Consider the following 144,179-nt stretch of genomic DNA (forward strand, 5'->3'; position numbering starts at 1 on the left):
CCAAATTGCGGCAGGAGCTTGGTCCCGAAAGCATGCTTTTGTAAATTTGGTGACAATCCTTCCAGTAGTTTTCTTTGAAACAACCAAAAAGTAGGTCTAAATAAATGAGTGATATCTATGTCCGCTCTGCGGTCACACTTCCCTGTTCGCTCCGTGGACAAGATACCGATTAGCTAAGGGGCTGGCATCCTGAACATGGACACGCGACGTCTCTGCCGATTGGCTGCAGGAGACGTGTTCTGCGTCAGATTGTTTGGATGCGCCCGACATCTTGGATCTGCCGACAGCGTAGCGGCGACCAGCGGCAACATGCTATTTCGAAACCTATTTTGCTGTGTCATAGTGCTTGGGGAGGTTCACACAGTAAGAGATGGGTGAAGAACTGTATTTGTTCAGGTGGTAGGTGTTAATGATGTATTCTCTATGAATGCCTTGTTCGTAATGTTTGTGCGTACAGAAAATGAGGGTTTCAATAGGGGTAGTGTTTCAGTCTGTGCTGCGCACAGGCACCTTGAAACTGTTCTAAGGACACGTGTGGTGTTAGCGAACATTGAAATTGAGTACATGTCGTTATTACATTATTTTTTCCTATGGGTGAGCTATTGATTAGTATGCCGCCATGGGTGTGACATGCTGCGGTGGTTGTGGCCAGGGCCTAGAGTCTTGGTTGCATTGCCGTATGCCATAGGCCGAAGGCCATATTTCCAAGACTATAGGCCCTGGCCACAATCACCGCAGCATGTCACACCCATGGATACACCAGTAGTATTGATTATCGATTAGATGGTTGTGATGAGTGTGTACAGTCTTGGGGGCATGGCCAAAGGCCATGCACCCAAGAACAAAGTTATAAGCACTGGAGGTATAAGCCACTGCACACCCATACATTGTAATATCTATGGACATGCAGGTAGGAGTCTAGCCTCTGGCCAGAACCACTGAAGCATACCACAACAGAGTGTAGACCCTTCCCACTAGCAGTGCAGGATATCACATTCATACATCACACCCATACATTCAATTATGTATCTGGTAGGTGTGGGCAGGGCCTAGAGTCCTGGGTACAAATTGAGTGCATGCTACAGTTATAATGTTTCATTGTTTGAGTGTGTCACTCATGTATGAGCGACCATGGGTGTAATATGCTGCAGTGGTTGTGGCCAGGGCCTAGAGTCTTGGGTGCATGGCCGTAGGCCGTAGGCCATACTTCCAAGACTCTAGGCCCAAGCCACAACCACTGCAGCATATTATAGAAATGGATACACCTGTAGTATTGCTTATCGGTCAAATGGTTGCGGAGAGTGTGTAGAGACTTGGCTGCATGGCCAAAGGCCATGCACCCAAGAACAAAGTTATATGTAATGGAGCTATAAGCCACTTCACACCCATACATTGAAATATGGATGGACATACATCTAAGACTTTAGGCCCTGGCCACAAGCACTGCTGCATATCACAGCTATACATACGCCTGTAGTGTTGCACATCACTCAGGTGGTTGTGGGGAGGCCCTGCAGTCATGGGTGCAAGGCCGAAAGCCATGCACCCAACAGCACATTTATACGTAGTGTTGTTACAAGCCACAATGGGTGTGATATGGTTTGGTAGTTGTGGCCAGGACGTAGAGTCTTTAGTGCATGGCCAAAGGCCATGCACCCAATAACAAAGTTATAAGCAATGCAGTTGTAAGCCACTATGGATTTTATACACTGCATACCCATAGATTCAAAAATCTATGGCTTTACACCCAAGTCTCTAGCCTGTGGCCACAACTACTGTAGCATACCACAGGTATAGGTACACTCGTGCTATAAAACATCATGCAGGTGTTTGTGGGGAGGGCGTAGCTTTTTGGGAACATGCCCGAAGGCCATGCTCCCAAAACCAACTTTATAAGTAGTGAAATTAGAAGCCACAATGGTTGCAATATGCTTTGCTGGTTCTGGCCAGGACCCAGAGTCTTGGGTGCATGGCCAAAGGCCAAAGGCCATGCACCCAAGACTGAAGTGATAAGCAGTGAGGTTATAAGTGAACATGGGCGTGGTGTGGTGCAGTGGTTGTGTGCATGTTCTAGTGTCTTGGCTGCATGGCTGTAGAGCATGCAACCAAATCTAAACTTAGAAGTAGTCAAATTAGAAATACCATGGTTTGGATATGCAGCAATGGTTGTGGATAGGACCTACAGTCTAGGTTTCTTGGCCGTAGGGTGTAGGTGGTAGGTTATACATCAAAGATGCTAGGCCCAACCTACAGCCACTGCACCATATTACTGCCATAGATTAGACTGTAGATTTGCACATGTATGAAATGACTGTAATTATACTTACTGTTTAATTTGTGCAGAATCCATGTATGTTTTACATGACTATAGTACTTGGCAGAACTAGCCTTTTTTAATTTCTGTGATAAAAGAAAAAAGCGTGTTAGTGTTTGCATTTTATGAAAACTTATTACATTGTATAATAGACAGTTTAGATTTTTTTTGTTGACCCTCATATTTAGTTTACAAACCAGTGTACTGTGCATTTTGCTCAGTTTCTGTGTTTGTTTTGCAAATCCTTGGGTCTGGGGGAAAAAATCCTTGTCGGATTAAAAAAAAACCTTTATTTGCTATGCTACAAACTATTTCTTTGCTTTCTTTGAGTGTTTCCTTGTTCTTTCTGATTAATGTTATGTTTGTTGCCTTGTTGCTATTTTTAACAGAAGTTAGATAACTGTTGGCGTATTCTAACCGTATGTAGTCTTTCATTTCATTTTTTGGTAATGTTGAAGGACACATTAGTCATTAAATTTTGGCTTTAAGAAGATTAAATACGCATTTGTAAGATTATCTGGCAATCTCTGCTTTAGAGTAATGGTGCTATCATTACATTCCACCCATCCACATTTCTTTTTAATGTATGCAGTGTAGTGACCTGCATTGGTTGTAGCTCCTGCAATATAGATTATACCTACTGTTGTAAAGGTTTTCTTTCCAAGTGACACTTGACCGTGTGTGAATCCAGTCAGCTTGCAGTTGTTTTTCGTACCATCTGCATTATAAATCTGCCATGGTTTGCATTCTGTACAAGTTGCTGAAATGGAATGGATTCACAAGTAGGTATGGATACATACACAAATCGCTCATTTGGGATTTTTTCCTGCATGACATTGCTACAGACTCTGGGTAAGTCTCTCGTAACCAGGACTAATGTCTGGCAGAGGGACTCCCAGGACCCCCTTATTAATTTGCATTGCTACAGAGAGTGCATGTATGTTTCCACATGTATGAAATCTGGAAGATTCCATTTATAGGTAAGCTTTTGTTTTCCAGTAATTGTAGTAAGTACATTAGAAATTCTTGTGGATCTTCTTGTCTGTTTATAGTGAATCTCACCATTCCAGCACAGTAGTCCAATTCTTGTCTTATTCTGTGAACACTGTACGTGCTGTCAGGATTGCTTGTTGCATTTCTATGAAGGACTAACATTTGCAAACACAATTGATCTGTACTGTGTAAGTAAATATTGTTAACAATTGGTGGCGATTGAAATAGAATATTCATTGCTACATTTGCATAGCAACTTACACCAGTTTCATGAGTGCTTTTGTCAGAGTTTCTCTTCCTTCTTTGAAGAAGTATCTGGTTTAATTTCCCTAATAGGTTCTTCTTTGCTTGTGGTAATTGATGAACCTTTATCTTCTTTTGTTTTCTTTGAAGGATTTGCTGTCAGATTCTGTTGCATTTCTGATTGAATTAGTTTTCTTTTACCGTGTTTTACTTTTTCTGGAACATGATATTGTTTCAGATGGGGGGTGTACAGTGAACGCAGTCTATTGTATTCTAAAATGCAACGAATATCAGCGTTTACTTTACATGCATCAAAGTTGATTAGAAATAGACCGCCAAGTGTACGTAAATGCTTTGTCTAGGGTAAGACCTTGGGATTTATGAATGGTGACTGCATATGCAAGAGTTAGAGAAATTTGTTCCCTACGTACATACATGTCTTTGAACAGAAGGAATCGAGCAGTTGAGCGCCCTATCCTTTTCACTTCTGAAAGTTTGTCAAAGAGAATATTGACAAACTGAACATTGTTGTCACGTGGGTATGATTGGAAGCCAACAACTGTACGCAGTGCCCCATTAACTAGCCCTTGCTCCACGTCAAGGTTATGTTTAAGCATTACTCTACAATTTAAGGATAATTTCAATATTTTTTCCAACCCAGCTGTGTTGTATATTGAATTTTCTAAACTACTTAGTCTTGTTGTGGCTTGCTCACACATGGGTAGTGTCATACCATGTACGTCTAGTTTGTCTGTGGCACAAATTACAATTATTGGTTGCATTTCTTTATTTACCATTGTTTCATTGAAATTGACACAGCTTGCAAGAGTTGGCATTAAGGGCATACAATTGACATTTTAGTCCGCTAATTGTTCCATAACATAAGTAGCACATGCATTATCACCATAAAGTGCATGAATGTGCCGGTTTTTCAATATTGCTTTTGCTTCCTGAGATAGTACACCAACGCTAATACTTTTTAGGATGTTGGCATAAGTGAGATCTGCAGATTGCCGCATGTTTTGTGTTAATTCTCTGTATTGGAAATGTTGCCAAAGGTTGACATTTCCTATGCTGCCAACAGTTTTACGGCAGAGTTTGTGTCCTACGGTTTTAAAAATAGGTTCACCTTTCACTGGTGTCAATTGTAGAAGATCTCTGAAAACAATAATGTGTTTGCCTGCAAAGAGATCTTCGCAGTTGGTTTTAAGTACTTCTTGCAATCTGTGGTGAATCAAAGCCAACATTAGGTTGGAGACCATTCTCACTTCATCTATTAGTAGCATTTTCATTTGCTTTAATACTCTGTGTAGTTCCATTGCAGCTTCTGCATAAAGTTTGTAATAGTCTCATTTGTTTTGGTGTTCTACTGGAAGAAGTAGTAATCGGTGTAAAGTGACATCACCTATGTTGTAGGCAGCTAAACCTGTAGGGACAGTTACAACAGCTGACAGTTTGTTGTTTGTCAATTGCTGAAGGAACTTGCTGATGATTTTGATTAAGAATGTTTTTCCTGACGCAGCTTCACCACTGACGTACAGCAGTATTGGTTTGTAATTTTGGCAGGTACATTCTTTATTTTCGTGTTGTACACCATGTGCAATTTGTTTTGTTACATCTTCAAAAATGGTGCGCTGATCTTTGTTAAGTTTTGCTTTTTGTACAGTTAAGTCTTCTATATTTTCTTGATAGTGACACATGGTGTTTTCCACTTCTGTCATAGCTAATTCTGCCTCATTTACAATTAGAGGCTATCCTATGGGTTCTTGACTTCTTGTTACAGAAGGTTGACTACTGTCGGAAGGAATCCTTATCTAGTTGGGCCTGAAGTTCTTCTTCGTGTTGCTGTTCACTGTGCAACATTGTTTTGTACTGCATAAAGTTCACATCGGTGATAGCGCTTTCGTTTGCTTTGAAAGCATCTTCATAGCAGTCATATTTATCTAGTATCTGTTCCTCTTTTCTCCATGGTTTAAAAAGTTGTAGCAGAGACATGTAATATAGTTCTTTAAGTTGAGGAGTTTTTAATGACAATTTAGCATGATTAATTAAGCTTCGTTTGGGAAGTTTCACTAATCTGCCTTCACAATCTGTGACTCTATATCTGCCTTTGCTTCCATCGGGTTTTATCTTATTTTTGTATGCAAAGTTTTGAGCTATGTGGTATAGACACATGCTTTCCAAAGTGCTACTCCTGTTAGGATAGTATGTGTCCAGTAAATTGTTTTTTTAAAATGTCTTGGCTGTTGGGATCATTTCTGGCAATTGTTTCTATGTCCTCATATGATATCAGAACTCTTTTTCTAGATTTAGCAGGACCAAGACTTAGCCATACTATGTTGTCTGATTTTCCGTACAAAGCAGTACCGGATAAACGATCTGCCGCTTCATAGGCACCACATTCTCTATGAGAGAGCATTTTTATGCCTAGGCTGTACAATTTCTGAGATAGTGTTTTGTCTGATGATAAGTCATCCCAGAGGTCTTGAAGCTCTGTTTTTTCTGCTTTTGTTATGTAGGCTGTAACATATCGTGCAACAGCAGTGGAATTGTCTGCAATGTACTGCACATCTATGTTTGCATTCCATAAGAGGGCAATGATTGCATTGTGATCATTGATATATTTAGATTATCCGGTTCTTTTTATGTAAAATGTGTTCTTAGGTGATTTACCTTTCACACTATGTCGAACTGAAGACATGAAGTTGTTCACTTCACCTGCTTCTGTAACTGGTCTAGGGAAACCAAACCGGCATTTGGTGTAGTATTTCCCTTTGTTTTTGCATTTGTGTCGATAATATTTGCCACACTTCTCTGAGGGGAGGAACAGTTTTATTGCAAATAAAGTGTAGCATAGCAATGAAACGATGATGGAAATATCTTGACATTAACTGGATCTAGAGAGAAAAGTTCTCCAGGTGTTAATAAATGTATGTTGGTTTTGTTGTTGTTTGATATGCGTAGGAACTCATGTAAATCTTCCCATGCTTATTCTGCACAACTTAGTGTAACAAACCAAGTCAGTGGTCCAAGGTTTCTGATCATACAACTTATGTCTCTGTGCTGTCGGAACCAGTATTCTTTTGTACCACGCATGTTTGCAAACACATTTTTTATACTTGATTGTAAACCCTCACCTTTTTCTTGTACTTTTTGTATTAATTGCGTAGCTCACATATTTTGAAAATGGGTTCCAGATTTCAAAATGTGTACAATTCTGTAACATCGGGTTGTTAGTTCACTTTCAAAGAGTAGGTGGAATATGTATTCCATATTTTGTCTAAACCTGGGATCTTGCGAATACATTTGTAATGAGCGGTATTCTGATGCTGTAATCTGAGTGGGTCTATCATCGTATTTCCACCTTTGCCAGTTGGAAATAGCAGTGGAAAAGAACAGGCTTTTATACTTTTTTCCCATATGCTCATTGGTGAACTTTTGGTTTGTCGCATTGGGTAAGTTTCCAGTGCATCATCTATGCTTTCATTGGAATGCAATGGATGAATTGTGTACTGGTACAAAAGAGTGGATACTACAGCAGGATCCAGAATTCAAATTGTCAATTTTCTGATGACTCTTCAATTATTTCAGTTGTTTCCCTTAAGCTTTCTTCAATATTTATTTCCTTGTAGTATTTGTTATTGTCTTTTAGATATTGTAAGGCTTGTCTAACTTTATGTAAGTCCACCAGTTGTTGCCAAATTGTTTTGTCTTTTGTTGGTACACCATTTACCAAGACAATTAAAGAATGCTCTATTGAACATTGCACTCCTAGAGTGTGTACATTTTCTGTTAGATCTAATGGCATATCAACTACTTTGCCACAAATGCCTTTCACCAATTCAGAGGGATGTAATTGTGCTGTTTTTGGATGAAGGCATATTATTGCTTAAATGGGTGAACTGTTAAAATTATGATGCTCTCATACAAATTGAGTTGTTGCAGGGTTTTTGGTAGTGGGAACAATTCCAAATTATTTTTGATAGCATGTGAAGGAGTTTGGTTGTTGTCTAGTTTTGTAGTGCAGTAACTACAACATATTAGGGGTTCACTTATTTGATATTTGTTTTTGGCTAAAAGATAGAGAGCTAATTCATACCATTTGGAATCTTCATTGTCTTCTATTTTCTATGCTATGTCTATATTTTTTGTGTTCCTTTTGTAAAACGTTCTGCAGCAACACACACACACATGGTTTGGTATTTCAGCCGATGCACTTTTAAATTTTAGTATTTCTTTTTTGTATGTGTGTAATAGAAGGTTGCTATGTGCAGAAATGTTGGTAGTATGTTCTAAAACTATTGCATTTTGCAAGTGGCTTTCACTTCCAAAATATTTTCTCTGGATACGGTCAATTTCTTCTTGTAAATATTAGGGTGTACCATGCAGAAGAGTGTTATTTAAATTGGCTAATTCTGAAGTTGGACTTTTAGCATAGCATATTTTATACACTAGATGTCTTCCATTTGAATGATGTATTGATATCCTTTTGATATCATGGAAGGTGCTTTTGCAAATAGGTCCTGAAATGCAGGCTAATGAATGTCCTTGTAGTCCTGTGTATTTGCGCACTGGACAGATATCTATATTTGGCAGCACTTTCATTTTAATTTTTCTTTACTTTTCACATACTGATTTAGGAACTGACGTAAAGATTTGAAAGATTTTTTAGGAATGGCACACATTGACGTGCACGGCCATTTGCATACTGGACGGTCTGGTTCAGTCGAATTGAGAGGTGATTCTGAGTTTTCAGGGGATACATTTCTAAGCAGTGTTTCTTGTTCCATGATGCTATTATTGATTTTTTCATACCCTCGTCCACTGCTATGGATGGCAATTGTGTTTGTTTGATTTTGTTTGTATGCTTCTTCATTAAAATATGGTTCTGTGGTTGTTGTGTGACTCCATTCACCTCCACAAATATGTAAGACGTTATTTTTGTTCACATTCCGTTTATTGATAAGTTTTTGTTTTTTTTTGTAGTTTGATACTTAGTTTTGTTAGTGGTTTCATTCTATTTAACACTTATATAAACAACTTCCTTTTGAGAATGATTGCACTGTCCATGAGAGCTTGTAGGATTCATTTTCTATGGTAGGTTTTAAGGGTTGAGGATGATTTCGGTCCTATTCTCATTAGATTCTGAAGGACTCTGTGGTGAAACATTTTTGCTAAAATACTTTTTTTACTATAGGTTCTTGTTACTATATCAGGATTAATAGGAGCATTGTTAGCAGTACTGGTAGCCGATTTTTTGTGAAGAGTTTTGTGTTTCGTGCCACATTTTGTTGGAGGAGGTAAAGTTTCGGTAGTTGAAGCTTCCTTTGTTTTGCTAAACAACTGTATTAGCTGTTTTGTTCCAACGTTCTCTACAAACTTTGCTACAGATGGATGGTTAGGTTGGACACTTTTTTTTATTTGCTCTACTTCTGTGTTCCTTTCTATGGATTTGCTTTTTGGTAGGCATTTTTTGGGGTCTGTTGAAAAAAGAAGGCATGGTTTGGTCTGTTGTACAATGTATGTGTGCTGTGTACATGCATGCATGAGTTAGATGGGCAAGGTCTTTGTGGTGGTGTGTGAATGTGCATTGGCCTCTTAGAATGATTTGGGAAGGCTATTTTTCTGTTTGCATACTACTACAGTGTGCTTCAGATGAGAGTAGAAAGTGGGCTATTGATGAGGAGAAGCATTAATAGTGAACGTACTGGCATAAAATTGAAACAGCTATTTGTTTTCTAGTACTAACATTCTAAGGGTTCTGTATGTTATTTGAGTTCCAAACATACAGGAATTTGTGAGTCGTTCTGGCTGTTATTCTTTGTTTAATAAATGGGGATTTGTGGGTAGAATGGTTCAGAAATCACTGTTTGCTTTGGTGCGCATTAAATACATAACCCACACAGTCTGTTTGAGGAATAGTTAGAATATGAAGGTTGTACTGTACGATTTCGAAACATCGGGAGACTCTCGAATGGAGATGTCACCACAGCAATCGGGAGCGTTTACTTTTTCTCATACAATCGCATTGGAAGTAGCATTTATGTAGGAGGTACACAGTAAATAATTGTGCCATTTTCTAATGGAAAATCAAGTTTCACACTAAATAGGGAGGGTTGTAACGTATCTATAGGTTATGCGGGAGACAGTAAGAAGTAGTGCGGTTTGTCAATTAAAAATCGGACATCTTGTAATTAAAGGGGGAGCCTTGGTATGTATTGGCTATACAGATTTAGTGGCATTAATTTGTTTCAATGAAATCATAATGGTTGCACATGTTCTCTGATTAAAATATGCATACCTGTAGTTTATACGCATGCATGTGCGCATGCATGGAGCTGTACTTAGATATCTGCGACACTTGCACAGTAGTTTTTGAAGTAGGTGCTTTGCAATGATATGCGACTTGCATTCAGAGTGATCAATAGTACATTTGAAGTGCAACATTTTGATGACGGAGTTAGATGTAGGGATGGTTAATGTGATTGGTGGATGGTTGTGTGACTGCTTAGCTCTGTCCAATGAGGAAATGGATTCGCGAGTGATGTGGAAAGGGTAGAAGGACTGGCTAAGAGTTACGTGCCGCACATAGACAACGCTTGTCCGCGGGCAGGGCTTGTCACATACGGGTTTCTACAGCAAATCCAGCATGGAAAGGGGACTGTGGGCATCAGCCAATCAGATGTTCACATTGTTCTTTTATGTCAAAAGATGGTGCACATACTGAAGATGGCAGAGGCCCAGAGGGTCAGGGTTTTGGTCCTTGGAGATATTTTTGTCCATGGTTTACAGCACTATGCCGAAAGTAGGCATGTGGCACATCATTTTGATGTGAGAGGAGTGGAGGTGGTGTGGAGCACTGAGACTGATCACAATGTTGCAGCAATATTTAAGTTTGCACCGAGATGCATACGATGACCACTCCTCATGTGGTACTTTTGCACTACGGTGCTTGCCATTTCGGCTACGTGAGTTCAAATACTTTGTTGAAAGATTTGGAACAGTTGGTTCAAGCAGTCATGAACATCTTTCCAACTATGAATGAACATTTTTATGGGTTACTCCTTAGAGGAAAATGGGACAACAGTTTTGTTTTCTGTCCTGATCAAAGTATTGGGAGGTATAATATCAATTGTGGCATGCGTGCTTTTATGTTACGTGCTGGTATGTTTTTCTGCAGCCATGGGAACATGGTTCCCAGTAATGCGGCTTATTTTGAAGCAGATGGTGTTGCGTTATCTTCTTTGGGAAATGCCATGTTCTTTTGGAATGTGAGGCTTGCTTTGGAGAAGGTTCTGTAATGTTTGTAGGAGTAAAGTAAGAACAACAAATATTTAAAAAAAAAACAAAATAACAGGTGACTGTAAGGCATCTGTCCAAAAAAAAACAGCTCTTTTCAGAGCCCACCTTAAAGGGGAAAAGGGGAATAATATTTAAATGTACAGTCGTCACGCTCTGATCCTGTACGTGTCTGCGAACATGGCGATAGTTTGCAGGCGGTGCCTATTGCCAACAGGGATTCTGGGGTGGAGACGCATACAAATGAGAATGTGCGAAGGTAGGGATTGGTCATTAAAGGTCAGTGGGTGTGTTCTGTACAGAGACATTTAGTGAGAATGTCTTTTCCCTAACTGGAGAACAGACAGCCATGGCTCTGTGTGCACAAAAACAGATTATCTGGATTTTGGGAGACTCAAGGATACAATGGTTGAAGGTGCATGCAAAAAGTTGCGGTCTATCTGCAGATCTTGGATTTCCTCCTGTGGAAGTGCACTGGCATGGCGTGCGTGGAATGAGGTGGCTGGACTTGGTACCTCTCTGCGCTATTTTACAGACAGAGCGTCATCCTGATATACTAAAGATTCATTGCGGAGGAAACAGTTTAGGCCATGTCTCTGGAATTTCTTTGCAATTTGCAATGAAGGAAGGACTTGCAAAAATCATGGACATGTTTCCAAATTGCCAAATAGTTTTTTCCCATATTGCACAAAGACAAAAGTGGCTGCGTTCTTCTGCATTTGGTCCACAAATGGAAAAAGCGAGGCGCAATGTGAATAAGGCTGTTTGTGCCTTTTTAAGAGATGTTGGCATGTCCTCATTCCACAATGAAAACATTTTGTTTCGCAGCTCTTTCATTTTTTGCAGAGATGGAGTCCATCTCACATATGCTGGCAATCAGATTTTTCTTCACAATGTACAACATGCATTGGAACTTTTTTTGGAATCATAGTCACCTATTTGGCAATTTATTTTTTCCAACCTACAGTTTTTGAAGCACACACCACACTACCGAAAGGCTTTTTTCAGAGCCACCACTTACTCCCAGCGAAAAGTCCATTGGTTTTGCTTTGCTTGCAACCTAAATTTTTGTATGTCCTACGACTGCCCGCAGACTTTTCCAAAAATGCGCGGGGGCCTATGACGGTCACTTGTTAGGTCTATTGTTAAACTGAGAAAGGCGGCTCTGAAAAGAGCCTTTTTTGTAGTTTTTTAATTTTCCAGTTTACTACTTTTATGGACACGACACACTGGGAGAGGGGGGCAAAGGAGGGTAAGGAAGGGACACCAACCACGGGGATAAGAAGGGCCAGGTGGAGAGAGAAAGATATAGGGTGGGCTTTACTTAGGTAGGGAGCAGTTCTTCTGGTGCTCAGTGACCGTAGCCTCGAAAGCACTTTGAAGACTCTCCCCCCTGCATAGAACTGCGTCACAGTACACACACTATATTGTGACCCTTGAAAGGTAAGGGTCAACAGCATCGCGAATGGCTTGTGAGGCAGCTGGAGGGATATGCTCTCCCACAGGAGTGTCTCTTGCGGTGAGAGGATCATACACGGAGGATGCTGTGGAGGAACTCAATCTACTACGTTCGTCACATGGCGCCACCTTGCGAATGTCCGCACTGTGGAACAAAGTTAGGTGCCACTTAATGGTTGTCGTACCAAAGCTGTACGGACCAGGTCTCCCACGACTCAGCACCAACTGGCACTGGTTGCACCTGACCAGGTTTGCACATGCTTTCCGTACATTCCCAAAAATGGTAAACAACCGCCACACCCACGACTCCATGTAAGTGTTTGTAGTGCGGAGTTCCTCCACCTCATTCTCTTCTTCCTCTTCTTCCTCAATCTCTACATCCTCACCCGAATATCCCTCTGCAGGCCCTTGTGGCGGTGGAGGGTTTGGCGGTGGTACTGAGTCTAATGAAGCAACAGTAGCCATAAGGATTAGTTGCCTAATGGTCGCTACAGCAGTAAAGGCAGCACAACTGTAACTGCTATAGCCAGAAGCACAATGAAGATGAGCTCGGGGGTGTGTCCATTCATAGGGGTGGATGGGTTCAGCTCGTGCACATATTGATCACTCAAAAGCGCTGCAAATATTGTAAACAACACGTTCACATGTAGAGCTATTGTATAGGACATGTCAAATGGTGATTTTATACTGAAAAATAATTTCCCATGTGTGTATAAGTTATTTTGGAATGTTGCGGAAGCAGACAAAGTGGGCAACTTAGTCCACACGCTCAGCGTGGGTGCGGTCACATGATGACGTCCTGAACACATCCGCGAGGGAAAAGCCTGCCCGCTGGACAGCAAATTCAGACTAACAAACGTGCGCATGCGCACCACTGTCCTACGGACAGTGTTCGGGTCCTGCAACTAATTAAAAGTGCGACACAAGTGAGACGGACCATTAGGGACAGGCGGGATGTTCGCAGTACTTATGTGTGTACTGCACATGTGTGTACCTGATCTGATGACTGTACAGACAGGTCCCGTGTCCTTGGGACACCTCCATTTTGTTTGACAACGAACATGCCGGCCACCGCGCCTGTTCTACGGATGGTTCCATCTTGGCTGCGGACGATACGGACAGGTATAGTGTCCTTAGGACACTCCCATTTTGCTCATTTACATACATCCCAGACACCTGGTGTGTTCTAGGAACATGTTTTATCTCGTTTGTGAGCGATACAGAGAGGTATAATGTCCTTAGCACACCCCATTCTGTTAATTTACGCACAACTTGCACAGATGGTGCATTGTAAGATCAGTTCCATCTTGGTTGGCATTGGTATGGGTAGGTGTATTGCCGTTAGAACATTCATATTCTATTGCTTATGACTAGCTCGAACAGGCGCGCTGTTCGCAAACATTTTAAGTCTTTTTAAAAAAAAACTTTTTTTACTCAAACCCTTCCTCTACAACAAATCTACAAAAACTTTCTAAAAACACACACACACACTTCAATCAAGAGAAATACAGGGGGATGCAGATTCTGACACGAATATAGGGGAATTAGGGTTCAACATGGGCTGATTGTGAGGAGATGATTTGTGTTGGGAAGAAGGGATGATGTTTCATCAAAACGTCTATTTTCTTCTTGAAGGTTTGGGGACAGTTCACCAGGGAATGGAGAAGGGGGGCAGGTACAGGTGGGACAGTGATAACGTATTTTTCCTCTCACAAATTCCTCCACAAATTGCCTTAAACTGTTAAAATTGTCATTTAGTGTGTCCATTTTCAGTTCTATCCTGTTCACCCTGTCTTCCTCTGTGTCATTTGTTTGCCTTTCTTCTTTCTTTTCCTGGTCTGTTAAAAATAAATATATATATATATATATATATATCTTAAATTCCCATTAAATACTGACCATTATTTTGCTTATGCAGAGCACTGTGTAGCATTACTATTGCTATCTTCGGACATTTCCCCATACAGAAAATTCTCCTCCAGCCACTCCAAAGTACTGCACATTTTTGTATCAAAAGAACAGAAAGACATTATTTTTTCTGTCCCTTATACCAAAAAAAGTACACACACATATAAGAAAAATGAAGTTCACTTACTGTTTTGTTGTAATGTGTCTTCGTTGTAGTGTGTGGTGTACTGTCGGTCCTGGCTGCAGAGTTTCTGTGAGGTAATTACGTTGGAGTCATACTTTCTTTTTTTTTAATGGTATAATCCATTTCATTCTACATGGTCATTAAATGCATGGTTTTTGTTTCAGACGTTTAGGTTTCCCTATTTATTTACTAGTACTTATAATGTCTTTATGTGTCCTTTTTCAAAGTTGAGCATTTTTTGTGTAACACAATAGTACAATTTCAGATACCCCCTGACTGTTTGCGTACTGTTGACCTCGTCCACGCCCGTCCGCAGACAGGTGCTCAGTCCGTGCCTTTCCAATATCGATAGCGAAGGGGTTCTATATGGTCTATGTTATATGTCTATAAAGTAATCAAATTATACTACATATCTCCCAAGATCACATGATGATAGTGTATATTCAGCAAAACAACTTTATTAACGTGATGTTATGATTAGGTTTCCTTTCAGAAAACCTGTGAAATCCAGTAAAATAAAAACGTTGTTAGAGGGACATTATGGTTAAGTTGCCCTACTAAAAACCTGTAAAATTCACAAAAAACAAAACTTTGTTAAGGGAACGTTATGGTTAAGTTGCGCTACTAAAAATCTGTGAAAGTCACTTAAAAAACTTTACAAACGTGACATTATTGTTCAAAGTAAAACCGAAAAAACCCTGAAATTCTCCAGTTGGGCTAAGCAACCATACCTGCCCACACCACTGTGCACTGCTAACACTAATACCCAGGACATGACAGATGGCATCACAAATGTTATGGTAGTAAACCGGAACCCATCTAAATTCTTTATGTAAAGTGCATAGTTTTTATATTAGTAAAGTGCTTAGTGCATTAGCAGCATTATCTTTTTAAAAATTAAAGTGACAAGTGCAATAGCAGTATGTTTCATTAAGAAAGTAAGGTGCCATGTATAGATCTTAATATCAACTTTATTAAGTGCTTTGCGCATTAGCAGCATTAATTCTTAAATTAAAATGACGCGTGCCATAGCAGCATATTACGTTCTAGTGTATGGTACCAAATGTGAGTCTTGAAAGTGTGGGTTTCTCCGGTGGCAAATTCCACAGTCCCATTTTGTCGAATGCTTAGTGCCCATCCTTGACCCCCTTGTTTGACATATAGTAATGAGGTAATATATTGGAAATCTATATTGTATACACCTTGAGCAGTTGATAAAAAATACATGAGGAGGAGCGTTGTAACACCACAAAAAAACTCCTCAAACAACATGTCAACGTGTCAAACACAGTCCCTTGCACACATGACCATACCAAAATCTAGTGAATATATATATTCCAATGTTAAGCAGCATTCAAGACGCTGTTCAGGCGAGCAGCACTTCACACAAAATGTACCAAGTAATAATCACGGGCAGCCAGCAACAAACACTGCTACACCAGTTGTATGGGATAAAACAACCTTTATTTATGAATTTAGCAGTCTTAAAAATCAAAATCACCCAGTGAGAGTCTCTTGCCAGATGGCAGCCTGACGCGTTTCGCCACAACCTAGTGTCTTGTTCATATATATATATATATATATATATATATATATATATATATATATATATATATATATATATATATATTCAGTAACAAAACTTTGTTAAAGGGACGTTATGGTTCCAAGTAAAACCGAAAACCCCCTGAAATTCGTCAGTTATGGTAAGCTAAGCAACCATAACTCGCGCCACAACCGTACAATGCTAAGACTAACACCCAGGACATCAAAGATGACATTACAAATGTCATTGATGACATCACTGGTGACATTACATGTCTTGCTCCCCCTTTTTTCCTTGACTGACACATCTAAGCCACATAGTTTTCTTCATAACAGTCAGAAACTAAAAATAGAAAAGGTACTATATTTGTAGACTTATCCTTCAAGTACGTTCTTACAGTAATTCCCTTAGGGTCCAGTCGCATCAAATGATACATATACATAGGGGAATACACAGATTTTTCTGTGCATGAAAATAATCAGTAGGGTTATCAGTAGTTCTGTTTTTTTTATGACTTTACTTTTCTGTATTTGCTCATATTTGTATACCTTGTACTCGCACTACTTTCCTTAGAGTCCACTCACATCATGTGATACATATACGGAGGGAAGTAGCAGCTTTGAAACAGTGCAATCATTTCTCTGCATAAAGATAATCAGTTATGCTATGAATACTTTCTGGTACTACTGCTGCTTTTATGCTTACTTCACTTTCCCTGTATATACTCATATTTGTATGTGTTGTTGTCTGTTTGTGTTTTGTCTGTAATAATGCAATTACATAGTAAGTGGGTTCTATTAGCTACTTATTACATGTTTCACAGTACGCAAAACAGCAAGAAAGCAGTTAGCATTTCAATATTCAGCATGCAAAATTATGAATATTGCACCTCCATCATGTATGCTGCACACAATGCCTATTTACTAGATGAGCAGCTTAGTATACTGGATAGAACTTCATAATAGAATGCTATTTATATCAATGCATTGCTCAATGCACTAACTAGCTCATATTTATTCCAATGATCCTTGACACTTTTTTTGTGAACATTATAATAAGAATCCCTTGTACAGACCTTTCATGAAAGGTAAATGCACATGTGATGTCAACAGTGATGTCATCAATGACATTTGTGATGTCATCTTTGATGTCCTGGGTGTTACTCTTAGCAGTGCACGGTGGTGGCGCGAGTTACGGTTGCTTATGGTTGCTTAGCTTAGGCGTTTTTCAGTTTTACTTGGAACCATAACGTCCCTTTAACAAAGTTTTTTTTACTGAATTTCATAGGTTTTTAGTAGCCCAACTTAACCATAACATCCCTTTAACTATTTTTTTTACTGAATTTCATAGATTTTTAGTACTACAACTTAACCATAACCTCCCTTTAACATTAGTGTGAATTTGATAGATGTTTACTAGGATTCCCTTACTTTATATACATGTAACATACTTAACCCCAGCTAGTGATTTTAACGTCCACGGACTATGCGAATGTCCGCGGACGGACGCAGACAACATTACCCAAAAACTCAGGGGGTATCTTAAATTGTTATATCATGCTATATGAACACTGCACAAGTTCAAAAAGCAGCACACAACCACATTATATATAATAATACATAAGAAGTGGAACTATATATCTAACACATCAACCATCCATTTAAATACCATATGTACTAAAATGGAATATACCAAAACAAGAAAGATATGCTTCTAACATAATTACCTCACAGAAACTACACAACTAGGAGCAACAGCAGATCTACAGAACAGTGAGAACACAACTTACCAGAATCTAGTAAGTAAACATCTTTTTTCTTATATATTTCTACAATTTCTGTATTTGATACAATAAAAGTTATATATATATATATATTTTCTCACAGAAATGTCCAGTACTTTAGAATGGCTTGAGGAGAATTTCCCACATGAGGAAATGTCTGAAGATAGTGAAATTATTGGTAGACACTTCTTTATGTAACCAAATTAAAAAGCATTACTTTATGTGCACTTAACATATATATATATATATATATATATATATATATATATATATATATATATATATATATATATATATGAAATAAATGCTTTTCAAAGGAAAGGCAGCGAGTGGAATGCACTCCAGAGAGCAGCTACAACAGGAGAACAATGTCCTTGCAGCAAATATGTGGAAAGAACTCCTCAGCATTCCTGGCAGCATGTTTTCTTTATTAGTATAAGTGCATCAGGAAAGGGAAACAAGAAAAAAACGACCATACATTATATATATTCTTAACAGACCATACAGAAATTGAAAATAGTACACCAAAAGATACTTTTGACAAGACTCTCCATCGGATGTAAGAAAAAATGGACATGCTCATGACAAATTTCAACATTTAGAAAAATGTTGTGGAAGACCATATAAAAGAAAAAATTAAATACCATTGTCCCACATGTACCTGTCCCCCCTCTCCATATCCCAGACAATTATCCCCAAACCCTCTCCACGACGAAAAGCGTTTTGATGAGACTTCCATCCCTTCATCTCCTCCTGTCCATCCTCTTGAAAACCCCAATTCCCCTGTTTTTTGTTAGTTTCTGCTTCCCCTTCTTTTTCATAAATTGTATATATATATATATATATATATATATATATATATATATATATATATATATATATGTATATGTATATGTATATATATATATATGTATATATATATATATATATATATATATATATATATATATATATATATAAATATATATATATAAATAAATGTTATGTGTGTTTTAATTCAGTCCTTTGTGCTTTTTTAAAAAAAAGTCAGTTGGGGCTTCCGCGGACAGCACGGGTGTCCGGGATGTCCGTAAGGAACCAAAATGGGGGTGTCCTAAGGACACTATACCTGTCCGTACTGTTCGTAGGCAAGGTGAAATGGTTCTAAGAACACGCGCGCTGTCCTGGGATGTTCGTAAATAAACAAAATGGGGATGTCCTGAGGACACTATGCCTGTCCGTACTGTACGCAAGCAAAATGGAACTGTCCTTAGAGCACACCCGGTGTACTGGGATGTTCGTAATTAAACAAAATGGGGGTGTCCTGACGACACTATACCTGTCCGTACTGTTCGTAAGCAAGGTAAAACTGTTCTAAGAACACACGCGGTGTCCTGGGATGTTCGTATTTAAACAAAATGAGGGTATTTTAAGGACACTATACCTGTCCGTACTGTACGCAAGCAAAATGGAACTGTCCTTAGAACACACCATGTGCCCTGGGATGTTCGTAATTAAACACAATGTGGGTGTCCTAAGGACACTATACCTGTCCGTATTGTTCGTGGGCAAGGTGAAACTGTTCTAAGCACACACGCAGTGTCCTGGGATGTCCGTAAATAAACAAAATGGGGTGTCCTGAGGACACTATGCCTGTCCGTACTGTTCTTAAGCAAGTTGAAACTGTTCCAAGAACACACACGGTGTCCTGGGATGTTCGTAAATAAACAAAATGGGGGTGTCCTAAGGACACTATACCTGTCCGCACTGTTCGTAGGCAAGGTGAAACTGTTCTAAGAACACACACAGTGTCCTGGGATGTTCGTAAATTAACAAAATGGGGGTGTCCTGAGGACACTATCTCTGGGCAAGTTGAAATTGTTCTAATAACACGCGCCTGTCCGTAACTGTTCGTCTCACTTGTGTCGCACTTAGTTTCAGGACCCGAACACTATTCGTAGAACATCTACGCACATGCGCACCACACCCATAAATCCTACGAACATCGCGCCTGTCCGTAACTGTCCATCTCACTTGTGTCGCACTTTTAATTAGTTTCAGGACCCGAACACTGTCCGTAGAACACTTGTGCACACACGCACTACCGTTCCTATGCATTTGGTGTTCTGCGGACACCCGTTCCCTTCGTGGAATGTTCGCGATGCCATCATGTGACCACGCCCACGCTGAGCATGTGTCCTAATTTGCGGACACTGTCCGGGTCCCTGAACATTTTTAAAGTACCTTTCAGGCAATCCACAGTATTTTATAGCAAAAAATCACCATAGCACATGTCCCAGACAATGGCCCTGACTTTTTTCATACTTTTTGGAACTTTTTGAGCTTTTCTGGGGTGTTCGATCTTTCCGTGGACAGCGCGGGTGTCCGTGAAGTGCGTACCTGCACCCCTATAAAAGGCCACACCCCAGAGCTCATCCTCATTGTGTTTCTGGCTATCTGACAGAACTCTGTGTAATTTGACTGCGAATCTTACAGATTTTGCTGAAACCTGATGGCATCCATGGCTCCTCTACTTCCACCTGGTGCTACATCTGCCTCAGCACCACCCCCACCCCCTCCACCACTACCACCTCCCCAAATGCCCGAAGAGGGGAACAGGAGGGAGGATGTAGAGGAGGATGAAGAGGATGATGAGGATGAGGTAGTGGAAGTCCCTGCTACCAGCACTCGCCGTGAGTCTTGGATGTGGCGGTTATTTTCCATTCATGGTAACGTACCCAAGGCTCGTGCGAACAAGGTCACCTGCAACAAGTGCAATATGGTGCTGAGTAACGGGAGTCTTGGTTCGTACCGCTTTGGTACAACAACCCTGAAGCGACACCTAAGGTCGTTCCACGGTGGGGCCCTTCGCACGCAAGGTTCTACCTTGCGAAGAACGTAGTAGGTTGAGTTCCTCTACCACATGCTCCGTTTCTGCTCCTCTCACCACAAGAGATACTCCTGTGGGAGAGCGCATCCCTCCAGCTGCCTCACAGGCCATTCACAATGCTGATAACCTCACCTTTTGAGGGTCACAGTTTTGTGTATGTACTGCAACGCAGTACTCTGCAGGGGGAAAGACTTGGAAGTGCATTCGAGACTGCAGTCTTGGAGCAGGAGAAGACCTGCCCACTACCTAAGTAAGGCCCACCCTACATCTTCCTCTCTGCACCTGCCCTTTCTTATCCCCGTGGTAGGTGTTCCCCCTTACCCTCCTTTCCCCTCCTCTCCTAGTGTGTTGTGTGTAAAAAAACAAAAACATATAAAACAACAAAAACAAAAAAAAGCTCTTTTCAGAGCCGTCTTTCACAGTTTAAAAATAGAAGTGGCAAAAAATGGAGCAGGGCCCTGTGCATTTTTTAGAAGTCCACGGACAGTTCGCGGACATCTAAAATTTTGGGGTGCTGCCCTATCAAAACCATTTCCCCTTTCTCTGCGAGGAAGTGGTGCCTCTGGAAAGAGCCTTTTGGTGGTGCTTTTGTGTGTTTGAAAAACCTGAAATAGTCAACACGTACAGCAAAACGGATGGCTGTTATTCCAAAAATGTTTGCAATGCATTTTGTACATTTCTCAGAAAAATCTGAATACCAGCATAAGTAAGATGGACTCCATCTCTGCGAAAAATGTCTGTGCTACAAAAAATAATATTTTCATTGTGAAAGAGGACATGCCAACATCTCTTAGAAAGGCACAAACAGCCTTATTGACATTGTGCCTCGTTTTCTCCATATGTGGACCAAATGAAGAAGAACGCAGCCACATTTGTCTCTGCGCAATATGAGAAAAAATTACTTGGGAATTTGGAAACATGTCCATGACCTTCCCAAGTCCTTCTTTCATTGCAAATTGCAAAGAATTTCCAGACACATGTCCTAAACCGTTCCCTCCACAATGAATTATCATTATATCTGGATGATGCTCTGTCTCCAAAGTAACACAATTTAACATAGAGAGGTACCAAGTCCAGCCACTTAATTCCCTGCACTCCATGCCAGTGCACTTCCACATGTGGGAATCCAAGATCTACAGCTTCTCCACAGAGTTCTGCATGCACCTTCAACCAATGTATCCATGAGTCTCCCAAAATCCAGATAATCTGTTTTCTGAAACACACAGCCATAGCTATCTGTTCTTCCGTCAGGAAAAAGACTTTCTGACAAACTCTCTCCTTACACAACACACCCACTAAATTTTACTGACCAATCCCTTCATCTGTTCATTCTCATTTGCATGCCTCTCCACCCCAAAATCCCTGTATGTAATACGTGATGTCTGCGGACTATCGCCATGTCCGCGAACATATCGTAACATAGACAGCCCTTCTACCATTTCCACTTCACTCTTTGTGCCATTCCCTGATTGGATACAGCTAAGAAGTCACACAACCATCCACCAATCACATCCACAACCTCTACATCTAACTCCATCATCATAGTTCAGCACTTCAAATGTAATGTTAATCACTCTGAGTACAAGTGTCATATCATTGGAAAGCAACTACCACAAGAACTACTGTACAAGTCTTCAAGATTTCTACTTGCAGCTGCATGCATATCCATATGCATGAACACAAACTACAGGTATGCATATTTTCTGCACAGTACATGTACAATTCTTATGAATGCATATAAACAGATTAACTGCCTTTTAACCTGTATAACCTATAAAATGAACTTACTGTCATTTTTCCCATCTGCTATAATCAACTGTCACTCCAAACCTATCCACTATTTAATTTTTACACACACACAGCTATTTAAAAAATTATAATATTAAAAGATGGGAGAAATAACAGTATCATTGTAGAAAAACACTTAGTAGTGTATTATAAAATTACACACAGCCAGGATAAGGTCATGCATCTTCATACACTCACACAAATAGACAATATCATTGAAAAGCTCCCAGTTGAAATAACACCACTGCCTGCAAATCACATCCTTCTGCTTTATTACACACACCTTCACAAATGCATACATTCCAATGATTGTCTATACAGTTTCTGCCATTTACCTTGTAGAAATTGCAAAATAAGTATGTCATTATTTCTTCTATCTCCTAACATTCAATAACACAGCCTTAAGAAACCAAGCGAGTTTCATACACTTCCTATTCTACTCATTTGCAAAGCATGTTGAACTAACATATTTAAAGTAAAATATAAAGACTGCACACTCTATGTTCAGATATCAAACAAGAATACTACTACAAAAACATAAAAATCAATGTCTAAATTAACATCAGTGCTATAAACACACAAAATTACTAACTTCTTTCCTTTACAATTGCAGTGAAGACCACTCTCCTGGAAAGCAGCAGAATCTGAAGTACAAACAAAAACTCAGCTTACTTTCTACTGTCGTCATCTGAACCCGAGTATAGTAACACACAAATACAAGAATAGCCTTCCCAACTACTTGTAGCTGCCCAATGCAAAATCACACACCATCACATACATATTTACCATGATACTCAGACACTCATGCACACAGCACACATGCATTGCAGAACAGCCCAACACACACCTTCTTTATTTTTTTCAACAGACCCCAAAGAATGCCTACCAAAAAGCAAGTCCGTAGAAAGCAACACAGAAGTAGAGCAAATGAAAATAGAAGTGTCCAAAATAAGCATCCATCTCTAGCAGAATGTGTACATAAAGTTTAAACAAAACAGCTAATACAGTCATTTAGCGAAACAAAACAAGCTTCAAGTACAGAAACTTTGCCTCTTCTATCAAAATGTAAATCTTGATATAGTGACAAGTAAGCATACCAAAAAAAATATTTTAGCAAACATTTTCTGCCACAGATTCCTTCAGAATCTTATAAAAACAGGAGAGAAATCATGCACAACCCTTAAAACCTACCGTAGAAAATGTATCTTAGAAGCTTTGATAGACAGTGATATCCTTCTGAAAAAAAAGTTATTTATTTTAGTGTTAAACAGAATGAAACCACTAACGAAACTACTTACTAAATTACAAAAAGACTTCTCAATAAATGAAATATCAAGAAAAATAACTTCTTAAATATCTGTGGAGGTGAATGGAGTCACGCCAAAAGCACAGAACCATATTTTAATGAAGAAGCATACAAACAAAAGCAAACAAATACAATTGCCACACATAGCAGTGGACGAGGTTATGAAAAACTTAATAATACCCTAATGGAACAAGAAATACTGCTTACAAAAATATCCCCAGAAAACTCAGAATTACCTCTCCAGTCAACTGAACCAGAACGTCCAGTATACAAATGGCTATGCACGTCAATGTGTAACATTCCCAAAACATCTTTCAAATCTTTACGCCAATTCCTCAATCAGTATGCGAAAGGCAAAGACAAAATCAAAATGAAACTGCTGCAAAATATGGATATCTGTCCAGTGCACACATACACAGGACTACAAGGACATTCATTAGCCTGCATTTCAGGACCTATTTGCAAAAGCATCTTCCATCATGTCAAAATGATATCAACACATCATCCAACTATAAGAAATCAGGTCTATAAACTGTACTATGCTAAAAGTCCTGCTTTAGCACTAGCCAATTTAAATAACAATAGTGTACATGGTACAGCCAAAGACCTACTTGAAGAAATCGACCATATCCAGAAAAAATATTTTGGAAGTGAAAGCCACTTACAAAATGCAATAGCTTTACAACGGACTAGCAACAATTCTACACATGGCAACCTTTTACTACACACATACAAAAAAGAAATACTAAAATTTAAAAGTACATCCGCTGAGGTACCAAACCATTTGTGTGTGTGTTTTGTCGCAGAACTTTTTATAAAAGTAACACAAAAACTATAGGCGTAACATACAAAATAGAGGACAATGAAGATTCCAAATGGTTTGAATTAGCTCTCTACCTTATAGCAGAAAACAAATATGTAATAACTGACCACTTAATACTTTGGAGTTACTGCACTACAAAACTTGACAACAACCAAACTCCTTCACCTGCTATCACAAATAAAATGGAATTATTCCCACTACCAAAACCCCTACAACAACTCTATTTATATGAGAGCATCATAATTCAAACAGGTCACCCCTTTCAAGATATAATACGCCTTCAACCAAAAACAGCAAAATTACCTACCTATGAATTGGTGAAAGGCATGTGTGGCAAAGTAGTGTATTTACGATTAGATCTAAAAGAAAATGTGCACACTCTGGGAGTGCAACGTCCAATAGAGCAATCTTCAATTGTCTTAGTAAATGTACCTACAAAAGACAAAAGAATTTGGCAACAACTGGTAGACTTACATAAAGTTAGACAAGCCTTGCAATATCTAAAAGACAATAATGAATACTACAAAGAAACTAATATTGAAGAAAACCTGAGGAAAACCACTGAAATAATTCAAGAGTCACCAGAAACTGGTCAATTTGAACTTCTAGATCCTGCTACAGTATCGAATATTTTAGATCATTATACATTTCAATCATTACACTCTAATGACACCATAGAAGATGCACTAGAAACGTACCAAATGAGATAAACAAAAGGATCACCACTCAGCATATGGTAAAAAAGTATAGAAGCATGTGCTTTTCTTCTACTCTTTCCTACTGGCAAAGGAGGAGGGTACGATGATAGACCTATTCAAATAACAGAGAATACCGCTCGTTACGGATGTATTCTGAAGATTCCAGGTTTAGACAAAATGTGGAATGCATGTTCCACCTACTCTTTGAAAGTGAACTAGCAACTCTATGTTACGAAGTTGCACACACATTAAAATCAGGAACCCACTTTCAAAATATGTCAGCTACGCACGTACTACAAAAAGTGCAAGAAAAAGATGAGGTTTTACAATCAAGCATTACAAATCTATTAGCAAACATGCGTGGTACTAAAAAGTACTGGTTCTGACGTCATGGAGATGTACATTGTATGATAAGAAACCTTGGCCCACCCACTTGGTTTGTTACATTAAGTTGTGCAGAATATGCAGGGGAAGATTTACATGATTTCCGACGCATATCAAACAAAAACAAAACAAACATAGATATACTAACACCTGGAGAACTTTGCTCTCTAGATCCTGTTAATGTTTCAAGATATTTTCAGCATCACTTCATTGCTATGCTACACTTTATTTGTAATAAAACTGTTCCTCCCCTCGGAGAAGTGCAACACTTCTTTTGGAGAAAAGAATACCAAGCCAGAGGAGCACCACATATCCACATGCTTTTATGGATTAAAGATCCTCCTAAATTTGGTCAAGACAGTGATGCCAGTGTGTTACAGTTTATCTAAGAATATGTCACTTGTGAAATTCCATCGGAACCAACAAATAGTGATCTTCATGCACAAATTGTACAATTTCAAAGACACAAATGTTGTAAATATTGTCGTCGCAAATACAAAAACAAAGGGAAATTCTACACAAAATGCCGCTTTGGTTTCCCTAGACCGGTTACAGAAACAGGGGAAGTGAACAACGTCTTGTTTTCAGTTAGACATAAGGTCTCATACCGAGGTGGGTGCAAAAGGATATCGGGCACAGTTAACGACATCAGTGCCGGTAAACCCTTTGCGCCCCATTCCGAGTTCCCTTAGCGGGTCCCTTCCTTAACGCCTGGTTTTACCAGGCGTTATGGACAGGGCCCGTTAAGGGACTTCAGAGCTAATAACGGTACCACAATTTGTGGTACCGTTATTAGCGCCTTCCCCCTTCCCATTGAGCCCCATGGAGGCTCAAATGGGACTGGGGAATGGCTTATTCAATGGGGACTTACCGGTCCCGCCAAGGTCGGACTGGACCGGTAAATCCCCATTGAACGAGGGCGGACACAGTCCCGTTATTGGTGAAAGTCATGGCGCTGATGGCGCCATGACTACCACCAACCTTGGAATGAGGGCCATTGTGTTAAAGGTAAATCACCTAAAAATACATATTACATAAAAAGAACAGGAGAAGCAAAATATACCAATGATTGCAATGCAATCATTGCCCTATTATGGAATGCAAACATAGATGTGCAGTACATTGCAGACAATTCCACTGCAGTTGCACGATATGTTACAACCAACATAACCAAAGAAAAAAAAACAGAACTTCAAGACCTCTGGAATGACCTGTCATCAGACAAAACACTGCCTCAGAAATTGTACAGCTTGGGCATAAAAATGCTCTCCCATATAGAATATGGCTGCTATGAAGGTGCAGATCATTTAACCGGTACTGCTTTGTATGGAAAATCTGAAAATATAGTATGGCTAAGTCTTGGTCCTAAATCTAGAAAAAGAGTTTTTGAAAAAACATTTAGAAAAACTATTTACTTGACACACACTACCCAAACAGAAGTACCACTTTAGAAACCATGTGTCTATACCACTTAGCCCAAAACTTCACATACAAAAATAATATAAAACCTGATGAAAAAAAGGTAGATATAGAGTGACAAATTGTGAAGGCAGCTTAGTAAAACTTACCAAACCAGGTTTAATTAATCATATCAAATTGTCATTAAAAACTCCTGAACATAAAGAACTATATTACAAATCCCTGCTACAACTCTTTAAACCATGGAGAAAAGAAGAAGAAATACTTGATAACTATGACTCCTATGAAGACGCTTTCAAAGCAAATGAAAGCACTATAACCGATGTAAACTTTACACAGTACAAAAAATTGTTGCACAATGAACAGCAACACGAAGAAGAACTCCACGCCCAACTAGATAAGGACACTCCTGACAGTAGTCAACCTTCTGTAACAGGAAGCCAAGAACCACTGGGACAGCCACTAATAGCAAATGAGGCAGAATTACCTATGACAGAAGTAGAAAACACCATGTGTCAGTATGAACATACAGACGACTTAATTATACTACAATCAAAACTAAATAATGAGAAGCGTAGCATTTTTCAAGAAGTAACAAAAGAAATTGCACACGGTGTACAACATGAAAATAAAGAATGTACCTGCCAAAATTACAAACCTATACTACTATCCGTCAGCGGTGAAGCTGGTTCAGGCAAAATATTCTTAATCAAAATCATCAGCAAATTCCTTCAACAATTTACAAATAACAAACTGTCAGCTGTTGTAACTGCCTGCACAGGTTTAGCTGCCTACAACATAGGGGGTGTCACTTTACACCGATTACTACTCCCTCCATAGAACACCAAAACAAATTAGAATATTACAAACTTTCTACAGAAGCTGCAATGGAACTACGTAGAGTGTTAAAACAAATGAAAATGCTACTAATAGATGAAGTGAGCATGGTCTCCAACCTAATGTTGGCTTTGATTCAGCTCAGATTACAAGAAGTACTTAAAACAAACTACGATGTGCTCTTTGGAGGAAAACACATTATTGTTTTCGGAGATCTTCTACAATTGACACCAATGAAAAGTGAACCTATTTTTAAAACCTTAGGACATAAACTCTGCCGTAAAACGGTTGGCAGCATAGGAAATGACAAGCTTTGGCAACATTTCCAATACAGAGAATTAACAGAAAACATGCAACAGTCTGCAGACCTCAACTACGCCAACAGTTTAAAAAGTATTAGAGTTGGTGTACTATCTCAAGCAGCACAAACAATATTAAAAAGCCGGGACATCCATGCACTTTATGGCCATAACTCATGTGCTACTGATGTTATGGAACAATTAGCGCACAAAAATATCAATTGTATGTCCGTAATGCCAACTCTTGCAAGCTGTTCCAAATTCAATGAAACAATGTTGAAAAAAGAAATGCAACTAATAATTGAAATATGCTCCACAGACAAACTGGACGTACATGGAATGACAGTACCCATGTGCCAACAAGCCACAACAAGACTAAATACCTTAGTAAATTATATCACCAACACAGCTGGTATGGAGAAAATATTAAAATTATCCTTAAACTGTAGAGTAATGCTTAAACGTAACCTTCACATGGACCAAGGACTAGTTAATGGAGCACTTGGTACAGTTGTTGGCTTTCAAACATACCCACGTGACAACAACATTCAGTTTGTCAATATTCACTTCGACAAACTTTCAGAAGTAAAAACGATAGGACACGCAACAGCTCGATTCCTTCTCTTCAAAGACATGTATGTACGCAGAGAACAATTTTCTCTAACTCTAGCATACGCAGTCACCATTAATAAATCACAAGGTCTTACCCTAGACAAAGCATTGATAGAAATTGGTAACACAGTCTTCAAAGGAGGCATGAGCTATGTAGCACTATCACACTTACGTACCCTTAACAGTCTATTTCTAATCAACTTTGATGCAAGTAAAGTAAACGCTGATATTCCTTGCATTTTAGAATACAATAGACTACGTTCACTACACACCCCACATCTAAAAACGTATCCTGTTCCACAAAAAGGAAAATGTTGTAAAAGAAAACTAATTCAAACAGAAATGCAACAGGATGTCACTGCAAATCCTCCAAAGAGAGTAAAGGAGGCTAATACTTCATCAATTACCACAACCAAAGAAGAACCTATTACTCAAAGTAACTCAGGTACTTCTTCAAAGAAGCAACTCACACTCTGAAAAAATGACTTGGACACAGACCTATCGGGTCCATTTAAATTTTCAAATATAACTGGTGTAAATTGTTACGCAAATGTAGCAATGAATATTCTATTTCGATTGCCACCAATTGTTAACAACATTTACTTACACAGTACAGACCAATTGTGTTTGCAAATATTAGTACTTCATAGAAACGCAACAAACACTCCTGACAACACGTATAAGGCCTCATTACAAGTTTGGCGGCAGCCATGGAGCGAATAGCTCCATGGCTGCCGCCAAACTGGGCTCCTTTACCGGGTTCCCTGAATGGGGAATTACCGGGCCATTTCGAGTTCGGAGGGCCCGGTAATTCCTCCCTTCAGGGAACCTGGGCCCGGACCTTCCCCATTCCCATTTGAGCCCCCCTAGGGCTCAATGGGAATGGAAGAGGGAGCTAACAACTGGCCGATTACGACTGGCCCATTGTTAGCTCCCTCTTCCCCTCGCGGGACCCGGTAACAACTCCTGGTTTTACCAAGCGTCCTTACCGGGTCCCACGAGGGGACCACGTAATTTCGCTGCGCGGGTTTAACGCGTCCGCCTCCATTAGTGGAGCCCGTTAACCTGTACCGCGATGGTTATAATGAGGCCCATAGTGTTCATGGATAAGACAAGAATTGGACTACTGTGCTGGAATGGTGAAATTCACTATGAACTCACAGGATGATCCACAAGAATTTCTAATGTACTTACTACAAGTACTGGAAAACAAAAACATACCTATAAATGAAATCTTCCAGATTTCATACATGTGGAAACATACATGCACTCTCTGCAACAATGTGACACAGGAACAAATCCCTAATGAGCGCTTTGTGTATGTATCCATACCTAATTGTGAATCCATACCATTTCAGCAACTTGTACAAAATGCAAACCATGGTAGATTATGTACTACCTGCAATTCAGATAATCGCTCCACCTTACTAATACAAACACATAGTAAATACGTAATACTAATGCTTCTACGTTACAATGCAGATGTTACCAAAAACAACTGCAAGCTGACTGGATTCACAAATGCTCAAGTATCACTTGGTAAGAAAACCTTCACAACTATAGGTATAATCTACCACGCAGGAGCCACAACCAATGCACGTCACTACACTGCATATATAAAAAAAAATGTGGATGGTTCGAATGTAATGATAGTACCATTACTCAAAAGCAGAGATTACCAGCAAATCTTACAACAAACACTTATTTATTCTTCTTAAAACCAAAATTTAATAACTAATCTGTACTTAAATATTAACACAACTTCAATTAAAAAACTATTAACTGTTAGAATATGCCAACGTGTATCTAACTGCTCCAAGATTCTAAAACAACTAAACACATAATTTAATACCACTAAATTATATCAAGAAATAAACAGTTAGAATATGCCAACAGGTAGCTAACTGCCCCGCGATTTTGCAACAACAAAACAGATAAATCAATACCACTACATTAGAACAAAAAATAGACAGTTAGAATACGCCAACAGGTATCTAACTGCTCCAAAATATTTCAATATCCAAACAAATAAATGATATGTAACTGGTCCAAAAATCTGCAACAAGCCAACAGATAGATCATTGGCCAGAAACAACAAGTGAACACTGAAAACAAACAAACAAATAGACTGTAGGATAACAAAAAAAGGTTTTTTTTTAATCCACCATGTTTTTTTTTTCCCACAGACCCAATGATTTGAAAAACAAACACAGAAACTGAGAAAATTGCACAGCTCACTGGTTTGTAATCTACTAAATATGAGGGTCGAAATGAATAAAACATGTCTATTATTCAATTTTATAAATCCTTAGAAACTACCAATAATAACATGATCTTTTCTATTATCACAGAAATTGACAAAGAATATATGTACTCCAGTTACCAAACCAAACAGTAAGTATATTATAATAAGTACAACTCATAAATACTGCTTCATAACACAACCATTGCAGCAAACAGCGCATATAACTTCGTTCTTGGACTCTAGGCCCTGGCCACAACCACTGCAGCATATCACACCCATAGTGGCTTATAACTTCGGTGCTTATAACTTCGGTCTTGGGTGCATGGCCTTCGGCCATATGGGCATTTTTTATGGCCGCGGACACCACAAGTGTTCTTAGAACTGTTTCAACTTGCCTGCGGACAGCACGGACAGGTATCGTGTCCTTAGAACATCCCCATTTTGCCTGACTACGGACATCCCAGAAACTGTGCATGTTCTTAGAACAGTTCCAGCTTGCCTGCAGGCAACACCGACAGGTATGCAAAATGTTTACTTCCATGGATATGTTATACTGCAGTGCTTGTTACCAAACTCTACAATCTTAATGGCATGATGTAGCCAAAACTTCACATACAAACTATACAAATCAATCAGTGCACAAACTGGAAATTTGCAAATATTTCATACATATTTGATTCTATAGATGTGATCTATGGGTGTGATATGCTGTGGTGGTTGTGGCCAGGGCCTAGAGTCTTGGGTGCATGGCCTCTGGCCTACGGCCATGCACCCAAGACTCTAGGCCCTGGCCACAACCACCGCAGCATATCACACCCATAGATCACACCCATAGAATCAAACATTTTAACCATGCCATGTGGGCATATTTTATGTCCGCGGATACTGCAAATGTTCTTAGAACAGTTTCAACTTGCCTGTGAACAGTATGGACAGGTAAAGTGTCCCGAGGACACCCCAGTTTTGCTTACTTACGGACATCCCGGACACCAAATGTGTTCTTAGAACTTGCCTGCAAACAGTACGGACAGGTATAGTGTCCTGAGGACACCCCCTGTTACGCTTACTTACAGACATCCCGGACACTGTGCATGTTATTAGAACAGTTCCAACTTGCCTGCGAACAGTACGGATAGGTATAGTGTCCTTAGGACACCCATTTTCATCGATTGCGGACATTGGGCCCAAGACGCTGCTCCTGCTGCAAATTTGGTGAAAATCCGTCCAGCGGTTTTGGCTGTAGGTGTGAGCAAAGTTTTTTCCCCATTCAGTCTATGGGAAAAAAAGACATTTTGGGACCCCCCCTATAACTTTGCTGCCCCTGGACCAAACCTCACCAAACTTTGCAAAAAAAATCAAAAAATTCACCAAATTTGGACCAGGAGTAGCGGCTTGGTCCCGAAAGCGAATTGCAAATTTGGTGAAAATCCGTCCAGTAGTTTTTTTTAAAATGACCAAAAAGTAGGTAAAAATAAATTAGTGATATCTGTGTTCGGTCTGCGGACACACTTCCCTGTTCACTCCGCGGACAGTGTCTTGATTGGCCAATCGGCTTACGTCATGTCCGCGGACATGCAACATGTTCACTGATTGGATGGCGTAGAGCGTGAAGCGCGTCAGATTTTCAGTAGTGCCCGCCATCTTGGATTCTGTGTAAGAGTGTTTGGGAGGGTGGGAGAGTATGAGATGGGTTAAATGTTGTATTTTTTTATGTGGTAGACCCTCTTGTTGTGTTCGATATGTCTGTGGACAACACGGCTGTTCTGAAATGATCTAAATAAACTAAATGGGGGTGTTCTGAGGACGCAATATGTGTCCGTCTTGTTCACAAGCAAGCTGAAACTGTTCTAAGAACACACGCGGTGTCCTGAAATGTCCTTAAGTAAACAAGTTGGGGGTGTCCTGAGGGCACTGTCCGTATTGTTCGCTGGTAGGTTGAAATTGTTCTAAGAACACTCGCGGTGTCCTGAAATGTTCGTAAATAAACAAAATGAGGGTGTCCTGAGAACGGTATGCCTGTCTGTTTTGTCCGTAGATAAGTTGATAGTGTTCTAAGAACACTCGCGGTGTCCTGAAATGTTCGTAAATAAACAAAATGGGGGTGTCCTGAGGACGCTGTCCGTATTGTTTGCTGGCAAGTTGAAGGTGTTCTAAGAACACTCGCGGTGTCCTGAAATGTTCGTAAATAAACAAAATGAGGGTGTCCTGAGGACGCTGTCCGTATTGTTCGCTGGCAAGTTGAAAGTGTTCTAAGAACACTCGCGGTGTCCTGAAACATTCGTAAATAAACAAAATGGGTGTGTCCAGAGGACGCTATCCGTATTGTTCCCTGGCAACTTGAAAGTGTTCTAAGAACACTTGCGATGTCCTGAAATGTTCGTAAATAAACAGAATGGGGGTGTCCTGAGGACGCTGTCCGTATTGTTCGAGGGCAAGTTTAAAGTGTTCTAAGAACACTCGCGGTGTCCTGAAATGTTCGTAAATAAACAAAATGGGGGTGTCCTGAGGACGCTGTCCGTATTGTTCGCTGGCAACTTGAAAGTGTTCTAAGAACACTCGCGGTGTCCTGAAAGGTTCGTAAATAAACAAAATGGGGGTGTCCTGAGGACGTTGTCCGTATTGTTTGCTGGCAAGTTGAAAGTGTTCTAAGAACACTTGCGGTGTCCTGAAATGTTTGTAAATAAACAAAATGGGGGTGTCCTGAGGATGCTGTCCGTATTGTTCGCTGGCAAGTTGAAAGTGTTCTAAGAACACTTGCGGTGTCCTGAAATGTTCTTAAATAAACAAAATGGGGGTGTCCTGAGGACGCTGTCCGTATTGTTTGCTGGTAAGTTGAAAGTGTTCTAAGAACACTCGCGGTGTCCTGAAATGTTTGTAAATAAACAAAATGGGGGTGTCCTGAGGACGGTGTCCGTATTGTTCGCTGGTAACTTGAAAGTGTTCTAAGAACACTTGCGGTGTCCTGAAATTTTCGTAAAGAAACAAAATGGGGGTGTCCTGAGCACATTGTCCATATTGCTCGCTGGCAAGTTGAAAGTGTTCTAAGAACACTCACGGTGTCCTGAAATGTTCGTAAATAAACAAAATGGGGGTGCCCTGAGGATGCTGTCCGTATTGCTCGCTGGCAAGTTGAAAGTGTTCTAAGAGTACTCGCAGTGTTCTGAAATGTTAGTAAATAAACACAATGGGGGTGTCCTGAGGACGCTGTCCGTATTGTTCGCTTGCAAGCTGAAAGTGTTCTAAGAATACTCGTGGTGTCCTGAAATGTCCGTAAATAAACGAAAAGGAAGTGTCCTGAGGACGCTGTCCGTGTTGTTCGCAAGCAAGCTGAAACTGTTCTAAGAACACTCGTGGTGTTCTGAAATGTTCGTAAATAAACAACATGGGGGTGTCCTGAGGACAATGTCCGTATTGTTCGCTGGCAAGTTGAAAGTGTTCTAAGAGCACTCATTATGTCCGCGGACATTAAAAGTTCCCATAATGCATAGTTAAAATGTTTGACTTTATTGGTGTGATATGCTGCGGTGGTTGTTGCCAGGGCATAGAGTCTTGGGAGCATGGCCATGCACCCAAGACTCTATGCCCTGGCCACAACCACTGCAGCATATCACACTCATAGTGGCTTATAACCTTGGATCCAAAAACAAATTTATAAGGAACAAAGTTATAAGCCACTATGGGTGTGATATGCTGCAATGGTTGTACTTGTTATAATATACCTACTGTTTGGTTTAGTAACTGGAGTACATGTATTTCTTGTTCATTTCTGTGATAAAAGAAAAGATCATGTTAGTATTGGTATTTTGTAACGACTTATAACATTGAATAATCAACATTTTTTTTTACCCTCATATTTAGTACATTACAAACCAGTGTACTGTGCAATTTGCCCAGTTTCTGTGTTTGTTGCAAAAATCATTGGTTCTGTGGGAGAAAATTAAATCCATGTTGGATTAAAAGAAAACTTGAAAGTCTATTTGTTTGTTTGTTTTCAGTGTTCACTTGTTGTTTCTGGCTAATGCTCTATATATTGGCTTGTTGTAGATTTTTGGAGCAGTTACATATCATTTATTTGTTTGGATATTGTAAAATTTTGGGGCAGTTAGATACCAATTGGCGTATTCTAACTGTGTATTTTTTTTAATTAATTTAGTGATATTGATTAATCAGTTTGGATATTGTAAAATTTTGGGTTAGTTAGATACCAGTTGGTGTATTACAACTATCTATATTTGCTCTAATTTAGTGGCATTCATTTATCTTATTAGTTGTTGTGGAATGTTTGGGCAGTTAGATACCTGTTGGAATATTCTAACAGTTTATATTTTTTTCCTACAAGTTTAGTTAAGGTTTAAGTACAGTTTAGTTAATAAATTTTGGTTTTAAGAATATTAAATAAGCATTTGAAAGATTTGCTGGTAATCTCTGCTTTTGAGTAATGGTAGTATCATTACATTCAAACCATCCACATTTCTTTTTTATATATGCAGTGTAGTGACCTGAATTAGTTGTGGCTCCTGCGTGTTAGATTGTACCTATTGTTGTGAAGGTTTTCTTACCAAGTGATACTTGACCATGTGTGAATCCAGTCAGCTTGCAGTTGTTTTTGGTACCATCTGCATTGTAACGTAGAAGCATTAGTATTACGTATTTACTATGTGTTTGTATTAATAAGGTGGAGCGATTATCCGAATGACAGGTAGTACATAATCTACCATGGTTTGCATTTTGTACAAGTTGCTGAAATGGAATGGATTCACAATTACGTATTGATATATATACAAAGTGTTCATTGGGGATTTGTTCTTGTGTCACATTGTTGCAGAGAGTGCATGTATGTTTCCACATGTATGAAATCTGGAAGATTTCATTTATAGGTATGTTTTTATTTTCCAGTATTTTTAGTAAGTACATTGGAAATTCTTGTGGATCTTCCTGTGAATTTATAGTGAATTTAACCATTCCAGCAGAGTAGTCCAATTGTTGTCTTATTCCATAAACACTATACGTGTTGTCAGGATTGTTTGTTGCGTCTCTATGAAGTACTAACATTTGCAAACACAATTGGTCTGTACTGTGTAAGTAAATGTTGTCAACAATTGGTGGCAATTGAAATAGAATATTCATTGCTACATTTGCATAGCAACTTACTCCAACTATATTTGAGAGTTTGAATGGACCCGGCAGTTCTGTATCTGATTGATTTTTTTTTCAGTTTGTCTTCCTTCTTTGACAAAGTACCTGGTTTACTTTCCCTAATTGGTTCTTTTATGTTTGTGGTACTTGATGAGGTTTTAGTTTATTTTACTCTCTTTGGAGGATTTGCAGTGACATCCTGTTGCATTTCTGTTTGATTTCATTTTCTTTTACAACGTTTTACTTTTTGTGGAACAGAATATGTGTTTAGATGGGGTGTGTATAGTGAGCGAAGTCTATTGTATTCTAAAATCCAAGGAATATCAGTTTTTACTTTACTTGCATCAAAGTTGATTAAAAATAGACCGTCAAGTGTACATAAGCATGATAGTGCTACGTAGCTCATGCCTTCTTTAAAGACTGTGTTACCAATGTCTATCATTGCTTTGTCTAGGGTAAGACCTTGTGATTTATGAATGGTGACTGCGTATGCAAGAGTTAGAGAAAATTGTTCTCTGCGTACATACATGTCTTTGAAGAGAAGGAATCGAGCTGTTGAGCTTCCTATCCTTTTTACTTCTGAAAGTTTGTCAAAGAGAATATTGACAAACTGAATTTTGTTGTCACGTCAGTATGTTTGAAAGCCAACAACTGTACCAAGTGCTACATTAACTAGTCCTTGGTCCATGTCAAGGTTACATTTAAGCATTACTCTGCAATTTAAGGATAATTTTAATATCTTTTCAAACCCAGCTGTTGGAGATTGAATTTTCTAAACTATTTAGTCTTGTTGTGGCTTGCTCACACATGGGTAGTGTCATACCATGTACATCTAGTTTGTCTGTGGCGCTAATTTCCATTATTGGTTGCATTTCTTTATTTAACATTATTTCATTGAATTTGAAACAGCTTGCAAGAGTTGGCATTAAGGCCATACAACTGACATTTTTATGGGCTAATTGTTCCATAACATCTGTAGCACATGCATTATCGCCATAAAGTGCATGAATGTGCTGGGTTTTCAATATTGCTTGTGCTTCTTTAGATAGTATACCAACTCTAATACTTTTTAAGATGTTGGCATAAGTGAGATCTGCAGATTGCCACATGTTTTCTGTTAATTCTCTGCATTGGAAATGTTGTCAAAGGTTGACATTTCCAATGCTGCCAACAGTGTTTGCGGCAGAGTTTGTGGCCTATTGTTTTTAAAATAGGCTCACCTTTTACTGGTTTCAATTGAAGAAGATCTCTGAAAACAATAATGTGTTTTCCTGCAAAGAGCTCTTCGTAGTTTGTTTTGAGTACTTCTTGTAATCTGAGGTGAATCAAAGCAACCATTAGGTTGGACACCATGCTCACTTCATCTATTAGTAGCATTTTCATTTGTTTTAATACTCTGTGTAGTTCCATTGCAGCTTCATGTAGAAAGTTCGTAATAGTCTAATTTGTTTTGGTGTTCTACTGGCAGGAGTAGTAATCGGTGTAAAGTGACACCGCCTATGTTGTAGGCAGCTAAACCTGTGGGGGCAGTGACAATAGCTGACAGTTTGTTGTTTGTCATTTGTTGAAGGAACTTGCTGATGATTTTGATTAGGAATGTTTTGCCAGAACCAGCTTCACTTCTGACTTACAGTAGTATAGGTTTGTAATTTTGGCAGGTGCATTCTTTGTTTTCATGTTGTACACCATGTGCAATTTCTTTTGTTGTTTCTTGAAAAATGCTTTGTTGCTCATTGTTTAGTTTTGATTGTAGTATAGTTAAGTCTTCTTTATATTCATACTAACACATGGTGTTTTCTACTTCTGTCATAGCTAATTCTGCCTCATTTGTTATTAGTGATTCTCCCAGTGGTTCTTGGCTTCCTGTTACAGAAGGTTGCCTACTGTCAGGAGTGTCCTTATCTAGTTGGGCCTGGAGTTCTTCTTCGTGTTGCTGTTAATTGTGCAACATTGTTTTGTACTGTGTAATGTTTACATCAGTTATAGTTCTTTCATTTGCTTTGAAAGCGTCTTCATATGAGTCATTGTTATGCAGTATTTCTTCTTCTTTTCTCCATGGTTTAACGCGTTGTAGCAGGGACATGTAATATAGTTCTTTATGTTGAGGAGTCTTTAATGACAATTTTTTTTTTTTTTTTTTTTGTTTTTATAATCTAAAAGATTTTTTAACAAAGATTTCAAGATGATTGCACTTTGAAATTCCAAAGGCGTCAGAAGCGTCTAAATACGGAGAAGAGAAATGTCCTGCATAGTTGGTGATCCTGTAGATGGAACTTATCGTAAAGCCTGCAGCGGAAGGAGCACGTTGAAGATGTGGGACATAATGTTTGTTGTTGCCAGCTGCCAAGACTGTTTGTCACCATCTATCAGTTTATTCCAGCACGATTCTTCATCTTGCAAGGTGAAGTTTGTGAAAATTTCTTTCAGGTAGGTACGGCGGATATCCGTCGTTGTAGGGCAAGTCAGAAGAAGATGACGTATAGTTTCCTTTGCCGTAGTGGATTTACAAAGCCGGCAGCTGCTGGTAGACGATAGGTGTCTGATCGCCAAAATTTCATTTGTTTCCAAAAGGTTAAGTCGGATTCTTAAATAAAAGTTTCTCACAAGCCTATTTGGAAATAATTTCAGGTATGGTTGGACAGAGTCAAGTTTCTTGGAGAAGGCTGGAAGATGGTTTGTAAGTTTATATCGGGTAGCTGCGTCGATAGTAGTAATCCAGTCCAGTTCCTTGATTTTTTTGGTGACTCTGACTGGGTTGCAGATAAGGTCCTCCGTGCTGCAGGCAACTGAGTCTAAGATGTATAGAATTTTGGTTTCCCAGCGAGTAAGCATTTGGCAAGTTCCAAGGCGAAGTTCTTCGCTTATCAACTTGTAGGCGTATAAGGCGTCTTTCTGGATGCACTTCCGATAGAGCAAAACACTGTTACAGTCAATAGTTGATTTTAATGATGAGAGGGTAAGTTCGCGTCTGATCAGTGTTATTGGCGTGGATTTTGGGAGACTTAAGACTGTTCTCCAAAAGGTTGCTTCCAGATTTTGCCACAGGTCTTGGGGGAGGCTCGGCATTGCATCTGCGCCGTATGTCAAGGATGGTATGACTTTCTTTTTGTAGAAGTCTCGTGCTGGGATGATTGAGAATCGACCAAATTTGATGTCGATAGCTTTTCCTTGTGCAGCTAGTTTTTTGGTTTTTCCATGTAGTGCCTCTTTCATCGCGTTATCTCTTTGTGAGCTGTCTAGGGTGACCCCTAGATATTTGAAACCCAGAACTTTCTCGACAGTTGTTGAGCCTAGTTTTAAAGGTAGAGTAGGTTTATTTTTTGCAGATTTCTCTATAACCATCATTTTGGTTTTTGCTTGGTTAATTTCCAGGTTGTTTACCCTCATATATTGTTGTAGATTTGTGAGTTGGCGTTGTAGGCCTATTGGGGTATTATCCAAGAGGATTAAGTCGTCAGCGTATAGGAGACGACTAATCTGTTCACCTCCGAGTTTAGGAGGAAAAGCTCGGATCTCTTTTTCTGTATCTTGGAAATCGCCTAAGTAGGACCAAAACAGAGCTGGAGCCAGGGGGCAGCCCTGTTTAACCCCTCTGGCTGTTGTTATCTCGTCTGTTAACAGGCCTTGTTGGTTCAGGCGTACCCGCATAGAGGTGTTAGCGTGAAGGGCTTTGATGGGATTGAGTATGTCTGGGGGGCATTTCCATTGGACCAGTTTCTTCCATAGTCTTTCTCGGTCGACCTTATCGAAAGCCTGTGTTAAGTCAACGAAGGCGATGTATAGGCGTGGGCGTCCCTCCATAATTTTGCTTTTCAAGGTACTCAGTATTAATATATTTGCATTTGTACCCAGGTTCTTTTTAAAGCCGGTTTGAAGGTTGTCTTGACAAGGTGCTTCGTTCGCCCATGCTGTAAAGTGGTTTAACAGTAGGGACCCAAACAGTTTTCCTATTGGGTCGAGAAGAGCGATCGGCCGGTAGCTGGTGGGATCTAGCCTGTTACCCTTCTTAAAGATAGGTACCACGTTGGCACATTTCCACGTTGGAGGGATAGATTTTGTGGTGGAACAACGTCTGAAAATTTGGCTCAGCAAGGGCGCCCAGGTTTCCGGATGTGCTTTCAAATCGAAGTTCGTGATGCCGTCTGGGCCAGGAGCACGTGATGGTTTTAATTTTTTGATTGACGTTATGATGTCTTCAATGTTGTCTAGGCAAATCCAGGAGGTGTCACTGTTTATCTTCTTGAGGGCTGTGGTCGAGGTACTTTTAAAGAGAGTGCCAAAGTGCGCTTCCCAGGCCGATTTGCCAATTCCGTTCAACTGACATGGTCGCGCGCCTGGCGTTGTTGAGTGTAGGAGGGACCAAAAGTCTCTAGCGTGGTTTCCTGTTATGGCTTTCAGGATGTCTTCTGCGTCTTGCTGGTAAAGCTTGTGCCGGTGACCCTTTAGCCAAGACTTATATTTTGAGACGGCTTCTTTAATAGTGGACATAGCCAATGGGAAGGCGAGTTTTCGTGCTAGTTTTTTTGTTTTCCTTAACTCTCTTTTTTTTTCGGCGACCAGGTTGTCGTACTTATGTTTTTGGTCGACTGCAGTTGACTTTTTATTCCTTTGCGGAAATCTACAAACGGTCAACAGGGGTGTGTAGTCCACCGCCATCGGTTTAGTGCGGTCGTTGTAGAGCTGTGTGATAGTTGTTATGTCCTTTTCCGTGATCCTCAGTCTTGTACCTTGAGCATTAAGGTCGAGATCTGCGGTCATTGAGTAATTTTTCGGCGGATTAGTAGACCAAGTGGTCTCGAGGAGGTTGTGGTCACTTTCCTTTGTTTTGATCACTTTAAAAGAGACGATGTGTAGTAACAAAGGACGTGATACCAGAATGTGGTCAATTGTAGAGTTAGATTTCGTTCCTTCCCATGTAGGTAGTCTATTTGGGTCAGCGAAAACTTGGTCCAGGTTGTCAAAAGATCTGGATTTCATGAGATTATGCCATTTGGTAGATCTCTGGTCAATTAGACGCTTTTTCGATTTGGACTCTATTATCTTTTCGCAATGCTGGCTCGGAATGTTTAGGTCACCAGCTAGGACGACGTAGTCTGGGTGGTGAAGTACTTGCGCCCAGTCCAAGTCATGTTCTATTGTTTTGATGAACTTCGCGCAGTCGACAGTTGCAGGGTTCCAATAGATAGTGACAATTATTAATTTCTTCGTTGTTGGTTTGTTAGTTTTTTCGTCCCTAGTAGTCCAGTTTAGTTTGACCATCATCATAAAGGGGTTTCCTTTTATTTTTTGAGAATCGTTTAGGCCGCGACCGCAGCGGATTGCAATAAGCAAACCCGCTGTTGGGCGGCCTAATAGGCCCTTCTTGGCCTCCACTGTGTGGATCTCATAGCCGTCAAGGACGGGGGGTTGGAGCAGCCATGTCTCCTGAAGACAGATGATGTCATAGTCTGATATGTTAGTGGATCCTGGAGATGTAAGGTGAAGAAAACCTCGAGTGTTCCACGAACACATGTTTATTTTGTCTTGGACTTTTGGGTTTTGGTAGTCGGAGAAGTTGCTGCATTTCCTTCTCTTGGATGGCTATTTTTGTAAATTTTGTTTGAGGGCTTTCGGCAGCCACGACCAAAAGGAGTGAGAAGGCGAGGTTTGTGATGGAGTTGCAGCTGTCTGGTATGACTCGTTTTGAACTGTTCTTTGTAGCTTTTGATGTTCCATCGAATGTTTTGTTCCTTTAGGTGTCTTGGGGTATTCGGTTTTCTTGGGCTGTGGAGTTAAGTTTTCCAAGGCTTTAGCGAGTCTAGTATAGTCGTGTTTTTGGTTAGCTTTTCTCGTGGGAGGTTTTTGGGCCCTCCGGATGGTGTTAGGAGATTTGTTCCCAGACAAAGAACGGGTTTGTCGTGGTAATCGGTGCTGCTCAGTTTCTCTTTTGTGAACTTGGGAATGCTTGCGTTCTTGGTAGTCGCGCGAGTTTATTTCTCTTGATGATTTCGTAAGGTCGTAGCCCATGATTGAAAGATCTTTGAGGGCTGACTTGAAAGCATTGTTTATTGTTTGTGATGCTATGTATAAATGTGAGATAGCTTTGTAACCCTTGTGGCTAGGGTCCACAATCTGGAGATCGGCTGATTTTACTAGACTGAGTGTCGGAATGTAGCTGAACAGGTCCATAACTGCCCTTCTATTTAATGTGACTCTGTCAGTATTGCCCGGAATCTGCTCGAGTTTCCATATCCATCGTGTTTGGGATTTTGGATGGTATTTAGCCGAATTCGATTTGTAAGTTCTCCTCGTGGGTTCCTTGGCATGCGGTCTGATTTGTGAACTCTGTGTCTCAACTTTAAGTCTGCATGGTGGGGGGCTACTGCATGGTCTTTGAGTTGGTCTTGATAGTTGACGATGAGATTTTGCTTCGTGCTTGACTCTTTCTGATTTGTAGCGGTCTGAATTTGGTACGATTGCCAACTTGCCCAGTGTGCGGTCTTTTAGATTAAAGTTAGTCAGGGTCGACCGCTGATTTCGTTCTTTGTGGGTGAGGACAGGTGGTTCAGTAGATTCTTGTTCTTTGTCAAGGTTTTCTTGTGGGGTAAGGGATCTTCTAAGAAGGTCTGTTGAACCTTGCTCCTCTTGGATTGAGGTTGAGGATTGGTCTGAAAAGTGTTGAGTGGTATTCATCAAATCCTCTTCAGTTGGAGGTGTTTCGGCTGTTCTTGAACAGGGATTTTCTGTTTCATGTTTGGCCTTATTTGCTTTCCCGGGTGCATAGACTATTCCTTTTTCTTTTAGCTGGATTGTTGGGCCTTTTTGGGTAGTTAAGGCGTCTAAGTTATCTAAGGCCCGTTGTTGGAAGATTGGTTCGAAAGTCACTGTTCCGGTTCTTTTGGGGTTAGCTTCTTTCCCTCCTTTTGATAACTTGGTATGCGCTATCGTGGTAGTTGGGGGTACCGTTAAATCGATAAGTAAGTGGGTTTGCGTACCTTTGGAAGTTTTTGGTGTCGTCTCTTGTAAAATGGGGCACATAGGTTGGGTCTGTTTTTGAGGTGAAGGCTGGAGAGTTTCTTGAGTTTGTTTTTTCTCTGTTGACTGGGTCTTTGCTTCTAGGGCCAAGATATAACCTTCCAAGAAAGTTAATTTGTGGAGCATTGACGATTGAATCGCCGTGTGGTCTTTCATCGTGTCTCCGATTGTTTCATACAGTTTGACAAATGGATTCAAGGCTATCGAAAGAGCTGACATCAGGGTACAGGTGTAAAGTTTTTTTGCCTGAGGGTCGTTCGAGGGTGTGAGCCTATGTGGAGACGGTCTGCTTCTAAGGGGCGATGATGGTCGTGTAGCTGGCGTTGTGGCAGCTGAAGTTCTTCTGGAGGGAAGGTCAAGAGAGTGTCTTCTTTGGTTGTTGTAGCTGTCCAAATTTGTATAGAAGGAGTCTAAAGTTTTCTCAAACTGAAGTCTGTTTTTTGCTCTGACAGGGTAATTGCTTTCGGTGTCCCTTTCCTGAGTCTGTTGCATGGGTTTGAACACCTCGCCTAACGACGATGGTAAGCTCTCTGGCAGTTGTTCTTTATTAATGTTGTTGTTGGTTTGTCGAGGTCTCGGAGCCTTGTCAAGGGCCGAGTCTTGTAAGGTTGGTTCGGTGGTGCACGTCATGGGGGGGTCTGTTGGTTCCAAGAACGTCCGACTATGCACCGGGAGTATATTCCCGTCCTCTCCCTGGGACTCTTGGTTTGGAGGTTGAAATTGGGTCAGAGTTTCTTGGTTGGTGCAGTTTTGACTATGCAGAAGTGGTTGAGTAAGAACTGAAGTTGAGGCCATTGTGTTGCTGGCTATAGGCGCAACTGGTTTGTTGATGAATGCGGTTGGTGGGGTTGCAATTATAGCGTTTATCCCCCCCTCGTTTTCCGACATTATTTGCGGAATTATTGGGGTGACTTGGCCTGAAAAGTGCATTTTTGGCAGTGGCCGGGCAGATGCTGCTCTGTTGTCTTCTTTTGTGAGAGGGTAAGGTATTTTTCTATTTGCTTGTATCAGCCTACGATATTTACGGGGGGGAGTGATTGCGTCTGCGGCCTCAAGGATTTCCGCATCGGTCAGTTCTTTACATTTCTCTTGGATGGCTTTGGAATGTTTATAAAAGAAGTCTGATAGGAGCTTCAAGGGGCGTTGTGGTTTTTTAAGGCCCTTTCTTGGGGCTTTTGATGGTGCCCGTGGTGTTTTGGAAGCGGTCACTTGTTTTAATGCAGGTTTGGCCGAGTTCAAGGATTTTCCTTGTTTAGAAGATAGGTCTTGATTGCTATTTTTTTTGTTGGAGACGTCCAGGCGCCGAGGTCTCTTTTTTTTGTTGTCTGGGGGTGAGGCCCCTGTTTCGCTTGGTAATGGTGGATCTAGGGAGATCCCCTCGTTTTTATCGACGTTAGGGTTGGGGTTGAGGGTGTCTGCACTGTGGGTTGGTGAAGCTGTCAGAGCTTCGTCAGCAGGTGGCGCTGTTGTGATCTCGCCTCCACTCGGCGGCGCCTGGGGAGCGTCCTCAGCTCCTGGGCCGCTCGGGCGCTGTGGCTTTTGTGCCTCGAACCGGCTCCCCCCAGAGGGGTCGGGAACCAAGGCCAGAGCCCCCGACGCCCCCCGTAGGTGAGAGGATACGCCGCCTTTTGCGGCGGCGCCGTCTAGTCTCGCCTGGCTCTGCAGGCACGCCGACGCCGATGCTCCCGGCGCGTTGGGAGGCCGTGGAACCACCTCCACTGCCGAGGTCCGCCCCTCGGACGACGCTCGGCACCCGTCCTCCGGAGCGGACCCCTCTTCCGGGAACTGCCGGCCGCCGACTGCAGCCTGTCGGGCCGACATGGTCTTCCGCGGCAGACCGGGCAGCACGGCTGGGGGACTCGACGCGACCGCCCCTCCGGGCCGCCGCGGAGCTCCCAGCAGTGTCGCGCCGGTTCGCGGAGTTGGAGTAGAGGCCGCGGGCAGCGTGGGCGATGGAGGTTCCGCGTCACCGGAGTCCGGGTCGAGGTTCGTGGCGGATTCCTCAGGTGAGTCCACTTCGTTAAGGACTCGAAGTTGGTTGAAGGTTCGAACGCCTAGGGGCGTCTCTGGTGGTTTTTTGCCGGAACTTTTTCCCAAGATCGTATTTCCTTTGCCCAGGTGCGCTGATGTTTTGAGTCCGCAGCTCTGGGGTGGTAAATGACAATTTGATATGATCAATTAAATTTGATTTGGTGAGTTTTTCTAAGCTGCCTTCAGAGATTGTCACTCTGTATTTACCTTTTTTTTCATCAGGTTTTATATTATTTTTGTATGTGAAGTTTTGGGCTATGTGGTATAGACACATGGATTCCAAGGTATTACTTCTGTTTGGGTAGTATGTGTCCAAAAAATTGTTTTTTAAAATGTCTTGGCTGTTGGGATCATGTTTGGCTATTGTTTCTATATCTTCGTATGATTTTAGAACTCTTTTTCTAGATTTAGCAGGACCAAGACTTAGCCATACTATATTTTCAGATTTACTATACAATGCAGTACCAGTTAAATGATCTGCTGCTTCATATGATCCACATTCTCTATGGGAGAGCATTTTTATGCCCAAGCTGTATAATTTCTGAGACACTGTTTTATCTGATGACAGGTCATTCCAGAGGTCTTGGAGCTCGGTTTTTTTCTGCTTTGGTTAAGTATGCTGTAACACATTGGGCAACTGCAGTGGAATTGTCTGTAATGTACTGCACATCTATGTTTGCATTCCATAAGTGGGCAATGATTGCATTGTAATCATTGATATATTTTTCTTCCTCTGTTCTTTTTATGTAATATTTATTTTTAGGTGACTTACCTTTAACAGTATGTCTAACTGAAGACACGAGGTTGTTCACTTGACCTGTATTTGTAACCGGTCTAAGGAACCCAAAGCAACATTTGGTCTAGTATTTCCCTTTGTTTTTGTATTTGCGACGACAATATTTGCCACATTTGTGTCTCTGAAATTGTAAACTGTGTGCATGAAGATCACTATTTGTGGCTTCTGATGGAATTTCACAAGTGATATATTTTTCAATAAACTGTAAAACATTGGCATCACTGTCTTGACCAAATTTAGGAGCATCTTTAATCCATAAAAGCATGTGGATATGTGGAGATCCTCTGGCAAGGGGAGGAACAGTTTTATTACAATTAAAGTATAGGATAGCAATGAAGCGATGGTAAAAATATCTTGAAACATTGACAGGATCCAGAGAACAAAGTTCTCCAGGTGTTAGTATATCTATGTTTGTTTTGTTTTTGTTTGATATGCGTAGGAAATCATGTAAATCTTCCCATGCATATTCTGCACAACTTAATGTAACAAACCAAGTGGGTGGGCCAAGATTTCTGATCATACAACGCACATCTCCGTGACGTTGAAACCAGTACTCTTTAGTACCACGCATATTTGCTAATGGATTTGTAATATTTGATTGTAAAAACTCATCTTTTTGTTGCACTTTTTGTAATAATTGTTTAGCTGACATATATTGAAAGTGGGATCATGATTTTAATGTGTGTGCAACTCTGTAACATAAGGTTGCTAGTTCACTTTCAAAGAGTAGGCGGAATATGTATTTGTCTAAATCTGGGATCTTCAGAATACATCCGTAATGAGCGGTATTCTGATGCTGATATTTGAATAGGTCTATCATCTTACCTTCCTCCTTTGCCAGTAGGAAAGAGTAGAAGAAAAGCACGTGCTTCTATACTTTTTTCCCATATGCTGATTGGTGATCCTTTTGTTTGACGCATTTGGTACGTTTCTAGTGCATCTTCTATTGTGTCATTAGAGTGCAATGGATGAATTGTATAATTGTGTAAAGTATTTGATATTGTAGCCAGATCTAGGAGCTCAAATTGACAAGCTTCTTGTGTCTCTTGAATTATTTCAGTTGTATCCTTCATGTTTTCTTCAATATTAATTTCTTTGTAGTATTCATTATTCTCTTTAAGATATTGCAAGGCTTGTCTAACTTTATGTAAATCTACCAGCTGTTGCCATATGTTTTTGTCTTTTGTAGGTACTCCATTTACTAAGATAATTAAAGATTACTGCATTGGACGTTGCACTCCTAGAGTGTGCACATTTTCTTTTAGATCTAATGATAAATTCACTACTTTTCCACAAATACCTTTCACTAATTCAGAGGGAAGTAATTTTGCTGTTATAGGGTTGAAGGCGTATTATTGCTTGAAATGGGTGCACTGTTTGAATTATGATGCTCTCATATAAATTAAGTTGTTGTAGGGGTTTTGATAGTGGATATAATTCCAAATTATTTGTGATAGCACGTTAAGGAGTTTGGTTGTTGTCAAGTTTTGTAGTGCAGTAACTGCAAAGTATTAAGGGGTCAGTTATTTCATATTTGTTTTCTGCTACAAGGTAGAGAGCTAATTCAAACCATTTAGAATCTTCATTGTCTTCTATATTGTATGATAGGTCTACAGTTTTTGTGTTACTTTTATAAAAAGTTCTGTGGCAAAATACACGCACATGGTTTGGTACTTCAGCTGAGGTACTTTTAAATTTTAGTATTTCTTTTTTGTATGTGTGCAGTAAAAGGTTGCTAATTTGGTTTAAAGCTATTTCATTCTGTAAGTGGCTTTCACTTCCAAAATATTTTTTCGGGATATACTCGATTTCTTCAAGTAGGTCTTTTGCTGTACCATGTAGAAGAATGTTATTTAAATTGGCTAGTGCTAAAGCAGGACTTTTAGCATAGTACAGTTTATAGACTAGATTTCCTATAGTTGAATGATGTGTTGATTTCCTTTTGATATCATGGAAGGTGGTTTTGCAAGTAGGTCCTGTAATGCAGGCCAATGAATGTCCTTGTAGTCCTGTGTACTTGCGCACTGGACAGGTATCCATATTTTGCAGTAGTTTAATTTTGATTTTGTCTTTGCCTTTCACATATTGATTGAGGAATTTGCGTAAAGACTTGAAATTTATTTTGGGAATGTTACACATTGACGTGCAAGGCCATTTGTACACTAGACGTTCTGATTCAGTTGAATGGAGAGGTAATTCTAAGTTTTCAGGGCATATTTTTGTAAGCAATACATCTTGTTCCATTATGGTATTATTAACTTTTTCATAACCTCGACCACTGCTATGTATGGCAATTGTATTTGTTTGCTTTTGTTTGTATGCTTCTTCATTAAAGTATGGTTCTGTGCTTGTAGTGTGACTCCATTCACCTCCGCAGATATTTAAGAAGTTCTTTCTGTTGACATTTCGTTTATTGAGAAGTCTTTTTTGTAATTAAGTCATTAGTTTTGTTAGTGGTTTCATGTTGTTTAACACTAAAATAAATAACTTTCTTTTGAGAAGAATTGCACTGTCTATCAAGGCGTCTAAGATTAATTTCCTACGATAGGTTTTAAGGGTTGAACCTGGTTTCTCTCCTGTTTTTATAAGATTTTGAAGGACTAAAATACTTTTCTTGGTATGCTTACTTTGCACTATATCAAGATTTATAGAAGCAGTTTTATCTGTAGTGATAGCTGATTTTTTGTTAATTGTTTTCTGGTTTGTTTTACATTTTGATAGAGGAGGCAAAGTTTCTGTACTTGAAAGTTCTTTTGTTTCACTAAATGACTGTATTAGCTGTTTGTTTCAACTTTTTATCAGATTCTGCTAGAGATGGATGCTTATGTTGGATACTTTTATTTTCATTTGCTCTACTTCTGCGTTGCTTTCTACGGACTGGATTTTTGGTAGGCATTCTTTATGGTCTGTTGAAAAAAATAAAGAAGGTATCGGTTGGGGTGTTCTGCAATGTATGTGTGCTGTGTGCATGAGTGTTTGAGTAAGATGATAAAGATGTATGTAATGGTATGTGATAGTGCATTGGGCAACTACAACTAGTAGGGATGGCTATTCTTGAATTAATGTGTTACTAAACTGGGGTTCAGATGACAGAAAAAAGTAAGTTAGTGGTGTGGAGAAGTACAAATAGTAAATCAAATGCTATACAATTAAAACAGTTGTTTGTTCTATAACATAATAATTCTAGCGGCTGAGTTGGTTAATTTGTGTGTCGAAAAATAGGAATTTGTGGGCCATTCTGGCTGTAAATCGCTGTTTAAGAAATCGGGACTTTTCTACAGAATGGTGCACAATCTCTATTTTTAGGCACAGAAATAGCATGAATTAACCTTACAGTGTGTTTGAGTAATGATACAAATATTATAGTGGTATTCAACTTACTTTTTTTCTAAAATGAGCAGGTTTTTTCTTAGTTGTTCTTTGTACTTCAAATTCGGCTGCTGCTTTTCAGGAGAATGGTCTTCATTGAAATTGTAAAAGAAACAAATTAGTAATTTTGTTTGTATATAGCACTGTTTTTAATTTAGATATTGATTTTTTTAATTGACATCCTCAGCGCCTTCCTCAAAACCATTAAAAGTATCTTATTCACATAAGATATGTCGCACCAGTTGAATACAGATCATATGTTCTTAATGAATAAACTGTATTGCAATGACTAACTGTAGCAAACAAAATGGGGGTCATTCCGAGGTTGGAGGTAAGGAATTACCGCACCGGTAAGGGAGCCGGTGCCGGTCATCCCTTACCTCCATATTCCGAGGTCCCATTGCGGGTCCTTCCTTACCTCCTGCTTTTAGCAGGAGTTAAGTACGGGACCCGCAAAGGTACCTCGGAGGTAATTACGGTACTGTAATTTACGGTGCCGTAATTACCTCCTTCCCCATTCCCATTGAGCCCTACGGGGCAGAAATGGGAATGGGGAAAGGCAAAAGGTGAATGGGGAATTACCGGTCCCTCCAACCCTAGAATGGACTGGTAATTACTCCGTTCACCATGCCGGATTTGGGACGGTTTCGGAGGCAACCATGGAGCTAATTACTCCATGGTTAGCTCCAAACCTGGAATGAGGCCCAATATCTTTATTATGCCTTGTGAAATTCATAATGTACCACTGAATACCACTATTCCTGTAACTAAGCTCTTGCAAGTAATAGTGCCTCAATGTCATGGGCTGCTTACGCTATATAAATATAAGTAAGTAAATAAATAAATAAATACATGTTTATGTTATTGTACAAGTATTGTTGTTTGAGATTTGAACATAGTGTGTGCATGCAATTTTGTTTGACTATATGCAGTCTATATATTTTATTTAAAAAATGTTACTTCAACATGATTTGAATATGTGTGTGTAAAAAGAAATTAAATAATATAAAGGTTTGTAAGTGACAGTTGATTTTAGGAGATGGAAAAAAAGACAGTGGGCCTCATTACAACCTGCCATTCCGGGACCGTGCAAAATCCGTGATGGCGGTAAAAATTTTTCCGTGTCCGCAAGGTTGCGGAAAAACCGTCCGATCACACGCTGTCGATCGCGCGCACCACACGGACTCGGAAACGTTGTTACCGCCGTCACGGAAAACCCCACGGAAATGGAAATAACGAAGCCACAAGTGGCGCTAAACCCGTTTCCGCCTCCGCCACCACGGACACGGAACCGGAAATACCATGATCGCCAAAACAGGAAACAGAGAGGCGGCCCTCATAAAAAAGCACAATCCATTGCCATCCAGAGCCAGCACAAGCACAATCCTAACTCTGAGAAGCCAAAAGGGACCACCAGCATGACTGCCAGGATTCCTGCTCAGAGGCAGCGCAAACAGCGCTTCAGTGAGGCAGAGCTGACCGTCTTGGTGGAGCACATTGTGGACAATGCTGAGGTGCTGTTCAGCGCCGACCAACGGCGTGCCACACAGCAGCGGAGGAAGGAGGTGTGGGCCGAAGCTGCACGCAAGTGCACCGCCGTGGGCGTGGCAGTGAGGAGCGTGAAGGACTGCCACAAGCGTTGGGACGACCTGAGGCTGAGGGTACGCAACCTAATTTCCACGCACCGCCAACGCAGCAGTGGGACAGGCGGAGGACCCCCTTCCCCACTGAGGCTGCAAGCATGGGAGGAGCGTTGCAGCAGCGTCCTCCACCTAGAGGGAATCCATTGGATCGGGCAGGCTGAGGCAGGAGTGAGCCCACCTGCAGATGCCGGTAAGTGCCCAAACATGAATGCCACATGTAAATATGCAGTTGTGAGTACTGGGCCAAAGGACCCATTAACAACCCCCCCCCCAGGCAGTGCATGTGTGGACCAAAGGACCCATGAACAATCCCCCCCCAGGCAGTGCATGTGTGGGCCAAAGGACCCATGAACAACCCCCCCCCCAGGCAGTGCATGTGTGGGCCAAAGGACCCATGAACAATCCCCCCCCCCCAAGCAGTGCATGTGTGGGCCAAAGGACCCATCATGATCCGTATGGCAACCAATATCACTGAATGCAGACACCAGCAATCAGATGCATGTGACTAACACTATTCAATGTACAATCTTAATGACGCATGTGATGCACCCATCTGCCACCACAACAACACTAATTGCATGCCCTTTGTGTCCCCACAGCCGTTTCAAGTGACAGTGATACTGCACAACAGGCCAGCCAATCTGCATCGGCAATTACACTAGCCACCGCCACCACACAGGAGGATGCTGCCGGCAGTTCTGCACCTCTGGCCACATTACCAGCCACTACAGATGTGCGGCACACCACCACCACCGACATCCCCACCGTCTCCACACTGGCTGAGTCTAGACAGGTGCCACGGGAACCTATCATGGACACCCAACACAACACCGAAGGCAGCAGCACTGCAGAGGGGGCGGCCTGCAGTGATAACAGTGCCCCGCAAGAGCACTCGGAAACGGGGCCACAGGGGGAGATGCCCACATTGGAAGACCTGGGCTCCTTCCATGAGCTGGGGTTCAGCCCCACTTCACTGGGGAGTCCCATGAGGTCGCCCACCCCATCCATGGCCGAACTGAATGCCCGCATGCAGCGGATGGAGGACCAGCAGGCTACCCTCACCCAGCTGGTGGAGAGGCAGCTAGAGGAATCCAGGCTGCAGAGGGAGAGCTACAGCGCCTCAGTGCGTCGGCTGTCGAGGTCCATTGGACGCTTTGCAAGCACCATAGTGACCCTTGCACGCCATGTGCGGGAGGGCAACGACCACACCTCCAGGCTTGTAGAGGCCATGTTGGTTGGCCAACAGGCAAATCTGGCACGGATGCCCTCAATCCCAGATTCTGTGCCATCAAACACTACCACCCCATCCAGCTCCACTACTGCCAGTCCAAGGAGGCGCTCGAGTAGGCTAACGGGTCCTTCGGGCAAGGTTGCACAGGCACAGAAGCGCACGCGGAAGTGATGGCATGTGTGTGGGGCAGTGCAGGACCCTGTGGACTACAAGGGTGTGAGAGGGGTGGGCACGTTTGGGTGGTGGGGTAGGAAGTTTTGGGGGTTTGGACAATGGGCTCTGGGTGGGGGTGTGCACGTTTGGGTGGTGGGTGCCCCCGGGTGTACAGCTTGCCTAACCAATGCACCTTCTTCCCTGTTGTTATCACATCAATACATCACCATTTCAAAACAAGACATACATGTGTGGACATTGATCATTTATTTTGCACTGCAACTATTAATTCATTGTCGTCACCATGTTTGTGCATTTCTGTGAATGTGCTGTGACTCAAAAGTAAATGCCAATCAGGGCATCCCGTGCTCTCTGGCCATCATGTGGACCCCCAGGGGGAGGCGGTGCCATCCCATCCCCATCTCCATCCCCATCCCCATCCCCATCCCCATCTCCATCCCCATCCCCATCTTCCTCATCTGCGTCTGGTGGCATTGGGATGTTCCTGCGCAGGCATATATTGTGCAGCATGGCACATACGAGCGTGATTTTGCCCGTCTTCACTGGGCTGTACAGCAGTGATCCGCCAGATCTGCTCAGACAGCGGAAACGGGCCTTCAGCAGTCCAAATGTCCTCTCAATCATTCCACGTGTGCGGATATGTGCCCTATTGTATGCCTCTTCATGCCTGTTCCTTGGTCTCCGTACAGGTGTCATCATCCATGGCGTGAGTGCATATCCCGCATCAGTGTTTGTGGCATCATGTCCTCATCTGCTGCTGTGCATTCTTGTATCATCATTCATTCATGCATATGTACCATGCAGTGTCTGGAGGTATGTTTCGGCCATCACGAGGTATGTCGCTGACTGCATATGGGCCTACACATTGACTTGCATGTTTACTGTGCCCTGCGGGTGAAATTTGATTGTGTGCATGTCATGGTGCAGTGCTGTCCACACATGGCAGAGTGACTCCACTGTACGGAAGTAGTAAATACACGTCGTCTCATTTACACGCCTCCCGTGCTTTTTGGGGCAGTGTTTCAATTGAGGGTGGGTGTCTGCAGTGGCACAGGGTTTATGGGACAGTGACGGGATTGGCTGTGGCAGCGTGTGCACGGGCACATTGTGGTGCCCTGTCATGTCTTCCTTCATGATGTTTGGCATCTGCTGTGTATTTGGTAGATGGAAGGGGGGTGATGCATGTGTAGTCACAGCGGCACACTCACAATGCTCATTGGCCTGGACACACACACACCACTCCGACAGGGTTGTAGCATCGTCAGCTGTACTCACCCAATAGCCACGTGCTTTGTCCGGCATAGCGTTCCATGTACCGTGGCAACGTGGCATTCCGCAGTACCATTGAGTCATGTGATGAGCCTGGGAAACGTGCACAGCAGTGTGTAATCAGTTGCATGGCATCACAAACCATCTGGACATTCAAAGAGTGATACTGTTTCCTATTGCGGAACACCGCCTGAATTGCATGTGGTACTGTCAGCTCGACGTGGGTGCAGTCAACTGCGCCTATGCAATTTGGCATGCCTGCTATGGCATGGAAGGCCAACTTGGTGGCAATGACCTCGGGGAGGGTGCGGGGTAGGGCTATGTGTTCCGACACATGGCGCAACAGGGCATCCAGTACCTGTACCAGGATTTTTGAGAAACACGGTTGGGATATGCCGTGCAGCTCACCAACCGTGTGTTGATAGGTGCCAGTGCCAAGGAAATGCAGAACTGAGACAACCTTCAAGAGGGGGGGGGTGGCGGTGGGGGTGTCAATTAGGCTGCTGATGTTGTCCTGAATCATGGCGGTGATGTGCAGGATTGTTGCACGGTCCAGCCGGTATAGGGTGTGGATCTGTCCTGGGGTGAGGTTCCAGGGTGAGGCCCTGATGCGTGGTATTGGTGGCTGGCGGCGGGGTCAGGCTGGCTGGGCAATGGGGTTTGCCATAGCTACAGGGTTGGCTGGTTGCCACCTGCGCCTCCTCCGCCTACGCCTCCTCCTCTGCGCCATTACTGCCACCATGTGCAGTACTGCCTGTTGGTTGAGTAGGCCCAGTCCCAGTGCTACTAGACCTGCTGCCTGCATGGTTCTGTGTTGTGTTGGGCTGGGTGTGGCCCTTTTGTAGGCTCCCAGTGGCCTGCTAGGTCCAACTGGGCTGATTTGGTGCACCTGTGCCCTGATTCAGTTCAGCAGGCAGTGTATAACGCCATGTTCGCGCTGGCGGCTGTCCCGCCACCGTGATCACTGTATTTCCGCCATTTTTTTCCCGGTATTTCCGTGTCCGCGCTAGTTGTGATGCTCACGGTGTTTAGTGTTGCCGGTAACGGAGGGGTTTCCGTGCAGACGGACTTAAGGGGAACCCTATTTCCGCGGTAGCGGTTTAGGGTGGTGCTATTACCGGGGCCGCGGGTCACGATTGCGCGGACATGGAAACGGTGCCGGTATGGTTTTTACCGGCAGTGTTAATTCCGGACTGGAGTACTTGTAATGAGGCCCAGTAAATTCATTTTACAGATTATACAAGCTAAAAGTCAGTTAATCTGTTTATATGAAACTAGAAGAAGTGTACATGTACTTTACAGAAAATATGCATACCTGTAGTTTGTGTTCATGCATATGGAGCTTGTACAGTATTTCTTGTAGAAGGTGCTTTCCAATGATATGACACTTGTAACTCAGAGTGATTCACAGTACATTTGCAGTGCTGATCTATGATGATGCAGTTAGATGTAGAGGTCTTCTATGTGATTGGTAGATGGTCAATTGACTTCTTAGCTACATCGAATGAGGGAATGGCACAGAGAGTGAAGTGGAAATGGTAAAAGGGCTGTCCATGTTACGATATGTCCACGGACATGGCGGTAGTTCGCGGACAATCGGGTGTTACACCTGGGGATCTTTGGGTTGGGAAGCCATGCAAATTAGAATGAGCATAGAAAGGGATTGGTCAGGAAAGTTTAGTGGGTGTGTTGTGCCAGGAGAGAGTTTCTCAGATACTCTTTTTGCTCAGAAAGGAACAGATAGCTATGGCTGTGTGTTTCAGAAAACAGATTGTTTGGATTTTGGGAAACTCAGGGACACATTGGTTGAAGGTGCATGCAGAAAGCTGTGGAGTAGCTGTAGATCTTGAATTCCCACATGTGGAAGTATACTGGCATGGAGTACGTGGAATGAAGTGGTTGAACTTGCCACCTCTCTGTGCTACTTTGGAGACATAGCAACATCCAGATATAAATTCATTGTGGAGGGAACAGTTTAGGACATGTGTCTGGAATTTCTTTGCAATTTGCAATGAAAGAAGGACTTGGGAAGGTTATGGACATGTTTCCAAATTCTCAAGTAATTTTTTCACGGATTGCGCAGAGACAAATGTGGCTTTGTTCTTCTTCATTTGGTCCACAAATGGAAAAAGCAAGGCGCAATGTTAATAAGGCTGTTTGTGGCTTTCTAAGAGATTTTGGCATGTCTTCTTTTCACAATGAAAATATTATGTTTTGTAGTACATACATTTTTCGCAGAGATGGAGTCCATCTTACTTATGCTGGCAATCAGATTTTTCTGAGAAATGTACAAAATGCATTGCAACCTATTCAGAGGAAAATGACACTGACATGTTTAAAGAAGCAGTTAATCATTTTCTGTTTTATTTCAAGACACAACTAGTATGTTATGTTACATTATGTGGATTAGTCATTGTAAACCTCACACATGTCATGGGTAGTGGATCGACCACACATAATTAGTTGGTGTCAGTTGCCTCTGCAACCCTACATATACTGACACTGTGAAAGCTCGGGGCAGTGGGCAGTGCACTGCTGCCCGAATGTGTAACACGTCTCTTAGAACATATATGGACCCTGGCCATTCATCTTTCCAAATCAAGCACTGGCTATAGCTCACTCTGTTCTTCATCCCTCCGAGGTTGAGAGATTGCGTAACATAAAATTGGCTAATATCAGCACATGTTATTACCGCATATGCAGGCCTAGTCTCATGGTCTTCCACTATGAAGGGGAATGTGGAGAAACCCACGGAAGCAATGGCCTGCTGGTTTCCCCACATCTGCCCCATTCTGTATTGCATTACCCACACAGAAAAGGACATTGGTAAGAAATCCAATGAATGCTGGCCATGTGCATGAAACATTGCAGCAACACAAATCTGATGTCTCAGAGGGGGATTCATCAAAGTGATTGTGTATGCATGTTCTACATCTGAAAAAAGCATGCATAATCCATATGAAGCCCTTGCACTAATGGCTGGATGTTCCTACATAGGGGCCACCACTACTGACCTGCCGACCATGTGCCAAAGCTGAGATCAACGAGGAGTACATGCATGACGTGGAAGGTCGCTCAGGGACCAGTAGTCTGCCACATGTTCATGCCTTCTTCAGCGTCATGCTGTTACTCTTCAGAATCTGGGGTGGAAGTGCATGAACTGCGGAAGGATTAGGGGCTGTGCCCTTCACTCTGATTCTGTGTGTCCGACAGAATGGGCACGTTAGAAGCAGGGTAAGTTCTGCACAAAATACTATGTACAAATGCCGTATTATGGTATTATTAAGAAACATTGCTCCACAAGAAAACACCGTAGTCACAGTGTCACTCAGTGAATGATCATTGTCAACACTATTCCATCACTTTCCAGTCTCCAATATTAGTCATTGCTAACCAAGTGTCCTTTCTCACATTATCACAAGGAACGTATACGACATACTGTGCATCATTTACAAAAGCGTTTTTCAATGGAAAAATCCCATTAAAAACGCTGTGTAAATCATGCCCAGTTTCTTCTCTAGGGCTTCCAGCACATGTTCTTTTTGAATTTAGGGCCTGAGTCGCAGACGCGTTTTATAATTGTGCAATCCCATAGGAAAACGTTCTGTGAATCAGGCCCGTAGGCTCATCATGGTTTTACAGTTGTGTGACTTCTGCACGAAAATATGAAAACATATTTCTTCCTTTGGACTACAAATACATCTCAGTTCAATCAGATCATGTCATTCATTGACAATGGCGAAGTGTCCTTTAGTTCATCTTTTAATCCTTTACATAATTCTTTATACTGATAGACCACTGACAATATGACTTCAGTTAAAACAAATGTAAATAGCTCACTTAAGCGATGCCATCTCTTTGTTCTGTTTATGGTGAGCAGCTATATTCCCTTTAACTGGACTGCACTTATTTGAACAGAGTAAGAAGGAACAATTGATGGATGAGTAAGCATTTTTTCAGTCAGAAAAAGTTTTTGATTGGTAATCTGAATGTATTTTATGGTGATGTTAAAAGTGGGATTCCACATAATGTTCTAGAAGTTTTTCTTTTAATGGGGATAGCCAGTAAAACGTCAGTAACATCAGTAAAACAATTACATTAAAGCTGTGTGAATGAGCAAGGCACGTGAATATGTTTGAATGAGTGAGTGACTGCTGTGTGAATACTTTTTGAAATGTTTTCAAACAGCATTAACTTGCCCATTCAAACACACATTGGCGTATACAAACAGCATTCACACAGCATGTACTCGCTTATTCACATGCACCCTTCAACACATAAATAAAACATTCGCACATTAACACACTCATACATACAAGCAGTCATGAGCACACAAACAAAATCACATTTTCACTTACCCCCCCCCCCCCAACCTGGATCCTGCTCGTATCTTGCTCCCGCACATACAAAAAGAAACTAGGAAGCACAGAGCACTTCCGGGTTCCTATGCTTGTGTGCAGGTGCCGGGGCGCTAAAAATAGTGCTCTCCCAGCACCATGTCCCGTTCGTATGCACAGGGAGGTGCAGGTGCATCCTCTGGCAAATGCAAAGGTGCAGTTCCCAAGCCTGCATCCGAGTGGGCCATGCAAGGCTGTGGAAGCGAAGTACTTTCGGTGTTGCCTGGCACTTTGAGAATGCGTGTCTGGGAACTAAACTGTCAAAAAAAAACTGCGTTTCCCTTCGACAGTTTAAGACAGTCCAAGAGTGCTGCCTCAGCTGCAACAAGCAACTGGGGGAGCGCTCAGTGATTACACTGGGATGGCACTGCTCATCCCTAATCGGTGAGGGTTCCGGTGGGTTGGCACCCCACGTCCATTATGGATAATTCCCCTTGCCTTGTAAGCTCTAGTTTTGCCTTTGCAGCTGAATTTCTAATCACAATTAGTAAGAAACAGGGTACATCTTCAGAGGTGTGTGGATATGCAGTTGGAGCGAGTTCCCTGGGCACATTCCTTCACCATGAAAAAACATTCTGCATTGTACCGTGGAGTGGTGGTTTCTTTCTGTGACTGAGTGGTGATTTTTCAGTACTGTGTGAGGGTTGCATATCAGTGGTCACTGTCAATATTCCTGATTGTGAAGGTTTTTTGCAGGTGGGGAGCGTTGACCTTTCATCCCTCAACCAGAAAAAATAAGTAGTATCGCATACCCAACCTTTAGCTGCAGAGTGTGGAGATATTTGGTACTGAAAATGCTACAATGTGCAATGTGTGGTTTGTGTGTTGTCGTATCCTTCCCCTCCCGCCTCACTCTTTTTAAATGAGGGGATGATTTAGGTTCATGCTGCATGACTATGGAGGATTTCTTATGTAGCCCTTGAGGCTGGCCCATATTGGCACTAGGCTTGGTTGTTGACACTCCAATCCAGATGATGTTCTCACTTCATCATACATTTCTTTTGCAACTGGTTATTAGGTACTGTTGCAGGTTGCGAGTGCCACCACAGCCGCAATAAGGTAGGTTTGGGGGCGCGGTGGGGGATGTAAAGAGAAACAGGGACATGGGGCTGGGGAGAAGATGGCATCCAGGCGGCTTGGAATGCAGGCTTACATTAGCAGTTCAAGCCCACGTTCCTAACCACCTAATTGGCTGGCTCCCCCCTGCCAGCTGCTTATATGCTTTATCAGCCTTAAATATGGAGTTAAGACCCAAGCAGAGTGATGGACACTAACAAGTTTGTTAGGTCCATAGCGCCCAGAACTACCTGAGGGTGGCGCCTTTAATGTTATCATAACCTCCCTTGCTCATTCATGAGTGAAGTAAAGAGTCATAAGCATAAAAATAGTTGATGGAAGTAATGCCTTTAGCTGCCTATGTAGCAGTCAGACTCGCTTGCTCTTCTTCCTGGGGGTTAATGCCCACTCTGCTTTTGGATTTACATTAACATGGGCATGCAGGAGTCTGCTAATAGCCTTTAAGTTTGCATGGGCATTTTGGGGGAATTGGGTGTGGGTTCGTTTGCAGCGCCTTTCAATAGTCAAATCTTCCATGGTCTTCATGGGGAATTGACTGCCTGCTCTCCACACTGCCAATAGGCTTGGAATATGGCATGTGTGACAATCTGGGTGGAAGTGAGGATGGAACAGTAAGCACCTGGATGGACTCTTGAACTTACTTCTGAAACCCCATGATCACGCGTTTAATGGTGTCTGGAAAGCCTTGACACTGATTGGCTCTCAGAATCATGATGCACACTCCAGGTGCTGATATGGGGTAAAACATGGCCAGTGAGTCCCAACTAAGGCAAATTGCACCAGCCAAGTAGGTGAGAAAGGGATGACCTAAGAGTGTTACTTGTAAGATACAGGAGCTGTAATTAAACGTCGCTGATTCTAAGGAGTTGCTGCATTGTGGTTGTTTCAATGCTCTGAACCATGTATGAAGTCAAAGGGTACTGCTGGAGGTATTCATTTAAGGTGAACGTCAATAATTCCAACATTATACATTTTAATAGCATCATCTTTTCCCAGTGTGTCAATTGGGAAATTCTACATTCTCTCGTGTTGTGTCACCATTACATATGCTTATTTGTGAGTGCATTCTGCTTGCGAATCCTCAATGTGATGAGCAAGGTGGGTGAAGTGGTAATGAGGTAAATACTTTTCAGAAATACCCATTGTGCACTGATTCAGGGGACACTATCTGTACCCTCTGACAAAACAACTTTGCGAGTGTGCTTTACCTGAGGCACTTCTTTTTCATCAAAAATACCTTTTCTGAAAGGGGTTTGGCCGGGCGGTGTACTACAAATTGTCCTTTTTAGCCTCTTTCTAATCAGTTTGGTTGAGAAGTTGAAGGCAGTCAAGGCACATGCTCCAGTACTCAATGTATTTTCCATCGGTTTGACATATTCTGCAAGGACATATCGCTTCTGAATGCTGTGGGAGAACGTTACGCTACAACTGTACTGAGAAACCAGTTTTTGCTTGAAGGGACGCTATTTGTATTTATTGAACAACAGGTTCGAATTTTGAACAGAAATGACTTACAAAGAAGGCGATAACAGAGAGAAGAGGCAGTCCAAGCAAAAGGTGCCTTTATATAATTGCACTGCTGTTTTGAATGATGTATGTTGGGTGGTGAGTCGGTAGGAATAGGAACATGAACCAGGGACATTGAATAAGGGCATTAGAAAGTTGTTACATTGGGAGCCAGAGGCCAGTATATACATGTTTACAAATTAAATAGAGTAGTGTGAGGATAGAGTTCAGGTGAGGTGGTTGTGGCAGTTTGGGTAGACGATTGGAGGAACTGGTGGTGCTCCTTGTATTGTTGCATTTTAAACCTTGTTATAAAGAACACTCCCCCAGTTTTGATGGCCTGGGAGAGATCATTCCCGTGGAGTGGGGCAAGTAAGGAAAAGGTTCAAAAGTAGTGGAGGCAGAGAACCTATAACTGTGCAGAGTCAAGGAGAGAAAGGTTTGAAACAGAGAATACACTGAGATGCATTTGGTGAAGTCGTAGGGACAAGACCATGTATAGATGTATAGATGAATAGCAAGAATGTAAAGAGACCGTTATTTGCATGGATAGCCATCCAGCATGGTGAACGTAGGTAGAGTCGTTACCGTAGATTTATTTGAATACCATTTCACCTAATGAGATTTCACCAGAGGGCACAGAATGCAGCAGTTAGGCTTATAGCCCACTTAAAGAAAAGAGACCATGGGCCTCATTACAAATCAGGCGGTCCGGATATAATGGTGGGGGTAAACCCGCTGCCACCGTTGTTTCCGGACTGCCTGACCCCGACTCCTGCAGGCGGCAGGTGATGTTCCTGCCAGGTTTGATCTGGCGGGCTTAACACCGCCCGCCTGCAGGCGGACGAGGAAACACCGGCAGCATAGGACTCAATGGGAATGGGGATTAACACCATTACACCTCTGTGATTCCCGGAAAACCGGGGTTGTAATGCCCCAGTAATTCCGGGAATCACAGAGGCGGAATGGTAATACGAGTCCGGCGGTAACCAGGCGGTTTTACCACCTCGGTTACCGCCGGACTCGTAATGAGGCCCCATGTTTCAACATCTCGGAGAGCACTCTACTGGCTTATGGTCGAGGATCGAGAAACATTTAAAGTGGCATGCCTCATGTATAAGTGTACTATAAAATTGTACCCAGATACCTGACCACAAGAATTCACCATCATCAACCAACCAGAGATCTCTGGTCAGGAGATAAACTTTTGGTGGATGTTCCACAGATCAAATGCGCCTCGAAAGGCGATAGGAGGTTTTCTGTATCTGGCCCAAAAGTATGGAACGAGCTACCCGTTGCCATACGATCATGCAAGTCTCTAGAGGGTTTCGGGAAAGAATTGAAAACCTACCTATTCAAGTGAACCTAACTATAGGGCAATTATAGCCTCCGACAGCTAAATGTCGATTCTTGGTTAACAACTGCGCTCAAACGCAGTTTGGTCTGCCTGGGGCACGTTTAGAAATAATCAAAATCAATCAAACCACATTTATTTCACCAAAAATGGAAGAAGAAATGGTACATGTGTAATGCGTAATAGTTGGGGTGAAGGGTATAAATTAGGGTAATGGGATCTGAGAGGGGCTGAAGGGGGTCCACCCACATTATTAAAAAAATTAAAGTAGAAAAAGTAAAAAGAAGATTTCGTGTTTCGGTGAAATGGATTTGGTGAAATCTCCGTTAGGTGAAATATTTTTGAAGAAATCTGCAATAGTCTAGTTTGCTGAGTATAAGTGTGTAAGAGTTTTAGTGGAATGGTGTGTAAGTTGTGGGCAGATTTGTCTACTGTTTCAGAGGTTGAGATTGGTTGCATTGGCAGTGGCCATGATGAACTGGTAGACTTTGAGGTCTCTGTTAATGAAACCCAATGGTCGCGTGCAATTAGGAGGGGGAAGAGGAAGGGAAGGGAAACAATATGGGAGAGGGAAGAGTGGTGTTGGCATTGGAGGCCTGGAGAAAGATGACACCGGTCTTTGAAGAGTTTAGTATGAGGCAGTGTGAAGCTATTCAGTGGCAGGTGGCAGATGGCAGTTAGGCAGTTGCTTCTTTTTTCAGAGATTGCAGGATTGAAAGAGGTGAAGGAGGAGAATAACTGAGTACCATCACCACAGAGGTGATACTTAAAGCCAAAGGAGGAAATTAGTTTGCCCAGAAAAGAGGTATACATGGTGGAGCAATGCGGGCTGAGAATTAATAATTGCTGGGAAGGGGGTGTGGAGTCCCAGAGTCCCATGAGGTGGAGATGGACTGTCATGACCGTTACATCTAGCTTTGATTGGGCAGGCATATGATTCAAATCAAAAGGGTTGTGTAGTTTCTAACTGCTTAAAATAAACCTACATGTGTCAGAGGAAACAGGGAATTGAGTGATTCAACATTAAAGAACAAAAGCAATGCATGGAGCAGACTGGTGTTTTTTTTCCCAACACAGCGAGCTTAGTACACCTGGACATTTTATCGGAATCTCTTCAGCCATCCTACAAGGACTTGGATGATCCCTTGAAATACAAACTCAATACTAGATCATTTGCACAGCTGACCATATAAACACCATTGTTGGTGTGGATCCACTAATGGACCAAAGGGGTTGGCACTATTTTTATGGAAGAACTACTAGTCATCCTAACCCACCACGGGGTACTCTAACCCCCTGGGATAACAAGTGAAACATCACTTAATTGTATAGGTGCTGGTTAATCTACGGGACACATAACAGAATGTGTCCAAAGCCAGCAAGCAAATAGTGATGAATAAGTATTGGACTCACACAGAGGATTAAAGTAACAAAGGGTTTTTCTATGGTTGCAAATGGAATTTAAACAGCCCCAGGGTTTTGACCCTTGTCTAGACAGAATAAATCAGGCATTTATAAGGGTAATTTATGCCAAATTTAGAGTATGTGTTGTCTCTTCATCTGCTGAGACAATAAGTCGGGCGGCCTCTATCACCTGTCATGTTTTTTCATTTGTGGTAGATCTATTTCAGAGAAAGCTTTTAATACTCCTCCCCTTACTTAATGAAATTCCCTAGTCAATATTTTAGAAATAATATTTTAAGGAGTCATTTTCATTTGTATCCTACACAAGAAATATTAGTAGCTTGTAGCTCTTCCGGAGAAGGAGGTCTTTCATGTAGGATTTGCAAAGATATTATACAGAGAGAAATGCTGTGGCACTTATTATTGTTTGTTTATGGTTGGTTTATTACTAACCTTTCATATTTCCTCCAAATTGTCAAATGTTAAATTACATAATCTAGTTCTTAAATGTGATTCAAAATCAAGTAACATTGCATTAGTATCACTATTGCAAGTCTAAAACTTCTTCCAAAAAATATCATAACTGCAAAACTCATGGAGGATGTTTCCCCCATTAAAAACAAGTTCCACCATTCATCAGCTGTCAGAGTTTTAACAATGTTAACAATTTCACATACATAGCGTGTTTTTGGCAACATCAAGCCACTACAACCAACAATTAGATGTTTTATTGATTAAATCATTCAAGTCGCTAGACAGAATCTACAATTAGTCCCCATTTGATCAATCTGTTTTCGCACACTCAATACTTTCCTAGTTGGTAATAGGTTCAAGCACAGTCGCAAGAATTGATCACAATAGTGAGGGCAAGAAAAATTGCATAGATAATTTGCAAGTGTTTTGAGAGCTCTCCTTTCATTAGTAAGATTTAATGACAATCTATAACTCTTTCTTTTATCTTGGGTATCAAACCAATCCTGGTGCCACAGTTTCTTTTTCGTTGCTCCAGGATTTAATATTAAAACATCCATGGAGATTCCCAGGCTTTTTAGCCAACATGAACAGTCAGATTTCCAATTTTTTAGAGGCCACTCACATTTCTCATTGTCCTGGTTTCTTAGAATGTCAAATGAGGGCAAAAGTTCTGTCATGACACACTTCCGAAACATGGAAAATGATTTTCAAAGGATGACTGCATATAATGATTGTAATATGAATTCATCTCTAATAGGGAGGTCGCTTGGAAGGTGAAGTAGTCTGCAGAAGGCACCCTCTAGCACATCCCAAATTTGCCATGGAAGATTTAAGCTGCTTCTGCTCCATAGGTTAACATTTGAATGACCTTGTGTTTATAAAAGGTCTGAACCAGTGAGATAGTTAACTTTTCCATATCTCCTATGCATTGCTAAACCTTGGGCAGCCAAGCTTTTGACTTTAGATCTCAGAGCCCCAAATAGGCAATTGAGTCTACACATTCCAACCTCTCATGGCCCGCATACAATTTAAATGAGCATTTTGATTTACCTTTTAATGAACTCAAGGTCACGATTTTAGATTTTTTTTTACATATTTACATTCATTTGCAGATCATGTCCCTTTATGTAAAACTGGAGTTGGTCTAGCCTATTCTGCAAGCCTATGGGTGTGTGGTCAATAATCACCAAACCATCAACATAGAGCATCCAGGGAAAAGCCCTTCTGTTTGATTTGCGAGGAAAGACATTTACCAACCCCTGGCTAACACACAGATCAGACAAATATAGATTAAATACAACAGGGCCCAAAATGCACCCATGTTTCAAACACCCATATGTACTGATCTTTTTTGAGAAAGGTCCTTTCATGGATAATCTAACCTGCATCAAAGTAGATGAATACAGTGCCTTCACTGCACCCAGGATGTCCCGAGAGCACTTACAACCTTCCAGTTTCTCCGAAAGCCTTTCTCTGTTGGCATTTTCAAAGGATTTTCCTATGTCAACAAACGCTAGGTACATTGTTATATTGCCCTTGATAGCTCTAAGCTTTAACAAATTCAGCAGAAAAAGGTTTAGGTTGGTTCCCGCACCTCTTCCAAAACCCGACTGGAGGGGTCCAAGACTGCCTGATCCAACAGCATTGCTGTTCAAATGGTTCAAAATGAGTGTAGCAAAGTTCTTACTCGAAATATCCAAGAGGGCTATAGGGCAATAGTTTTGGGTATATTCCCTATCACTCTTCTTGAATATGGGTGCTACCAGTGCAGTTTTCCACGAAATCGGTACCTCTCCAGCCCAGGTCCCCTTTTCGAATAGCAAAAAGGTTAAGTCGGCCCAAAAACCTTGCGGCTTCCTTAAGCATTGCATTGGCATGACTGTCCTGTCCATGGGCCTGAGAGGTGCTTAACTTCATAATTAAACATTCAATATCATCCTTCTGAAATGTGATGGAACATTTCCCCAAAAGATCATGATCTTCTTGCTTTTTTATGGAGTTAATTGTGGGAAAAAGAGTTGTGAAATGGCTGGTCCACGGTTTATAGTCATAGCATCGAATGCCAAAGCATTGAATGCCTTACCATCTAAATAAAAGTGTTAAAAAAAAGCATTGAATATATATTTTTTTCTTTTTATTTTTAATGGGGGGGTCCCACAAACTCCCTTTTTTCAACCTTTACAAACCCAATACAATTAAAATAAACCCTAGACCTTAGAAAACTGCTTTAGATGCGTTTATTGTTTATGCTTTTTTTTAGACGGTAAGGCATTCGATTCTTTGGCATTCAATGCTTTGACTAGATACCCTGATCCACTAATCCTCAGGTATATGATTAGATAGAAGGACTGTTTGTAGAGTGCCATTATTGTTGATAAAGTCCCAATGATTGTGTGTGCTTTTTTTACAGATGAACTTTAATATTTGTTCACCATCTTGTTGCAATCTTTGGGCTTTCAATGAGATCAACTAATTCCGGTATTTCTGTTTCCATTCCTTTATTAATATCTCTCTCTGGGCCCATGGACACTTGCCTTAATTTTCTTATATCTGTACAAAAGATTTTTCTTTTCTCCACTAGATCTTTATTATATGTATGAATAGGCTTGAAATCATTCCTCCCTTGTTTCCCTCCTATTTCTTCAAACTCAAGCAATAGCCAGGGATAATCTTAACCCAGATTTACATCAATCAGGTTATCCCTGTACTTTGCTATAATATGGGGCACATCACAAGACCCAATTCTCAGTCTATTCCTACCTTGTGAGACTTGTATGTCATCCGCATCTCTCATATTAGAGGCTTCAAGTCCCCCCTTCCAAATAGTTACCAAAAGCTAGTGGTCACTGTTTCGTCTTGGGATCACCAGAAGTGACTCGAACAGGTCCACCAAGTTAGCTGATACAAAATAATATTCTAGGGAGGTGGTCTGATACCCCCCCTAACCACGTTGCTCTTTCCAGAGTATCACCCCTGGTATGACCATTTAGCATATGAAATCACTGTTCATCCATTTCTCACAGCCATAGTGCTACCCTTTTATGGAGTGATCTCTTGAAGGCTGGTTTCCCCCTCTCATCCAAACAGTTTATGTTAAGATCGCCACATATGATAATATGTGGATGTTTCAGTCGAATATAAAAGTAATCTACTAAGTTAATTACACAGTCAACAAATGATTCTTCCTAAATCATTGCCGAAGTCCAAAACAGATGAAGTACTTCCACTGGAGCCTCACCCATCCCTTGTCAGGACCAACATTTGCGCAAAAGTATTTGGGTTCTTGGTTTCTATCATACAGAATTCCTGCCCTATTTTTACCAAAGTCATTCATCTTGAACATCTTCTTCCCAGAGTTCCCTTTTTAACTGGATTCAAATTGACAGAAAAGCCATCACATATTGAACTAGACCAGTGCCAAGTCTCCTGGAGACACAAAATATCATAAGACTCCAGTCCTAGATCTTCATCATTAAACAGGTGGATGAAACCTCGAGTGTTGCAGGAGCCAATCAATGTATCTCTTCGATGTTCATCGACCTTTTGTTAATTGTTGGTCGGAGTTGCTAGCACACCATCAATCCATGACCAATCTTGTTTTCTGGTCAGTAATGTAGATCTATGCCATATCCCAATAACTTTCCTATCTTGCGCCTTTGTACAATTGAATGTCACTCACAATGGGCCAGACTTCCTCTCAAAAGAGGTTGACTGGTTACTTCCAAGATTTATCTCAATGGTTTTCAATGTTGGACCCTTTCTTGCATCTCTTGTGTCCTCCTCTTGGGCCTTTTCCCGGAAATACATCTTTATTAGACTGAAATTTAATAGGGCTAGTGGATGAAAATGATTGTCAATATGCTCCCTTAATTCAAATCCCAAAGTGAGAAATGCTACTGAGGCCTCTAATAGGGCTGTTTTAAGCGGGCCTTATTTTAAATGGAGGATTGCTCAATCCAGGCGTGCCTCGGTCACAAATTCCACCACTTGGATGTCCTCAGATTCATTTTATCGCGAATTAGGATTATAATGCAATAAATTTAGGATATTTCCGCAGTTCAAAATTAAGCCGTCAACCGAGAGTGACAGCCGCTCTAAAAATAATGTTATCCCACTGGATTGATTGACTGTGAGAAGTTGTGAAAGGTTCTGAACAGTTCAATAGACACAAACACAGCAGGTTTGCTCCACGAGAGTCCTGCTGCCAAACTCACTTCTGGGCCACACCACTTGGGGCATTAACTTTAGGTCAATTTCCCCCAACTGCCCCAAATGCCCCAAATTCCAAGACACACCAGGTGTCATTCACCCAAACACTGCAGGCTTTAGCCACTCCTCTCGGTCAGTGAAAGCAGGCGCAAGGAGGCGCAAGCGGGAGAAAGCAAGCGCACGCGCATGCATGCAATTCAAGGAAGGCGCTGCGCTACTTTCCCACTGGTTGTGCGCCAAATCCGTGCATGGCGCAGGCTGGCGCACATGTCTCCAAACAGTGTACAACAAACACATATAGCTATGATGAATGCCTCATTTGCACTGATCGTGAGACACCGCAGGAGGAGGAGAATAGCCAGGGCATGCATTTTTCACCACGGACAAGCCTTTTTGGGATGCCTGACGACCAGGTCTATGGCAGGTATAGGTTTCCACCCCATATCATCCTAGACCTGGTCAGGGAGTGGGAAGATGACCTAACATCCCCCACCCTCTGCTCCCAAGCATTGAGCCCCTTGGAGAAGGAGCTCAATGTCCTGCATTTTTTGGCCACTGGGTCTCACAGGCCACGCAGTCACGCTGCCTACACCAGGTCTTGGCAATCATGACAGCGCGCCCCTCAGTCCGCAGGCACATATACATGGCCAGAACACCCGTAGAAAGTCAGGCCGTTGTCCAGGACTTTTACAGGGTGGCACACTTCCCGAAAGTGCTCTGTGCCATAGATTGCACCCATGTGGCCCTACGTTCACCTAGGGCCACTGAGCACATCTACCAAAACCGCAAGCACTGGCATTCCATCAATGTACAGGTGGTATGCGATGCAAAGGGAATCATCACCTCTGTCTATGCAAACTACCCTGGCTCCACCCATGACAGTTTCATATACAAAATGTCCGCCCAGAGCCGGGCCCTGGAAGCTGGGCAGCATTGCGACACATGGCTCCTAGGTGAGTACAAATGCCCGTGCACATGCATGCATGTCCCCCTACTCCCTGGTCAACCCGGCCATGTCCCTGACCAGGCCTGCCATGAGGAGTACGCCCAGCTGAGGCGCCCCTCACCTTTGGTGGCCTCGCAACCATGGCACAGATGTAGTAGTGCCAGCACAGATGGAGTAGTGCCAATGGGAGGTGTACACTGCAATTGACCTGGGGAATTGGGGTGAAGGGGGTGGGATGCAAGATGTTAACAGCCCCCCTGCACCTGCAAGGCTGTATGTGACCCCGGTGATGTAGTGACAGGTCACGCTACGCTCAGGCACCCCAAAACTGCAGTAAAACCGTGCACGCAACCCTGCAGCCTACGCGCGTGGAATCAACCTCCCGCAGTACGCAGTGGCACCCAGTAACACGAAAAACGTGTACGCGTGGGGCACGTAGGCTACTATGACCTCGAAAACGGGTGCGATACACAGGGGCACCCGCAGTGGGAAAAATAGTGTGCACGACTCACCGTCTGACTAGCGCGATGAAGAAAAACACGCGTAGCCTATACCCCCGCCAAAAGAAGAGATACGTCCTTGATAGCTGTGAAGTTGTGATGGCGTGCGAAACAACACGAAGCAGGAACACACGTTGGTCTCCACGAAAGGCACGTACATCGAACTGCTGGCCCTGCTCACCTTTAACCCGTGCTGAGGGAAACGCCAACGCGCGTCACTTCACTTACGCACGTATGCCCTTTCCTCAGATTACACGCATTCACACGCGTAACGTCAGAGAAGCGCTTAAGCGCTAAGGGCCTTTGGTCCAATGAAAACACGTACGTGTGCTGACGCGCTTACGCGCTAAGGGCCTTTCCTCCAATTACACGCTGACGTGCAATTTTTTCACGTGCCAAATCACTGCGTATCAAGCTGGCCACGCGAAAACACATGGAAGACCACGCTCCTGCCCAGAAGGCCGAATTACTGCCCCCCAGAGCCCCGAGCACGCTCCCACCTGCAATCTGCTGCTGCCTGACTGCCTGCTGCCCACGTGTCCTGCCATTTACTGCCTGCATGTCAGCCAGCGGTGCAGTTGCTGTGACCACCCCTGCTGGAACGGAAGACTCCCGACTGGGATTCCATCGCTCCACAGCCCAGCCCCAGGACCCAGTTGCCCACCCACTCCTGCCTCTGGGGTTGCCATGTCCAGCACAACACCATCTGGCAGCACTGGTAACCCCCAGCCAGAGAGGCAGAGGGCCACCAGCTTCAGTGCCAGGGAAGTTGGTGTCCTGGTGGAGCAAGTCCTGGGGCAGTATGATGCCCTCTTTGGAAGTTTGCGCGCCGACAATGAAGGACGGACCAGGATCTGGATGGACATTGTGACTGTCATCAACGCGGAGGGGGTGGCAGTCCGCGACTTACATCATGTCAAGAAGCACTGGGAGGACTTCAGGTCCAGGACCCTCAACAAGGCCCGGCGCCTCGCAAAGGCAGCGGATGCCGAGGGGCGCCGGGGCCAGCTGTCGGACCACCAAATGAGGGTCCTGGAACACATATGCCCAGCGCTCTACATCCAGATCCTTGAGAGGCAGACCCGTCTGGAGTCGAGCGGTAAGTGTACATGCAGAGTGATTGGATGCTGTGCGTGTCGTGGTGTGCCAGTAGTGTGCAGGTTGCACATGTGTTTTCGTAGGGCCGTGTAGGGATGTGTATGAACATGGGCATGAGGCTGCCATATGTGTGTCCTCTCATGTGTGAGACACATTGATGGTGTATGTGTTGGTAAGCATGCTGGACAAATGTAGGTGTGGGAGCACACATGTTTGAATTTATGTGTATGTACATTGGCATGGTTGTGCCATGGATGGTGGTTCCTAATGCATGTATCTGCAATGTGTACATGTGCATGTGTGTGTATTTGACAAGTGTGCAACTGTGATGCAACATGGATGCATGTGACACTGATTTGTAGAAGGCTGAATGGCAGATCTGACATGTATGACGATCTCATCACTGCAACAGTTGGAGGAGATGTAGACATGCATGTAAGTATGTTGGTGTGTGTGCATGTCTACTGCACTCCCTCTGTTTCATGTGATGTCTGGCTCACCTTTGGATGCTCATGCTGTTGTATGTGTATGGATGGTGCTGGCTGTTGTGATATGGCTGTGGAATTGCTCATGTGTGTGAGTTGAAATGACATGTGTGTTGGGGATTTGATGCTATGTCTGAAGTTTGACATTGCCACTAATGTGCAACTGTCATGTGTGTATCAGTCCATTGTACAGTGCCCTGATGCCTGTGTCCTATTTCTCCCTGTCTGCAGCGTCAATTGATGAAGAGGGCGGAGAGGGTGCTGTGGAGCACAGCGGCAGGGATTGCACCGCCAGCCGGAGACACAAGGCCCGGCTCCCCTCCCAGGTTGTCATCTCGTCAGGGAGTGAGGAGTCTGGTGCCGCAACCCAGGCTGCAGCTGCCGAGGGTAGGTCCAAGAGGCAGAGGTCAGAGTTGGACTCCTCAGCAGCAGAAGGGGCAGCTGAGACCCCACAGGGTCGACTGAGGAAGATGGCACGGAGTCATCCAGGTTGGTGGGGGGTTTGGTGGAGGAGGAGGCCGTGCAAGGGACAGACACGGGGTCTGGAGGTGGGGATTCCACTGGTGCTAGTGGTGCAGTGCAGGGACAGGAGGCAGCACAGGCCACCGCGGAGGTGCCTGTGTGTAATCCTGTCCCTGATCCTGTGTCTGCATCATCCTGCACCAGCAGGGATGCCTACGTCCAGACCCGTTTTCAGGGAGGGGATCCGCTTACAACAACTGGCCTTCCTCTCCCTGCAGATGTGGCTATCCGGGACCGGGTTGAGTCTGTCCTGAGTGGGATGGCGTTGCGTCAACGGGGCATGCAAGGTGACCTGCAGTGTTTTTGTGAGGACACTGCACGTCATCTCGAATGCCTCGTTGACCGCATTGACCTACTGGGGCGGGTCACCAGGGCCGGATTCCTCCGTTTGCTGGACCTTGTTCCAACCCCCTCCTCACCTGAACCCCTATGCGGCAGTCGTCCTCCATGCCAACTTCCCACCCTTGTATCACCTAGGTACCCTGTGGAGCTGCCTCTGACCCTGCGGCCAGGCTGGTGGAGGACACATCCCTGCCACAGTTGGGAGTCGGACGTCCAGCAGGGGTGGCCACCTCAATAACTGCACCCCAGCTGGAGGAGGATGTGCAGGCAGCAAGAGCCAGGGCACCGGCAGAGACACAGCAGCAGCAGCAACAAGGTGGGAGCCATGATGGCTCGGGGCCTTCAACATCAGAGGGGCAGGCATCGGCCAGAGGGCAGGAGGACCCAGGACTGGAAGTGTCTTCCGTGTGGCAGCGGTTAGGCCATGCTATAGATGCGGAGCGGCAGCGGGCAGAAGAAGCACGGCTCACAATGGTCAGGGCGGAGAACTCCATGTGTAGGGCTTTGAGGCGGGCCGAGTCCCTCGAGGCAATTCGCAGGGACCTGGAGGTCCACATGTCATCGTCCCTGCGAACCCTCGGGCCATGGAAGAGGACCGCCTCCGGGACATCAAGCAGGAGTTCGATGATGCCCTGGCCCGGGAAATCGGGAAGTGAGCCGTCAGACTAGCCCGCTGCCATTGTAAATAGTTTTTAGAGTTAGGTTTCCTTTTCCTTTTCCTTTTATTTGTGGTCAATGGACAATTCCACAAACGTTTGTATATAGTTTTATTTTTATGTAGTTTCTTAGGTAGGTTTCATTTGTTTGGTTGGGCTCATGGACCCTTTACATAGTTGGACAATGAATTGATTTGATTTATTTTTTGGATTTTGCACATGGATTCATGGATTTTTCTTTTGGACAATGGATTGTGAATAGTTTGATCATGGATTAATTAGAATATTTTATTTCATCAAGGACATGGAGTAATGGATTTTTTTTTTTGGAACAATGTATTGTAAATAGTTGGACTATGGAATAATTTGATTTTTTTTTCCATTATGAACATGAAGAAATTGATTTTTTTTTTTACCTTTCCTTTGGATTTGCGTTGGTGGAGGGAGAGTTTGGACTGTTTTTCTTTCAAATTTTTTTTGATTGGTTATAATTTTCATTCACTCATCTTTTGCACATTCTTTTCATTTCATTTTTGCTTTTTTTGTATGATTTCATTTCATTTATTTATTTTTGTACATAATACATATTCATATTTTATTTCCATGTGTGGGATTCGCTCATTGGGTTGATGCATGTGAAAATGTGTGTTTACACAATCAATGCCAACCAGTGTATCTGTGTGACGGACATGTGTTGATGTACATAGTTGACTTTAGGTTTGTGTCTTGAGATAGGCATGTCAGTGTGGGGTGGATTGGGAAATCATTGCGTCTCATGAATGGGGTGGCGTGATGTGGTCTTTTGGTGTAGAAGTGGCCCATGATTGTGCTTCTTTATTTTGTGTAGTGGGGGACATGAGTGGGGGCCTGCTGGCAGGTGCCCTGCACTGCTGGGGCCTGGGGGTGCTGGGGGACATGAGTGGGACATGAGTGGGGGCCTGGTCGGCAGGTGCCCTGCACTGCTGGGGGGTGGAGGTGCAGGGGGACATGAGTGGGGGCCTGCTGGCAGCTGCCCCTCATTGCTGGGGGGTGGGGGTGCAGGGGGACATGAGTGGGACATGTGTGGGGGCCTGCTGGCAGGTGCCCCTCATTGCTGGGCAGTGGGGGTGCTGGGGAACATGAGTGGGCCATGAGTGGGGGCCTGCTGGCAGGTGCCCCGCACTGCTGAGGGGTGGGGATGCAGGGGGACATGAGTTGGTGATCACTAGTGGAAGGTGACATGTGTGCTGGCTGGGGGGCATGGCCAGGGGTGCAGGGTAGTCCCCTGTGTTGTGGGTTGCCTGCAGGGGCCGTGGATGGGGTGGAGGGCACACCTGGGAGGACCCACACTGCCAATTCACGTGTGGGACCCCCCCGTGCACCACACTAGATACACGTACCTGCTCTGAAGCGGACACGCGTGTAAAACTTCCCGCGAACCCCAGTAATACACGTACCCCACTCGCACAGGGCCCTTTCATGTGTAAAACTTTCTGCGAACCCTAGTAATACACGTACCCCACTTGCACAGGGCCCTTTCGTGTGTGAAAATTCCCACGAACGCCAGTGATACACGTACCCCACTCGCACAGGGCCAATCGCGTGTAAAACTTCCCTCGAAGCCAAGTAATACACGTACCCCACTCGCACAGGGCCCTTCTCGTGTGAAACTTCCCACGAACCCCAGTAATACAAGTACCCCACTCGCTAAGGGCCCTTTCGCATGTAAAACTTCCTGTGAACCCCAGTAATACACGTACCCCACTCGCACAGGGCCCTTTGCGTGTGAAACTTCCCGCGAACCCCAGTAATACGCGTACCCTACTCGCACAGGGCCAATCGCGTGTGAAACTTCCCGCGAACCCCAGTAATACACGTACCCCACTCGCACAGGGCCAATCGCATGTGAAACTTCCCGCGAACCCCAATAATACACGTACCCCACTCGCACAGGGCCAATCGCGTGTGAAACTTCTCGCGAACCCCAGTAATACACATACCCCACTCGAATAGGGCCCTTTGCGTGTAAAACTTCCCGAGAACCTCAGTAATACACGTACCCACTCGCACAGGGCCCTTCGTGTGAAACTTCCCGCGAACCCCAGTAATACACGTACCCCACTCGCACAGGGCCAATCGCGTGTGAAACTTCCCGCAAACCCCAGTAATACACGTACCCCACTCGCACAGGGCCAATCGCGTGTGAAACTTCCTGCGAACCCCAGTGATATACGTACCCCACTCGCACAGGGCCAATCGCGTGTAAAAATTCCCGCGAACCCCAGTAATACACATACCCCACTCGCACAGGGCCAATCGCGTGTGAAACTTCCCGCAAACCCCAGTAATACGCGTACCCCACTCACACAGGGCCAATCGCATGTGAAACTTCCCACGAACCCCAGTAATACACATACCACACTCGCACAGGGCCAATCGCGTGTAAAACTTCCCGCAAACCCCATTAATATGCATACCCACTCGCACAGGTCCCTTTTGCGTGTAAAACTTCCCGCGAACCCCAGTAATGCATGTACCCACTCGTACAGGGCCCTTTCGCGTGTAAAACTTCCTGCGAACCCCAGTAATACACATACCCCACTCGCACAGGGCCCTTCGCGTGTGAAACTTCCCGCGAAACCCAGTAATACACGTACCCAACTCACACAGGGCCAATCGCATGTAAAACTTCCCCTGAACCCCAGTAATACACGTACCCCACTCGCACAGGGCCAATCACGTGTAAAACTTCCCGTGAACCCCAGTAATATACGTACCCCACTCGCACAGGGCCAATCGCGTGTGAAACTTCCTGCGAACCGCAGTAATACACGCACCCCACTCACACAGGGCCCTTTCGCGTGTAAAACTTCCAGCGAACCCCAGTAATACACATACCCTACTCGCACAGGGCCAATCGCGTGTGAAACTTCCCACACACCCCAGTAATACGCGTTCCCTGCTTGCCGTGTGCTGTGTGGCGGCCATGTATACTGGTACAGGATTAGTGCAGCCCTTTGCGCTGGATTGGGGATTTTGATGGCTTTTCCCTGCACTAGGGGCGTTCTTGGGGGCGTAACTGGCGCTGCTGCATGGTTGCTGCGCCACTGTGCGCTACGGCTGGTTTTGGTAGCTAAAATCCATTAATAGGCTGTGCGCAGAAATGGATTTTAGCGCACGCGGCTGGCGCAGACAATCGCACGCGCACACTGTGCGCCAGCCACGTGCGCTACTTGTGTGCTAAATTCTATGAATTACCCCTTAATGTCCACCATATAAAAAGACAGCCTGTAAAGAGAAAGGCCAATTTCATTTTTTGTAAACGTGAACATTAGTTTCAAATGTAACTGTGGCCTACCTGTGTGCATTAGATTAATAGTGAATCTACCTCTGTTCTAATATAGTAGAAAAGAAGGATTGCATTTATGAACAAGAGGCCTAAGTGTAATCCAAAATTCATCATGGAAAATACATTGTGGCAATGTAAAAGGTTATTCCTTTAGAATTATGTGTGTAACTGGCTGCTGTTGTTTTTCTCCATTGATCTGCTAGGTATCTGGAACTGTGACACTGAACTATGCGGCTAGGCCCACCAGGGAAAAGCAAGCCTTGTTCAGTTATAAATGCAAAGAATGATGAGAGAGAAATCTGAACTGTGGTGATACAGTTAACATGATCACCAGAAATGACCCTTAGCGTCAAATCTCCCCATAAATTGTGTATTAGCTCTGAGCAAAGACCTTTGAAGCTCAGGAGGGGAAGGCAGAATCACATGGGCTGAAAAGGCAGATGGCACTGTCAATTGGTTCCCCAATTGGCTGGGAGGGGAGGGTAGATCCCCACTCCCTCTCCAACACTATCTGAAATGTCGTCAGGCCTAGTACAATAGATGCTTATTTTTTTCCTCTCCCTCCTCTCTCCTCACCTCTCACTCACCTTGTTAACTCTCTGACGTGTACATAGATTCAAGGTGCAGAGGATATTTGTTTGGGTGGTGTGAGACAGGTTGAAGGCCTCACTATAGTTGAATCTATGTAAGCGCTTTGGGTGCACGCCACCCTGCTTGGGGGAAAGGAACTCCCTGAGTTGAGAGTGACCACCAAATAAACGGCTGCAGCAGCAGCAGCAGATTCTGTTGGATTAGAGGAAAGGTCTTGCACACGTCCTGATGGGATAGGACAGCCGCTTACGACAACACTTGAACTTAATATTGTACTGCACTGGTCTGACCCCCCCCCTAAGAACATATTTCGGACATTTGATAAACAAATTTAGAGTTTTAACTGCAGAAGAATGGTGGAAATTATTTGTTCAGGGCTGGACACGCCTCTGATTTTAGCTATGATCACATTTTTAAATAAGGTGTTTGAAACTTTTAAGGCTTAAAGATGGATTATCGTAATAGACACTGTTTCTTTTTTTTAGGTTTATCAGAAATTGCATATTTTTTGTAATGAGTTTTATTGTTGTATTAATGTAATGTTGGAAATGCGGAAAGGTTTGTAATAATCCAATCACTAAAAAAAATTGAAAAGCAGATCCATTTAAACAAAAGACCACTTTCTATTTTTAGCACTCACTTGTCCAGATTCAGAGCTCAGTGACGCATAGCCCTGCTGAAATCCTTCAGGAAGAAAACTGTGGTAGTAACCCTCGCTACACGCATTTCAAACTGCTGGGACTATACAATCTCTGACTGCACAATCTGTACCACTGGCATGGAAAACACACACGAGTGCTCACAAATTCCACTCCGCTTCCACATGTGCATGCTCAATATTTTAGCACATTTTCAATCAATGTTTTGATTATCATACCACGCCATCTTTGACTTGTTAGATAATGGGTTTGGTATATTGTTGTGGAATTAACGATCTAGATGTTGCATGGTCGATGGTTGCAATTACTCGGATTGTGAATATTTCACTTTTAGACGTACTCCGAACCAACGTTATTGCATCACTTGTCTAGATGTTGTGAGGTTTACTGCAGTGATTATTCTGAGTTGTGTCTATCTGACTTTCCAATATTGTTAATGTATATAATATATCCGAGATAAACATGATTGGTTGAGGTTGCAAATAGGTTCCCTGTCTCCCTTGGCAGCAGAGTAACAACGGCCATAGGAAAGTCTGGAGGTGAATATTACCAGAGGGCAACTGGGCCATCTGAACATGAGCACACTTAGAGACAAGCATTGGCAAAGCCAATAGTTAGGGCTTTTGTGTAGGCATGGGAACGGCACTTGTCAAGCACAGCCATTGGAGTATTAACTGGCCATCGATGACAGCAGGTGCAAAATGTTGCAAGTATCTGGGCATCTGATAGCTGTGCTCGGCAAATGCCTAATACTTATATGATATGATATTTTATTTGTATCGTGCTCGTATACAGGTGTTTCAGAGCGCGACTAGGCAATGGAGGGGAACAGGGGAGAACACAACACAATAACGATCTTACTAGGCCCAGTGACATTGAGAACGTGCAAGTGCATGGGAAAGGGAAAAGGGAAAAAGTGCATGGAAGGGGGAGAGTGGAAAGTGCAGAGCAGAGGAGAAACAGATAAATAATAATAAATTAAATAGAAAATGGAGGCAATAAACAGTGGTAGTGCAGCCAGCAAGTGGCAAGTGCTGTGTTTAAGGCAGCAGACTGGGTAAGTCTGATAAGTGCAGAAAAGGAAGAAAATGGGGGCCAGGGGTGGCTGTATCGGTACAGATACAGTCCCCAGGACAAGGGGTGGCCAGGAGGCAGTGCAGGAGGGTGGCAGGGTGAGCAGGTACCTGGGCCCAGGGGACAGAGGGTGGCCATGTGCACAATGCCAAGAGAGAGCAGATCAGCAGGGGAGAGGGGGAGCGAAGGCAGAAACGAAGAGGAAGGTCTTGAGGTGCTTCCGGAACCGGAGATGGTTCTCCTCAAGTTTTAGAGTGGCAGGGAGGCTGTTCCAGAGGGAGGCCCCAGCCGAAGATAGAGATCTACCCCCAGCTCATTTCTTTGAAAAACGATTGACCCGGAGGGAGTTAGAGGTAGAGGAGTGAACAGCTTGAGAGGGGAGGTATTTGCGGAGGGATAGCTGAAGGTATTTTGTACAAGGCAAAACTGTTTGCTTTGCCAATGCTTGTTTTTAACAGAACATCAGTGAAGGACACACAGAGTGCTTATAGAGTTGCTGAAGGCAGACATGGTAAAAGAGTAGAAGGTTCACAACTCCAATTAAGTCATTAACTGTCATAAAACTGCTTTAAAAACACACTGGCAGGCAGTTCAAGTGCAAAGTTTGATAATAAGGCTTGATTAAAATTAGCTCAAAGAGTTCGCATGAGGATGTGTTTTGGGCAGGGATGGGTATGAACTGGGTGGGAATGTGCATAGGGATTATCATGGCCATGGGCAGTCAATGGGTGGCCAAATATGCCAAACAACCCCTACAAGCTTTGTGTCCCTCTTCATATGCAATTCCTCCCTATCTGTACTCTAATGCAAAACAAAGGGGGGTCTGGGAATCTCTCTACCAGCACGAACAGAGCCCAATGACTTGTTCTTGGGTGAATAACCCCTGGGAGAGACTCTACCAAGTCTTTAACTCACTGTCCCTTTCACAGAGAAGAAATTTCCCTGCATATCAGCCTTTGTCCTGCCCAGGGGCAGTCCAGCGCCGAAATGCTAGGCAATTCTCCTCTGAACAAGAGTACCATCAGTAACCCCATACACGTGTTTCAGCCTTGTTGGGCATCATCAGCGAGGTGAAACTGTTGCCTCTCTAAGAACAGTGAGCAAGGGGTCCACGTCTGGATCGCCCTGTTAACTTAGGGTGAAACCCAAAGTTAATTTATTCAAAACAAAGGGGGGTCTGGGAATCTCTCTACCAGCACGAACAGAGCCCAATGACTTGTTCTTGGGTGAATAACCCCTGGGAGAGACTCTACCAAGTCTTTAACTCACTGTCCCTTTCACAGAGAAGAAATTTCCCTGCATATCAGCCTTTGTCCTGCCCAGGGGCAGTCCAACGCCGAAATGCTAGGCAATTCTCCTCTGAACAAGAGTACCATCAGTAACCCCATACACGTGTTTCAGCCTTGTTGGGCATCATCAGCGAGGTGAAACTGTTGCCTCTCTAAGAACAGTGAGCAAGGGGTCCACGTCTGGATCGCCCTGTTAACTTAGGGTGAAACCCAAAGTTAATTTTTTCAAAACAAAGGGGGGTCTGGGAATCTCTCTACCAGCACGAACAGAGCCCAATGACTTGTTCTTGGGTGAATAACCCCTGGGGGAGACTCTACCAAGTCTTTAACTCACTGTCCCTTTCACAGGGAAGAAATTTCCCTGCATATCAGCCTTTGTCCTGCCCAGGGGCAGTCCAGCGCCGAAATGCTAGGCAATTCTCCTCTGAACAAGAGTACCATCAGTAACCCCATACACGTGTTTCAGACTTGTTGGGCATCATCAGCGAGGTGAAACTGTTGCCTCTCTAAGAACAGTGAGCAAGGGGTCCACGTCTGGATCGCCCTGTTAGCTTAGGGTGAAACCCAAAGTTAATTTATTCAAAACAAAGGGGGGTCTGGGAATCTCTCTACCAGCACGAACAGAGCCCAATGACTTGTTCTTGGGTGAATAACCCCTGGGAGAGACTCTACCAAGTCTTTAACTCACTGTCCCTTTCACAGAGAAGAAATTTCCCTGCATATCAGCCTTTGTCCTGCCCAGGGGCAGTCCAGCGCCGAAATGCTAGGCAATTCTCCTCTGAACAAGAGTACCATCAGTAACCCCATACACGTGTTTCAGCCTTGTTGGGCATCATCAGCGAGGTGAAACTGTTGCCTCTCTAAGAACAGTGAGCAAGGGGTCCACGTCTGGATCGCCCTGTTAACTTAGGGTGAAACCCAAAGTTAATTTATTCAAAACAAAGGGGGGTCTGGGAATCTCTCTACCAGCACGAACAGAGCCCAATGACTTGTTCTTGCGTGAATAACCCCTGGGAGAGACTCTACCAAGTCTTTAACTCACTGTCCCTTTCACAGAGAAGAAATTTCCCTGCATATCAGCCTTTGTCCTGCCCAGGGGCAGTCCAGCGCCGAAATGCTAGGCAATTCTCCTCTGAACAAGAGTACCATCAGTAACCCCATACACGTGTTTCAGCCTTGTTGGGCATCATCAGCGAGGTGAAACTGTTGCCTCTCTAAGAACAGTGAGCAAGGGGTCCACGTCTGGATCGCCCTGTTAACTTAGGGTGAAACCCAAAGTTAATTTATTCAAAACAAAGGGGGGTCTGGGAATCTCTCTACCAGCACGAACAGAGCCCAATGACTTGTTCTTGGGTGAATAACCCCTGGGAGAGACTCTACCAAGTCTTTAACTCACTGTCCCTTTCACAGAGAAGAAATTTCCCTGCATATCAGCCTTTGTCCTGCCCAGGGGCAGTCCAGCGCCGAAATGCTAGGCAATTCTCCTCTGAACAAGAGTACCATCAGTAACCCCATACACGTGTTCCAGCCTTGTTGGGCATCATCAGCGAGGTGAAACTGTTGCCTCTCTAAGAACAGTGAGCAAGGGGTCCACGTCTGGATCGCCCTGTTAACTTAGGGTGAAACCCAAAGTTAATTTATTCAAAACAAAGGGGGGTCTGGGAATCTCTCTACCAGCACAAACAGAGCCCAATGACTTGTTCTTGGGTGAATAACCCCTGGGAGAGACTCTACCAAGTCTTTAACTCACTGTCCCTTTCACAGAGAAGAAATTTCCCTGCATATCAGCCTTTGTACGTGTTTCAGCCTTGTTGGGCATCATCAGCGAGGTGAAACTGTTGCCTCTCTAAGAACAGTGAGCAAGGGGTCCACGTCTGGATCGCCCTGTTAACTTAGGGTGAAACCCAAAGTTAATTTATTCAAAACAAAGGGGGGTCTGGGAATCTCTCTACCAGCACAAACAGAGCCCAATGACTTGTTCTTGGGTGAATAACCCCTGGGAGAGACTCTACCAAGTCTTTAACTCACTGTCTCTTTCACAGAGAAGAAATTTCCCTGCATATCAGCCTTTGTCCTGCCCAGGGGCAGTCCAGCGCCGAAATGCTAGGCAATTCTCCTCTGAACAAGAGTACCATCAGTAACCCCATACACGTGTTTCAGCCTTGTTGGGCATCATCAGCGAGGTGAAACTGTTGCCTCTCTAAGAACAGTGAGCAAGGGGTCCACGTCTGGATCGCCCTGTTAACTTAGGGTGAAACCCAAAGTTAATTTATTCAAAACAAAGGGGGGTCTGGGAATCTCTCTACCAGCACGAACAGAGCCCAATGACTTGTTCTTGGGTGAATAACCCCTGGGAGAGACTCTACCAAGTCTTTAACTCACTGTCCCTTTCACAGAGAAGAAATTTCCCTGCATATCAGCCTTTGTCCTGCCCAGGGACAGTCCAGCGCCGAAATGCTAGGCAATTCTCCTCTGAACAAGAGTACCATCAGTAACCCCATACACGTGTTTCAGCCTTGTTGGGCATCATCAGCGAGGTGAAACTGTTGCCTCTCTAAGAACAGTGAGCAAGGGGTTATTCACCCAAGAACAGGTCATTGGGCTGTGTTCGTGCTGGTAGATAGATTCCCAGACAGCCCTTTTGTTTGCATACATTAACTTTGGGTTTCACCCTAAGTTAACAGGGCAATCCAGACGTGGACCCCTTGCTCACTGTTCTTAGAGAGGCAACAGTTTCACCTCACTGATGATGCCCAACAAGGCTGAAACACGCGTATGGGGTTACTGATGGTACTCTTGTTCAGAGGAGAATTGCCTAGTATTTCGGCGCTGGACTGCCCCTGGGCAGGACAAAGGCTGATATGCGGGGAAATTTCTTCTCTGTGAAAAGGACAGTGAGCTAAAGACTTGGTAGAGTCTCTCCCAGGGGTTATTCACCCAAGAACAGGTCATTGGGCTGTGTTCGTGCTGGTAGAGAGATTCCCAGACACCCCTTTTGTTTGCATACATTAACTTTGGGTTTCACCCTAAGTTAACAGGGCAATCCAGACATGGACCCCTTGCTCACTGTTCTTAGAGAGGCAACAGTTTCACCTCACTGATGATGCCCAACAAGGCTGAAACACGTGTATGGGGTTACTGATGGTACTCTTGTTCAGAGGAGAATTGCCTAGCATTTCGGCGCTGGACTGCCCCTGGGCAGGACAAAGGCTGATATGCGGGGAAATTTCTTCTCTGTGAAAAGGACAGTGAGCTAAAGACTTGGTAGAGTCTCTCCCAGGGGTTATTCACCCAAGAACAGGTCATTGGGCTGTGTTAGTGCTGGTAGAGAGATTCCCAGACACCCCTTTTGTTTGCATACATTAACTTTGGGTTTCACCCTAAGTTAACAGGGCAATCCAGACGTGGACCCCTTGCTCACTGTTCTTAGAGAGGCAACAGTTTCACCTCACTGATGATGCCCAACAAGGCTGAAACACGTGTATGGGGTTACTGATGGTACTCTTGTTCAGAGGAGAATTGCCTAGCATTTCGGCGCTGGACTGCCCCTGGGCAGGACAAAGGCTGATATGCGGGGAAGTTTCTTTTCTGTGAAAAGGACAGTGAGCTAAAGACTTGGTAGAGTCTCTCCGAGGGGTTATTCACCCAAGAACAGGTCATTGGGCTGTGTTCGTGCTGCTAGAGAGATTCCCAGACCCCCCTTTTGTTTGCATACATTAACTTTGGGTTTCACCCTAAGTTAACAGGGCAATCCAGACGTGGACCCCTTGCTCACTGTTCTTAGAGAGGCAACAGTTTCACCTCACTGATGATGCCCAACAAGGCTGAAACACGTGTATGGGGTTACTGATGGTACTCTTGTTCAGAGGAGAATTGCCTAGCATTTCGGCGCTGGACTGCCCCTGGGCAGGACAAAGGCTGATATGCGGGGAAATTTCTTCTCTGTGAAAAGGACAGTGAGCTAAAGACTTGGTAGAGTCTCTCCCAGGGGTTATTCACCCAAGAACAGGTCATTGGGCTGTGTTAGTGCTGGTAGAGAGATTCCCAGACACCCCTTTTGTTTGCATACATTAACTTTGGGTTTCACCCTAAGTTAACAGGGCAATCCAGACGTGGACCCCTTGCTCACTGTTCTTAGAGAGGCAACAGTTTCACCTCACTGATGATGCCCAACAAGGCTGAAACACGTGTATGGGGTTACTGATGGTACTCTTGTTCAGAGGAGAATTGCCTAGCATTTCGGCGCTGGACTGCCTCTGGGCAGGACAAAGGCTGATATGCGGGGAAGTTTCTTCTCTGTGAAAAGGACAGTGAGCTAAAGACTTGGTAGAGTCTCTCCGAGGGGTTATTCACCCAAGAACAGGTCATTGGGCTGTGTTCGTGCTGCTAGAGAGTTTCCCAGACACCCCTTTTGTTTGCATACATTAACTTTGGGTTTCACCCTAAGTTAACAGGGCAATCCAGACGTGGACCCCTTGCTCACTGTTCTTAGAGAGGCAACAGCTTCACCTCACTGATGATGCCCAACAAGGCTGAAACACGTGTATGGGGTTACTGATGGTACTCTTGTTCAGAGGAGAATTGCCTAGCATTTCGGCGCTGGACTGCCCCTGGGCAGGACAAAGGCTGATATGCGGGGAAATTTCTTCTCTGTGAAAAGGACAGTGAGCTAAAGACTTGGTAGAGTCTCTCCCAGGGGTTATTCACCCAAGAACAGGTCATTGGGCTGTGTTCGTGCTGGTAGAGAGATTCCCAGACACCCCTTTTGTTTGCATAAATTAACTTTGGGTTTCACCCTAAGTTAACAGGGCAATCCAGACGTGGACCCCTTGCTCACTGTCCTTAGAGAGGCAACAGTTTCACCTCACTGATGATGCCCAACAAGGCTGAAACACGTGTATGGGGTTACTGATAGTACTCTTGTTCAGAGGAGAATTGCCTAGCATTTCGGCGCTGGACTGCCCCTGGGCAGGACAAAGGCTGATATGCGGGGAAATTTCTTCTCTGTGAAAAGGACAGTGAGCTAAAGACTTGGTAGAGTCTCTCCCAGGGGTTATTCACCCAAGAACAGGTCATTGGGCTGTGTTCGTGCTGGTAGAGAGATTCCCAGACACCCCTTTTTTTTGCATACATTAACTTTGGGTTTCACCCTAAGTTAACAGGGCAATCCAGACGTGGACCCCTTGCTCACTGTTCTTAGAGAGGCAACAGTTTCACCTCACTGATGATGCCCAACAAGGCTGAAACACGTGTATGGGGTTACTGATGGTACTCTTGTTCAGAGGAGAATTGCCTAGCATTTCGGCGCTGGACTGCCCCTGGGCAGGACAAAGGCTGATATGCGGGGAAATTTCTTCTCTGTGAAAAGGACAGTGAGCTAAAGACTTGGTAGAGTCTCTCCCAGGGGTTATTCACCCAAGAACAGGTCATTGGGCTGTGTTCGTGCTGGTAGAGAGATTCCCAGACACCCCTTTTGTTTGCATACATTAACTTTGGGTTTCACCCTAAGTTAACAGGGCAATCCAGACGTGGACCCCTTGCTCACTGTTCTTAGAGAGGCAACAGTTTCACCTCACTGATGATGCCCAACAAGGCTGAAACACGTGTATGGGGTTACTGATGGTACTCTTGTTCAGAGGAGAATTGCCTAGCATTTCGGCGCTGGACTGCCCCTGGGCAGGACAAAGGCTGATATGCGGGGAAATTTCTTCTCTGTGAAAAGGACAGTGAGCTAAAGACTTGGTAGAGTCTCTCCCAGGGGTTATTCACCCAAGAACAGGTCATTGGGCTGTGTTCGTGCTGGTAGAGAGATTCCCAGACACCCCTTTTGTTTGCATACATTAACTTTGGGTTTCACCCTAAGTTAACAGGGCAATCCAGACGTGGACCCCTTGCTCACTGTTCTTAGAGAGGCAACAGTTTCACCTCACTGATGATGCCCAACAAGGCTGAAACACGTGTATGGGGTTACTGATGGTACTCTTGTTCAGAGGAGAATTGCCTAGCATTTCGGCGCTGGACTGCCCCTGGGCAGGACAAAGGCTGATATGCGGGGAAATTTCTTCTCTGTGAAAAGGACAGTGAGCTAAAGACTTGGTAGAGTCTCTCCCAGGGGTTATTCACCCAAGAACAGGTCATTGGGCTGTGTTCGTGCTGGTAGAGAGATTCCCAGACACCCCTTTTGTTTGCATACATTAACTTTGGGTTTCACCCTAAGTTAACAGGGCAATCCAGACGTGGACCCCTTGCTCACTGTTCTTAGAGAGGCAACAGTTTCACCTCACTGATGATGCCCAACAAGGCTGAAACACGTGTATGGGGTTACTGATGGTACTCTTGTTCAGAGGAGAATTGCCTAGCATTTCGGCGCTGGACTGCCCCTGGGCAGGACAAAGGCTGATATGCGGGGAAATTTCTTCTCTGTGAAAAGGACAGTGAGCTAAAGACTTGGTAGAGTCTCTCCCAGGGGTTATTCACCCAAGAACAGGTCATTGGGCTGTGTTCGTGCTGGTAGAGAGATTCCCAGACACCCCTTTTGTTTGCATACATTAACTTTGGGTTTCACCCTAAGTTAACAGGGCAATCCAGACGTGGACCCCTTGCTCACTGTTCTTAGAGAGGCAACAGTTTCACCTCACTGATGATGCCCAACAAGGCTGAAACACGTGTATGGGGTTACTGATGGTACTCTTGTTCAGAGGAGAATTGCCTAGCATTTCGGCGCTGGACTGCCCCTGGGCAGGACAAAGGCTGATATGCGGGGAAATTTCTTCTCTGTGAAAAGGACAGTGAGCTAAAGACTTGGTAGAGTCTCTCCCAGGGGTTATTCACCCAAGAACAGGTCATTGGGCTGTGTTCGTGCTGGTAGAGAGATTCCCAGACACCCCTTTTGTTTGCATACATTAACTTTGGGTTTCACCCTAAGTTAACAGGGCAATCCAGACGTGGACCCCTTGCTCACTGTTCTTAGAGAGGCAACAGTTTCACCTCACTGATGATGCCCAACAAGGCTGAAACACGTGTATGGGGTTACTGATGGTACTCTTGTTCAGAGGAGAATTGCCTAGCATTTCGGCGCTGGACTGCCCCTGGGCAGGACAAAGGCTGATATGCGGGGAAATTTCTTCTCTGTGAAAAGGACAGTGAGCTAAAGACTTGGTAGAGTCTCTCCCAGGGGTTATTCACCCAAGAACAGGTCATTGGGCTGTGTTCGTGCTGGTAGAGAGATTCCCAGACACCCCTTTTGTTTGCATACATTAACTTTGGGTTTCACCCTAAGTTAACAGGGCAATCCAGACGTGGACCCCTTGCTCACTGTTCTTAGAGAGGCAACAGTTTCACCTCACTGATGATGCCCAACAAGGCTGAAACACGTGTATGGGGTTACTGATGGTACTCTTGTTCAGAGGAGAATTGCCTAGCATTTCGGCGCTGGACTGCCCCTGGGCAGGACAAAGGCTGATATGCGGGGAAATTTCTTCTCTGTGAAAAGGACAGTGAGCTAAAGACTTGGTAGAGTCTCTCCCAGGGGTTATTCACCCAAGAACAGGTCATTGGGCTGTGTTCGTGCTGGTAGAGAGATTCCCAGACACCCCTTTTGTTTGCATACATTAACTTTGGGTTTCACCCTAAGTTAACAGGGCAATCCAGACGTGGACCCCTTGATCACTGTTCTTAGAGAGGCAACAGTTTCACCTCACTGATGATGCCCAACAAGGCTGAAACACGTGTATGGGGTTACTGATGGTACTCTTGTTCAGAGGAGAATTGCCTAGCATTTCGGCGCTGGACTGCCCCTGGGCAGGACAAAGGCTGATATGCGGGGAAATTTCTTCTCTGTGAAAAGGACAGTGAGCTAAAGACTTGGTAGAGTCTCTCCCAGGGGTTATTCACCCAAGAACAGGTCATTGGGCTGTGTTCGTGCTGGTAGAGAGATTCCCAGACACCTCTTTTGTTTGCATACATTAACTTTGGGTTTCACCCTAAGTTAACAGGGCAATCCAGACGTGGACCCCTTGCTCACTGTTCTTAGAGAGGCAACAGTTTCACCTCACTGATGATGCCCAACAAGGCTGAAACACGTGTATGGGGTTACTGATGGTACTCTTGTTCAGAGGAGAATTGCCTAGCATTTCGGCGCTGGACTGCCCCTGGGCAGGACAAAGGCTGATATGCGGGGAAATTTCTTCTCTGTGAAAAGGACAGTGAGCTAAAGACTTGGTAGAGTCTCTCCCAGGGGTTATTCACCCAAGAACAGGTCATTGGGCTGTGTTCGTGCTGGTAGAGAGATTCCCAGACACCCCTTTTGTTTGCATACATTAACTTTGGGTTTCACCCTAAGTTAACAGGGCAATCCAGACGTGGACCCCTTGCTCACTGTTCTTAGAGAGGCAACAGTTTCACCTCACTGATGATGCCCAACAAGGCTGAAACACGTGTATGGGGTTACTGATGGTACTCTTGTTCAGAGGAGAATTGCCTAGCATTTCGGCGCTGGACTGCCCCTGGGCAGGACAAAGGCTGATATGCGGGGAAATTTCTTCTCTGTGAAAAGGACAGTGAGCTAAAGACTTGGTAGAGTCTCTCCCAGGGGTTATTCACCCAAGAACAGGTCATTGGGCTGTGTTCGTGCTGGTAGAGAGATTCCCAGACACCCCTTTTGTTTGCATACATTAACTTTGGGTTTCACCCTAAGTTAACAGGGCAATCCAGACGTGGACCCCTTGCTCACTGTTCTTAGAGAGGCAACAGTTTCACCTCACTGATGATGCCCAACAAGGCTGAAACACGTGTATGGGGTTACTGATGGTACTCTTGTTCAGAGGAGAATTGCCTAGCATTTCTGCGCTGCACTGCCCCTGGGCAGGACAAAGGCTGATATGCGGGGAAATTTCTTCTCTGTGAAAAGGACAGTGAGCTAAAGACTTGGTAGAGTCTCTCCCAGGGGTTATTCACCCAAGAACAGGTCATTGGGCTGTGTTCGTGCTGGTAGAGAGATTCCCAGACACCCCTTTTGTTTGCATACATTAACTTTGGGTTTCACCCTAAGTTAACAGGGCAATCCAGACGTGGACCCCTTGCTCACTGTTCTTAGAGAGGCAACAGTTTCACCTCACTGATGATGCCCAACAAGGCTGAAACACGTGTATGGGGTTACTGATGGTACTCTTGTTCAGAGGAGAATTGCCTAGCATTTCGGCGCTGGACTGCCCCTGGGCAGGACAAAGGCTGATATGCGGGGAAATTTCTTCTCTGTGAAAATGACAGTGAGCTAAAGACTTGGTAGAGTCTCTCCCAGGGGTTATTCACCCAAGAACAGGTCATTGGGCTGTGTTCGTGCTGGTAGAGAGATTCCCAGACACCCCTTTTGTTTGCATACATTAACTTTGGGTTTCACCCTAAGTTAACAGGGCAATCCAGACGTGGACCCCTTGCTCACTGTTCTTAGAGAGGCAACAGTTTCACCTCACTGATGATGCCCAACAAGGCTGAAACACGTGTATGGGGTTACTGATGGTACTCTTGTTCAGAGGAGAATTGCCTAGCATTTCTGCGCTGCACTGCCCCTGGGCAGGACAAAGGCTGATATGCGGGGAAATTTCTTCTCTGTGAAAAGGACAGTGAGCTAAAGACTTGGTAGAGTCTCTCCCAGGGGTTATTCACCCAAGAACAGGTCATTGGGCTGTGTTCGTGCTGGTAGAGAGATTCCCAGACACCCCTTTTGTTTGCATACATTAACTTTGGGTTTCACCCTAAGTTAACAGGGCAATCCAGACGTGGACCCCTTGCTCACTGTTCTTAGAGAGGCAACAGTTTCACCTCACTGATGATGCCCAACAAGGCGAAAACACGTGTATGGGGTTACTGATGGTACTCTTGTTCAGAGGAGAATTGCCTAGCATTTCGGCGCTGCACTGCCCCTGGGCAGGACAAAGGCTGATATGCGGGGAAATTTCTTCTCTGTGAAAAGGACAGTGAGCTAAAGACTTGGTAGAGTCTCTCCCAGGGGTTATTCACCCAAGAACAGGTCATTGGGCTGTGTTCGTGCTGGTAGAGAGATTCCCAGACACCCCTTTTGTTTGCATACATTAACTTTGGGTTTCACCCTAAGTTAACAGGGCAATCCAGACGTGGACCCCTTGCTCACTGTTCTTAGAGAGGCAACAGTTTCACCTCACTGATGATGCCCAACAAGGCTGAAACACGTGTATGGGGTTACTGATGGTACTCTTGTTCAGAGGAGAATTGCCTAGCATTTCGGCGCTGGACTGCCCCTGGGCAGGACAAAGGCTGATATGCGGGGAAATTTCTTCTCTGTGAAAAGGACAGTGAGCTAAAGACTTGGTAGAGTCTCTCCCAGGGGTTATTCACCCAAGAACAGGTCATTGGGCTGTGTTTGTGCTGGTAGAGAGATTCCCAGACACCCCTTTTGTTTGCATACATTAACTTTGGGTTTCACCCTAAGTTAACAGGGCAATCCAGACGTGGACCCCTTGCTCACTGTTCTTAGAGAGGCAACAGTTTCACCTCACTGATGATGCCCAACAAGGCTGAAACACGTGTATGGGGTTACTGATGGTACTCTTGTTTAGAGGAGAATTGCCTAGCATTTCGGCGCTGGACTGCCCCTGGGCAGGACAAAGGCTGATATGCGGGGAAATTTCTTCTCTGTGAAAAGGACAGTGAGCTAAAGACTTGGTAGAGTCTCTCCCAGGGGTTATTCACCCAAGAACAGGTCATTGGGCTGTGTTCGTGCTGGTAGAGAGATTCCCAGACACCCCTTTTGTTTGCATACATTAACTTTGGGTTTCACCCTAAGTTAACAGGGCAATCCAGACGTGGACCCCTTGCTCACTGTTCTTAGAGAGGCAACGGTTTCACCTCACTGATGATGCCCAACAAGGCTGAAACACGTGTATGGGGTTACTGATGGTACTCTTGTTCAGAGGAGAATTGCCTAGCATTTCGGCGCTGGACTGCCCCTGGGCAGGACAAAGGCTGATATGCGGGGAAATTTCTTCTCTGTGAAAAGGACAGTGAGCTAAAGACTTGGTAGAGTCTCTCCCAGGGGTTATTCACCCAAGAACAGGTCATTGGGCTGTGTTCGTGCTGGTAGAGAAATTCCCAGACACCCCTTTTGTTTGCATACATTAACTTTGGGTTTCACCCTAAGTTAACAGGGCAATCCAGACGTGGACCCCTTGCTCACTGTTCTTAGAGAGGCAACAGTTTCACCTCACTGATGATGCCCAACAAGGCTGAAACACGTGTATGGGGTTACTGATGGTACTCTTGTTCAGAGGAGAATTGCCTAGCGTTTCTGCGCTGCACTGCCCCTGGGCAGGACAAAGGCTGATATGCGGGGAAATTTCTTCTCTGTGAAAAGGACAGTGAGTTAAAGACTTGGTAGAGTCTCTCCCAGGGGTTATTCACCCAAGAACAGGTCATTGGGCTGTGTTCGTGCTGGTAGAGAGATTCCCAGACACCCCTTTTGTTTGCATACATTAACTTTGGGTTTCACCCTAAGTTAACAGGGCAATCCAGACGTGGACCCCTTGCTCACTGTTCTTAGAGAGGCAACAGTTTCACCTCACTGATGATGCCCAACAAGGCTGAAACACGTGTATGGGGTTACTGATGGTACTCTTGTTCAGAGGAGAATTGCCTAGCATTTCGGCGCTGGACTGCCCCTGGGCAGGACAAAGGCTGATATGCGGGGAAATTTCTTCTCTGTGAAAAGGACAGTGAGCTAAAGACTTGGTAGAGTCTCTCCCAGGGGTTATTCACCCAAGAACAGGTCATTGGGCTGTGTTCGTGCTGGTAGAGAGATTCCCAGACACCCCTTTTGTTTGCATACATTAACTTTGGGTTTCATCCTAAGTTAACAGGGCAATCCAGACGTGGACCCCTTGCTCACTGTTCTTAGAGAGGCAACAGTTTCACCTCACTGATGATGCCCAACAAGGCTGAAACACGTGTATGGGGTTACTGATGGTACTCTTGTTCAGAGGAGAATTGCCTAGCATTTCGGTGCTGGACTGCCCCTGGGCAGGACAAAGGCTGATATGCGGGGAAATTTCTTCTCTGTGAAAAGGACAGTGAGCTAAAGACTTGGTAGAGTCTCTCCCAGGGGTTATTCACCCAAGAACAGGTCATTGGGCTGTGTTCGTGCTGGTAGAGAGATTCCCAGACACCCCTTTTGTTTGCATACATTAACTTTGGGTTTCACCCTAAGTTAACAGGGCAATCCAGACGTGGACCCCTTGCTCACTGTTCTTAGAGAGGCAACAGTTTCACCTCACTGATGATGCCCAACAAGGCTGAAACACGTGTATGGGGTTACTGATGGTACTCTTGTTCAGAGGAGAATTGCCTAGCCTTTCGGCGCTGGACTGCCCCTGGGCAGGACAAAGGCTGATATGCGGGGAAATTTCTTCTCTGTGAAAAGGACAGTGAGCTAAAGACTTGGTAGAGTCTCTCCCAGGGGTTATTCACCCAAGAACAGGTCATTGGGCTGTGTTCGTGCTGGTAGAGAGATTCCCAGACACCCCTTTTGTTTGCATACATTAACTTTGGGTTTCACCCTAAGTTAACAGGGCAATCCAGACGTGGACCCCTTGCTCACTGTTCTTAGAGAGGCAACAGTTTCACCTCACTGATGATGCCCAACAAGGCTGAAACACGTGTATGGGGTTACTGATGGTACTCTTGTTCAGAGGAGAATTGCCTAGCATTTCGGCGCTGGACTGCCCCTGGGCAGGACAAAGGCTGATATGCAGGGAAATTTCTTCTCTGTGAAAAGGACAGTGAGCTAAAGACTTGGTAGAGTCTCTCCCAGGGGTTATTCACCCAAGAACAGGTCATTGGGCTGTGTTCGTGCTGGTAGAGAGATTCCCAGACACCCCTTTTGTTTGCATACATTAACTTTGGGTTTCACCCTAAGTTAACAGGGCAATCCAGACGTGGACCCCTTGCTCACTGTTCTTAGAGAGGCAACAGTTTCACCTCACTGATGATGCCCAACAAGGCTGAAACACGTGTATGGGGTTACTGATGGTACTCTTGTTCAGAGGAGAATTGCCTAGCATTTCGGCGCTGGACTGCCCCTGGGCAGGACAAAGGCTGATATGCGGGGAAATTTCTTCTCTGTGAAAAGGACAGTGAGCTAAAGACTTGGTAGAGTCTCTCCCAGGGGTTATTCACCCAAGAACAGGTCATTGGGCTGTGTTCGTGCTGGTAGAGAGATTTCCAGACACCCCTTTTGTTTGTACTCTAATGCAATACTATCAGATTATCAATATACCAAACAAAAACAAAAAACACAATTTACAGCCCTAATTGCAGCAGCTGCAGATCGACAACAAGATAGTGTTGTATTTGTGAAGGGCCAATTTGCTCCAAAAAAGAAGAAAGGACTTCATAATTTATTGGAGGAACTCACCTCCAGGACCATGCAGGACGTCGTAAAACATCTGCCTTGTGTGATTAGCATATGCATGAGGCAATTTAGAAGAATGAGTTTGAGGACTGTCCCAGTTAGTGCCCTCTGGTTGACATATTCCCATCCCCGCCGTAAACTTGAGATCTAAATTGCAAAGAACACAAAACCTTGAACTTTCCTTCAAAATGCGTGTGAAGCAAAGCACCGCAGAAGTCCTCCATTTTGAAGACTCATTTGCATGTGTACGGAGATTTTTTCAAACGTAATAGCAAACGTTTGGTTTAAATGAGGCACGTGCTACACCTCTTGCCATATGTGCTGTATTTGTTGCTCGTTTTTGAGGTTTCACATTACACGTTAATTTGAAACCATGTGCTTTTATTTACGGAATGCGCGTGTTACCCAAGGAAAAATAAAAAAGTTCCCCTGTTTTCCTCAATGAAAGAAATTTAATTCGCAACGAATATTAAAAGTAAAACGTGGTTGCGTTAAACTTTGCTACAGTGGCTCGACACAAACATCAATACTGAGCCCGTAGAGATAAAAATAGAGCGGTTTGCTTCGTTTTTTTTCCCTCCAATTTTAAATCAGGTTTCTGTGTACGTTCAAATAGTTTGCCTCTTCCGTAGCTAAAATTACGCTTGTGCATATGATGTGGCAGATGGCTCGCTATGCAAGTCACCAAATGGTACCTTTCTTGCCAAAAGATCGAAGAAAACAACAACTCCTTGGAGACTTGTTCTGTTCTTTTACAGAAAAATAGCTATTAATGAACTGCGACTTGAGTGTAGCTTGAATAAACAAACTACAATATGTGTTCATTTGTTTTAATTTTTTTAACATATTTTCATCATTTACGCAGAAGAAACGTAACTTTTCTAAGCTTCAAGTTGAGAGGAACAGATGTCGCATCGTGTTTGTTTTTAACCCAGACTTGATTTTTTTCTTGAGAATTCAAGATTTCTTTCGCAGATGTATGATTTTCAATATTCGTAATAAGCACCACCTTCCATTTCATTGGATGTAATCTGGCCCATGATCACAATCAGAATTATTTTCCTTTTGCAGTGGATAGTGCCTATCTGCTCTCACCATTCCTCCTGACACTGTTTAGGACCAACTGCAATCCTGCACACATTGCCACTAGAGGCATAATAGAGTGCAGCTTTGGAATGCTCATGTCACAGGTCTACTGCCTGGACCACTCGTGTGGTGTATTGCTATGTAAAATCCTACTGGTTTGTTGTGCCATGCACTACATCGCAGCATGCTGTGACATACTTATGGAGGTGCAGGAGGGATTGCAGCCAAATCCATGAGCCCCAGCCATACCCGTAGCAGGGCAAAGGGCAATGTAGGCTATTAGTAAGGCACATCTGTGAGCATTCCACAGGCTTGGTTGTGGTCTGATGCACCATGCCTGGATTATGATCTTTCTCTTCCGGCCTCACCTCCCAGGATGTGGTTCCAACTCTTGCATGGTTCCACAGGGTTCGCTTGTCCCTGTCTCCAATGCTGATTGGCTCTTTATTTCTCCCACCTGCACGGCGTAGGCTGTTCCACCGTTCCCTCGTTCCAAGCGAGTACTGTGCACAAAGAGGGTAAGACGCCACTCCAGCCATTCTTACAGGACGTTTTAAGTCATCATGCAGTTTAAAACCTATATAGACAACAAAGATATTGGGATCTTGAGAATATGTGGGATTACTTATATCCCTTTCAGGGAATATTCTATCCAGAAAGGTGGTGTCACACCCAGTGGGATCCCACTTTCTCTGTCCTCTAGGGTGTGTTAAGCTTAGCGGGCTCACCTCCATAGTCTCAGAGCTGGCCACCGTCATGGATATCGGATAAATTCCCTAATTCGCCCTAATTATTTAAAAAATGTTCTTGATGAAAAATCCCACATCCCCTTAGGACTCCCTTGCTACTCTTGGTCCCTCATGCTAATACAGGGGAGCCGTTAATACCCCTCCATTAAAAAATATTCACCATCTGCCATTTGCCATGAATTGTTTACAGTGTATGTGCCCTCTCTGGAGCTGCCTGCTCCATGGCACCAAGAACTGTATGTGAAAATGCATGGCAATGTTCACTTGGAAATCAGAGGGGGGACTGTGACAGATTGACTTCTGCCCTGCAGGAGTACAAGGGTGAGTAGAGGCTAAAACCTCACAATTTTACAAACCAAGAGCCAACACAATCACAAAGGTAAAACCTGCATAGTTAAGAGATATACATCCTCTGCTTTCTTAGGAAACGTGGGCTGAGGGAAGACTATGCTCTCAAGAGGGCTGTGAATGCAGCTCAATAGCACCCAAAACAGCGAAGTATAACAGTCCAAATTAAAGTAATGTTCAATCAAGGTTCTATACAAAATACATACTTAAATCAATCACACCATGTACAATAACAACTAACTAGAAAACAGTGGAAACACCCATCGCCGTAGAAAGCTCACAGAATATGCAAAGATAGAATATATTCGGCACTCTAGTTGATGAGACAAGAAGAGAAAGGCAAGCAAAAGCAAAAATCTTCTTAAAAAAGGATATGTACTTGTGAGCATAAAGGGTTCAAAGTGACCTAACCAATCTCAAGGGCCCAAAAATGGACCAAGGAGACAGCAGTCAGTAAAAACTCCTTTGCAGTTCTTGGTGGTTCAGCAGCACCAAACCTGACTTCTTAGTGCTGTATTAAGATCGGGAGAGAGCAAAAGGTAGCAACGGATGGTCCTGTGCATTCATATGTGTTGAACAGTTCTTATAACACACTTCAAGTAGTATTAAGTCAATAGACCCTAGGATTCCGACTGTCTTGGCACTCAGGGTGCTGTGAGTCCTAATCCAGGGGCTCAGTGAGAAGCTGAGTTCTTCTGTCATGGTCCCACACATGGGGGAGGCTGCCACTCAACTGCAGGGATCCATAAACACTTTGAGGTACTGGGTACTGCTGTGGCTGACAGAGATGCAGTCTTGCTCAAGCAGAATGTCACTTCTTAGTTTGCTGTAAGTCCAACTCCAGGGACAAAGGGACACGATGGATCATTTTTCTCAGGTACCCAAACAAGTTGGAGACTGGCACACACACTGTAGGGGTGCTACAAAATGGTGGGGTCCCGTGTACCAGAGTGCCCGGCAGAGAGTCATGTCCTGTTGCAGCAGCAGATCACCTCCAATCGTCTCTGTGGATGGTTAGGGAACATAGCTCTCCTCTGCCTTGGAACACCTGCTTTCACCTCACATCTGGAGAATCAAACTAAATGTTCTCAAGTGATGATCCAAAGACACTTCAAGAGGATTCCTAAAAGTGGTGAGGGACCCTTTCTTTTATTGGCAAAAGTCCCAAGGTGATTGCACTAAAGCTAGCCTACTTTAGGGGTCCAATCCCTGCTCATCTGATGTCACACCCAAAATACTTTGTTCCAGAGGAAGTGGAGGGGACAGGAAAGAGAAAGAGAGCCAGAGAGATTCAAGATGGTGGAAGTCTCCATCCCTTGTCTCAGGAGGATAGCTCAGGGGCAACACGCTCATCTTGGAAGCAAGACAGAGCGGAGCCACACAGGTTTGATTTCAGGGTCCGCACTAAGAAACCCCTTGGTATTAAGCGCGTTATAGAGAACTAATTACAATTAAAATTACAATTGAATTGAGTTCCCCTGACTACTCTAATCCCTGGCCCCTTCTCTTCTCTCTAAGGCCTTTAGAAATGTAGCACCCTGGTGTGATGCTTGGCTGCCTGTGAATCGGTGTGCCCTTTGATTTCTGTTCGTAGACAAGCTTCCTGTAGAGTGGCTATCCCTGGAGAAAGGGTGTTACCTTCCCATACAAAGGAGCAAAGAAAAGCAATCTCCCAAGGCTGCAGTCCTACCAGTGGGCAGGGGTGGGGTGGGCCTTGTATGGGAGGAATACACATCATTATTTGACAGCTGTACTGGATCCACAGGGCTGACACAGGTGCAATGTCAATGTAATGTGGCTGGTATAGCTCAGAGATGCTTTCCACTATACCCAGGACAGGATCTTCAGAGTTATGCAGTTTTTGCAACATAGATGAATATTTTCCATGCTCTCCCTGTGCTGCAGAGGCTGTCAAGAGGCTAACTGTGACCTCTGAACCTGCTCTGTGACACTGGTAGAACAGGTGCTCAAAATTCAGGATACTGATACAGCGGGGCACAGGTACTACAGCGGGGCAAAGGTAGACATTATACTTTTGCCATAGTGTTTATGAAAGGGGAATCTGGTTAGCCGATTTCACATTCAGAGATGGAATTACATGCATAATTTTATGGTTTAATAAACATTTTAAAAAAGCCAGGGCTTCCACACCCACACCAGATGGCTATTCATCTCATGCGCTTACCAGCCAAAAAGACTGAGAACCACATTTCTAAGGGCCGGCTCATCCTCAAGGTGGGAAAATAAAGGAATGCCATTTGCGCTAGCATGTTGAGGTCCAGACTGAAGCAGGATGTCCACTTTAACTCTGTAAATAGATGTCCCAGTGCCCAGGCTCTGGACTCTACTCAACCTTGGTACAGTTTCTCTCTAACTCCATTAGCCACTGGGAAGACAGGTGATGGGCTGATCCGCCACATCTAGGCTCAGATGCACTGATTACTCTACAATTCCAGTTTTACAGGTGCCTGTCTGTTTTTTATTTCCATGCCCATGGTCTGGAAATTCTAGAACTAGACCCTGCTTAAGCCAGCTTTCCAGTGTTTGAATGTGCTTTGGCACGAAGAGGGCTGTTGTGGTTTCTGTGGTGTCTGCATAGCCACAGAGATGACATGGGTCCCTTGTCAGTTATGATATCTTGGGAGATCCCACCTGACAGAAGATACTTTCCACCTCACATGACCACCCAAACACAGGTAATGGATTTAAAGGGGTCTGGTGTGCCTCTCCTGTCCTGTCAGTACCTAAACAGGAATGGACTGAGGGCACAGTTTCCATCTCTGATTTTATCTGAAAAGCTGTCAGATGTCCCAGCCACATCTAAGTGTCCGGCAGATTTGTGAGGAACCACCAAGTCCGGTAGGACATACCTGGGGTCTGGACGAATAACTCCTGGATGAGCCTTGCCCCTGAATTGTGCTCCTTGTCTTTGAACTGGTGAGGGCTTTCACTTTTCACCAGTTTCTGGTTTTGGAATAGACCATGGATTTTGCTGTGTTCCTGTTACCCTTTTAAGAGTGCTTCAGGACCCCTGCCCTGCACCGGCTCCTATGTCTGACCCCAGCAGACTTGGCAGGGTGGAACAGTCCCCCTGTTCCTGGCAAAAGTCAACCTGATCTGGGCCTCCAGCTGAAGACAGCTGAAGACAACTCCTCCAGCTTGGATAGGACCTTCAGGTCTGGAGCATCCCTGTCTGCCATCTCAGGTATGCACTCTATGGACATAGGCAACCCTGAGATCACTGAATCCAGTGCTAACTCCATAATCACTTCAGTGGCTGCTGAGTCCTCTCTTACAAGAGTACAGGCGTCAGGGGACTTAAGGCCAGGAGTGGGAGCAACCAGTGAGACTGACCTCTAACACTCTCCAGCAGAGGAATCCTTAGGGCCTTTGGCCTCAAGTGCTTCTTCCTGTGCTGCTCTTCGCCATCGCTCTCTAAGTACTTCCTTGACTACAACTAGGTCAGGTTTATGATTTCCTCCTACACGTTAGCAGATAAACATGTGAATGTAGCTAATTGAATTTTTTCTCTACACCTACCAGGGTAATTTTTCATACACCCTGGAAGGCCCCATGCTGTAGGAACAATTGGTATCCTGCAAGGATTGTTTTATTCTTCTCATTAAATGCTCTTGAACAATCCACGTTTGCGATTTGATGAATATGTTGTTCTTTTGTACTTAATGTATTCATGATGAATGTTATGTCTTATGTTTCTCTTCAATTTCTTCCAATTGCTTTTATTCATTTTTGTCAAACGTATAAAAATTCTGATTCATTAAGAACTGTGCTTTCAACAATAAATGTATTGTCAGTATACTCTAGACTTCTTCTTTGGTTTATCCTTAGTGACTAGCCTTTGCAAGCACTAGCCTCAAATTGATATGGAGATTTAATTCAAAAATTGTTTGACAGAATTTAGGACTGTCTACAGTGTGAGTCCCGTTTGTCGGTTCTGTTTAAGTCAGGGCAGAATGTGTCAGTGCGTGTGTGCATGTGTGTTTGTGTGTGTGTTGGTGTATATATGTGTTTGGGTTTGTGCGAGTCTTGTGTGGGGAGGGAGGCAGTGGGACTGAGGAAGGAGGGTTCAGGGATGAACAAATCCCACCAGAGCGAGTGGGGGGCAAATCAATTTCATTTTTCATTTTTTGTGTGCAACCTAAAATCGTCCAAAAAAAATCAGTCTTTTTTTTGGGCAACCTACAAAAAGCTGAAATTTGACACAGAACCGATTAAACATGCCCTGCAATGTGTCAACTTTGTTACCTTTAACTGATCCATTCAGATATTTCAAAGATTTATGCGCATAAACCTCAAAGGTTTGACCTCCTTTCTTGGTGAGCTTTCTAAAGCTCCTGAGGTACTGTTCAGGATTCTTGTACTTCCTGGGGATGGTGGCCTCCATTTTCTTATAAATGGGCCTCTCCACAGGAGCCGGCTGAATTATTACATCCGTACCAGCAATCGGTAGAAGTCTCATAAGGGATGCCCCCCAAAACTCTTCTTCCTCATCCTGCACTGCGGAAAGGTGATCTCCAGTCCCTCATAACAATCAAGTATGTCCTTCCCAATTTCATAAGGAGGAATTAAGTACTTGGTGATGTGGCACTTATGTTTCCCTTGGGCGTCACCACTGGAGGTACTCACTTCCCCATTGGGAGACCTCCTTTCTTCCCTGTGCTGTTCTATCTCCATCGTGCCCAGGAGTACAAAGTCCCATTGTTTCTGCTTTTCTAGAGTCACTGTAGTTCTCTGCTTTTGCTTCTCTATTGCAGCAGCAGTACGTTATGTTTGTCTCACCAGAGCAACCACGTCCTTCTGCTTCCATCCCTCTAAAGCACAATTCATTTTGTCAAGAAGAGTTCCCTATTGGTTAAATCTGCTTCAGTGTGCCTAAACCTGGACAGAATGGAGACCCTTGACCTTAAAGAATTTTAAGACTTAGCTGAGGCATGGGATCTGTGGTACCTCTGAGACCTCTGGGAGACTTTGCTATCTGCACTCTTTGAGGAATGTTCGGAGGCATCATCACTGTCACTCTCTCAATCCACTACAAATTCCAGCCCCCTAACTTCCTCAAAAGCTTGGAGACCCTACAGCAGTTCAATCTTCTTCACCTTACTGCCACAGGGAAGACCTCAGGCTTGACAAAGCTCTTGCAGTTCATCTACTGACAAGCTGGCTGCAAATCTCATGTCAAGTTCCATTGTGCACTGAAGAAATATGCCTGAGAAGTGAAACTAACAGTAAATGTACACTCCTATTTTGGCTGAGGAGGCTGTGGGCACAGTCTTAGGTTGCTGTGAATCCCACTCTAGGGTCTCTGGGACAAGATGGGTTCCTGTACTCAGGCTCTCAAACATGGGGGAGGCTGGCACACAATTTAAGGGGTGCTCCAACACAGTGAGTTCCTGGATGCTGCTATGGCTGGCAGAGAGACAGGTCCTGTTCCAGCGGCAGATCACCCTCAGTCATCTCTGGGGATGGTAAGGGGGAAGAACACTCCTCTTCCTTAGAACACCTTCCTTCACCTCACAACTGGAGGACTCAGGAAGATTCTGCTCTTCTAGCAGGGTCCAACAAAATCTTCTTAAGTGATGATCCAAAGATGCTTCAATATGATTCCAAGAAGTGGTGAGAAACACCTTCTTTTCTAGGCATACATCCCCAGTTGATTGGACTAAAGCTAGTCTGCTTTAGGGATCCAGCCCCTGCACTTGAAATGTGTGGACTTTGCTCTCCTGATGTCACACCCAAATTGCTCTGCTTCAGAGGAAGTGGAGGAAACAGGAAATAGAAAGAGAGGCATGAAAGATTCAAGATGCTGGACATCTCTTTCCCTTGAATGGAGGTACCTTGACTACTATAATTGCTGCCCCCTTCCCTTCTGTCTGAGAACAAAGGCCTGGTGTGAGAGCTTGCTCTCTGTGAATGGGTGCACTCCTTGGTGTCTCTTCCCAGGACAGCTTCATGTGGAGTGGCTGTCCCTGGAGAAAGGGTGTTACCAGCGCTTACAAAGGAACAAAGAAACAATCCCCTAAGGCTATGGTTCTGCCAGTGGGCAGGGGTGGACCTTGCCTGGGAGGAACACACATAATCTTTCCACAGCTGATCTGGGTCCACAGGGCTGACATATGTGTTATATCTATTTAATGCAGCTGTTGTAACTCAGAAAAGCTTGCACCATACCCTAACTCAGGAGTGAATTATTTTTTACAGTTTACTGTGCCACCAGGATATGATCTTCAGAGTTATGCAGTTTTTGGAACAGGGGTGCCTATTTAAAAAGCAACCCCTGTGCTGCAGAGACTTGGACGTCACTGCAGCTGTCAAGACGCACCTGTGACCTCAAAAACTGCTCTCTGCCACTGGTAGTGCTGGTTCTGCAATTGAGGGTACTGATGCAACAGCGCACAAGGACACACTATGCTTGTGGCGTGGAGCTTATGAAAGGGGAATCAGCAGATATCCCTTTCAGAGATGGAATTTCCTGCATCATGTTATTATTTAATGGAATAAAAAAGCCAGGGCTTTTATACCCATGCCAGATGGTAATTCGTCACAGTGATACAGGGCTCAAGGCATGGTTGACAAAGGGTGAAAGACTGAGCAATATAGCAGTATCCAAAGTGAGCTGAAGGTACCCAGCTGAAGTCCACAGTCTTGCTCAACTGCGCTGGTGAATGTTGGAGAAAGAGCTAATAGGGAGAACATGACTTCAGCAAGCGAAAGAGCATTTGAGTCCAGTTTTAATATGAATTTAATTGTAAGGTAAATGGCGGAGTGAAAATGTGAAGGTGGAAGAGAGAGAGAAAAGTGAAGGGCGGAATGGTCAGAAGGAAAGGGTCAATGGAGGGAGTAGAACTGAGTTCAGAGGAGAGAGGAAAAGGGTGAAAGAGTTTTCCATTTCTGCATTTATTGGTTGTGAAGAGCGACCAGAGAATTGCCAGAAAAAGTACTCACTTAAGGGGTCTGAGAGGTTGAAGTATACTTTGAAGATGATGGAATCCTTGGTTACTTGGAAATCGCGGGTGAGGACAAGGTTAGGAAAGAAAGGCTAAGGAGCACAAGGTGGTCGATACATTAGAAACATTGCAAGAGAAATTGGTACAAGGAGTTGAAAAAACAATGGGCCTCATTACGACTTTGGAGGCAGCCATGGTGCTATTAGCACCATGGCTGCCTCCAAAATCGTGTCCGGGTTCCCTGAATGGGGAATTACCGGGCCATTCTGACTTTGGAAGGCTCAGTATTTCCTTTCATCCTTCAGAGAACCTGGGCCCGGTCCTTCCCCATTCCCATTCGAGCCCCCATAGGGCTCAATGGGAATGGGGAGGGAGCTAACAACGGGCCCATCAATTATGGGCCCGTTATTAGCTCCCTGGTCCCCTCGCGGGTCCCGCTATGGACGTCTGGAAAAACCAGACGTCCAGAGCGGGTCCCGCGAGGGGACCTCGTAATAGTGTGGAGTGGGTTTAACGGCGCCGGCACCATTACCGGCGCCGTTAAACCCATTCCGCACTAGTCGTAATGAGGCCCAATGTGTTTAACGGAAGAGAGAAGGAAGTTGTGAAGGGGAGAGAGAGGAGCAGATTAATTAATTACAAGGTCTACGTGAATTAATTTCTTAATCAGTCAGGTGTAGTGGGATTGAAAGTGTCAATGGCAGTGCATAGAGAAGGAAGTGTGGCAGTGTCATGGAAGGGGATTTCTTTCTCAATGACTACACCAATGAAGAGATGGGGTGGCAGATGTCAAGGGAGTCATTGAGGGAAACGGCTTTAATAAAGAGTGATTTCTCAATAGCCCAATTCTAAGACTGTTAGTGGTGTGCGAGGGGAAGTGAGGGATAATGTAGAGGAGGACTGGGTGGGCTGAAGCAAGAGGTGACCGTTAAGAGAGTGCATGGAATGCCCTGAGAGGGTGTTGTGGCTAGGAGAACAGGAGGTTTATTGTAAAGTTCCTTCAGTGCTGGATCAAGAAAACACAATAGTGCACAGTTCACATGCAAACAAATATGCAATGTCAAGGCTGGCTATGATAAAAAATGTAACTAAGAGGCCAGCGACAACAAAATTAATATGCGACGGTTACCACAAAATTATGTTATAAGATCCACTTATGACTAACCAATTAGTCCACAGGATAGTTATGAGTCACAGGTAACTTATGAACAAATAGTTAATTACAGGCTTGCCATGAACCAAAAATTAGTACAGGCGGGATATGAAAGATTAATTAATACACAGACAAGTGACAACCAGTAAAAATATATCCACAGTCAGGTCATGACCAAACAATGAAAAAAGGCCAGTTTAGAAAAAATAGGCAATATACAGGATGCTTATGACCAAAACATTAACATACCGACTGGCTACAACCAACTAAATAATACAAAGGCCAGTTACAGCCAAATGATGAATATGCATCTAAAACATTAAAAAAAAATAAATAAATAAAAACATGCAGGCCGCTTATGATCAAGTAGCCATGACCAAGTTACGACCAAGGTTACCATCAGGCTGATAATGCTCAGGGCTTCCCCCCTTAGGAAATACTCCCAATGCTCAACTCCCAAAACTTGCATTGTATAAAATGTATATGCATACTAAATAACATCTGTTCCCTAATGGGCAAATAACAAGCAAACACATGAATAAAGCAGTTTTGATGCATCCAATTTCAGCATAGCCATGCAAACATAAGCAAATGCTTAACACCTTTCGGTCTCTTGACCTTGTTCAGAAGCATCACTGGGCTAAAGGAGGGGGAAAATCATCGTTTTGAATTGTAGGATAAAGTACGACGAATGTCGGAGCTATCACTTTAACAAACTTTGTATATTTTTTCAACAACGCACCCATACCCCCCAATTTAAATTACATTCATTAAGGTACTTGTATAATTTATAGTACTTACTTCAAGCGCCATAAAGTGTTGTCTCGCTGGAAGACAAGGGGATTTCATAATCACAGACATATACGATTTGAACCATGTACATCTCGCTCACTATGTGTCTCTTGGGAAAACAGTGTTAGCATATTATGGAGTTATTAATCGTGAGTTCTGTTCCTGAAATATGAGAAAACACGTGTCAACTGACTGGCAGAATGACGAAATGTGAGCCAACAGTGAGTAAAAGGTTTACAAAAAAAGTAAACAACCCTTGAGGTAGTTTGGAGAATGTTCATGCAGGGCAAACTCCAGGTTGTCCCAGGAGCTTTACTTTGTAATTCTACCTCCAACATCTTGATGTTATGACCAATCTCTCTCAGTTCTGTGGAAACTTGGATACATGTCTCTTCTCCGAAGCATTCCTCTCACTTTCAATTGACATCAATCGCCCATATCACCAGGTACCTCGAGGCTTCATTGCGAATAGTTCCCCCTAAGAAAAATTCAAATAAACAAATAATTGTATGCATTAAGTGATACATAGACTAGCAGAAACCAGCAGATTGCTACTTGAGTCTGAGATACTAAGGCTAGTTGTTAGTGGCTAGATGGTGGTCATCGGGGTTCGGAGGTGGGCGATCAGAGTACCTGCATGGATGTGGTAGGCAGTTTGAGGCGGGTTTGGGGGGCAAACAAGTAATGAAAGCAAGCACCCAGGGGAGATAGTTTGCAAAGGGCCCTTTCCCTGATGTGCTTGACTCCGGAGATACATTTGACATGGTCTGGATCCTATGTGTGACGATTCTTTGTCATAATTCCACCTGTTGAAGGCCGCACTGGAAAAAAGCTTTTTTTGGCAGATTGTGTGCTGCCGTCAATGGGCGGGATTCCGACGTACCCCCTGGGAGGGGATCCCTAGCCACCCTGCCTTCTCCTGTGTTTGGAGGATTTACTTTCCTTTGTGGCTTTCGCCCTTCAGGCCTATGAGCCCCCAAACCCCCCTTATTGTCACAAACAGCCACACAAACAAACACACACACACACCACTGCTGCCCGCTGAGTCCTCAGTCCTCTTCATCGTGTTCGGTATGGGGCGGCCTCGACAGGAGTGGTCTTTGCAGCCTCTGGTAATGCAGTCTTGTAAGCCTGTGATCAAGGGTTTGCAGGCAACAGACCATATACCCTCTGAGACTGGAAATAACCAATATGAGGGGTGTAGCCTGAGTGAATACAGTGCACATTCCAGAAATCAATTGACACTTGCGTTAAGGGCAGACCTTTTTATATTTGCACGGAATTCACTGTGATGGCTAGAGTCAATTGGTTTCTCAAATTCTTTTGTTGAGGGGCACATAACACTTCGTTTTGACCGGAAAGTTACTGGCCCTGCTAATAACTCCTGCATTCATGGCATGAGTGTGACATCAGGCTCCCAGTTGCAATGACCCAAGCACTGGAGATGCAAACTGCACTTCAGCAAAACTTGGCAATCACAGGGGGGCATCCAAGAGGGATCCGAGACACAAGTTTGAAAATGCATCATGAGTCTTGTGGAAATCCGGCGACTGCAGGCTTGCATCTACTTTTGAGGAGCCCGCAGTGAATGGACCAAACCCTTCATTAAGTACAAGGAAACCTGAAATCTCTACTCACATTTCCAGACTGGACCCGACCATTAATTCCATTTTTTTTTTACATTTAACCAGACTTTCCCTAAACTGTCAGACATTTTCTAAATGTTTAACGTGGTCCTGCCTGCCCACAAATCTACTCAATTGGGGAATATGTACTCCATCCCTGTTGCGACTGAATAAAAGGACAGAGACCCTTTAAAGGAGAGGAAGACACAGAACAGTAGGAGGGAGCGGGAGGCAAGGGAAAGGGGAGGGGCAGAGGAGGGGAAAAGGCAGTATGAAGGAGGAGGAATAAAGAGAAGGCTGGAATGGAGACGGGCTCCTGTGCAATTACTCAATGTACACAGTATGGCCCACAGGGGGGTTAACAACTGGCTATGAGGCCGACGTACACCACTTTGTGTCATGAAAGGTATACCCACAGAAGAGGGCTGGTGAGCGGAGGAACCCAGCAGAAGTTCCCAGCAGGTATCCCGGCAGGGGAACAGCGCTGAGCAGTGAGGAGGACGTACCCCTACAGGATGGTAGGCCTGTGCGCCCAGCAGCAGAGACGTCACTCGGTGCGGAGGTGTGTGGAGAAGCCCCGTGGCAGTACAGCAGAGAAGACCCTGCAGTGGGTCAGACAGAAGAGGCCCCGCTGCGGAGGAAGAAGAGTAGCGACGGACGTGCCCAGCAGTCTGACGGCGAGCCCAGCAGCACGAAACGGTGGAAGGTCAGAGGCACCCGGCGCTGTGTGGACGGAGGGACCATTGAGCCCAGCAGAAAGCCCAGCAGAGAAGTGCCATCCAGCATTGGAGAAAAGGAAGCCCAGTGGAGTGACAGAGAGTTGGGAGGACCCAGCAGACCAGCCAAAGGAGGTGCACTGTGAGTGAAGAGGGACGGATAAGAGAGACCCCCAGCAGCAAGGAACCCGGCAGGACATGCTTCCAGCAGTAAAGAGCCCATCAGCCCGCGCAGAAGAAGGGGAGGCCCAGGAAGCAACAAGCCCAGCGGCTCATGAAGGACCACAGAGAAGAGTGGCTGAGCAGAGGGGCACCAGGCGTGATGGCGGTAGGAAACCCCACACCCCTCCCCCACCACCGCATTCCAGGAGCTGCCCAGAACACCACGGGGGACAACACAGGACACCGCCGCAATACGCACCCGGAAGAAGATAATAAATAACAAAGCACGCGCCTACCAAACCAAACAGGCTCCAGCAGAGGACAGCTGTCAGCCTACCCAGGCGCCGCCTGCCCTACAACGCAGCAACACAATACCGCTGCCGACCGTTATAGAGTGCGCCAAAATTCACCCGCCCAACGCTCTCATGAAAGCACGGACAACACTGGTCTTCCCAACAACGTTCGCCACTACGAGACACCAACACATAGATCGAGGGCTGCACAGAGTGCAGAGCACCTACACCCCGGCAGCCACACAGCCACTACAATGCAGGCACCACATTAAGCACCTGCTCAACAACACTTACCACCACAGGAGCCCCATCACGGGTGCAAAATAAGGAGTGCAGGACATCTACACGCCGGCAGCCACCTTCACAAAGGCCCCTTCAACGAGAAGAGCAGGGACAGCACAACAGGGGCCAAAACAAAAACCCCACCACGCGAAACGAGAGTGGCACTGCATCGCCCACAAGGCCACGTAGAGAAACATACAACAGACCGACACCAAGGACCACGTGGAGACCCACTGAGGCCCTCAATTTGTGATTTGAACACCGCCAACAGCCCCAACAGTAACAAGATCATGCCCAAGCCAACTCCTAAGAAGCATTGGAAGGTTTATCTTATTCCAAACCCCTTATGCTCTGGTGATTATTTGTTTTCAGTCTGAACTTAGGGGCACGCCACACCTCACTGATGATGACCAACAATGCAGAGACTCGAGTTTGGGGTTTCTTGGGTAATTCTTGGTCAGAGAATTGCCGCGCAAGTAGGTGCCGCACTGCCCCTGCGGGACGGACCTCACTAAGGTGTACATGGATATGTATCATCTATGGAAAGCAAAGGAAAGCAACGTGATTCTAGACTCTTCTGAGTGGACCACCATCATAGAGAACCAAACGGGCTATGTGGTCGCTTTCATTCTAAGTAGACAGAGCTTCAAATTATTGCTTATTCTCTATATTGATGGCAGCCCATGAGTTAAGCATCCGCCTCCGTGCTGGAGCCAGCCCACACTTTGCGAGTTGGAATCTGGCCCTCGTTAACTCTGTCCTTCATCCTTCGTCCTTCTGGACTCCTCCTGTGTTTACTTGCTTAGGGCCTGCTTGGTGGAACTTTTAGTGCGGTGTAAAGGGAATTTGCACTGGTGCAGATTCACAGAGCAATGCAAATTGTAATTTTGCAAAGCAAAGTCCCATTGCCGTGCAAAAACACTCCTTGCACCCCCCCCCCCCACCATTTAGCGTGGTGCCAAGAGTACTTTTGCAGTGCAAAGTTCCATGAATCGGGCCCTTTATTCCTTTTTTAAATCCATTTTTATTATATAATATGAAGAGCTTTAAATAAAGCTTTAAAAAACCGACTGCCGCTAAATATGCAAAGTATAACAGGTATTATTGGAGCGCCTAGAAGCGGGATAAATCTGGCATGAAGCGCTATGGAAAACCTGCACAATATATTACGAAAAGCAGAACTTCAATATTGGACGGTTTCTTATTATAACATTTGTATCTCAGTTGTTTTTTCTATATCAACGCTATTTCCAGGCATACATTCTTCTGTCATCATGTCTGAGCAACAGTGAAGCCAGTGTGTGCCACCTACCTGCAATGCACGAACCTACCGGGCACACCTTAACACTTGGACTGCGGATGTTTGGAACTCTGCTATTTTGAATATGCAGCTATTTCAGAACAGTTCAAGGCATTTACCTATTCGTTGGAGTCCAACAAGGTTATACATTAATTTCATTTTGTTCTAATGAGAAAAGGGCATTGTTATGACACACGACGCTCTCAGGACTGGAGAGCGAGGGCACTCGGGTGCGCACAACAGGCCCGGTGCAGGGAGACACGGCTAAGAGAAGATGGCGCCGCGCTAGAAATCCGGAGTGAAATATGGAAAATGAAACGTGACTAAAACAATTCGGCTGTGATTAGAATCCATCTCTCGAGCGAGAGAAGCACTTGCACAGAACGGCTGCCCGCTATCCGCATTTGATCTGCACCCGCCGCCTTTTCACTGGTAATGAGGAGCGAATTACTTATTGCCGGCAAATGACAGCAGCTCCCCGCTCTCATCCAGGAGTCGAATATTACAATTTACATTTAAATTAGATTTGAAATGTTAATGAACAGAGCCGGTAGTCTAATTATGTCTCCAAATACATTGCATTAAGGTGATCCTTTGCAGATGAGTTAGGCCAAGCATCACGTGGCTACTTCAAGGAAGCCGGCTAATGCATGGGCAAAGCATGACCCAATGGCAGCAAAGCCACCTCTGAAACGGGATGAAAAGAAAACCTTCCAGGCACTCTGATGACTCCCCTAACAACAATGGGCTTCAAACAATCTCTCAGCATATGCTGTGATCCGGTGACAAAATTGAGCTTCGCTCTTCTCATCGTATTTTAGCCATTTCTTTTATAGATTTGGGCCTCATTACAAGCATGGTGGTCCGGGAACTACGGTACCGGTAAGCATGCCAGTACCGTAGTTCCCGGACCGCCATACTAAGAGCTCTGCTCACGGGTGCCGTCTCACCAGCCAGGTTTTTCCTGGCGGGTGTAATGGCACCCGCGAGCAGCGCACGTTGGATGCACCAGCACAACTCTGAGGTCCCCATCCCCATTCAGCATTATGGGGCAGAATGGGGATCGGGAGGCCTTTGATTTCGGCACCCGTAAATGGGCAATTACCGGATACGCCGAGCTCGGCATGACCCGGCTCTTGCCCATTCGCGGGTGCCGGAAAAAAGGCCTCTGGCGGCAACGGCACGGCTACCGCCAGAGTTGTAATGAGGCCCTTATTTACTCTTTTTGTTCCTCTTTCATTTGCAAGAAGCTAGGCAATCTTTGATTCTAGCGATATATGTCATGCACTTTTTTTCTATTTATTGTGAAAAGCGTTGGCTACTCTTTTGGTAGTGATGTGTACACGGAAAACTTAAGAAATTAACTTTGCTTGAAGATACCACCCATTTTATCATTACAGTCGAAGTGCATTTTTTAAAAACCCACCATAATATTGATGGTATTCGGTAAACCAGTCCCAATGCTCCAATCACAGGTGTGTCCGCTACAACACCCTGCCTATGGCCATTGGGGCTGAAAGGCATGCTTGTTGCATGCTTGAGAGCTGTGGGTACTGAGCTGATAAAAGCATATATAAAATATACTGTTCTATAAGGCAATCAGCCTCATCAGGAGCTGGCCGAGCCAGAAATAAGGTGCCGGTAACAACGTATACAGGCACCTTTCTGCACCGGCCAACTCCAATTCTGCCGGTAGGGGCTTTGATGGCCCGACAGGCTGACCTGCCGGTAGATCAAAGCCCCTATCGGCACATAGATGCCCAAATCACCGGCACCGTTACTAACGGTGCTGGTGATTCAGGCAACCCCATCGCATGGAGTCCTAGGGGAATCCATGGAATGGGGAGTTACCGGAGTCTGCGCCACACGTAATATCCCGGTAACACTGGGATAACGGGCGGTGGAGACGGTACGGTAGTTCGCTGGATGACATTAATTTCTTGTGAAGCAAAAAGTCAAGAATTTCCTTTAATGAGTGCACGCTCAAACGTTTTTCAAGTGGAATGGAAAACGTGTCTTTATTCTCAAAGGGACTCAGAATGTGTGCACATGATGGAGCCCTTTTCTTAACCTCTGTGCGCATTTGTACAAAGCAGGGCGTGGGAGGATGCTTTTATCCGCATTTTACTCATCCCAAATTCAGATATTGGATGCGCCTTGGAATGTGCAGACATGAAACACAATGCCCTGAGCCAAACACATTCACCTGCACATGTTTGGAACAGGTGCAGTGGGATAAGCCACGGTCCTTATTGACTCTGTCATGTTTTCTTTCTCAATTGGCCAAGCAGTGGTTTGAACAACTTCTGTCCCACTTGTGTATCCCTAAAACAGGGATAGAAATGTTTTTCTTTTTTAGTTACATTTCCCAACGACAGGCTTGTTTATGGGCCTTTAAGATATGTGTTTTTTCTTTTTTCTTACTTTTTTCTTCCCTGTTTCAACGTTTTAATCGTTTACGTTAGTGGCTATATGTATTGTTTTATTGTTGTAATGCATTGATACTGTATGTGTAATGATTGGTAACAGGTTTAAATGGTTAACCAAATACCCAATTCTAAAAAAATGGCCTGATTTACAAAGCTTTTTTTCAGTGGGATTGCACCATTGTAAAACACTTTTGCAAATCAGGCCCAAAATGTGCCCCCCACCCCCACCCCCCACTCATGTGGATGCTGTGAGCCTGTAATATATGAATGTTAGGGGCGTGCCTCATACACCAACGTGTGCAAGGGAGATGTCAAGCTCGTCAATTCCCACCGCTGTCCAGCCACCTGGAAATAGGCAGGACACCCTTGAGAATAAGGATTAGGTGACGGGTGCATTTTCCAAAATGCAGCATCTAAAAACATCTCATTCTCTGCGTTCTTTTTAGGCGCCCCATTTTTTTGAGAATTTGGCAATAGTCGTATGCTCCATGGCTATGAAATGTAATTTCCAGTGATGGCAAATAAGTGGTGCTAGGACATGAGTGAAGTGTTAACTGAAATACCCTATTGTAATGTCACATTACATGAAGAAGATTTATTGTATTCTTGAATGTTTTAGACCCGTCATACTATTTATAGAATTAAAGAAATATTAAGCAGTGAGGGGATCACTTTTACTCTTGGAGGATGCTGTGGGTTTTCTTTCAGAAATTAAGCAATAGTGCAAGAGTAATTTTGCATGGGATTCGCATACACCCTCTTCAGTGTGTGACAACAGAGCAGCATCGTCCTGATTCAAACATTTATCAAAAGAATGCATTATTTTTTGCCCTAGAGCATCTGTTCTGCTCTAGTATCCACCCGGGTAAAGTGTCTCGGATACACTCCCTGCGGCAATATTACAATTCAGTTTGCAACCACATTTTAAGTATGTGGTAAACACTTTTACCACATAGGGCCTCATTACGACCCTGGCGGAAGACCATGGTGCTAGTAGCACCATGGTCCAAGCCGGTAAGTTATCGACTCCGCCATGGAGAAAGGGGGAATTACCACCCCATTACAAGGTTGGCAGGGGCGGTAATTCCCCCTTCCTCCATGGCTCTTCCCCATTCCCATTTTTGCCCCATAGGCCTCAATGGGAATGGGGAAGGCGCTAAGTACCGTGCCGCAAATTGCGGCACCGTAATTAGCACCAAGGTCCCTTTGCTGGTCCCTACTTTAACGGCTGGTCTACACCAGCCTTTAAGGTCGAGTCCCGCAAAGGGACCTCGTAATTAGGCGCTAATAGGTTAACGGCGCTGCAGCCTTTTACGGCACCGTTAACCCATTAGCGCCTGGGTCGTAATGAGGCTTGTGTTCAATAAGAAGACACATGGGAGCTATCCTAATATATCGTAGAATATGGAGTGGTGAGTATGTTTTGGACAGGTGTGTTCATTTTTAGTGTCGTTTTTCATGACAAATGGCCTTCAGGGACATTTTTTAATAAACATAACAGCGTTTTATGTTTATGAGAGGGCGGACATAAATGGGTTTTCTCGCAAATTGTCTAATACTTGAAGCAAATGTTGCAACACAATCAGAACAGTTACCGAAAGACCACAGTAGGGTCATTGAAAATAGGAAACCTAATGTAATGCACAAAATGAGCAAAGTATTACAAAAAAAGCTATTTGAGCAGGATGAAAAATGGGCATAAGTGTGTATAACACCTTGCAACAGCTTAATAATCACTTGGCCCATTTCTCAAACAGATGTCCATATCCCCTCACGCAAATGTAACTTATAGGCACATTTTGAATTAGCCACAAGCATGATTTACCCTTTTCTTTTACATTTGCACTGTGGCAAATTTATTTTTTGGCAAATGCAAGTGAAAATAAACACTTAGTGCCCGATTCATGGAAATATTTATGGGGAAAATAGTGGATTTGCTTGCCAATCTGCGTGCAAATCCCTGTTTGTCGATGTATGGAACCGACTGCGTGGGACTTTCCTGGGACTTGCGTGTAGTTTGCGCAGGCCTGAACGTCTCTGCGAGTCGACGAGCGCCTTGCATGAAACTCCACGTAGAGTGTGGGCCTGGCCCACGCATTGACCAAAATTGGGGGCCGAACATGTAGAATGAGGAGGAACATGCGAAAATGTGGGTGTGTTGAGGGATGGTATACGACCAAGCAATCGCACGCACATGGCCACGCAAATACAACCATATTCATGGATTTGAACTGGGAATGCTGGGTTGTGAAAAAGAACATGCAAATCCCAGAACCCATACGCCACAAGATAGCAGGTGTCAATGTCAATGTGCATTGAACGCGCATAGGAACAAATGCGTATAAAGCATGCAAGACACACCAAACGCAGTACTCAGAGCCATTGTGCAGGGACACCGCAAGAGGAGGAGGATGCCCAGTGCCTACCCGCTGACTACCTTCATAATGACACCCATCAGGAACCCAACAACACCAGCTGAGGTGGGGTACAACACTGCACATATGGCCACTCGGGCATAGTGGAGCACATATTCAGACTGCTTAAGTCACGCTTCAGCTTCCTTGACCATTCTGGTGGGGTGTTGCTGTATGCACCACCAGTAGTCTGTAGAATAATTTTGGCTGCATTTGTCCTTCACAATATTGCCACATGGCAAGGTGTACCAGTGGACATGCAGGTGGGACACTAACCACAACCACAGGCACCGCCCTTGCCAATAACTGGCCAGAGGGCATGTGGAGAGGCTGCACGCACACAGCTGGTGCAATCGTACTGCACATAAATACCAGATCCACTGAATACACAGAGTGAAGCCACCTCCCAGGTGCCATTCAGTGATGAATTGTGGCCTATCATCTGTGCCCACAACAACACCCTACGAATGTGCCACTTGGAGTGCATATCTGTGTGTGTGCATTAGATATAAAACAACATGGCCGAGCAGAGGCCCCTGAAAAGATTTGCAAGTGGCAGTATACCACTACCGCTTTGTGAAGTATGGAGTGAAATCAATCTTGAGTATCAACAACTCTACATGTGGCAAAACATCATGCACAAGTATAAATATAATGCTACAGAAAAATGCATGAGCTAAGCAGTGATCAAGTGTAAGTAACCCTTGCTCACTGTGCTCAGAGAGACACAGCTCCCCCTCACTGATGAGGCCCAACAAGGCTGAAACAAATGTATGGGGTTGCAGTTGGTACTTTTGTTCAGAAGAGAATTGCCATAGCATTTCGGTGCTGGACTGCCCATGTGGGCGGGACAAAGACTGATATGCAAATGGGTATTTCCCTTCTGTGAAAGGTACAGTGAGCACAAATGTGGCTGCGGACTCTCGAGTGGGTACCGTCCCAAAGAGCAGTTCATTTAGCCGTTTTCGTTCTAGCAGAGGGGCGCCTATGGACTATTGTTTGATCAAATCTAAGTACCTAGCCAATCATGCACACCACAATTAACAATTCCACCAATTCCAAGAAGCAAACCAACATTTGTTTAAAGACCTGTGGGATCCATGTTGCTGTGACTGTGAAAGCAGGTGTGCAAGATTAAACATGTGACATACATACTGGGAATAGGTATACATTGCACCCCATATCAAAACAACAGAATACGAGCCAATTTTTTAATAGAGCAACAGTGTTTGACACACCCCAAGGGCCACATTCACAGGATCGTCAAATAATGGGGCAATCACACATCAAAACAGCCTGTGACTCATGCCCCTAATCTGCATGGCAGTGCACAATTGAACATGAAATGCGTATCAACTCGACACAACAATGGCCATGTAGCACACCTAAAAGCAAACAACACAAGTAACATAGTCCCATTGCGCTGTCACATGTACAACAACAACTGGACTGCATGTAAATGCCAAACCACATACATGAGACCACAAATAGAAACGCATACCACAAATTTGATGCTAACAAACTCATCCACTGACAGCCCTGGATCCAAAATGCGTGTCACACAACAATAAAGTGGTTCAGTAGCCAAACCATTCCCTGACAACCACTATGCCCACAATACACAGTTGTATCAAAACAGTCATGTTGAAAATGGAAAATAAAGTTCACTGCAAGAGAAATGCACATTTTACCTCATCCCATATGAGCCTGCTTCATCAGCACCGTGCAGTCCACCAAACTCCCCCTCTGTTGGGCTGGAAACCACCAAACCCACATGCTACTCCCTGTGCATGCATAGAGCTGCCACTCCCTTCACAATTCCTGCATCCATCATTCCAAGCCAAAATCATCTGTAGAGAACATTCTATGAAATGTGAGTGCCGGCAACACATCCATGCATGCAAACACACACCAACATGTGCCTCCCTGAGTCGCATTCTGCAAATGCATACAATAAATCACTGACCACACATCACCATGTGTCCTGGCACACATGCATCCACCTCTGCCCACCTCACACCAACATGAACAACCCTCAAAGTTACACCATAGCCACCCACAACCCCTACACTGCACCCCCCGAGTGAAATGCAGTGAATTACCATGTTACACATACCCATTATCATGCTGATGGCACCTTCCCAACACATGCATCTGTCCACAGTCTGCATAACACTGAGATGACCGCCAAAAAGTGAACATTGAAAGCATGGAAACCAAGCAGCACCTTTGTAGTATTGTCAAAACCATGGTATGCCATTACCTCATCAACATGGCACTGTGAGAAGGCAGTAAACACTGGCAGTGGAGACCATTATGCTAAGCCCAAGAAGAAGTGAACCACAAATCTCACCAATTGCACAGAAAACAGGATCTTGCAGAAGGCAACACTTCACAGAGGCAGCTGTTAGACTGGAAGGCACGTCGCTGAGGCAAATGGCATGAAACACACAAGCATACACGGGAAAACAATGATAAACAGAGGCCAAGGACACACACACACAAAAGGGAGCATGCGAAAAGAAAGTGCAAGGGAAGTCAGACTTCACCGGTAATGGGTGAATTGGGTGAAACTTGCATTGAACTGAAGTTAGCATTGCAATGCACCCAGCAGCTGTCGACATGCCTCATAGCAAGTGACCGTTCACCCTGCATGGTACATAGTCACCATGGCAACCAACAAAGAATGAACAATCATGTGTGCCTGGTGTCTGTGGAGTAAATTCCGTCACAACAATGAGCAGCAATGCTGAAATGTGTGTGAAATGGTCTTAGAGCTGAAATGTGTGTGAAATGGTCTTAGGACAGGAACCCCAGAAAGGGAAGAAGCACCAAGTTTGGACTGTCTATGTGGGTAGGAATAAGTATAACAAATTATTCTTCCAACAGGAAGACATGTAACAGCTAATACACATGTGTATAGTGCAAGGAAACACTCACCACCAGCATCTTAAAGATGTGTCACAACACACACACACAGCCACCCCCATGACAACTCACCAACTAAGGCCCTACAGTGATACCCACCCCCAACTAGGATCCCGCAACCAGGGCCACCATGATTTTCTTGAAAATTGAGCATGCACACACAAACCACCCTAACAACACTGTGTGTCACATGCACCCACAAAGCTGGCCCCTTTTCCCCCAAAACAAGTAAAATTAAAGCAACCCCACACAGTCCAAGACTCCATGCCACAAAACACAACACAACTCATACCATGAGGGCACTTCACTTACCTGCACATTTTAGCCACCTGGCTTGCATCCACTGCATCCCACCTATAAATACATTTGAAAATCACAAAGATATGCATTGCAACAACTTCAAGATACTGGCCATCCATGACAACACATGTAGGGAACACAAAAGTAATAATACACCACCCAGTGTACAAGGATCACTTAACATAACATAACAGTGCAAGAGGGAAACAGGATACAGATTGACGATTAACAAGCAGTGGTGTGGAGCAGGAGAGAGTGCGAGAGAGGGACAGCATAACACATTGCAAGGAGGAGGCTGTCTAGAGAGGAGATGAGGACGGACCTGTTTGACATCACAGTTGGTGAGGACATAGACAATCCACCCTAGGGAATAAGATGGAGACATGAAGACCTTTTCAACTAGCATTCTGGCTGGAGAGCACAGAAGGAACATCGATGGACAAGAACCACATGTAGTGGTACATGAAGGACAAAAGTGGGTGACACTGAAGCGCAGAATGGCAAAGAATGGGCACATGTGAAAGGTCAATCATCATCTCTACATCAGAAAAAACACAAATCAACACCCACCATTGCATTCAAATCCCCCCAAGACCCATGTACGCTACACCCATGAAGGAAGGCACTCCAACCATATGCCCAGATCCGACAACCACAAACATGCACTCCGGTACTACAACACTGAAATGGACATACAGACAGGATGAGCTGTTCCCTTACCCCGCAACACACCACGCACCCTAATTGGACCTGTCCCAGGAAGTGCGCATAGATTCCAGGGTACACTTGCCACTCACACAGGGAGAACAGATGAAGACAAGCTGTGGGGAGTGGACGATCATACACAGGCATGGGTCCCAATGTGGGCATGCAATGTTCACTCACTAACAGTGGGAGGTGAAATGAAGAAGGAATTAAAATCAAAGAACATATAACAAACCCTGGTGCAGATAGCCAACAAAATCAAACACTGTAAAAAAAGTGTCCGCTTTGTTTAATACAGAACCAGTCAGTCGCAGGAATCCATGCACATATTTGTATAACCCGACATGCATTAAGAGTGAGAAACATGTCCTGTGAGTTCAAGGCGCACAAGAGGTCAGAAGGATCATCCATGGTCTACGTCATAAAGTGCTGCAGCAGAGGATGATGATACATGATAATCAATGTGTCTGGCACATGTTGAACAGTGGCATGTGTGAGCAGGTCATGGAAGTATAGAAGGGAGTGGATAGTGAAATGCCACAGGTTAACGAGAAGTGTGCACAGGGAGTACCCCTGTAGGGCACGGTAGGAAACATGTGGACAGGGGGAGTGGAAGGGTGGCAGTAAGGACACATCATCACGTTTGGTCATGCAGAAGCACAGTGAATGCATGCCATCAATCAGTACGTATATCTAGACTAAATGAAACATTGCCAATGGGGAAAGTGAGTATGGTGCCGTCCATTAATTTCCAATTATGGCATCAATGATCTAAGCGCATCCACACAAACAATGCACCTGCATAGAAGTGTAACTGAACATACACACACATGCATGTGTACGGACACACACCTGCCCAGACATTCCCCAGAACACAGGGTTAAGCCACTAGTATGTTAAGATGTGTACTGCATGCAAATACCATGGTGACCAATAACACTGACACAACATGCGAGACATAGCACATGTTTACCTGCTGACTGAGCTTGCATGATGTGATTCCCTCATCACCATCACCAGGAACTGTGCCTCCAAATGCGTGAGAGGAGGGCCAGTGCCTGGCAGAGGGGATGGGGACCAGGGATGCAAAAGGGTGCATGGTGGACCTCCCATTGAGTGCAGTTTACTGCATGATTCTGTCGCACTGCAAACACATGGGACAATGCATTACAAAAAGATGTATTTCACAATCATGCGTAAAGCACACATGCGTTAGGAATCACTTAACCAAATGTTACCTGCACATGCCCTCCTGTTTTCCATGATGCAACCATGGCAGTTGACGTCACTGTGCATGGCTGCCTGGCCACAACTGCATCCATCATGCCCTTAAGAGTGCAACTGCACATATAAAGGGACCCAAAAAAAGAAAAATTAATAATATCCACCTTGGAAAGTGAAACAAAATATTAAACCCACATCCGGGCCAGGGGAATGTAATAAACCACCAAAAGGTGTCCATGCAGAATCAAGGGGAACCTAAAAAATAAAAATAAAATCTGGCCATGGACAAAAAAATTGTGCATCATGGACCGGTGGGGTGGGGGGGTCCACCTTGAAAGGGAAAGGGGTAGGTTGCATTCAATGTCCACTCAATGTCCAAAAATGGGACAAAAAGAAGAAAAGGAAAAACCTCAATGGGCTCATCGACCTCACGGCAAAGGTGGACAAGGAGGATGGTATGTGCTGGGACCCCCATCCTGTGGCTGATCTGCAGGAGGATGTGGTGTTGGAGCAAGGCCTAGTCTTCACTGGCCACGGTTAGCCTTGAAATAGTAGAATGTAGCAGCACAGTGATGTTGGTGAGGGCTCCATACATTTCCTCATGGATGGCTGCAAAGTCTGTATGCATGCTCACCCGTGATGCATTCAGTTTCTCAGAGAGTGTCTGCCTGAAGGCATCCATCTCCTCATGGATCAGTGTCCTAGTGGCTGAGAGTTTGTCAAGGATAGCAGTCCTCATTGCGAACATTTCACGCCTTAGGGCTGTGTACCTGTGTGCCTGAAGATCAGCCTGTTAGCCCTTAATGTTTGCCTTCATGCGCAGTCTGTGCGCAGTCTGTGGGAGCGGCAGGAGGACCGCATGACCCACAGCTGTTGTCCAACACATTCCCATGTCGGAGGGTGGCACGCAACATCTCCTGCTCCTACTCTGTCTCCCCAGTCTGCACGTGTCCCCCAAGTGTGCGGGGCCCACGACAGCCAGATGCAAGGTTCCATGCCCGTTGCTGTGGTGTCCCTGTCATTGGCTGCAGGTCTGCAACCCTTCAGTGGACATCAGCCCCAGGACCTGAAGCCAAATCATGGGAGGGTGGCCTTGCAACCATAACCACCAGTGTTTCAGCCTATTATATTACATCGGCTTCAATTTAAATGGCCTTCATCAGGACGGGAGTAGTGGAAATGCTGCCTCACTGCCTGTGGTATGTATCGTGCTGCGGGAATGGAACACAGGGAATCTGAATTATAATTGAAGCCAATGTAATATAATAGGCCGAAACACTTCTGTGTTGACTTTAGTTCTGTTTGAGTGTGCCAAAAGTGGCAAAAAGACATTGTACCCTCTTCATATATTGTGTTACTGTAAACCCTTGGCAATACAAGGGATGTCTGTTATAAATCACAAGATGTTTTTGGAATGTATTATCTGTTTGAAATGTTATGTCTTAGGGGATGGTGTTAGGCAAACTACACCGTGATGGTATGGTATGTTATGTATGATTCACACATTACATTACTCTATAAGAAATACACAACAACTGTGTTATCAAATTGTTGAAGTAGATGTTTTCTTCTCATGTACGTTGTCTTGTCCAGATTTTCCCTGACCATCTGCTCTAGATATCCATGTTCAAAGAGAAAACAATGCACATATGCTTCAATGTGCATTCTTACAGAAAGTGGCAGGATATGCACCCATCCGACATTGTGCATTCACACACTTGGTCCAGTAAGCAATAGATGCATGGCATTTGCTGACAAGTGACCCCCCCGCCACCCATCATGTACATACCAGCAGTGTGTACATTGGCATTCAACAGAGGTGTAAACGCACAATGTGGGGACATGCTACTCTCAAGTCGCCAAACATACAAGGGGAAACGTAATGCACATGTGACATTTGAATTTTCACTGACATGACACACTAATCAGATCTACGGCGCAGAACTGGATACAATGAGGACCTGCAGGAAGGTGTTGAAAGGAAAAAAGCCCATAAATAGGTACAGGCGAAAGTGTGTCTCATAGTCAAGGTCTGTGAAGTGCAGAGAGACAGAGAGTGGATTGAGCAATGTAAACAAGGACCACTGAGCCAAGAGGATGAGGGGAGTGGTGCCATGAAGTGGTCCCAGAGTGTGGGCATGTAAGAGGAAGCAGGCATCACAATGAGTTGGCTCCCTGTCTCACAGGAATTGAGTCACTGTGGATTTTGTCTGTGGAAACGTATGCAAACACTGGTAACACCACAAGGTGCATTGGCAGACAGCTGTAATATGCATTGTGACAAGTAAACCCATCGGAGCAGGTGACAAGTGGAACATGCAACTGTGCATGACATAGCATGAAAGTTAAACTTTATCTGCATGCAGCTGTCTAGCAGTGCAGAGTGAAACGCAACAACAATGTAGCTCTCACCAGTAAACAGACATGTGCCACAAATAGAAACCCACATGGGGGACTCCCAATATGATGGTTATTTGACATGAGTCTTTATGTCCACAGACATGCTTTACCCAGGGCTGTCATACAAATGTAGCCAGATGCGTCAATACACAAATGATGTGGGTGATGGAATGACAGGCAAAACACAGGAGGTGCAATTATGGACAATCACCTGATGTGACCTCATAATTCTACAGGCCTCCCATGCCTTGCACCTGCTCAAGGAGGATGATTGGCTTGTGGCCTCCTGATGCGTTGTCAGCTGTTCCTCCTTTGCTTGACCCCATCTGGTTATCAGTCCAGGGGACAGATTGACACTGAACTTGTGCTTGGTGTGCCGGGTGAGATCATTCCAGCACTTCCGAACCTGTTCAGCATTGCGCATCTCCACACCTAAGGTGTTTATCGGTTCGTGACACACTGCCAATGCAACATACATTGTGCAGCTGTTATGTGTACTCCCCTCATACAGGCACATGCCTCGATGGTGATCAGTCACGTAGTCAATGAGGACCTGGAGCTCCTCATCAGTCAAGCACTTCTTCCTCTGCAGACTAGTTTCCAGTGCCGTGTCTTGGGGTTGAGCCTGTTCACGCTGTGCCAGGCGTCCCTTCCTGCCATCAGTGACACAGGGCGTTGGAGCTTGTTCCTGCCTGGCTGGAACCATGTTGGCATCCATGTCCTCCTGGGCTGGGGCAGATTTCACCACACCACGTCTCTGACCCCCTGGAGCTGGGGCAGGTGTCTCCACACCATGTCCCCAACCCCCTAGGGCTGGGGCAGATGTTTCACCACTACGTCCCCACCCTAAACCTGTGTGCCCTCTTTACCTCTTGGGGCCTTTCCACTCATGTCACAGGGATGAATGGAAGGCACAGCAAGTTACTTTCAGGGGCAATATGAGTCGGGGAACAGTCTTCATGATGTACAACATAGATGTGTTGTTCAGCAAGGCTAAAATGTACCCCTAAAGAGAAAAGAATGGTACACAATATGCAGGAGCACCCTGGAAAAAAGAAAAATTGCATATGCAGTACCGGGAAAGCTTCAGATAACTGAAAAAGTGGTACACAATCCACAGTGGCACCCCCAAACACACAAAAAACGTATGCTGTACCCGGAAAGCTTCCGTCAAGTAAAGAGAGTAGTACGTATACACAGAGGCACCAGGATATATACAAAATTGCATATGCAAGACACTGCATGCCTCGGTGTGTATCGAAATTCATGCATGTATGTGCAGAGGCAAACACCACTCCAAAGAAATGGGTGCGCAATATATGAAGGTAATGATTTCATAGTAAAAACACATATGATGTTGTAAGTCCTCCGGACCGTAACCTTCAAATGCACAACTAGTGATGCATGTCGCTTGACTTATGTTACGGCGTCATTGCCGTGAGCTCCATAGGGATGTCACGTAAATGTGCAGCGTCACCACACGCAGAACGTAACTTATGTGTTAATAGCCTTTACTGTGCTATCAGCTCCTGTGGATGCAAGACGCACACCGCTGTTCCTCCTGCCTAAACTGCAGCTGATTCTGCCTCCTGTGGCCCTGCTATGCCTCATTCAGTGCTATAGTGCTGCTGCCTGCTCGAGAGTGAGTGCCTGCCTGAAACCTATACTCTCTTGGTGTGACAGCTGCCCCACCTTTGCCTGGACTCCTGTGTTGGCCCTGCAACAACCTCCTCTGTTCTTTCTGGGACTTCCACCTCTGCCAACACCCCGGAAGCTCCACAACATCTACCTAGGAAGCCCATACCTACCTCGGGTGTTCCATGTCTGCCTAATCCACGTCATCTGGGGAGGGTAGCACCCTCAAGTTGAGGCACAAAGTGGACAACTTTATCAACACTGAGCTTGGCATCCTGGTGAATTATGTCATGGGTGCCTGTTATGCCCTCTTCAACCCAGCGACAAAGCTGGGCACCAACACAAGGCAAAGGATCTGGGATGACATCACAGCTGTTATCAATGCGGAGGGGGTTGCAGTCTGGCCCAGGTAGATGGTGACGAAACATTGGGATGACCTCAAGACCTGCAGCCATACCAAGGTGTTGGCTTCTCTCTTCACAGAACCCACCGTTGAGGTGTACCATGCTGGCTGCTAGCAGTTCAGCCAGATACAGCTACGAGTACATGAGAAGTTCTATCTGGAACTCCACTTCCGGCTCTTTGCCTGGAAAAGTCATTTGGATGCCGTTGGTGAGTACCTATCTGGGACAATGCTCTAGTGCGTATGTTTGACATGTATGTTTGCAGATGCAACATCCTGTTTGTGGCTTGTGTGTGTTGATGACTTGTTGTGTACATGCAGTTTGTGAGCAGGGAGAAAGTGCTTGGACATGACCGATGTAGACATGCTATGTTATGGTCATCTGAGTGACGTGCATGATATCTAAGTCTACATGTAGCATAACTGACAGTGCATCGCTGCAGGCACATCTGATGATAGTGCCACATGTGCTTTGATGCTTGTGTTTGTGGGGTTTATACATTGACGCCTCCGGGACTGGGATGTGACATATCATTCCACTGGATTTGTAAGACAAGTGTATGTGTGTACATACAATTATAATGGTATGGTTGGGTAACTGACATGTGCAAATTGATGTCAGACATGGCTGGCAGTACATGTTGCCTGCTTGCACATCATGCTGTGGAATGTGTACATTGGTGACTGTGTGTGAGCAGGTGCCCGGGTACTGTCTCCATGACTATGTATGCATTTCGTTCTTGTGTTGGTTGCTGATTGGGATGGTGGCATTCCCTTTTGTAGGGGATGAGTTGTAGTGGCACTGTACAAAGTGAATTGTTCACATGTGCATGGATCATTACTGTGAGTGAGCTTTCACACTACAATCATGCCACATTTTCAATTCAGTTTGTCAGGGCACATACATGTGTGGGTTCATTGTGTGTGTGTCAGTTTATCTTATTTATTTTCTGTATGCAAGACATCCTTTGATGATGATTACTGATGGCAATGTTTTTTTGTTGTTTAATTTTCAACAGTTACTGCAGCTTGTGAAGAGGGCGGTGGCATCACTGTGGAGTGAAGGGCAGGGGCAAAACCACCAGGTAAAATCGCACAACTCGGCCTGCCCTATGGGCATGTACATCAGCCAAGGGTGAGTTGGCTGGGGGAGTGCTAGTTCCATCGGGTGGAGCAGCAGGGGGGATGTCCCAGGAGGTTGCTGTGGAGGGGGACTCCTTAGTGGTTGTGGGCCCGGGTGCAGGGATGGGGGGGCATACAGGGAGGAAGGCTCTCTGGAGTCATGCAGGGAGATGGAGATGGTGGTGGAGAAGGAGGAAGTTGAAAGGCCAGCACACAGTCCAGTGGGGATCCAGGAGGGTGTTTAGGCTGCACCCCTTGGTCAGTGACAAGAGGATGTGCCGTGGACAATGGAGGGAGATGACCAATATGCTGTCCCTGCTCCATCTGATACAGCCATGACCACCACTGTGGATGCCTCCACGGAGTACCGTCCCGCCTTTGGGGCCACAGAGATAACCCCTGAGATGTTGCATGCTTTGCTGACTGACATTGTGAGGTGTACGGGTGGGATTTGTGATGATTTGAGAGAGATTTGTGAGCTCTTCTCGCAACATCACCAATCCATGTGTGTTTCAATGTCCCAGCTGTCACATGCGCTGCTCTCGGGTTGTGTCTGTGCGCTCGCACATTCAGCTGCTCCCTCCTCCACAACCTTCTCTGTGCCCTAGTCACCCTCTGGGGGTCCTTCCTTGCAAATACCCATTCTGGACCCCCTCTCTTCGGGTCCTACCCACACTGCCTAGTCTTGTGGTAAGCTTGTCCCTGCCTAAGGTTGAAGTAAAAAAAGTACAGTGGCAGTGGTCGCTGTGCCTGTCCAGGAATATTCACCGCATTGGTGGGGCAGCTGGCACAACAGGACCGTGCTGCTACTGTGCCCTCCAATTGTGCAACATTCAGATGAAAGGGGTGCATGCACAGGTTACGCTTGACTAGGCAGCAGCACTGTAGGAGTGTCCAGGGGCAAGGAACACAGGACGCAACAACATCGGGGAGGCAAAATACACAGCAGGTTTTTTACTACTGGCAGGAGGAGCAGCACCTATTCAGGTATGTAGTGTGCCTCCAAATGGATTTGAGAATGCAGCTGATGGTGGAGAGTCAGCGTGCTAGGGTGGCACAGTTTGCCAGGGCAGAGGTTGTGGAAAGAAGGACACTGAGGGGGGTTGAGATTCTAGAGGAGGCTTCCAGAGATGCAGGGGAAGAGGAGGAGAGTAGGATGAGGGACTTCCTGCAAGCCAACCAGGACCGGACAGTGGCCCATCTCCAAGTGGAGGATGAGGAATGTGACTCTGCCCTGGAGGACATAATGGCACAGTATTGAGCCAACTGCCCATGTAAATAGTTGATTGTGTGGTTTATTGTTTTGATTCATTTTTTAGCTTGGACATTTCCCCCTTTCCACATAGCCATTTTTGATACTGTATACATCGTTAATGCATATTCTTGTTGTTCATCAAACAGTTGTTGTTGTCTTTTTGTTCATGTGCTTTTGTTTTATTTTGCAATGAATTTGTTGTTCGGCTCTCACGTGGGTTGGGACAAAACTGTATATTGGTGGCATACGCTCAACAATTATGTATGGGGGTCTTGTGGGGGGCTCACAATGCATGGGCACCCACCAACACACATCAGATAACAGTGTGTGGTCTCATGTCATGCAGCACCTCTGCCACTGCATTGCTTCTTCATCAAATGTGAGTTTGGTTATATGTGGATGTACACATGTCTGCTTGGCACAAACACTCCCTGCATTCCTTTGCATCACCCCAAAACATGCCTGTTCAATTATGTTAGTTGCAGGGGCTTAGAATGCTGTGCATTCTGACCTCAGTCCCTTGATTCATTTCATGTTGTTTGCTACTGTGCACTGACATCACATGTGACTCTGTCCTGTCAGAGACGTCTTGGACTAGTGTCCTTCTAGGTCATTCACCTATAGCAGTTTGAGGAAATTGCAATGACACATGTACACAGTGAGACGTCACATTACATCGCATTGCTTTACTGTGTGAAATGTACATGGTGGTTTCACTGTGTAGCTGCTGCTGAATTCAGCTGTACCAAGGAGTCCTGTGATGAGCTAAGAGACTTGCATTCTGCATCAGTGTACCCAGTTGTTGTGTGTATGGGTAGGTATGTGGCCAGTGTGCTTCATGTTGGTGGTAGGCCAGTAGAATTGAGGTAAGTTGTTGTACAATATTGCACTGTTAGGGGGGTTATGTGACCGGGAGAGGCTGGGTTTGTGTTGGAGATGGCGAGGGCTGCTGGGTGGTGTTATGGCTTCCTGGGATAGTGGCAGAGGTGACAGGGGCAGGTGGGTGGTGTCTGGACTTGAGGGGGCTGCCTGGTGTAGTGGCGGAGGTTACAGGAGTGGTGGTTGGTGTGACGGCTGCCTGCGGAGTGGCAGAGCTGAGGAGGGCTGTTGGGTGGTGTGAGGGATGTCTGGGGTAGAGGCAGAGGTGAGGGGTCTGGTGGGTGGTGTCAAGTCCTAACAGTGTTTCTAAAAACACTCACAATTGTTTTTTCAAAAAAAAACACTCAGAAAATCACTAATAAAAAACGAATTGCTTCGTATCAACCAAAGTGTTATAAACAATTATTTCGGAAAACTCTAGCAAGATAACCAGGAGTAAAAAGACTTTTTCCCGCAGGACTTGAGAGGCCTGCCTGGGGTAGTGTTGGAGGTGAGGAGGACTGGTGGGTGGTGTGAGGGCTGCCTGGGGTAGTGGCGGAGGTCAGGGGGGCTTATGGGTGGTGTCAGGACTTGAGGGGGCTGCTTGGGGTAGTGGTGGAGGTGAGGGGGGCTGGTGGGAGGTGTCAGTACTTGAGGGGGCTGCCTGGGGAAGTGGCACAGGTGAGGGGGGCTGTTGGGTGGTGTGACTGTGGCCTGGGGTAGTGGCAGAGGTGAGAGGGACTGGTAGGTGGTGTCAGGACTTGAGGGGGCTTCCTGGGGTAGTAGCAGAGGTGAGGGGGGCTGGTGGGTGGTGTGAGGGCTGCCTGGGGTAGTGGCAGAGGTAAGGGGATGGTGGGTGGTGTGAGTGCAGCCTGGGGTAGTGGCAGACCTGAGGCGAGTTGGTGGATGGTGTGAGGCCTGCCTGGGGTAGCGGCAGAGGTGAGTTGGGCTGGTTGGTGGAGTCAGGACTTGAGGGGGCTGCCTGGGGAAGTGGCAGGGTTCAGGGAGCTGTTGGGTGGTGTGAGGGTTGTAAGGATATTTGGCGTGTTACAGCACAGAGTACAGCACTACTACACAGGTAGCAAACAGCACAGAGTACAGCACTACTACACAGGTAGCAAACAGCACAGAGTACAGCACTACTACACAGGTAGCAAACAGCACAGAGTACAGCACTACTACACAGGTAGCAAACAGCACAGAGTACAGCACTACTGCACAGGTAGCAATTTTGTTTTTTTGCAGCACCACCACAAGGGTGCGGTGCATTGCTATATGTGTTTCCAGATTAACAAGGAAAGACAGGGCATTCAGTCAAAAACGATTTTAACATATAAGGTGCAAATCTATTTTTACAGTTAAAAGTACACGTGCACATTCAAAAATGCACACTATTTTTCACCTGAAATGCCTATGGTGCGAGAGACACATTTGAAAATAATAACTAACCTTACTGACAACTAACCTGACTAATGAAACATAATCCACTAATAAAAATGTGTCTCCACTGCAGAATTAGGCCTATTCTGAAAGTGAACTTTTAAACGCACATCCATTGTTTTTTCTGTTCTCTCTGCTGCCCTGTCCACATAACTACAGGAAGCAAATGGGCTCGAAAGAACAGGAAATCAGTTGGTTACAAAGTATTACTATAAAAATGAGCCATTGTGTAGAGAAGGAGGAGATGGCGTGATTAATTCTGATTGGAGCAGCGTCATAGCAAGTATCATGCTAGAGGGAGTGATCATGCTTTTGCTGGGGAGTTTGACAAGGAAAAGGGCAGTCAAGATTGGGGAGAGCTGAAAGAAGGACCTTTCCCCTGGCTGAGGCATTCCTATCTGCAAAAGCTGAGAATTCCAGGCAATGACCCCGGTTTGAGAAGGCAAGCGTTCCTTTTTACTGGAGTTAATCTTCAAGGGAGCCACATTCAGAAAGAGAACAGCCAAAGAGAACAACTAAAAAGATAAGGTAATTACAGAAGTGTGGGAGCTGAGTGTGTACGATAATATGCAGTCAGTGTAGGATTCCTGTGCATGCCTTAATCAAATGCTAATGTTGCAATTTGAGTTCTGTTCTCCGCCACTCTCTTTGCAGTGTGTCATAGACAATGCTTTTACTGTACCATTTTATTTATTTCTGTAAAGAATGAGATTGTGTTTAATTGCAACTTTTATAATAAAGAAAAATATTTGAAAACAGACGGGTGGTGTATTTACTATTTACCATTACAATGCTGATGATGTGGGGAGATTTTAAACAGTGCAATGGTCATTTTAAGACAGATGTGTGCATGTCAGATTCAGTATGAACAGTTGTGAGTGACTGTAGCATAGCTCGTTGGAGGTACATGAGCCAACGGGAAGAGAGACTCTCTGAACATAGCTCCCTACCGTATATAAGGTAGTGGAAATTACCACAAGATTACCATATATAGCTCTCTGTCGTAAATAAGTCAGTGAGATCGCCCATGGTGGCACACTAACACTAACACTGAAAAATGTGGTATTCCTAAAATGTAGGTCTGAGGTCTCTCTAGTGATTACACGAAAAATCTAAGCAAAGATAAGGGATTCTGGACATTGGGGCCACAAATAAAACAAGGGAATTATGCTCACCAAAATACCACCAACCACACCTACCACCCACGCATACCAAATATGCATGCCTGGGTACTGAAATAATGCATGTTCACTGTATTATTGTTGTACATGGCCCAATCTGAATACAAGGAGTGAATGTTGCTAAGTTATATTTCGGCGGTAAGAAAATACCGTCAGGCCCCAAATCTCCACAAAATACCCTACATATTTATGGTGCGTTGCAGGCCGGGAAAGTGATCATAGAGTACCTACTGGGCGTGGCAAGCGTGTCTCACACTGCCATTTGCACATTAAAGGGAACCCATTTTATAATAGCAGTGTGCCACTAAAAACGAATTTCAGAATGTCACAAAGGGAAACCACATTCTCAGATCTAGTGCAATATTTAGAGGCAAAGTTATTTGCACATGGGAATTGGTCTTCGAATAGCACGTTAGAATGGAGTAACCGCATTCAGGGTGAGGTGCAGAAAGAAAAACTAGACAATATTTTTGCAGAAGGCAGCATAATTCAGGTCTGCCTTACAAGATTATTGAATGCAGCCGATAAAAGTGCAGAGAAAGACTGTTTAATACGGCTATGCGGCAAAATATGGTTTATTTTAAACAAGTCCCTGCGAATGCAAGAGAATGATACTCAGCTAATTAACAGGTTAAAGACTGAATTAGAGGGGGCAAGTAAAAATCAGGAAATGTTGAGTGCAGAATTGGATGTATGCCAAAAAGACATGCAATTAAAATGCAGAGACTTTGATACTCAGTTATCCAAAAGCAAGAAACAATTTGAAGATAGTGAGCAATAATTGGCACACCTAAAAGCCTTAGTGGATCACATTAGGCAGGATAAAGATGAGGTTGTTTCAGAAATGCAGATTTTACAAAAAGAACATTGTGAAAAAGAAGGTGATCTCCAGAGTGCAGAACAAGAAATGATTAAAATGATCCAAGAAAGAGACAAGAGAAATAAAGAGTTCAATGAATGCCAAATGCAAATGTGCGAAATGCAGGAGGTGATTAATAAAATGAGTGATGAAAATAATTATTTGCAAAATGAAGCAACCAGACTCCTTAAAAAGTGTAAGGACTTAGAACAGCAAATGTGCATTCCCAGGTCCCAGGAGAGGCGGCAGGGTACCACATTCAATGGAGTGGAGGTGAATTCTAGCTCTGCCCAAAGAGCTAGTGCTCCAGTGACTGGGCCGGTGACTGAACTTGGTTGCAGCGCCATTGGGGGATTTGATACTCCCATTGGGGGCAGCCACCAATATCATACACCTGAAAACAGGATTGAATCACAAAATAGTGCAATTCCATGTATTGCAACAAGTAGCCCCATAAAAATAATGAAATCCATTAAAGCCCTGTTCAAACCATTTAAAAAGGGAGGTGAATGCTGCATTGAGGATCACTTAGAAGCGGTACATGACATTTTTAAAGCACTCCAGATACCTAAGGAACAGTACAGACAATATTTTCATTTAACTTTAGATGCCCCGACGGCCAGCATCATAAGGGGATTAAATGAGCAGCAGAATATGACATGGCTGGAGTTTGAAAAAGAAATTAGGCGTCATTTTTCTCCTTTTCAGTCATTGCAGGAGGCAAAGAAAGTCGCGTACACAATTACTGCTGGACCTAATACATCCCCTCGCCAATTTTTACAAGACTTAAAAAGAGCATTCTCTCGCTTTGATGTATTTTTTGACTCAAATTCCAATGAGTTTAAAACTGCATACTTCTATGGGCTACAGAAAGACATCATATCCCAATTGGTCCGTGAATTTGACCGTGACAAGTCCCTTGAATGGATTGTACATCAAAGCACAAAGCTATATGAGGTACTCTATTGTCAGGGTAGAGAAAGTGATAAAATGAAAGATACTAGGCCTAAATCTAAAGAACCCTCAGCCACAGTAATGGAAATCAGGTCAGCCAAAATGTCCCTTGAGTCTGCTCAAAGCCAAGGTAAAAATAATGTGACACCTGAACAAAGGGGTAATCAACAAAGATCGCCATTTCCTGTACCAATGTTCCAAACACATGATCCTAGTAATAGAGAGAGCTACATCAGCCCTAGGTATTTAGGGGATAGACCCCGGGTAGGATATCGGCCTGATATGGCAGGTATGAACAATAACCAGAGACAAAATCAAGATCAAAGAAATGATGGTCCCTACCAGTCATTGGGGACACAGAGTAGGTTTGATCCCAACACCATGATATATGGTAATCAGGATAGGCCCTGATATGTGGATCGATTTACTGATAATGGAAATCAACATAGGGGCCAGTACCCACAATCTGAGAGACAGGACATGAGGCAAAACGTGAACTACAGTCCACGCCAGTACAATGATTCCCCACCAGGGGAATATAATCAAAGGATGGGTGCAACCCGCTCCCCTCCACAAATGAATCAAGAGTTCAGAAACCATCCCAACCGACATCAATCACCTGAGAGGTATCAGAATAGATCCAATCAGGGGGAAAACAACCAATATCGACCTAGGCCACAGAAAGAGGATCCTAGAGAGATGGAAAGGTTCCAGTGCCTTGAGGCCAAAGTGAAAATGTTAGCTGAGCAAATAGGAAAGCTCTATACAGCGCAAAAACAACCTTCCAAAGAGGGGGCTGATGGCCATAGCAATGACCGGGGGGCTTCCGAAAAGTGACTAAGTACTCATGATAACTGCAGTGCCAAAATGACTGATTGCTCTGATATAATTTTGCATAACGACTCTGAGATGCCTAATGGATTAAAAATGAAAGTACCAGTAAATGAAATTGTGACAGAAAGTGCAAATACTTCTAAAAAAGAGGTACGGTTTAACTTAGAGCTAAATAAAACAGTAAAGATTTGCACAAATGAAAAAGAAACATTAGGAATTCCAAAAGAACAAAGGGACAGATTTAAGAAAAATGACTCATGCATGGGGAATACCAGTGAACAGGGAGTAAGTGGGGATGCCATAGCTCCTTCCCTGGGCAAGCAAAACAATGACCAAACACAGACAGAAAAAGGAAATACTCACAGGGAGGGTACAGGTCAATCACCTGAAGAATTCTTTGAGCCACATATTTTTGAAGAGGCTGAAAGGGCTGGTATCACAATAAATGATCACAAATGCACAGAATTAAAAAATGACAAATTGCTGAATGATGTTGTTACACATGTTCAGTTGGAGGATTGTAATGTGGTCTCTGATGTTACCCAGATGGATGGGCGAACAGTGGCCACACTCCAAAAAACCTCTGAACATGGAGAAATGAATAAAATATCTCGCACAGAAATGGGTAAAAAGGAGGGGAAAATGTCTTTTCATTTACCAATGTGCTTAGCCAAAAGTGAAAAAGACCTGAGAAAGGTGAGCCCTGAAATCAGTAAGAATTCACATTTCTTATGTGTATTAGAGGAAGTTGAGGACAGATATTATGCACCCATCACTGTAGAAGAAGAATGCCACACCTTTGCTATGATTGACACTGGCGCACAGGCCACAATTATGTCCAAGGAGCTGGTAAAGAGTATCAATGAAGGGAGGCCTCCACAGAGTCAGATCACAGTGAAGGCAAATCAAGGCCCAGTGCATAACTTTAATGGGGAGGAGGTGCCCATCATAGGTGTAACTGAGGTTGACATAAAAATAGGAAAGCACAGAATGAAACAAGAGGTATTGATCACATCTATTTGTGAAATTCCATTTCTGATGGGGACAGATTGCCTGAAAAGATTGTCTCCTCTCATAGATGGGGTGAATGGAGTACTGTGGTCCTTAACCAAAAAACCATTGAGGCCTAAGAAACTAAAATCACAAAACAGCAATATAAATGAATGTCACACCGTTGCCAAAACAAATGATGCTGTGGAGGTATATCTCCAGAATAGCTGCATACCTAGTGTCACTGTTATATTAATGTGTCAAGACAAAATGCAGAGCGACAATGAAAAACTACCTGTACAAATATACTTGGACCCAAGGAAAGATTGGCAGACTGCCATAGATGAGCACACATTACGTTTCTATTTAAAAGAGAAAACATGCAAACAGAATATTGTTCCTAAAACAGATTCAGAAAAACACATTACCACTCTGGCAGAAATACACATGGAAGATGAGCAACCATGGGTTCATGTTGGTATAAATGATTATCTTAAAACAATAAAAGCCACTTTAGCGCTTGAACATGAAAGGAGTTTCATTAATGAGAAATTGTTGCAAAAAATATTGGAGAGGGAAGAAATCCCGAAATTTAGGATTAAAAACCAATATGTTTCTGGGTTGGACAGTCCAGACTTTGAAAACCGAATTGCAGGCAGATGCATGCTGAAAATTAGCATTGGGCAGAAAACAATTTACCATAATGTATGGATAGTGAGTGGAGCACAAAATGAATTTTACATGGGCAATGACATCATGCACAGAATGTGTATGGTGTTAGATTTCCTTAATCAAAAAATATGGTCACGCCTAGGTGGTCCGGCACCTGAATTTGATGACAAAAGAAGGGCTTATCATTTTGCACAACTGGTTCCTTATGCAATCGAATTACAAATAAGGAAAAATACTGTTATTCCTGCATTTACAAAACAGTTTGCAATAACACTGAAATGCAAAAATGGACAGCAGATGAAAGGCTCTGATGCATTTGTATGCCTGAATGAATCCATAAAACAGCAAGGCCTGGATTATGAATACATTCCATTGGTAGACATTGGTGAGGGATCTGTAAAAATCATGGTAAATAATAAAGGTTGTCAGGATATTCATTTATAGGAAAACTCCCCATTAGGAATGGCCATACAAAAATCACATTATACGGCAGATTTAAATAACATGGTGATTGGGAATATTCCTGAAAAATATGTAGATGCCAAGGGCGAGTTGCCAGAACACCTGGACTCTCAGCCCAAAGGAATATTTAAAATTCATTCTGTGTATCCTTATGATTCAAATGAGACAGTGTGCTGCCATCAAGAGGATTGCATAATATTTAATTTAAATGAAAATGAAACAGGAAATCAGCCCATTGAAGTGGAAGCTGATATGCCAAAATATTTAAAAGTGGCAGCTCTACAAAAAGACACAGCCACACAGTTAGAGGAAAGCGCTGAGATTCCTTTACCAGAAGAGTTTCCAGAATTTTCCAGAATGGTAGAAGAGCAGATCTCCTTAGCGGATGCATGTGAAAGCGATAAGGATAGGGACAACCTGAGGGAAATATTTATGGAGTTTAAGGATGTATTTGCAAAAGATGCTTATGACTGTGGTTTAACTGATTTACATGTGGCCACACTACCAGAAGGTTGTAGCAGAAATCCAGTGTTTGTACGCCAGTATAGACTACCGCTGGCATGTTTAGAATCATTGGCAGAGATTATTAAAAATTTGGAATCACGGGGAATAATCAGGCCCATTCATAGCACATCCAATACGCCTATTTTAGGTGTGTTAAAGCCAAATGGTCAATGGCGGCTGTGTGCAGACTTAAGAGAGTTAAATAAAAGAGTACCAATATCTAGATGGCCACTGCCATTCATTGATCAGGGCCTAGCTCAGATACATGGTTCAAATGTATTTACCACATTAGATCTCACCTCTGGATATTGGTGTGTGCCATTGGCAGAGGAGATACAACACTTATTTTCCTTTACATTTGACAGGACTCAATATGCCTGGCTTAGAGCTCCGTTCGGGTACATCAATAGTGGGAGTGAATTTGGCATATTTTTGAGAAAGGCCATGCCGGATGCAGCGGAAAGAGGAACAATAGTTTATGTGGATGATGTCCTGATAAAAAATGAAAGCCTGAAAAGCCATTTTGATGAAATAAGACCTGTACTTGGCCAATTGCAGAAAGCAGGCGCCAAAGTATCTTTGCAAAAAGCACAATGGTGCAAGAAAAAAGTGAACTTTCTAGGGCATGAAGTGACTGAACATGGGTTAAATCCACAAAGGAAGAAAATAGAGGCCATACAAAGATTAAAAGATCCTAAAAATGTGAAAGGAGTAAAAAGTTTATTAGGGATGACAGGCTATAACAGAAAGTTCATTGAGAATTATGCAGAAATCACTCAACCATTGCCTAAACTGCTTAAACTAAATACTCCCTGGAGATGGGAAGAAGGGCAGTCTGATGCAGTGGCTAAATTAAAGGAAAGTCTTGTAAAGGCACCATGTTTAGCATACCCCATAAAGGACAGGGATTTCTTTATAGAAATAGGTTTTTCTGAACATTGTATGTCAGCAGTGTTATCACAAAACCACGATTTGAATCATAAAACCATTGCATATGCAAGTAAGGCATTTTCCCAAGTTGAAATGAAATTTAATGAATGTGAAAAGGCCCTATTAACCACTGTGTGGGCGCTACAACATTTCCGTCCCATTGTTCAGGGAGAAAAGGTGATTATTGAAACAAATCATCAACCTTTGCAATTTTTAGAGAGTAAAAGGATTAGATCAGGCAATCTAGCGCAATCCAGAATCACTTCATGGACGCTGGCATTACAAGGTTTTCCCGTAGAAGTGAGATATGGACAAAATAAAAAGAGCCCAATTGCTCAAGGGTTAGCTGACTTACATGACTGTGCAGCTGAACAAATACCAAATGAGATGGAAGTGGAAACTAGTTTGCAGGAATTTGAACAATCACCACACAAAGCTTTTGATGAAAAAACATGCAAGGATTTGCCAACTGTATATGTGGATGGTTGTGCTTTTCACATTGAAAATGACAGTAATAAACAGTTAGTGGCAGGAATAGGAAATGTCTGGTTGAAATGTGAAGGCGTCCCCAGTATAGGGATGAGGATTGGGGATAGGAGCAGTCAGGTGGCAGAATTGGCAGCCATTTATAAAGCAATTGCTACTGCAGTTGATAAAAAGTTCAGTGAAATTGTCATGGTGACTGATTCTGACTATGCACGGAATAGCTTTGTGGAGTATTTGCCTGGTTGGAAAGCAAGAGGCATGGTTACATACAACAAAAAGCCACTTAAACATGGAAAAATGATATAAGCCATAGACAAATTGGTGTCAGAAAATAATTTAACAATATACTGGAGAAAAATTCGTGGGCATTTAAAAACACCAGGAGAGGATAAGGAGGGAAATGATAAGGCAGACCACCTGGCTAAGATTGGGGCTGTGATGGGAGAATTGCTACCTATTGATTATTTAATGGGTGAAATACAAATTGATGCAGTCACACGTTCTAAAGCACCAAAGGAGGTAGATCAACCGGTGGTGCAGTGGAGTCATGACACGCCAGACCAAGATTTGATTGAGGCACAAAAGAATGATCAAATTTTGGGAATCTATTATAATCATTTGATAGACCCCGAACAAAATCCTTTAACAGAAAATGATTGTATGGGAAAAGAAGAGTTGAGGGTGTTATTAAAGAACAAAACACGAATCAGATTACAGGATGGACTCATGATTAGAGAGTCCATAACAGGGCAAATACAGTGGGTAGTACCCCTTTCATTCAGAGGACTAATGCTACACCATGCACATGATGCCATAACTGCAGGCCATAGAGGTTCACAAAAAAACATTAGAAATACTAAAAGATTATGCTTACTGGCCACATATGTCCCAAGATGTGGAATTATATACTAGAGGATGTCTAGTATGCGCCCAATTTAAACCTGCTTCACCAATGCATAGAGCACCATTGATGAAAAGAGGCCTAACTCTCCCATGGTCAGATTTGCAAATAGACTATGTAGGTCCTTTAAAAAGGTCGAGCAGGGGACACCGTTATATTTTGAGTGTGGTATGTTTGATGTCGAAGTGGATTGAGTGCATTCCTGCACCAGATTGTAGTGTGCAAACAGCAGCCACATTGCTGGTGAACCATGTGTTCTCAAGGTTTGGGTTGCCACAAAGAATTGAGTCAGACAGAGGAAGTCATTTCACAAGTACTCTAATGAGTAAGGTATGGCAAATACTAGGTGTGAAAAGGAAACTACATATCGCATATCGGGCGGCGTCTTCAGGTACAGTTGAAAGAAGCAGTAGGTCTGTTGTGGATATTTTAAAGAAATTTGTGGCAGAAGCAGGTTCCAGCTGGGATTTACGTTTACCATTGGTTTTGATGGCAATCAGATCGACTCCTGCCAAAGCAACAGGTGTTAGCCCTCATGAGGTCTTAACAGGTAGGAAAATGGTGTTACCACAACACCTATATACAGAACACATGAGCAAACTCTTGTGAGTGCATCCACAGTTCATGAATATATTGATGAACTGAGGAGGCATTTGCAACATGCATTTGCTTTTGTGCAGAGAAATCTGGAAAGAGCCGCTGACAGTGAAAAGTGTTATTATGACAAAAAGACATCAGTAAAGGAATACAGTGTAGGGGATCAGGTGTACAAGTTTCATTTTGGAAAAAGTAAACAGAAAAATTCTAAATTTCTAGCAGCCTGGCAGGGGCCATTTCGAATTATAGATAAGGTCTCTCCTGTAGTGTATAAAATTTTGAAAAATGAAGGTGAAACAGCAGTAGAGCAGTTTGTCCATGTAAATCAAATCAAACCATGCCATCCCAGACATGAGATCAGGCAGCTTGAGCATGTAGAGACAGATAAAGTCCCTTCAACAAAAAAAAAAGAGAAAATAAATGGGTGTAATCAGGAGGCAGTGACAAAGAAGTTAAAAAAAAAAGGTTGATTGTTATGATGGTACATAAACAATGTAATATATGTAAAAATATATAATATAAATAAATAAATAAATAAATAAATGCACATATAATGGAAGCTCATGGTTGGTGTGCAGAGAGAAAGTGTGTTAAATATTGAATATCTGCTTGTTTTCTTTTAATTTGTGTTTAATATCAGAAAAAAAAATGAAATATTTTTACCAAGCATGTTTTATTTTTGGCAAAAGGATGAAGTTAGTATTATGCTATGTACTTAATTTGTTTATTTTCTATTTTGATTTTGACAATTGACATTATTTGGTCGGAGGTTCCGAGATCAGAGCCCACGGGAGAGACGATGGAGTCCTGGAGTCCCCTGGATGAAGACCAAAAGATGCCTGCCTCCAGGTGGAGGTGAAGACAAGATAACCAGAATGCTAAAAAGGATGACTCCTATGGATCTAAGATTGCCAAGATGGAAGTGTACTCGAATGAACCGAATAACATCGCTGGTCGGGACATATCAGAAGCGGACAAGAGTGCTGACATATGGAGTTCCACGTATTTATTATTTTAATTATTTATTTTAATTTGTTATATTAATTATTTGTTTTAGTTAGTTGTTTTATTTCTTTGTTTTTAATTGACTTGGAAAATCTAAACTTAAAGTAATGCCACTTCAACTGAGAAGGCAAATGTAGAACATTTTGTAAACTAATGAACTCAGATGAATACTGTGTTGATTGCAAATTTTTCATTGATGCACATGAATATTCATTTTGTTGGATTGCTATATTGTAAAAGAAAAAAAAAGAGAGAACAAATTGTTTTTAGGAATTGGCTTGGATTATAGCCAAGTTCTAAAAACAAAAGGAAGGTATGTAAGGATATTTGGCGTGTTACAGCACAGAGTACAGCACTACTTCACAGGTAGCAAACAGCACAGAGTACAGCGCTACTACACAGGTAGCAAACAGCACAGAGTACAGCACTACTACACAGGTAGCAAACAGCACAGAGTACAGCACTACTGCACAGGTAGCAATTTTTTTTTTTTGCAGCACCACCACAAGGGTGCGGTGCATTGCTATATGTGTTACCAGATTAACAAGGAAAGACAGGGCATTCAGTCAAAAACGATTTTAACATATAAGATGCAAATCTATTTTTACAGTTAAAATTACACGTGCACATTCCAAAATGCACACTATTTTTCACCTGAAATGCCTATGGTGCGAGAGACACATTTGAAAATAATAACTAACCTTACTGACAACTAACCTGACTAATGAAACATAATCCACTAATAAAAATGTGTCTCCACTGCAGAATTAGGCCTATTCTGAAAGTGAACTTTTAAACGCACATCCATTTTTTTTTTCTGTTCTCTCTGCTGCCCTGTCCACATAACTACAGGAAGCAAATTGCCTCGAAAGAACAGGAAATCAGTTGGTTACAAAGTATTACTATAAAAATGAGCCATTGTGTAGAGAAGGAGGAGATGGCGTGATTAATTCTGATTGGAGCAGCGTCATAGCAAGTATCATGCTAGAGGGAGTGATCAGGCTTTTGCTGGGGAGTTTGACAAGGAGAAGGGCAGTCAAGATTGGGGAGAGCTGAAAGAAGGACCTTTCCCCTGGCTGAGGCATTCCTATCTGCAAAAGCTGAGAATTCCAGGCAATGACCCCGGTTTGAGAAGGCAAGCGTTCCTTTTTACTGGAGTTAATCTTCAAGGGAGCCACATTCAGAAAGAGAACAGCCAAAGAGAACAACTAAAAAGATAAGGTAATTACAGAAGTGTGGGAGCTGAGTGTGTACGATAATATGCAGTCAGTGTAGGATTCCTGTGCATGCCTTAATCAAATGCTAATGTTGCAATTTGAGTTCTGTTCTCCGCCACTCTCTTTGCAGTGTGTCATAGACAATGCTTTTACTGTACCATTTTATTTATTTCTGTAAAGAATGAGATCGTGTTTAATTGCAACTTTTATAATACAGAAAAATATTTGAAAACAGACGGGTGGTGTATTTACTATTTACCATTACAATGCTGATGATGTGGGGAGATTTTAAACAGTGCAATGGTCATTTTAAGACAGATGTGTGCATGTCAGATTCAGTATGAACAGTTGTGAGTGACTGTAGCATAGCTCGTTGGAGGTACATGAGCCAACGGGAAGAGAGACTCTGAACATAGCTCCCTACCGTATATAAGGTAGTGGAAATTACCACAAGATTACCATATATAGCTCTCTGTCGTAAATAAGTCAGTGAGATCGCCCATGGTGGCACACTAACACTAACACTGAAAAATGTGGTATTCCTAAAATGTAGGTCTGAGGTCTCTCTAGTGATTACACGAAAAATCTAAGCAAAGATAAGGGATTCTGGACATTGGGGCCACAAATAAAACAAGGGAATTATGCTCACCAAAATACCACCAACCACACCTACCACCCACGCATACCAAATATGCATGCCTGGGTACTGAAATAATGCATGTTCACTGTATTATTGTTGTACATGGCCCAATCTGAATACAAGGAGTGATTGTTGCTAAGTTATATTTCGGCGGTAAGAAAATACCATCAGGCCCCAAATCTCCACAAAATACCCTACAGGGTGGCCTGGGGTAGTGGCATAGGTAGGGAGGGCTGGTGGGTGGTGTGAGGGCTGCCTGGGTTAGTGGCTGAGGTGAGAGGGACTGGTGGGCGGTGTCAGGACTTGAGGGGCCTCCTGGGGCAGTGGTGGCAGTGAGGGGGTTAGTGGGTGGTTTCAGGACTTGAGGGGGCTGTCGGGGGTAGTAGCAGAAGTGAGTGGGGCTGGGGTGGTGTCAGGACTTGAGAGAACTTCCTGGGGTAGTGGCAGAGGTGAGTGGGGCTGGTGGGTGGTGTGAGGGCTGCCTGGGGTAGTGGCAAAGGTGACAAAGCTGGTGGGTGCCATGAGGGCTGCCTGGGGCAGTGGTAGAGCTGGGGGGCTGGTGAGTGGTGTGAGGGCTGCCTGGAGTAAGGTAGAAGTGAGAAATGCTGGTGGGTGGTGTGAGGGCTGCCTGCAGTAGTGGTATGGGTGAGGTGGCTGATTGGTGAGTCTGGACTTGAGGGAGCTGCCTGGGGTAGTGGCAGAGGTGAGGGGGGGTTTGTGGGTGTTGTGAGGGCTGCCTGGGCTAGTGGTGGAGGTATGGAGGGCTGGTGGGTGGTGGGAGGGCTGCCATGGGTAGTGACAGAGTTCAGGGGGGCTGGTGGGTTGCCAGGACTTGATGGGCCTGCCTGGGGTAGCTGTGGAAGTGAAGGGGGCTGGTGGGTGGTGTCTGCACCTGTGGGGGCTGATGTGCAGCCAAGGTATGTGCCAAGACATTGTGTATGGTGGGAGTAGGAGGGACGGTTTGCAACGGTGCAGCCATTATTTATGTGGTACCTCAAGCAGAGTGGCTGGGGTTCAGCCATTATTTACGTGGAACCTTCTGCAGAGTAGCTGGGGTGAAGCCGTTACTTACGTAGGGCTCATGCAGAGTAGCTTGGGTGCAGCTGTTACTTACATGGGACCTCGCACAGAGTTGCTAAGGTGCAGCGATTACTTACGTGCGGCCTCGCACAGAGTAGTTAAGGTGCAGCTGTTACTTACGTGGGTCCTTGTGCAGAGTAGTTTGAGTGCAGCCGCTACTTATGTAGAACCTCGTGCAGAATGGCTGCGGTGCAGCGTTACTTACATGGATCCTCACGCAGTGTAGCTGGGGTGCAGCCGTTACTTATGTGGAACCTTGCGCAGAGTAGCTACGGTGCTGAATGTTGTGTCAGAGGTGGAAACTGAGCTTTGCGAGAAGGTTGGTCTTCAGCTATGTTTTTGGTTTGCGTGGGGGCATGTTGTGGGCGTTCCTCACGCAGCTCGATTCCCTTTGCGTGTCTTCTAGAAATTCACATTTGGGTCCATCAATACACGGAGCACGCAGATTTACTTTTGCGCGCAGGCACACGCTGTCAGGCAAGATTGTATGTAGTAACCCTGTGGGAGATTACACCAGCCTTGTCTTCTTGGCAATAGAAAACCCAACTATTGGTATAGGTCTGTACAATATAAATTGGTATGATATGATATGATATGATATGGTATTTATAACGTGTCTATACACAAGTGTTTCAAGGCACAACGAGGCAAGGGGGGATCAGGGGGAAGACAGACAATGATCCTACTTGGCCAGGTGTCATTCAGATCATGCAAGTGCATGGGAAGGGGGAAGGGGAAAGTGTAGTGCATGGTATAATGGGATAATATAATAAATAGCAATAGGTAAAAGTACAGCCAGCAGGTGGCAAGTGCAAGGGTAAGTGCAGACATCAGGTGTCAAGTGCTGGTAGGGACTGTAGGGATACACAAAACAGTCTCCAAGTGCGGTGGTTGCCAGGAAGGCAGTGCAGGTGTGTGTGACTGGCGGAGGAGGGACCTGGGCCCGAGAATAGAGGGTGGCCAGGTAACCAGTGCAGTTTCAGTTTCAGACTGGAGGTCAGCAGGGGAGAGGAGGAGAAAAAGCAGAAGCAAAGAGAAATGTTTTAAGGTGCTTCCGGAACCGTTGATGGTTCTCCTTAAGTTTCAGGGAGGCGGGGAGGCTGTTCCAGAGGGAGGACCCAACTGAAGAAAGAGATCTACCACCAACTCGTTGCTTAGAGAAGTGACTGACCTGGAGGGAGTTGGAGGCGGAAGAGCGAAGTGCACAAGAAAGAAGATATTTAGGTAGAGAGAGTTGAAGGTATTGAGGCCCCATGGCCTGCATTGTGGACAATGCAGAGGGTTTTGTACTTAATCCTTGCAGCCACTTGGAGCCAGTGCAGGGATTTCAGTCCGGGAGAGATGCGATCCCTGGGTTTGAGGCCAAGGGCAAGTATCGCAGTCCTGTTCTGGATGAGTTGCAGAAGGCGGAGAGTAGAAGCAGTCAGATTTAGAAAGAGGCTGTTGCAATAGTCCAGCCAAAGGAAGAGCAGGGGGTAGAGGGAGGAAGGGGAGAGGAGGAGAGAGAGGACAGGATGTGCTGAGTTTTAGAGATTACATGAGAAGCCAGTGCCGTGCAGAGGGCCTGGGAAGGGACAGGAGAGGTAGAGACTGCGGCAGGATTGGCCTTTTCCTTGCAGATTTGAAAGAGTTCAGCCGAGTTGTTAGATGCTGCAGGGACACGGGCTTGGATGTGAGCTCTCTTCTTGGTGAGGACAGAGCCGGTATTGTCTTTGGAGCAGGTGGCAGGCCAGTTTTTAGAGGATGTACATGAAGCACCCCATTTCCTCCCAGCCACCCTGCACTTGTGTTTAAGCGACTGAGGGGTAAATGTGAGCTGTAGAGATGTAACATAGAAATGCACAATGACAAGTATTCAAATAACACTTATTCTCAATGTTTTCTGGTAAAATAATTATTTAATAATTTAACAGTCAGTTTTAAAATAAGCCTTCTTTAGAAAGGGCAATATGCAACAATACAATACACTTCAAAATACACTTCCTCAGCTTTAAGTTAAGTAAGTGGATACCCTTTTAGGATGTCACACACACACATGTCCTGCACCCTGAGGTGACATCAATTCCTAGGACACTGTGGCCATTGATCTATCACTTTAACACTTAATGCAATACTGAGGTTGCGGAAAGGGAAAAGGTTAGGGGAGGAAATAAAGGTTAACAAGTTCTCTGAACAAGTGAGTACTATACAATCCCCCAATGAAGTATGGGTTAACCCTTTCCCAGCAATACAAGTAACTTATGTACCACCTATGAGGGACAGATAAACACAAAGTCAAAGGGTCAGAAGAGTCTGCAGGGAGCCAGGACAGCCATTGTCAATTGAAAAATGTCTAGGGGAGCTGATACACTTATTGTAGATAGCACAAAAGTCTTGCACAATGTTATATAGAGAGTTTGTAGAAAAGAATCAGTGTTGGGCCACAAGCTGTAAGGCTTGTGAAAGCAACGATGCAAGCAATTATGCAGAATAAGCAGCTACTGTAAGTATCCAGTGAGACAGACAAGCTACAGACAAAAAAAGGGAAGTACTCCTTTAGTCAAGACAGTACCTTAGGTTGGAAGAAGAGAATCCATTTGGCTTCTGTTCAGGTTGCAGTCCTGCAGTTCCTAGGTTCCTGGGCCTCAGTCGGGGAGAGAAGAGGGAGGAGGTCTGGAGGATTCCTGCACTGCAGTTTACAGGTTACGGCGGCAATGGGCTTTTTCCTAATCAGCGGCACTTTGCGGTTTCAGCTACCGGTAAATAGCACCAACGCGGTTCTTGGACCCCTTGTGGGATTCCCTTGCTTCTGGGGACCAACACTCTGTTGAGGTAGCTCAGGCTTGGGTTGTCCTGCTTCGGGAGGGTCCTCACGATCTTCCTGGAGCTCGGGTCTGGCTTAAACACAATGCACTTGTTCCTGATGTTCCTGACCCCTGGCACTCGGTTCCAGCTGCAGCAAGGAAGTCAAGCCAGCAGGGAGAGGAGTTCCATTAAAGTTCATCTTGGGGTCACTTAGTCCCACCAACCTAAGGGAAGAGGTCATCCATTCTGGGCTTCTCTAGTCGATACAAAACTGCAGCAGGGCTTCACCGGGCAAACCAATGGCCCAGGAGAGTGCAGCAAGCTTCTCTTCTAGATTCTTTCTTCAGTTCCTTCGTCCAGCGGTTGACTCTGCCTTCTGTCCAAGGGACCTTGCCTTTTATGCAGGTTTCTTCCATTAATTCACAGCCTAACTGCTCACACAGCAGGGTGGCTGTCCTCCAAGGACAGCCGGCCAGCCA

This window comes from Ambystoma mexicanum, chromosome 5p, assembly GCF_040938575.1.
Source record: "Ambystoma mexicanum isolate Mex_15411 chromosome 5p, UKY_AmexF1_1, whole genome shotgun sequence".
In the NCBI taxonomy this organism is placed as follows: Eukaryota; Metazoa; Chordata; class Amphibia; order Caudata; family Ambystomatidae; genus Ambystoma; species Ambystoma mexicanum.